This window comes from Coregonus clupeaformis, chromosome 31 (assembly GCF_020615455.1).
Source record: "Coregonus clupeaformis isolate EN_2021a chromosome 31, ASM2061545v1, whole genome shotgun sequence".
NCBI lineage: Eukaryota > Metazoa > Chordata > Actinopteri > Salmoniformes > Salmonidae > Coregonus > Coregonus clupeaformis.
In genome coordinates, this window is record NC_059222.1 from 39,508,264 (window position 1) to 39,635,614 (window position 127,351).

The window sequence follows — 127,351 nt, forward strand, 5'->3', positions numbered from 1 at the left end:
TCATTGGCTTTGTGAAGGTATTGAGACGGCGTACGGAGTGGCGGGGCGACAACCGCCTCAGGGTATCAGAGCGCACTCCACTCGTGGAGTAGCAGCTTCTACTGCCCTCTTCAGAGGAACAGAGGTAGAGGATATTTGTAGAGCAGCGTCATGGTCGACGCCGTCTCCTTTTATCCGTTTCTATCTGTTAGATATGTCTTCTAACTCTTTGGCTCGATCTGTACTTAGCGTGGTTGAAGGGAGATCTTGAGCAAAACAGAGAAGGAAAGCAGGATTGTGACCATGTTCATAGGGTCCGCTTTTATTAGAAGAACATATTATGTATAGGCATGTTTTCTAACTCTTTGGCTCGGTCGGCATTCAGCAAAGCTGAAAGGCGATTTTGAGCTGGGAGGAGAGGACAAAGCAGGACCATGGGCAGGTTCCAATCAGGTCCGCTTTGGTTAGGAAGACATGTTTTGTTGAGGATAGGCTTTTTAACTCTCAAGGCTCGATTGCACTCAGCTTAGCTGAAGGAGAATCTTGAGCTGGAGGAGAGAGAAGCAGGACGATGGACAGGTCTCTATCAGGTCCGCTTTTGGATGAAAAGCATATCTTGTGACATGTCTCTTGACTGACAGGGTCAGGTTGATAGAGACATGTATTGAATTGACAGAATGTGAGGTCATCTATCTGATGGTTCAGTTTAGTATGACTGGTATATTTTGTTCCTGCCTACTAATCTCTGGGTTCCATTGAGTGAGTAAGGCGGTCTATTGGACACATAATGTAGAATGACATTTTATGTCATTCCATTAGTGGACGATAGTGTTGTCACAGAATATTGAGGCACGGCTATCTGCTAGTACAGATTAGCATGGCTTCTATTCTGATGATCTGCCCACTAGTCATTGGCATTGCCATTGAGCTAGATGGGGCGGGTCTATAACCGATGACGCGGTATATTGTGACGCCCGGAGGGGTTTTTAGTTGCAGTACTGTGGGAATTGGTTGCAGCCATTGCTAGGCTTGACCTTTTTAAATTTTTTAATGGGAAGTGTCAGGCTCGGCAGGGAGTACATTTTGGAGCGTTTCGCTCCGCCTTAAACCACTAGGAGCAGAGCTCCCCTATGGGGCGGAGCTCCACGATATAGAACGACTAGTTACCGGAGTGTAACTCCAGTTCTATGAGTGGAGCAGAGCCCCATAGGACTTAAGGCCCTGCCGACCCTCTCTAGTCTCGCTGAAGATAAATATCTCGGGAGGTAGATTGAGGGAACGGGTCCCTTCTTATAGGGGCACCTGTGCTCCCATTGGCTGCAGGTGTGTGCATAAATTTGCTTCAGGCTGTTCTGCCCTAGGGCAGAGGGTAAACCACTAGGAGCAGAGCTCCCCTATGGGGCTCCGCTCCACTCATAGAACTGGAGTTACACTCCGGTAACTAGTCGTTTTGAAGCATAAACACGGAATACGTTGATACACAATGAAAGCCGGGACTCCACAGATAATGGGGATGTCTTATTTGTTTGCTTGTGACCTACCATTATTGATCACCAGCCCCGAGAGTCAAAATGTTTATTTTATACAACGTTTTCACCAAACATCTTACAAGGTAAGCTTAGATTTGGTCTGTGTTTGAGCTATAGCTACTGGAGGGGTATCAAATTCATATTTAGGTTGGTAGGAACAAATCTAGCCTATTGCCAATGTTATCTGATGATGTATGACTTAATGGCAACATCGAATGACCACCGAGTGACAATATCTTTGCGCATAAAAAATAGGATGATGCCTGCTTACGCGCTGTAGGCATCCATTACACAATGGATTGGCTACTATGGCACCTTGACAGTCTTGTAGCCAATGAGATAAGCTTTCCAGGGATATGCAATTGACCTGGGTGGGACAAGGCAAGGCCTAGAACATTTTATGCGTACTGCGAACTATTGCAACCTGGCTAAGAGACAAGACGCACCGAGCACGCTACATTACATTGTAAACAGATTTAATTTTTTTTTAATTTCATCACTTTAACATAAAAGATGGCTTCTCAAGAACAAATAAATGAGGGAAAAACTAAGAATATCGAACAGGAGCCTAAAAAGAAGGCAGCTATGAATGAGTATACCGACATATTTATATATTTTATTTCACCTTTATTTAACTAGGCAAGTTAAGAACAAATTCCTATTTACAATGACGGCCTACCAAAAGGCAAAAGGCCTCCTGCAGGGACAGGGGCTGGGATTAAACAAATATATATATAAATATAGGACCAAACACACATCACAACAGGAGATGCTAATAATAATAATAATATGCCATTTAGCAGACGCTTTTATCCAAAGCGACTTACAGTCATGTGTGCATACATTTTTACGTATGGGTGGTCCCAGGGATCGAACCCACTACCCTGGCGTTACAAGCGCCATGTTCTACCAATTGAGCTACAGAGGACCACAGGAGACCACACTATAAAGAGAGACCTAAGACAACAACATAGCATGGCAGCAACACACGACAACACAGCAAGGTAGCAACCCAACATGAAAACAACATGGTAGGATCACAACATGGCAGCAGCACAACATGGTAGTAGCACAATACATGGTACAAACATTATTGGGCACAGACAACAGCACAAAGGGCAAGAAGGTAGAGACAATAATACATCACGCGAAGCAGCCACAACTGTCAGTAAGAGTGTCCATGATTGAGTCTTTGAATGAAGAGATGGAGATAAAACTGTCCAGTTTGAGTGTTTTTTGCAGCTCGTTCCAGTCTCTAGCTGCAGCGAACTGGAAAGAGTAGCGACCCAGGGATGTGTGTGCTTTGGGGACCTTTAACAGAATGTGACTGGCAGAACGGGTGTTGTATGTGGAGGATGAGGGCTGCAGTAGGTATCTCAGATAGGGGGGAGTGAGGCCTAAGAGGGTTTTGTAAATAAGCATCAACCAGTGGATCTTGCGACGGGTATACAGAGATGACCAGTTTACAGAGGAGTATAGAGTGCAGTGATGTGTCCTATAAGGAGCATTGGTGGCAAATCTGATGGCCGAATGGTAAAGAACATCTAGCCGCTCGAGAGCACCCTTACCTGCCGATCTATAAATTACGTCTCCGTAATCTAGCAAGGGTAGTATGGTCATCTGAATCAGGGTTAGTTTGGCAGCTGGGGTGAAAGAGGAGCGATTACGATAGAGGAAACCAAGTCTAGATTTAACCTTAGCCTGCAGCTTTGATATGTGCTGAGAGAAGGACAGTGTACTGTCTAGCCATACTCCCAAGTACTTGTATGAGGTGTCTTCCTCAAGCTCGAAACCCTCAGAGGTAGTAATCACACCGGTCGGGAGCGGGACATTCTTCTTACCAAACCACATTACCTTTGTTTTGGAGGTGTTCAGAACAAGGTTAAGTGCAGAGAAAGCTTGTTGGACACTACGAAAGCTTTGTTGTGGAGCATTTAGCACAAAATCCGGGGAGGGGCCAGCTGAGTATAAGACTGTATTATCTGCATATAAATGGATGAGAGAGCTTCCTACTGCCTGAGCTATATTGTTGATGTAAATTGAGAAGAGTGTGGGGCCTAGGATCGAGCCTTGGGGTACTCCCTTGGTGACAGGCAGTGGCTGAGATAGCAGATGTTCTGACTTTATACACTGCACTATTTGAGAGAGGTAGTTAGCAAACCAGGCCAAAGACCCCTCATAGACACCAATACTCCTTAGCCGGCCCACAAGGACGGAATGGTCTACCGTATCAAAAGCTTTGGCCAAGTCAATAAAAATAGCAGCACAACATTGCATAGAATCAACAGCAATGGTGAGATCATTTAGGAACTTTAAGGTTGCAGTGACACATCCATAACCTGAGCGGAAACCAGATTGCATACCAGAGAGAATACTATAGACATCAAGAAAGCCAGTCAGCTGAATATTGACATGTTTTTCCAACACTTTTGATAAACAGGGCAAAATAGAAATGAGCCTATAACAGTTAGGATCAGCTTGACCGAGATGGTTTTTTGGTGTCAAGTTTAAGGAGGTCCTTTAGCACCTCGGACTCTGTGACCGCCTGCAGGGAGAAACATTGTAGCGGGGCAGGGGAAAAAGAGGGAGGAGCATCAGGGCTAGTCGCATTAGAAGGACTGGGAGATTAGGAAATGTTGGACGGGCAAGGAGGCATGGCTGAGTCAAATAGGAATCCTGACTTAATGAAGTGGTGATTAAAGAGCTCAGCCATGTGCCCCTAGACAGTAACAACCACATCATCAACATTAAGGGACATGGGCAGCTGTGAGGAGGAGGGTTTATTCTCCAGGTCTTTAACCGTTTTCCAGAACTTCTTGGGGTTAGACCCACAGAGAGAGAACTGCTCCTTAAAGTAACTAGCTTTAGCCTTCCTGATGCTGTCTGAATGCACTTATTTCTCATTTGCCTGAACGAGAGCCAGTCAGCCTGAGTAAGCGTGTGCCGAGCCTTTCGCCAAATGGAATTCTTGAGGTGGAGTAACTGCCAGATCACGGTCGAACCAGGGGCTGAACCTGTTTTTAATTCTCATTTTCTTTATGGGGGTGTTTGTTAACAATACCACTGAAAATATCAAAAAAGAAGGTCCAAGTGTCTTCGACAAAGGGGATCAAGCTGATTCTATACCAATTTACAGAGGCCAGGTCATGAAGGAAGGCTTGCTCATTAAAGTCTTTGACAAATTAGGACAGGTCGTTTCACTGAGTAGCCATTACGAACACAGGCTGTAAAACAGTGATCACTAAGGTCATTACAGAAAACACCAGACTGATACCTATCAGGATTATTTGTGAGGATAACATCAAGGAGAGTAGCCTTTTCTGGGTGTTTGGAGTTATACCTTGTGGGATTGGTAATAATCTGAGAAAGATTTAGGGAGTCCCATTGCTTTAGGACTTGGTCAGGTGGTTTAAGCATGTCCCAGTTTAGGTCACCTAGCAGGACAAATTTAGACTTAGTGTAAGGAGCCAGGAGAGAGCTTAGGGTAGGTAGGGTACAGGCCGGTGCTGATTGTGGACGATAACACCCAGCAACAGACAAACAAAGAGCTATTTTAAAGTTTAATGCTTAAAACCAGCAAATCAAATTGTTTGGGGACAGACTTGGTGGAGACAACCGAGTACTGAAGGTGTTCCTTGGTAAAGATTGCCACTCCACCACCTTTGGAAGTTCTGTCTTGCCGAAAAAGGTTATAACCAGAAAAGTTAACATCAGTGTTCAAAACACTCGTTCTTAACCACGTCTCAGTTATGACCAACACATCTGGATTGGAGCTGTGAACCCATACTTTCAATTGATCAATTTTAGGTAATAAGCTTCTTGTGTTAACGTGCAGAAAGCCCAGGCTTTTACGAGAGCAGATATCAGAAGTCAGAATTGGGGCTAGCAACAGTAGATGGGCCAGGGTGTACATTTCCAGATATCATCCGCAGTAATACAATCGGCACGGCCGAGGACAGGGAGAGCTCTGCAGGGTTGATTTTTTATGACATTTGAATGTGCATCAGATGGCAACAAGATCATATTGTACAGCAATTTCATCAGGTAACATGAATACAAAGCCGGCAAGAAGTGGTTAGAATAGAAGCTTTGAATAAAATACTGGATCGGACTCGGATCAGGGGAGCGATTTGGACAACGAGGATTTCGACTCGGCCGACGAAGATTGCTTTCTAGAAGGATTGGATCCACTTTTAGATCTGTAAGTCAATTATTTTCATGACTTTATATAGCTAATTTACTCTTAGTATTTCGTTTTTTATAAGTTGTCTGCTTTTTGTGCTTTGGATTTAGTTTACATAGGCCTATGTAACAAGTCATTTCAATGTTATATAATTCCAAAGTAGATATTGTCTGTTTCATATTAGTTCACTCTTTGCTGTTCTAAGCAACCTCACAACCATCACAAGACCCCCCACTCAAGGTGAGCGCCACTATCCAACACACATGCCAAAAGACAAAAGGAAGAACTGCAAGCATTGCACAAAACCCAAGGGGAAGAAAAGTGTGAAATGCCAGATCTTCTGTCGGAAAAATGCCAGTTCGCTTTGTAAATAGTTCAGCTTATTTCTATTTTTGCACCTTTTTTAGTGAAGGACACGTGTGTAACCAAGTTTGTGTTTGATAAGGCATTTTTATATATTTTTTATGTATAGTACCAGTCAAGTTTGGACACACCTACTCATTCAAGGGTTTTGCTTTATTTTGACTATTTTCTACATTGTAGAATAATAGTGAAGACATCAAACTATGAAATAACACATATGGAATCATGTAGTAACCAAAAAAGTGTTAAACAAATCAAAACATGTTTTATATTTTAGATTCTTCAAAGTAGCCACCCATTTCCTTGACGACAGCTTTACATACTCTTGGAATTCTCACAACCAGCTTCATGAGGTTGTCACCTGGAATGCATTTCAATTAACAGGTGTGTCTTGTTAAGTATGAAAAATGTATGCACTCACTAACTGTAAGTCGCTCTGGATAAGAGCGTCTGCTAAATGACTAAAATGTAAATGTAAAAATGTTAAAAGTTAATTTGTGTAATTTCTTTCCTTCTTAATACGTTTGAGCCAATCAATTGTGTTGTGACAAGGTAGGGGTGGTATACAGACGATAGCCCTATTTGGTAAAAGACCAAGTCCATATTATGGCAAGAACAGCTCAAATAAGCAAAGATAAATGACAGTCATCATTACAGTCATCATTACTTTAAGACATGAAGGTCAGTCAATCCGGAAAATCTCAAGAACTGAAAGTTTCTTCAAGTGCAGGCGCAAAAACCATCAAGCGCTATGATGAAGGCTCACATGAGGACCGCCACAGGAAAGTAAGACCCAGAGTTACCTCTGCTGCAGAGGATAAGTTCATTAGAGTTACCAGCCTTAGAAATTGCAGCCCAAATAAATGCTTAACAGACACATCTCAACATCAACTGTTCAGAGGAGACTGCGTGAATCAGGCCTTCATGAATTGCTGCAAAGAAACCATTACTAAAGGACACCAATAATAAGAAGAGACTTGCTTGGGCCAAGAAACACGAGCAATGGACATTAGATCGGTGGAAATTTGTCCTTTTGGTCTGGTGTAGGCCGTCATTGTAAATAAGAATTTGTTCTTAACTGACTTGCCTAGTTAAATAAAGGTAAAAATATATATATATATATATATATATATATATCTGTATTACCTTTGCTTGTAGAAATATTCAGAGAAAATGTGTGGGAAGTTGACTGTTGACCCGGGGTGTATTCATTAGTTGGCTTCTGTTACAAAACATTTTGCAACGGAAGCCATTTACTTCAAACGGAAAAAGTTTTGCAATGAAAACCAGAGTTTCTATTTGACAAATTCAGGTAGGTCCCTCCCATAGAGAATGATAGAGGCCACTTGTGGCCAATTTAGAAGGGGCAGCGCCATTGAGGGCTTCCACCATTTTAATGTAGTCAACTGGGTGGGACTTCCAACTTCATTGGCTGATCCCTCCTGATGACCCGGTTGAAGTCATGTCCAACCGAGTCATCGGGAGGGATCAGCCAATCGTGAAGAAGAAAATTGACTACTTTAAAATGGAGGTAGCCTCAATGGCGCTGCCCATGTAAAACATTTAGCAACAGACAAAACATTTTGCAATGGAATCTGACTAATGAATACACCCCTGAATTCATAAACTAGTAAACTGTAACAGGGTGGTGCCTCCACGGTAATCATGTGAAGGCTAGAGCCGGCCCTGTGGTTAGGGTAAGGGTTAAAGCACAGGAGGTTGGTGGCACCTTAATTGGGGAGAACGGGCTCGTGGTAATGACTGGAGCGGAATCAGTGGAATGGTATCAAAAACATCAAACACATGGTTTCCAGGTGTTTGATGCCAATCCATTTGCTCCGTTCCGGACATTATTATGAGCCGTTCTCCCCTCAGCAGCCTCCACTGGGGTTAAGGGCTAGAGTAAGGGTTAGGGTTAGTAGATAGGTAGTTGAAATGTCACTGATAGTCTGTAGAGCATCTACACATTGACTATCCAAATAAAGTGTTACCCCATCTTTCTCTTCCTGATAGGTCAAAGTGCACAACCATGCACCTATTTGTTTTTCTGTTCTCCCTCCTTTCAGTCCCTCTGTCTCTCCTTGATTGCTGATTGGAAAGAGGTACATCGTCAGTTTGAGTGTGTGGGTGTATTTGTTGGATTGTGTGGTGTGTGTGTCTCCCTGACGCCCGGGTGACAGTGGAAAGAGAGGTGAGGGGCAGGCAGTGCGTGATGGACGCGTATCAGGAGGGATTAGTGGTAAAGATAGGCAGGCGTGTTCTCTTTTCTAGGTGGATTTCAATCTCTCTCTTCCTCTGTTTTAAACTGCTAGTGCCTCATCTCTCTCCAAACAACTGAATGCTGTCATCTCCCATTGGCTGTCATCTCCCATGTAATATTTGTGTGTGTGGGGGTGTGTGTTTATCTCCCTGTGTGTGTGTGTGTGTGTGTGTGAGAAAGTGATTCAGTCTCTCTTTCTGTGCGATGCCACTGCTGCCTAAGGAGGCAGAACGATTCGATGGGCTATCTCTACTATACTGGTATGTCCCTCTTTCAAATTGTTTCCCTCTGTTGTTTAATCACTCTCTTCACTCTTTTAATCTAGTTTCTCTTCTCTTTTTTAAGTCGATTTTTTGTAATTGAAGGGTGAAAATATGTACAGTAATTTACTTTTTCGTTGCATGTAAAATTCTACTTCCTTTCACCTCTGTTGTGCCTTACAGTAGTAGGAGGAGGTGTGTGTGTGTGTTGCTCGCAGACTTGTGCAGGGTAAGCAACAAGAGAGCCTTCATGTGTATGTTTTACTTGACTGTCCTTTGCAGTGCTGTAATAAGCGAGTTTAGCTGCAGTACATGTGTAAAGAGAGTTGGAGACGGAAGCGTATCCTATAGACCGGTCCTGTATTACTGTATTACTGTATTACTGTATTACTGTCACAGCAGGAGAAAGAAGGGAAGACAGGTTAGCCTGTATTAAGTGATCAGTTAAATGTTTGTTCTAACTGTTCCGTCACTACTCCGCCAGTAACTCACTACATTCTTAAAAATTAAGGTGCAAGTTGGAACCAAATAAGGTTATTGAGAGCAATGCCATAGGGGAACTATATTAGGATCTCTGAAGAACCATACAAAAATCCAGAGCCATACAAAAATCCTCCAGGACTAGAATTGAATAACCCTGCTGTAGGGTTTTAAGCTTATTTGCATGTTTCCCAGGGTGCCTTTTGGAGTGAATTTAGAGTTACCAGTACCACCCATGACTGTGTTTGCTAGTGACAGAGACATGGTTGTTGCATTTTTTCATTTTGAGTTATTTTGCCTTCATCAAGTGAGATCCTAAGTGAACATTGTAATTAAAATTAAATTATTTAAGAAAATACAATACATATATAAGGCCTTCTTTTGAGAGTTTTACCCTAATACAGTGGCCTGAAACTCATACACTGTAAAACGATAAAATAAATCCAGTTGTTTTTACGGTAACGTACCTGAATTACTGTAAAAAAATAAAAAATAAAAAAAGTATAGGATGTTACCTTAAATTCCGAATAAACTTTTGGTTTAACAGTACATTACTGTAATTTTTTTTTTACAGTAACTTACAGGTAACTGACTGCCAGTAAATTACCGTAAAAACAATAGGATTGGCCAATTTGCTGTGTGCTAGGAAAGAGACATCTGCAGGCTTCAATACATACAATAACCTTTTAGAATTCTGAAGAACCGTAGATGCTACTCAAGAACCCCTCAGTTAACTCAAATGGTATTTATCAGGTAAGAGTTCTCCAAAGAACCTTAAGAAATGAGGAAGAACCAGTTAAGAACCTTTTTTTTGTGTGTGTACAATGACTCACTCACTACAATGTCTATTGTAGTTTTGATTAATTGTAAAGGGTTCTACAGTGTGTATGGGACACTGTAGGCTATGCATTTTTTTTTTATGGGTGAATGCATTATAGTCCTTTTGTAGGCTACAGGAACAACAGCTGTTTATATATCTTGCTATGAGCCTTTGGAGTCTGTCTTGGCCATTTGTCTATTGGTCAGTGTAATCTCCTGAACTAAATTTAGAAATGTGGGCTTTTGTTGTTAAGGGGGGCAGGGGAAGAGCAGAGGACGGAGGAGAGAAGAGGACACGATGGGAGGGGTTTGGGGGGGGGGGGGACACAGAAATGACAGTAGAGGAAAGGATGGAAGGGTAGAAGGACCGGAGAGGAGATAAAGAGGCAGGACGGTAGACAGTAGAGGAAAGGAAATGAGGTGGTAATGATGAAATGAGAGGAGAGGAGAGGAGACAATAGGAAGGGAAAGAGTTGGCAGAGAGGAAACTCAGGAAACCAGGTCAGCTCTTCCTAAATCTGGACTGTCAACCTCTTGCTGAACCCTTTTCCTCTGCTACTTACAGGGTCATGATCAGGGCAGACACAGGCTATAGAAAATACCTCTTCCCTCTATTCCTTCATGAACGGAAACCAGCGGCGGCCTGCATATTATGGTGTTAGGGACGGCGTCCCACTTGTGATTGGTCAAAAATAATAATATGATAGGTAAAATAAAAAAAGTAACTATTTTTATTTAACAAAAAATATGTATTATATAATTCTTGGATAATGTTTTAAATGCTCATGAAAGTGCAGTAAATGTGTACATTTTCCTGTTTGAAAAATATATTGTTCAAAACGATCTGTTCAGTTACTTAATACTTTGCCCCTCAGTGACTGTCAGCAGCAGCTCCGCCTCTGTGGGCGCATAGGCCATGTGAACATTGCTTGGATTGTTTTGCCAGCTGTTTTCTATGAGGGCAAACTGCACCATAAATTATAACAGCACAAAGTAAATGGACCTCCCTGAGGCGCTCAAATGTGAGTGTCTACCTTTGATAAGCAGCTAGCTAGCTAGCTGGTAGCTTGCTAGATGGTTAGCTCCCATGCCAATTTCAACTCTTTTCTAAACGAATATCTGACTAACTCGGAAATATGAAGTTATTTCAGAATTAAAGTTACCTGGCTAGAGGATCATGCTTTGTGACAATATGTTAGCTAGCTATCCCCAGTTATATAATGTGTTTTCACTTATTGCATCTGAATGCTTGTTGCACTCTTCCCGGTTTCCATTAGTTACCACAGCCATATCGTAAAAATTCATGAAAACAAAAATGAGCTTTTTGGTCTTCATTTAAGGCTAGGGTTAGGCATAAGGCTAGCAGTGTGGTTAATGTTGTTAGGGTTTATGACTTTGTAGCTGTGGTAACTAGTGATAACCATTCTCCCTGGTGCACTCGTTTGTTCATGAGCTGGCTGCTCGTTCTAGCACAATCTAATCTGTTCAAAACAGTGGCCATTCGGTTTTTGACATTGTTAAGTTGCGTCAATTCAAGTCTGGTATTGGAACAAAAAGAGGTCAATACACGTCTTCTAAAATAGACTAGTATTTTAATTAATGCAAAACACTTCAATGGTAAATATGATGTTCGTATATACGGGTCCACTGAAACACCACGCAGGGCAGTCAGAGAACTGAGCCATTGTTATAAGTTCTTCTTTAAATACTCTGACAGAGATAGTTCCTGCTCCAAGCAGGCCTATCAGAGTAGAGACTGAGCGTGGTTTTAGACTTACTCAGCCTATCGTTGGCGCTTCACTGTTGCCAGGCATTAGTTGTTATCTCCACAACTTGTCTCGAGTCAGCAACCTCAGACATCTTTGTAGCAGAACACATGTCCTTGAGCGGTTTAACAAAGAGGGTGTGTGTCTGTGTGAATCACAAGTCTGTCTCAGCCTACCCCCATAACGGTTCCTCACATTAATCACAGCTTGTTATGTTACATTACATTATATTCATTTAGCAGACGCTCTTATCCAGAGCGACTTACAGGAGCAATTAGGGTTAAGTGCTCAAGGGCACATCGACAGATTTTTCACCTAGTCAGCTCGGGGATTAGAACCAGCGACCTTTCGGTTACTGGCACAACGCTCTTAACCACTAAGCTACCTGCCGCCCCAAACAATCTATATCAGTACAGCACAAACCTATTATGTTTAATCATTAATGTATTCTTTCTAAGCTAGGCATCACATCTAGTTATAAGAAAATAGATCCCAACAACATGCAAAAGTGAAATAGGTGTAGTTATGCTGTTGTTCAAATGCACAAATCGCTTTATATCTTCTCAAAGAAACTACCGGTAGTTCGAAAACTTGGCATCATATTTCTGTCATACTGCTTTGTTGATCCAGGCTCTGTTGTAGCCGGCCGCGACCGGGAGAACCATGGGGCGGCGCACAATTGGCCCAGCGTTGTCCAGGGTAGGGGAGGGAATGGCCGGCAGGGATGTAACTCAGTTGGTAGAGCATGGCGTTTGCAACGCCAGGGTTGTGAGTTCGATTCCCACGGGGGGCCAGTATGGAAAAATATAAATAAAATAAAAATGCTAAATGACTAAAATGTAAATGTTGACAACTCCAACCACCTCGTGCCCCGGGTATTCAGCCAATCAGAGGCAGCCGCTGACGGACACTCAGAAAACCAGGTCAGCTATTCCTAAATCTGGAATGTCAACCTCTTGCTGAACCCGTTTTCTACTTACAGGGTCATGAGGAAGGCAGACACGAACATGCCGACACGCCGTCAACTTCTGAGTACTTAAATATAATTTCCCCGTTGACATCAATTAAGGATTTATGCACATGCTTTAGTTACGCAGGGAACTATTGTACAATAATTTCTCAACTCTAAATCGGTCCATAAGCTGACAAGGTGTTGGATGATGAAAGCTATCCTGGTAGGTCTGCTATGACAAGGCATTTATTATGTAGCAGTTTGTAACAGGCTAACGTGATGCTCCATTAGCCTCACAGGATAGGTACTGTTTGGCGGAGCACAGAGAATTTTCGACCAACCTTAACTTGGTGATACTTCCTCAATTCACGACTTGCAAGACAACCTATGTCTTCTAAACGACCATGTGTAGTTGCAGGGGGTTCGTTTGAATTTAGAAAATGCTCCATTATTAAATTAAATAAATGTTTTGTTTAATTAAGTAATCCAACAATGTGTACGACGCCATCTGGTCTATTTAAAATCTTCTCTCGTTGATTGAGACATCATCATGACATGCAGCACTTTGGGTTTGACACCCACCGGTCTCAATCAATGAGAGAAGATTTCAAATAGTCAAGATGGCGTCGTACAAATTGTTGGATTAATTGATGGAGCAAAAAATAGATTTCATTTAATAACGGAGCATTTTCTAAATTCAAACGAAACCCCCTGCAACTAGACATGGACTTTCAGAAGACATTGATTGTCTTCCAAGTCGGTAATTGAGGAAGTATTGACAAGTTAAGGTTGGTCGAAAATTCTCTGTGCTCCGCCAAACAGTACCTATCGGACAACTGGAACAGAGTAATGGTCTGTCTGGGTGATGTTTTTTTGGTAGGCATTTATCACAGTGATGCTGGAAGACCAGGTCATGTTTTGATTAGTCAGCACATGTAGTAGATTTACAAGAGATATTTGATGAACACAACAACTATAGGTTCGTGGACTGGAGCTTGATTCTGGTACAGTACCCGTGGTGGAAAAAGGTGGTTTCTTTTAATGACAATGTCATCCAAGTAAAGCAAAAAAGAGTGAAAAGTCTGGCCGCCAAATACACAGAACAGGTGTTGGGTACGTTGCACAAGCTGAAGGGCATTATAGTATATTAAACGCAGAGGTTGAGCAGCTGTTGGAAAAAGAATGCCCCAATAATGATCCTCCAATAGGAAGTCTTTATGAAAGCTTTCAAGTCAAGACAATAGTTGGAACCGCAGTACACAGAGAACATAAACCACATACAGCCACAACTGTCTGGACCACAGCTGTACTGTTGTATTGACTGTAAAATATAATGAACGCTCCCTCAGTTTATTGTGGCAGAGCATTTATCAGTGTTTGGGTATCTAATAATTATTGTATGTGCAGCACTTGCAAGTTATTGGATGTGCGTACACTACATTTGAAATTATTGTATTGACTGCAGTCATCCAATGCCCTAGTTTGAGCCCAAAGCCTTGTCCTCTGTTTCATCCTGTGCACGTCTGTCTGTCCAGAGGATTACCTCCCTGTCCTGGCCTCCCAGGTCTGCAGATTGGCAGCAGTATTTTCCAATACCTAATGCACCTGTTTAGACTGTAATTACTTTTTCATAATTGAATAGATCTAGAAGCTCTTTGCTGCTGTAAACCATTTACTCCCATCGGTGACACAGCTTGCAGTGACACACACACACACACACACACAATTAGGGCCAAGAGTTTTTCCTGATCACATGATGTGGCCTGGAAAACCTTTTGACCTTCCTCATATGTAGGAGCGGCAGGTAGCTTAGTGGGTAAGAGCGTTGTGCCAGTAACCGTAAAGGTCGCTGGGTCTAATCCCTGAGCCGACTAGGTGAAAAATCTGTCAATGTGCCCTTAAGCAAGGCACTTAACCCTAATTGCTCCTGTAAGTCGCTCTGGATAAGAGTGTCTCCTAAAATGTAAATGTACGCATCCAGCATAAAGGCAAATCTTATTTTCAGATTGGGTTTGGTTGTTACTGTCATACGGTGCATTTTAATGCCGAGAATGGCTCAGAGGGAGATTGGTCTGGACAGCCTGAGCTGATGTGATGCTGCCAGTCAAAGTCCCTGTGAAGAGATGAGATGGTGTGTTTTAGTTTTTCCCCTAATGCTGAAACCCTGTCAGTCTGGCGGCTGCTTCTGACCCCACATACACTCCCAACGCACCCACACACACACACACACACATGCGCCTCACACACTCTCACCTCAAACTCTCCACACACGCTCACTTGTGGCTGCTCCTGACACATCTCATCCCAGCTCGTCTGCAAAGCCAGTCCACAGCTGGCTATGGAACATATTGGTGTGGCTCTGGGAACCTATTCTAACGAAATCCTTTGGACAATGATTCAGTTACATCTTGAGACCGGAGATGAAAGCTCATCCGACGAACCCTGTGACTGTGAGAGGTGTCCACCCTTTCTCTCTATCCGTCACAAGCCTTCTCTTTCCGTCCACGAGGAAGGGGTTTAAATGTAATATTTATTTGTTAAATGTGTAAACGTTGGGGTGACATGACAGAGAAGGTTTTTGTGTGTTCCAGGACTATCATGGGGCCTCATGGCATCAACCGGGCCATCGAGAGACTGGAGTTCTGCGACTGCAAGAAAGGACTGGGTCAGTATACAACTTGACCTCTATTATGTGATGTGCATTATAAATGGATGTAGCTATAGTCTATATATGTTTTATACAGCTATAACTGGGGCCCAGAGGTTTCCCTGGTCAGGTTATATAGTCAGGGAAAAACTCCTGGCCCTAGTAACGAATGGTTATTATAGCAAGTCGAAGGGCGACATTTCCCTCCGCAAAAACAGCTGCGCAGTGAGCTAACACACCGCAACATTCTAAATAGCGGCAGCTCTGATACTGTACCTCGCAATTGCCCTAAATGTACTATCTGTTTAATAGAATGCCCCTATAACGTTTATCCACTGGTGGTTCATATAAGGTGTTACTTCTGTCTCTTGTTCCTCATCCAGGGGTGAAGATCATAGGTGGCTACAGAGATCAGACACGTGAGGAGTTTGGCATCTTCATCAAGCGGGTGTTACCGGGAGGGCTGGCTGCTCAGGATGGTACATTACTTTCTGATTGTTGTTTTGTTTTGGCTCATATACTATGTTGATAAATAACCTCTATTACTGATGATGATGATGGCAAAATGCTCTCTCTCTCTCTCTCTCTCTCTCTCTCTCTCTCTCTCTCTCTCTCTCTCTCTCTCTCTCTCTCTCTCTCTCTCTGTCTCGTGCTCTCTCTCTCTCTCTCTCTCTCTCTCTCTCTCTCTCTCTGTGTGTGTGTTCCAGGGCGGCTTAGAACGGGCGACCTCGTTTTGGAAGTCAATAATATGAGTTTAGGAGGAGTAACCAACGAAAGGTAGGTCAGTAGTGCACAGTGGTAGACTCGGCCATAATTAGGTAATTTGAGTTTAGCCGTTCGTTAGTCGTTCGTTAGCCATTAGGTCTTCTGAACCTAAGGTGTGAATGACGCTACGCAAAGTATGTTACATTGGCGTTTGTCTTTCAAACATGTTTTCAACTCAGGAGTAATACTTGAATGCCACACATTGAATTAAAAAACAGTTTTCTACATAGAGTCGATGATGACTGAAGGTGTTATGTCAGTTCCATCACCATGTGTGTGTCCCAAATGGCACCCTATCCCCTATGGGCCCTGGTCAAAAGTAGTGCACTATAAACGGAATAGGGTGCCATTTGGGATGCATAATTTCCTGTACCCGGGTGTTGTGTTAAAACTGCTCTCCTCTCTCCTGTGTTCCTATAGGGCGGTGGATATCCTCCGGTCAGCGTCAGCCTCCAATCACATGTCTCTGATGGTTGCCAGGGACGATGAAAGCAGGTAGCCAAGCCTGACTTAATGTAAAGGGAAATTCCACCACTTTTCAACCTCATCTCCAGCACAATACCAGTGTCTACGTATGTGATAACAGCGCATTTCTATGTTTTGTAGAATATACAAATATAAAGTAAAAAAATGTATACCCAATGATGACATTTTAAAAACAGTGATTTTCAAACACTATGAGATTCGCGGTGATGTGGGGAGAAAGAAAATACACTTCCTCTGGCTAGAAACTCATTGCAGGTTTTGAAAATCACTGTTTTTCTTACTTTTAAGTTTTAATCCTAACCTCTGGTGTCATTGAGAAGCATTTTTTAGGACCTTATCTTTTTAACCACAGATAATTGAAAATAGGCTGTTTTCACATATGTATGATGCTGGAGATAATGGCTATGAGGTTGAAAAGTGGCAGAATTGCCCTTAACATATGTGTGTGTGTGTGTGAATATATATTTATTTATTTATTTTATTTTTTATTTTATTTTTTCTCATCAGAAGGGTTGCCATTTTTAGGGTTGTTTGATTTGGTATATGTTTATTATATATATATATTTTTTACAAATCGATACTTGGAGTCAAATATTGCGATATGTAATTGTATGGATTTTTTCCCCCATTAGCCTACGTAAGTTTGTGTGTAGCCTACGTACGGTAGTGTGTAGCCTACGTACGGTAGTGTGCAGCCTACGTACGGTAGTGTGCAGCCTACGTACGGTAGTGTGCAGCCTACGTACGGTAGTGTGCAGCCTACGTACGGTAGTGTGTAGCCTACGTACGGTAGTGTGTAGCCTACGTATGGTAGTGTGCACTACGTCAGAGCACTACATCATGGCTGTCACTGAACAAGGGTTAATACTGTTAGGAGATGAGGGGTGATAAACCCTTTTGATTTTGATTTTAAAATCGGGTTAATACAGTAAGGACCTTAAGGGACTTTGGTTGTGTTTGCTCAGAAACAGACGCGGTGTCCAAAATGGACCCTATTCTAATAATGTAATATAATAATATAATGTATCATGCATATAATATGTTAGGAATATTCTATTCCTAACTGGAGGCCTGGTCAAAAGTTGTGCACTACATAGGGAATAGGGTGACAGAAACAGAGAGCCTTAGGGAAGAGTGTTTCGAAAAGAGTGTTTAAGGCCTGGATGTATCAAATGTGCAGATTCAGAAAACTGCTTATGAGAGGACAGATAAAACTCATTCATAGCTGTGAGGGTGTTTGCTTCTGACCTCAGTCAGGAAATACATATGAAGTAACACAACCCCAGTTGACCCCTTTGTGTGGATGGGGGTTTTTGTTTATCTATTGCATTCAACACGGGGCGGCAGGTAGCTTAGTGGTTAAGAGCGTTGTGCCAGTAACCGAAAGGTCGCTGGTTCTAATCCCCGAGCCGACTAGGTGAAAAATCTGTCGATGTGCCCTTGAGCAAGGCACTTAACCCTAATTGCTCATGTAAGTTGCTCTGGATAAGAGCGTCTGCTAAATGACTAAAAATGTAAAAAAAAAAATGTAAAACAAATTTTTCAGCATACTTCAAAGTATACACTGAGTGTAAAAACATTAGGAATAACTGCTCTTTCCATGACAGACTGACCAGGTGAATCCAAAATGAAAGCTATGATCCCTTATTGATGTTCAATTCACTTTAATCAGTGTAGATGTAGGGGAGGAGACAAGTTAAAGAAGGACTTTTAATCCTTGAGACAATTAAGACATGGATTGTGGATGTGTGCCATTCAGAGGGTGAATGGGCAAGACAAAAGATTGAAGTGCCTTTGAACAAAGTATGGTAGTAGGTGCCAGGCATACCGGTTTGAGTGTGTCAAGAACTGCAACGCTGCTGGGTTTTTCATGTTCAACAGTTTCCTGTGTGTATCAAGAATGGTCCACCACCCAAAGGACATCCAGCCAACTTGACACAACTGTGGGAAGCATTGGAGTCAACGCTCTTAACGCCAGCATTCCCTGTGGAACGCTTTCAACACCTTGTAGTCCATGCCCTGACGAATTGAGGCTGTTCTGAGGGCAAAGGGGGTGCAACTCAATATTAGGAAGGTGTTCCTAATGTTTTGTACACTCAGTTTATTATATAAGAATGATGCCGTTACCAACCTATGCCAAAGAGATCTATAGAATCACCTAAAGTTAATCAATCATGGGTGCCAAGTAATAAGCTAGTCCTAAATATATCAAAACTAAAAGCATTGTATTTGGGACAAATCATTCACTAAACCCTAAACCTCAACTAAATGTTGTAATGAATAATGTGGAAATTGAGCAATTTGAGGAGACTAAACTGCTTGGCGTAACCCTAGATTGTAAACTGCCATGGTCAAAACATATTGATGCAACGGTAGCTAAGATGGGGAGAGGTTTGTCCGTAATAAAGCGCAGCTCTGCTTTCTTGACATCACAATCAGCTAAAGAAGTCCTACAGGCCCTAGTTTTATCACACCTGGGCGGCAGGTGGTTAAGAGCGTTGTGCCAGTAACCGAAAGGTTCTAATCCCCGAGCCGACTAGGTGAAAAATCTGTCGATGTGCCCTTGAGCAAGGCACTTAACCCTACTTGCTCTGGATAAGAGCGTCTGCTAAATGACTAAAATGTAAAATGTAAATGTACTGCCCAGTTATATGGTCTGATGCTAATTTTATCACACCTGGACTACTGCCCAGTTATATGGTCTGATGCTAGTTTTATCACACCTGGACTACTGCCCAGTCATATGGTCTGATGCTAGTTTTATCACAGCTGGACTACTGCCCAGTTATATGGTCTGATGCTAGTTTTATCACACCTGGACTACTGCCCAGTTACAGTGAGGGAAAAAAGTATTTAATCCCCTGCTGATTTTGTACGTTTGCCCACTGACAAAGACATGATCAGTCTATAATTTTAATGGTAGGTTTATTTGAACAGTGAGAGACAGAATAACAACAAAAAAATCCAGAAAAACAAATGTCAAAAATGTTATCAATTGATTTGCATTTTAATGAGGGAAATAAGTATTTGACCCCTCTGCAAAACATGACTTAGTACTTGGTGGCAAAACCCTTGTTGGCAATCACAGAGGTCAGACGTTTCTTGTAGTTGGCCACCAGGTTTGCACACATCTCAGGAGGGATTTTGTCCCACTCCTCATTGCAGATCTTCTCCAAGTCATTAAGATTTCGAGCCTGACGTTTGGCAACTCGAACCTTCAGCTCCCTCCACAGATTTTCTATGGGATTAAGGTCTGGAGACTGGCTAGGCCACTCCAGGACATTAATGTGCTTCTTCTTGAGCCACTCCTTTGTTGCCTTGGCTGTGTGTTTTGGGTCATTGTCATGCTGGAATACCCATCCACAACCCATTTTCAATGCCCTGGCTGAGGGAAGGAGGTTCTCACCCAAGATTTGACGGTACATGGCCCTGTCCATCGCCCCTTTGATGCGGTGAAGTTGTCTTTTACAGTTGGCCCTGAACAGAGCAGCCAGGCTAGCCCTTAAATGTACACAGAGAGTTAACATCAATGACATTCATGTCAATCTCTACTGACTCAAAGTAGAGGAGAGATTGACTGCATCACTACTTGTCTTTAAACCTGTGAATTCAGACAAATAAAAGGGGTAATGGGTCGGCACTCAAAAAGATGTTGCATAAAGCTTACTTCGTTTTTTAAAGGTTTTGTTATTCTTTTCACTACATCAGGGATAGCTTACACAGACATTTCGGCTTTACAGGCTTCTTCAGTGTGTAGGTACAGATCTTTTTAATTCAAAACAGCATTTGTAGGGAACACAGGTGAGCAACCGATGCTTCTAATCAGGGTTGCCACTCATCTGCCAATCAGGGATGGCTTCATTTAAACACTGGGTACATTTAAACACTGCCCAAACATCCTCTGGGACTCTAGTCCTCCTAACTGCTGAGGAAAGTTGTCTGTCCTGTGTCCTCTCTCTCTCCTGTCACATCTCACCTCGTCTTGTACATGGGACCTGACATAAAGTGACTTGGCACTCTGCTTGCCCCTGTGCTTTTCAAGGTTTGTCAGCCACGTCACACACTACGACCCAACGGATGGACAGCCAGACAGATACACGCTGACATATTAGGGACAGGACAGAAGACTGTCTGTCCGTCTGTCTGTTATCTGCTGTTTGCATTAGTTGTGTTTCAGAATGTTTTGTGCCCAATAGAAATTAATGGTATATAATGTATTATGTCATTTTGGAGTCCTTTTTATTCGGAATAAGAATATAATATGTTTCTAAACACTTCTACATTAATGTGGATGCTACCATGATTATGGATAATCCTGAATGAATCGTGAATAATGATGGGTGAGAAAGTTACAAACGCACAATATCATACCCCCAAGAAATGCTAACCTCTCACCATTACAATAACAAGGGAAGGTAGCATTTTTGGGGGGATATAATATTTGTGCGTCTAACTTTCTCACTCATCATTCATCACGATTTGTTTAGGATTATGCGTCAACATGGTAGCATCCACATTAATGTAGAAGTGTTTAGAAACATATTCTATTCTTATTTACAATAAAAGTGACTCCAATTTGACACTACATTATTTACCATTCACTTCTATTGGGCCCAAAAGTTTGGACACACCTACTCATTCAAGGGTTTTTCTTTATTTTTACAATTTTTTACATTGTAGAATAATAGTGAAGACATCACAACTATGAAATAACACATATGGAATCATGTAGTAACCAAAAAAGTGTTAAACAAATCAAAATATATTTTATATTTGAGATTCTTCAAATAGCCACCCTTTGCCTTTATGACAGCTTTGCACACTCTTGGCATTCTCTCAACCAGCTTCACCTGGAATGCTTCTCCAACAGTCTTGAAGGAGTTCCCACATACAGTGGGGGAAAAAAGTATTTGATCCCCTGCTGATTTTGTACGTTTGCCCACTGACAAAGACATGATCAGTCTATAATTTTAATGGTAGGTTTATTTGAACAGTGAGAGACAGAATAACAACAACAAAATCCAGAAAAACAAATGTCAAAAATGTTATCAATTGATTTGCATTTTAATGAGGGAAATAAGTATTTGACCCCTCTGCAAAACATGACTTAGTACTTGATGGCAAAACCCTTGTTGGCAATCACAGAGGTCAGACGTTTCTTGTAGTTGGCCACCAGATTTGCACACATCTCAGGAGGGATTTTGTTCCACTTCTCTTTGCAGATCTTCTCCAAGTCATTAAGGTTTCGAGGCTGACGTTTGGCAACTCGAACCTTCAGCTCCCTCCACAGATTTTCTATGGGATTAAGGTCTGGAGACTGGCTAGGCCACTCCAGGACCTTAATGTGCTTCTTCTTGAGCCACTCCTTTGTGGCCTTGGCCGTGTGTTTTGGGTCATTGTCATGCTGGAATACCCATCTACGACCCATTTTCAATGCCCTGGCTGAGGGAAGGAGGTTCTCACCCAAGATTTGACGGTACATGGCCCCGTCCATCGTCCCTTTGATGCGATGAAGTTGTCCTGTCCCCTTAGCAGAAAAACACCCCCAAAGCATAATGTTTCCACCTCCATGTTTGACGGTGGGGATGGTGTTCTTGGGGTCATAGGCAGCATTCCTCCTCCTCCAAACACGGCGAGTTGAATTGATGCCAAAGAGCTCGATTTTGGTCTCATCTGACCACAACACTTTTACCCAGTTCTCCTCTGAATCATTCAGATGTTCATTGGCAAACTTCAGACGGCCCTGTATATGTGCTTTCTTGAGCAGATGGACCTTGCGGGCACTGCAGGATTTCAGTCCTTCACAGCGTAGTGTGTTACCAATTGTTTTCTTGGTGACTATGGTCCCAGCTGCCTTGAGATCATTGACAAGATCCTCCCGTGTAGTTCTGGGCTGATTCATCACCGTTCTCATGATCATTGCAACTCCACGAGGTGAGATCTTGCATGGAGCCCCAGGTCGAGGGAGATTGACAGTTATTTTGTTTCTTACATTTGTGGATAATCGCACCAACTGTTGTCACCTTCTCACCAAGCTGCTTGGCGATGGTCTTGTAGCCCATTCCAGCCTTGTGTAGGTCTGCAATCTTGTCCCTGACATCCCTGGAGAGCTCTTTGGTCTTGGCCATGGTGGAGAGTTTGGAATCTGATTGATTGATTGCTTCTAAATTAATAATATAAATTGGGCATTTAGCAGACGCTTTTATCCAGAGCGACTTACAGGAGCAATTAGGGTTAAGTGCCTTGCTCAAGGGCACATCGACAGATTTTTCACCTAGTCGGCTTGGGGATTAGAACCAGCGACCTTTTGGTTACTGGTACAACGCTCTTAACCACTAAGCTACCTGTGGACAGGTGTCTTTTATACAGGTAACAAGCTGAGATTAGGAGCACTCCCTTTAAGAGTGTGCTCCTAATCTCAGCTCGTTACCTGTATAAAAGACACCTGGGACCCAGAAATCTTTCTGATTGAGAGGGGGTCAAATACTTATTTCCCTCATTAAAATGCAAATAAATGTATAACATTTTTGACATGCATTTTTCTGGATTTTTTTGTTGTTATTCTGTCTCTCACTGTTCAAATAAACCTACCATTAAAATGATAGACTGATCATTTCTTTGTCAGTGGGCAAACGTACAAAATCAGCAGGGGATCAAATAATTTTTCCCCTCACTGTATGCTGAGCACTTGTTGGCTGCTTTTCCTTCACTCTGCCGTCCGACTCATCCCAAACCATCTCAATTGGGTTGAGGTCGGGTGATTGTGGAGGCCAGGTCATCTGATGCAGCACTCCATCACTCTCCTTCTTGGTGAAATAGCCCTTACACAGCCTGGAGGTGTGTTGGGTCATTGTCCTGTTGAAAACCAAATTATAGTCTCACTAAGCCCAAACCAGATGGGATGGCGTATCACTGCAGAATGCTGTGTTATTCATGCTGGTTAAGTGTTCCTTGAATACTAAATTATTCACAGACCTTTTCTCCAGCAAAGCACCCCCACACCGTAACACCTCCTCTTCCATGCTTTACGGTGGGAACTACACGTGCGGAGATCATCCGTTCACCCAAACCACATCTCACAAAGACACGGCGGTTTGAACCAAAAATTTCCAATTTGGACTCCAGACCAAAGGACACATTTCCACCGGTCTAATGTCAATTGCTTGTGTTTCTTGGCCCAAGCAGGTCTCTTCTTCTTATTGGTGTCCTTTAGTAGTGGTTTCTTAGCAGCAATTCGACCATGAAGGCCTGATTCACACAGTCCCCTCTGAACAGTTGATGTTGAGATGTGTCTGTTACTTGACCTGTGAAGCATTTATTTAGGCTGCAATTTCGGAGGCTGGTAACTAGTGAACTTATCCTCTGGGTCTTCCATTCCTGTGGCAGTCCTCATGAGAGCCAGTTTCATCATAGCGCTTGATGGTTTTTGTGACTGCACTTGAAACTTTCAAAGTTCATGAAATGTTCAGTATTGACTGACCTTCATGTCTTAAAGTCATGATGGACAGTCGTATCTCTTTGCTTATTTGAGCTGTTCTTGCCGTAATATGGAGTTAGTCTTTTACCAAATAGGGCTATCTTCTGTATACCCCCCTCCCTTGTCACAACACAACTGACTGGCTCAAACGCATTAAGAAGGAAATACATTCCATAAATTAACTTTTAAGAAGGCACACCTGTTAATTGAAATGCATTCCAGGTGACTCCCTCATGAAGCTGGTTGAGAGAATGCCAAGAGTGTGCAAAGCTGTCATCAAGGCAAAGGGTGTCTATTTGAATAATATATATTTTGATTTGTTTAACACTTTTTTGGTTACTACATGATTCCATATGTGTTATTTCATAGTTTTGATGTCTTCACTATTATTCTACAATGTAAAAAATAGTAAAAATAAAGAAAAACCCTTGAATGAGTAGATGTGTCCAAACTTTTGACTGGTAGTGTACATACATACATACATACATACAGTTGAAGTCGGAAGTTTACTTATACTTAGGTTGGAGTCATTAAAACTTGTTTTTCAACCACACATTTCTTGTTAACAAACTATAGTTTGGGCAAGTCGGTTAGGACATCTACTTTGTGCATGACACAAGTAATTTTCCCAACAATTGTTTACAGACAAATTATTTCACTTATATTTCACTGTATAACAATTCTAGTTGGTCAGACGTTTACATACACTAAGTTGACTATGCCTTTAAACAGCTTGGAAAATTCCAGAAAATGATGTCATGGCTTTAGAAGCTTCTGATAGGCTAATTTACATCATTTGAGTCAATTGGAGGTGTACCTGTGGATGTATTTCAAGGCCTACCATCAAACTCAGTGCCTCTTTGTTTGACATCATGGGAAAATCAAAATAAATCAGCCAAGACCTCAGACATTTCTTTTGTAGACCTCCACAAGTCTGGTTCATCATTGGGAGCAATTTCCAAACGCCTGCAGGTACCACGTTCATCTGTACAATCAATAGTACGCAAGTATAAACACCATGGGACCATGCAGCCATCATACCGCTCAGGAAGGAGACGCGTTCTGTCTCCTAGAGATGAACATACTTTGGTGCGAAAAGTGCAAATCAATCCCAGAACAACAGGAAAATGACCTTGTGAAGATGCTGGAGGAAACAGGTACAAAGTATCTATATCCACAGTAAAACAAGTCCTATATCGACATAACCTGAAAGGCCGCTCAGCAAGGAATTAGCCACTGCTCCAAAACCGCTATAAAAATGCTAGACTTTGGTTTGCAACTGCACTTTTTTGAGAAATGTCCTCTGGTCTGATGAAACAAAAATAGAACTGTTTGGCCATAATGACCATCGTTATTTTTGGAGGAAGCCTAACAACACCATCCCAACCGTGAAGGACAGGGGTGGCAGCATCATGCTGTGGGGGTGCTTTGCTGCAGATGGGACTGGTGCACTTCACAAAATAGATGGCATCATAAGGAAGGAAAATTGTGGATATATTGAAGCAACATCTCAAGACATCAGTCAGGAAGTTAAAGTTTGGTCGCAAAGCGGTCTTCCAAATGGACAATGACCCCAAACATACTTCCAAAGTTGTGGCAAAAAGTCTTTAGGACAACTAAGTCAAGGTATTGGAGTGGCCATCACAAAGCCCTGACCTCAATCCTATAGAAAATCTGTAGGCAGAACTGAAAAAGCGTGTGCGAGCAAGGAGGCCTACAAACCTGACTCAGTTACACTAGCTCTGTCAGGAGGAATGGGCCAAAATTCACCCAACGTATTGTGGGAAGCTTGTGGAAGGCTACCCGAAACGTTTGACCCAAGTTAAACAATTTAAAGGCAATGCTACCAAATACTAATTGAGTGTATGTAAACTTCTGACCCACTGGGAATGTGATGAAAGAAATTAAAGCTGAAATAAAACCTTCTCTCTACTATTATTCTGACATTTCACAATAAAATAAAGTGGTGATCCTAACTGACCTAAGACTGGGAATTTCTACTAGGATCAAATGTCAGGAATTGTGAAAAACTGAGTTTAAATGTATTTACTAAGGTGTATGTAAACTTCCGACCTCAACTGTACATACATACACACTGTATATATTCACATACATAACACATACAGATAATTAAACACAGAAAAATGAAACAGAAGAATTTGAACCCAGACTGGCACAAAGAGAATATTCATGTGGGGGACAAGCCTATACACAATCTATATACACACATAACATTTACCACATAGAAGCTAAATATCTTTACAATTTAATTATAAGTGGCCCTTTTTCTTTTATTCCAGGCTTTATCTAAATATTGCGTAAACGGAAATACACAATGGACAAAAAAAACATTTCAGTTTCTCCTCATCGCTCAGCCACATAATGCCAGGGTATATCTGGTGTGCTTTCTGCAATAAGAGCAAGCGTATATCGTGGTAGAAAGGGAAATAGAGGATAAAATGAGTTTCATTCTCTATTTCTTCCAGGTCACAATAGTTACATAGTCTTTCCTCTTCCATTTCACCACAATACCGACCTGTTTCAATACACAGAGGCAATATCCCTGATCTTACCTGTGCACATGGCGATCTCTCGCGTTTAGGTAGGTTATACATAATATATCTGTCACACACGAATTCGCCCTTAATCAAACAAAAGGTTCTCAATTTGGGTTTATGATTAATCTCCTCCCCATTTTTTTTCATATTGCATCAACAGTTGTTTTTACTATTTCGTACAGATGTTCACAGTCAGACTGTTGAAGAAGGTCAGACATTTCAGTTGCCCAGGCTCCCCCTATGGATAGATCCCATTGAAAAACGTTACTAGCTATTCTGGCAGTTGGCATATCCAACATTCTATTCCAAAGTCTCACCATACACGCCTTCCATCTCACCTCACAGGGTTTCCAGCCCATCTCCCCAGTTATTGCAAGTATAGGTGCAAACTTGTGGACACCTAAAAAGTAACGTGCTGCTCTGTTATGGACATGTTCATTTTTTAGATACCTCTTAGCACCCCACACTCCTGCTATAAATGGCAGACTGAATCCCAGACCAGACAGTTGGGGTCAAGAGGTCAATCCTTCTTTCCAAGACATACTTAGGACTCTTTACCTGAACACATAACACAGTAGACTCTTTACCTCGAGATTAAACCGGATTAGCATCCTGATCTGATCTAGCTCAGATAATCCTAATCTCAACCACTAACAAAGAAGCCACGTTTAATGGTTCTGCTCCTGTCAGATGTCACTAGGAATCAATGTGTGTCTGTGACCATGGGAGGGAGACAGAGCTCTACTGTTTCTCTGGGGAAGTTGACTGTGTGTGTGTGTGTGTCTGTGTGTCTGTCTGTCTTCCAGGCGGGAGTTCATAGAGTTGATGAATAAGTATGGCTCCCACAGCAGTTTTAAAGGAAGCTCAGGGAGGGTCTCCCCTACACAGCTCTCTACAGGTGAGTTTCTGTACCTAGGACCTCTGCGTCCCAAATGGCATCCTGTTCCCTGTATAAATAATAATAATAATAATAATAATAATAATAATAATAATATGCCATTTAGCAGACGCTTTTATCCAAAGTGACTTACAGTCATGCGTGCATAAATTTTTTGTGTATGGGTGGTCCCGGGGATCGAACCCACTACCTTGGCGTTACAAGCGCCGTGCTCTACCAGCTGAGCTACAGAGGACATTTACATTTACATTTTAGTCATTTAGCAGACGCTCTTATCCAGAGCGACTTACAGTTAGTGAATACATTTTTTTTTTATACTGGCCCCCCATGGGAAACGAACCCACAACAGGACCACCTGTATAGTGCACCACTTTTGACCAGGGCTGTCCCACTGTACCTAGGACCTGGTTATCCCCCCTTCCCCTCCTCAACTTCATGTAGCTAACGCTATAGTCTATTAACCACTACCTTCCTACTTTCCCTTTCACACTCCTTCTAATTCTCATCAGTATTCCCTTTCACACTCCTTCTAATTCTCATCAGTATTCCCTTTCACACTCCTTCTAATTCTCATCAGTATTCCCTTTCACACTCCTTCTAATTCTCATCCATATTTCCTTTCACACCTTCTAATTCTCATCAGTATTCCCTTTCACACTCCTTCTAATTATCATCCATATTTCCTTTCACACCTTCTAATTCTCATCCATATTCTCTTTCACACTCCTTCTAATTCTCATCCATATTTCCTTTCACACCTTCTAATTCTCATCAGTATTCCCTTTCACACTCCTTCTAATTCTCATCCATATTTCCTTTCACACCTTCTAATTCTCATCAGTATTCCCTTTCACACTCCTTCTAATTCTCATCAGTATTCCTTTCACACCTTCTAATTCTCATCCGTATTCCCTTTCACACCTTCTAATTCTCATCAGTATTCCCTTTCACACTCCTTCTAATTCTCATCCATATTTCCTTTCACACCTTCTAATTCTCATCCATATTTCCTTTCACACCTTCTAATTCTCATCCGTATTCCCTTTCACACCTTCTAATTCTCATCAGTATTCCCTTTCACACCTTCTAATTCTCATCAGTATTCCCTTTCACACTCCTTCTAATTCTCATCCATATTTCCTTTCACACCTTCTAATTCTCATCCATATTTCCTTTCACACCTTCTAATTCTCATCCGTATTCCCTTTCACACCTTCTAATTCTCATCCGTATTCCCTTTCACACTCCTTCTAATTCTCATCAGTATTCCCTTTCACACTCCTTCTAATTCTCATAAGTATTCCCATTCACACTCCTTCTAATTCTCATCCGTATTCCCTTTCACACTCCTTCTAATTCTCATCCATATTTCCTTTCACACCTTCTAATTCTCATCAGTATTCCCTTTCACACCCCTTCTAATTCTCATCCATATTTCCTTTCACACCTTCTAATTCTCATCAGTATTCCCTTTCACACTCCTTCTAATTCTCATCCATATTTCCTTTCACACCTTCTAATTCTCATCCATATTCTCTTTCACACTCCTTCTAATTCTCATCCATATTTCCTTTCACACCTTCTAATTCTCATCAGTATTCCCTTTCACACTCCTTCTAATTCTCATCCGTATTCCCTTTCACACTCCTTCTAATTCTCATCCATATTTCCTTTCACACTCCTTCTAATTCTCATCAGTATTCCCTTTCACACTCCTTCTAATTCTCATCAGTATTCCCTTTCACACTCCTTCTAATTATCATCCGTATTCCCTTTCACACTCCTTCTAATTCTCATCCATATTTCCTTTCACACCTTCTAATTCTCATCATTATTCCCTTTCACACTCCTTCTAATTCTCATCCATATTCCCTTTCACACCTTCTAATTCTCATCCGTATTCCCTTTCACACTCCTTCTAATTCTCATCCATATTTCCTTTCACTCCTTCTAATTCTCATCCATATTTCCTTTCACACCTTCTAATTCTCATCCGTATTCCCTTTCACACCTTCTAATTCTCATCCGTATTCCCTTTCACACTCCTTCTAATTCTCATCAGTATTCCCTTTCACACTCCTTCTAATTCTCATAAGTATTCCCATTCACACTCCTTCTAATTCTCATCCGTATTCCCTTTCACACTCCTTCTAATTCTCATCCATATTTCCTTTCACACCTTCTAATTCTCATCAGTATTCCCTTTCACACCCCTTCTAATTCTCATCCATATTTCCTTTCACACCTTCTAATTCTCATCAGTATTCCCTTTCACACTCCTTCTAATTCTCATCCATATTTCCTTTCACACCTTCTAATTCTCATCCATATTCTCTTTCACACTCCTTCTAATTCTCATCCATATTTCCTTTCACACCTTCTAATTCTCATCAGTATTCCCTTTCACACTCCTTCTAATTCTCATCCGTATTCCCTTTCACACTCCTTCTAATTCTCATCCATATTTCCTTTCACACTCCTTCTAATTCTCATCAGTATTCCCTTTCACACTCCTTCTAATTATCATCCGTATTCCCTTTCACACTCCTTCTAATTCTCATCCATATTTCCTTTCACACCTTCTAATTCTCATCATTATTCCCTTTCACACTCCTTCTAATTCTCATCCATATTCCCTTTCACACCTTCTAATTCTCATCCGTATTCCCTTTCACACTCCTTCTAATTCTCATCAGTATTCCCTTTCACACTCCTTCTAATTCTCATCCATATTTCCTTTCACACCTTCTAATTCTCATCCGTATTCCCTTTCACACTCCTTCTAATTCTCATCCGTATTCCCTTTCACACTCCTAATTCTCATCCATATTCACCATGTGTTTCACCTCCAGCTGAGTGCTAGCCCACCTTCTCTCACCATCCACCTCCCTCTTGTAACATCCTGTCACCGCCACTCAAATCCAACATGCCATTATTTCAAATAAATGAGCTCTGAATCCTAGCTTAAGATATGCATATATAATAGACTTGACGTCAATGAAAATATGGGGAACAATGTGGCTAAAGTGTGTGTGTAGGTTTTTCTCTATGTTAATAGAAAGAGGTATTTCTAAACATCGTAATGATACTCCCAGCTGAGAGCTTCATTAATAACTCCTATATTTATGTCTGTAATCAATACGAAGTAACAAACCCTTTGTTTGTCTGTCTCTCTATCCCTCTCGCTCCCTCCCCCCTTTCTCTCTGCCCCCCATCTCGCTCTAAATCTCATCTCTCTGCCCCTCTCTCTCGGCCCCCTCTCTCTCTCTCCCATCTCACTCTCTATCTCTCTCTCTCTCTCTCTCTGCCCCCCTCTCTCTCTGCCCCCCCTCTCGCTCTCTGCCCCCCCTCTCTCTCTCTCCGCCCTCCATCTCTCTCTCTCTCTCTCTCTCTCTCTCTCTCTCTCTCTCTCTCTCTCTCTCTCTCTCTCTCTCTCTCTCTCCCTCTCTATCGCTCCCTCTCTCTCTCTGCCCTCCCCCTCTCTCTCCATCTCTCTCTCTCTGCCCCCCCGCTCTCTCTGCCCCCCCTCTCTCTGCCCTCCCATCTCTCTCTGCCCTCCATCTCTCTCTCTCTCTCCTCTCTCTCTCTCTCTCTCTCTCTCTCTCTCTCTCTCTCTCTCTCTCTCTCTCTCTCTCTCTCTCTCTCTCTCTCTCTCTCTCTCTCTGCCCTCCCTCTCTATCTCTGCCCCCCTTTCTCTCTGCCCTCCCCCTCTCTCTCTCTCCCTCTCTATCGCTCCCTCTCTCTCTCTGCCCTCCCTCTCTCTCTGCCCCCTTTCTCTCTGACCTCCCCCTCTCTCTCCATCTCTCTCTCTCTCTGCCCCCCTCTCGCTCTCTGCCCCCCCTCTCTGCCCTCCATCTCTCTCTCTCCGCCCTCCATCTCTCTCTCTCTCCCTCTCTATCGCTCCCTCTGTCTGCCATCCCTCTCTCTCTCTGCCCCCCTTTCTCTCTGCCCTCCCCCTCTCTCTCTCTCATTTCGCTCTCTCTCTCTGCCCCCTCCTTCTCTCTCGCTCTCTCCATCGCTCTCTCTCAAATTCAGGCTGCTTTATTGGCATGAAAAACATTGTGTCAATATTGCCAAAGCAACAATGTATACAATATACATTGTGATAAAATAATGAATAATAATAATATAAAATGGTAGTAAATAATAATAATAAAATGGTAACAGTCAATAGTAGAAATAGAATAGGGACAACAAAAGTCTAAACAATGAACATGCTACTATTATTACTACCAAAACGAATGCTACCACCACTATTATTAACACTTATACTACAACTATCCCTACTGCTACCATCACCACTAGTAGCATTTCTACCTCTAATATCTCTACCTACTAACTAACTGTCATCCTCACCATTACATCAGTACTACAACTACCATAATCATTACTACTACTACCACCATCACTACCATCATTAAACTACTACCGTTAAAGGTACCTCCCGTGTGACGCAGCGGTCTAGAGGCGTCACTACAGATCAGGGTTCGATCCCGGGCTGTGTCACAGCCGGCCGCGACCGGCAGACCCATGAGGCGGCGCACAATTGGCACAAGCGTCGTCCGGGTTAGGGGAGGGTTTGGCCGGCTGGAATGTCCTTGTCCCATCGCGCTCTAGCGACTCCTTGTGGCGGGCCGGGCGCATGCACGCTGACTTCAGTCGCCAGCTGTACAGTGTTTCCTCTGACACATTGGTGCGTCTGGCTACCGGGTTAAGCGGGCAGTGTGTCAAGAAGCAGTGCGGCTTGGCAGGGTCGTATTCGGAGGACTCATTGCTCTCGACTTTCGCCTCACCCGAGTCCGTACGGGATTTGCAGCGATGGGACAAGACTGTAACTACCAATTTGGATATAAAATAAACTACCGTTACCATCACCCCTACTACCCATACCACTATTATTTGGAATAATAATCACAATATTACTAATAATACTACTACTAATAATAGTAAATAAGTTACTGCTTACTATGCATATGGTATTATTCAGTGTCCCTCAGGCTATGGCCAGCAAATACATACAGTGCATTCGGAAAGTATTCAGACCCTTTACTCAGTACTTTGTTGAAGCACCTTTGGCAGCGATTACAGCCTCGAGTCTTCTTAGGTATGACGCTACAAGCTTGGCACACCTGTATTTGGGGAGTTTCTCCCATTCTTCTCTGCAGATCCTCTCAAGCTCTGTCAGGTTGGATGGGGAGCGTCGCTGCACAGCTATTTTCAGGTCTCTCCAGAGATGTTCGATCCGGTTCTAGTCCATGCTCTGGCTGGGCCACTCAAGGACATTCAGAGACTTGTCCCGAAGCCACTCCTGCGTTGTCTTGGCTGTGTGCTTAGGGTCGTTGTCCTGTTGGAAGGTGAACCTTCGCCCCAGTCTGAGGTCCTGAGCGCTCTGGAGCAGGTTTTCATCAAGGATTTATCTGTACTTTACTCCGTTCATCTTTCCCTCAATCCTGACTAGTCTCCCAGTCCCTGCCGCTGAAAAACATCCCCACAGCATGATGCTGCCACCACCATGCTTCACCGTAGAGATGGTGCCAGGTTTCCTCCAGACGTGACACTTGGCATTCAGGAGTTCAATCTTGGTTTCATCAGACCAGAGAATCTTGTTTCTCATGGTCTGAGAGTCCTTTAGGTGCCTTTTGACAAACTCCAAGCGGGCTGTCATGTGCCTTTTACTGAGGAGTTTTGGTACCCTCCCCCAGATCTGTGCCTCGACACAATCCGGTCTCGGAGCTCTATGGACAATTCCTTCAACCTCATGGCTTGGTTTTTGCTCTGACACACGCTGTCAACTGTGGGTCCTTATATAGACAGGTGTGTGCCTTTCCAAATCATGTCCAATCAATTGAATTTACCACAGGTGGACTACAAGTTGTAGAAACATCTCAAGGATGATCAATGGAAACAGGATGCACCAGCCCTCAATTTCGAGTCTCATAGCAAAAGGTCTGAATACCATTGTAAATGTGATATTTCCTGTTTTTTTTTTTTATACATTTGCAAAAATTACAAAAAAAGTTTTTTGCTTTGTCATTATGGGGTATTGTGTGTAGATTGATGATGAAAAAAACCAATTTAATCAATTTTAGAATAAGGCTGTAATGTAACAAAAGGTGGAAAAAGTCAAGGGGTCTGAATACTTTCCGAATGCACTGTGTTGTCTGCAAGAGGAGCCGTCGCTCCTTCGCCCATTAGTATTTTTTGTTTTTCCTCTGGGTTTAATAAGATCAAATTTGGAATAAATGTAGTAATTTCTGCAAATAATTAATCTCCTGGTGAGGAATATTTCTCACAGTAAAGGAGAAAGTGCATCACTGTCTCTACCTCCCCTGTCGTGCAGTGACCACGTAGTCGCTCCTCTTTGGGTAGCCATGTATTTGCCGGTTTCTATTGCCATTTGGTGGTCACTCAGCCTGTACTTGGTAAGGATCTGTCTCTGCTTCATATCTCTGACAGAGAGATAATCAGCTAATTAATATTCTCTGTTTAGGGCCAGAAATATGAGTCATTTGATTGGTTTATTTGACTTGTTTCTTTTGAAGCAGTGCTGGTGTCCGCTTGGTTGGTTAGGTCCAACACCAGCTGACTGAGAGGGCTCATTTCTGGGCTCAGCTCTTGGGTTTGAAGTGCTTTAAAATGGAGACTTGAATTCGGACTTGAATTTAGGTGTAGCCAAACATTTTATGATCTTTATTGTATTTTCATTACCACTGGAAAGTGGCCTAATTCTGCCCTACATGCATTAGTTGGTGTATTTCTTTGGACTTGTATAATTTTACGACATAATTCTGCATGTAGGGCTTCAATCAATCAATCAATCAATCAATCAATCAAATGTATTTATAAATCCCTTTTTACATCAGCAGAAAGTGCTATACAGATGTCACAAAGTGCTATACAGAAACCCAGCCTAAAACCCCAAACCGCAAGCAATGCAGATGTAGAAGCACGGTGGATAGGAAAAACTCCATAGAAAGGCAGAAACCTAGGAAGAAACCTAGAGAGGAACCAGGCTCTGAGGGGTGGCCAGTCCCCTTCTGGCTGTGCCGGGTGGAGATTATAACAGTACATGGCCATTAAGGCCAGATTTTTCTCCAAGATGTTCAAACCTTCATAGATGACCAGCAGGGTCAAATAATAATCACAGTGGTTGTAGAGGTTGCAACAGGTCAGTACATCAGGAGTAAATGTCACTTGGCTTTTCATAGCCAGGCATTTAGAGGTTGAAACAGCAGGTCCGGTGAACAGGTCAGGGTTCCATAAACACATGCAGAAGAGTTGAAACTGGAGCAGCAGCACGACCAGGTGGACTGGGGACAGCCAGGAGTCATCAGGCCAGGTAGTCCTGAGGCATGGTCCTAGGGCTCGGGTCCTCCGGGAGGGGAGGGAGAGAGAGAGAGAATTAGAGGGAGCATACTTAAATTCACACAGGACACCAGATAAGACAGGAGAATAACACCAGATATTAAAGACTGACCCTAGCCCCCCGGCACATAAACTATTGCAGCATACAGTGGGGAAAAAAAGTATTTAGTCAGCCACCAATTGTGCAAGTTCTCCCACTTAAAAAGATGAGAGAGGCCTGTAATTTTCATCATAGGTACACATCAACTATGACAGACAAATTGAGGAAAAAAATTCCAGAAATCACATTGTAGGATTTTTTATGAATTTAAATTATGGTGGAAAATAAGTATTTGGTCACCTACAAACAAGCAAGATTTCTGGCTCTCACAGACCTGTAACTTCTTCTTTAAGAGGCTCCTCTGTCCTCCACTCGTTACCTGTATTAATGGCACCTGTTTGAACTTGTTATCAGTATAAAAGACACCTGTCCACAACCTCAAACAGTCACACTCCAAACTCCACTATGGCCAAGACCAAAGAGCTGTCAAAGGACACCAGAAACAAAATTGTAGACCTGCACCAGGCTGGGAAGACTGAATCTGCAATAGGTAAGCAGCTTGGTTTGAAGAAATCAACTGTGGGAGCAATTATTAGGAAATGGAAGACATACAAGACCACTGATAATCTCCCTCGATCTGGGGCTCCACGCAAGATCTCACCCCGTGGGGTCAAAATGATCACAAGAACGGTGAGCAAAAATCCCAGAACCACACGGGGGGACCTAGTGAATGACCTGCAGAGAGCTGGGACCAAAGTAACAAAGCCTACCGTCAGTAACACACTACGCCGCCATGGACTCAAATCCTGCAGTGCCAGACGTGTTCCCCTGCTTAAGCCAGTACATGTCCAGGCCCGTCTGAAGTTTGCTAGAGTGCATTTGGATGATCCAGAAGAGGATTGGGAGAATGTCATATGGTCAGATGAAACCAAAATAGAACTTTTTGGTAAAAACTCAACTCGTCGTGTTTGGAGAACAAAGAATGCTGAGTTGCATCCAAAGAACACCATACCTACTGTGAAACATGGGGGTGGAAACATCATGCTTTGGGGCTGTTTTTCTGCAAAGAGACCAGGACGACTGATCCGTGTAAAGGAAAGAATGAATGGGGCCATGTATCGTGAGATTTTGAGTGAAAACCTCCTTCCATCAGCAAGGGCATTGAAGATGAAACGTGGCTGGGTCTTTCAGCATGACAATGATCCCAAACACACCGCCCGGGCAACGAAGGAGTGGCTTCGTAAGAAGCATTTCAAGGTCCTGGAGTGGCCTAGCCAGTCTCCAGATCTCAACCCCATAGAAAATCTTTGGAGGGAGTTGAAAGTCCGTGTTGCCCAGCGACAGCCCTAAAACATCACTGCTCTAGAGGAGATCTGCATGGAGGAATGGGCCAAAATACCAGCAACAGTGTGTGAAAACCTTGTGAAGACTTACAGAAAACGTTTGACCTGTGTCATTGCCAACAAAGGGTATATAACAAAGTATTGAGAAACTTTTGTTATTGACCAAATACTTATTTTCCACCATAATTTGCAAATAAATTCATAAAAAAATCCTACAATGTGATTTTCTGGAGAAAAAAAATCTCATTTTGTCTGTCATAGTTGACGTGTACCTATGATGAAAATTACAGGCCTCTCTCATCTTTTTAAGTGGGAGAACTTGCACAATTGGTGGCTGACTAAATACTTTTTTTCCCTACTGTAGATACTGGAGGCTTTGGATGTTTTCCCCACATTTTAAAGTCCAGTTTATTGAGTGGCCCCCAAACCTCACTTGCATAAAGAGCTATTGGTAGGATTACGCTGTCAAATATTTTGGTCCAAATACTAATTGGGATGTTGATTTATGAATAATAATTATCTCTCGCTCACTCTCTCTCTTCAGGAGGTAAGACAGACACGGCCTCCTCCTCTTCCTCCTCCAGATCTACCAGTCCCACCACCCAGCTCCTCGGCCCTAAAGAGGGGGTCACAGGACCCCCTTACACCCCAGGACCCCACTATACCACTGGACCCCCCTATACCACTGGGCCACCCTATACGTCGAACCCCAACACAGCCCCTTCACAGCACGTCTTCAAGTAAGTGACATTCAGAAATTGAACCAGACAGTTGAAGGACTGGGGATATAATTGAAAATCCATACAGAACGTTTTTTATTTTCTTCCAAAGAACCATATATATATATATATATATATATATATATATACAGTACCAGTCAAAAGCTCAGCATATGTGGGAACTCCTTCAAGACTGTTGGAAAAGCATTCCAGGTGAAGCTGGTTGAGAGGATGCCAAGAGTGTGCAAAGCTGTCATCAAGGCAAAGGGTGGCTACTTTGAAGAATCTAAAATATAAAACATATTTTGATTTGTTTAACAATATTTTGGTTACTACATGATTCCATATGTGTTATTTCATAGTTTTGATGTCTTCACTATTATTCTACAATGTAGAAAATAGTAAAAATAAAGAAAAACCCTGGAATGAGTAGGTGTGTCCAAACTTTTGACTGGGACTGTATGTCCAGTTTAAATGTCCCTGATGTCCTTCTGTGACCAAGACCTCTGTGTGGAGAACAGTCAGAATTGGTAGACCAATAGGTTGTTACGGTTTATCCTTGATATCCTTTTGTGTAAGATCTACTTGTGGAACACTCAAAAATATATTGAATGTGTGCATGATGCTGATAAGTCACATTGCTCTCTGACGGAAGGAGAAAACCCACAGTGATAGACAGAGAGAAAGAGACAAACACAGAGGTGGAGCGATTAGCTCAGGGCCAGCCTGAATGTAACCTGTGTGGTTATTTAATCATGAGAAGATAAACAACGTGCTCAACTCCGCCTTATATAAACTTAAATCGGGTGCTGGATCCTCGTGTATATAATTCAAAGAACAGAAATAGGATAGCAATTTCATATTTGTATTGCCGCACAAAAGTTTGGGGTATGAGCCCTTCTTCAGCGTGCAAGGCAATGGCAGTCAATGTCACAACAACAAGACCTCACGGGTGGGCATCATTCTAAATTCCCAGTCAGTATTGGCCCAATCAAGAGATTCCAGCGGAGGGAGCTGTGGGGGAAACATCACAATCAAATAAAGATACTATATGTAGACACACAATACAATTACATTATGATGTCATTACCTGTTATTATGATGTAATTATCTGTCATTATGATGTCATTACCTGTTATTAAGATGGCAATGGCTTGCACACTGAGGTGTATAGAAAAAAACCGGATAGAACCTTTCTTCATTTCAGCAGTTGTCATACACCTTCATTGAAAGATAGTTGAACGTATAGCCAACTCCTTTCGCATTAGGTGCATTTGTGACTCTGATTTATCATTTGATGTACATGCCAAAGATTTATGTGAACGATTCAAAACAAGAGGGTATAAAGAATAATTATTGGACAATTGCCTTAAGAGAGTAAGACAAACTGAGCGGAATGCATTATTGAAACCACGTCAAAGGCCCTCTCCTCCCTCTGCAACTTTGGTGTCCACCTACAGTCCCATTTCAAGGTCCATGAAGGATGTGAGTAATAGACGTGGCCACATATTACACATTGACCCCAGCTTTGGTAAAGCATTTGAATCCCCCCCGAGATTTTGCTATAAGAGACCCTCAAATTTACGGGATTGTTTAGTAAGGTCAGATTTGCCTAAGAAATTTATTTTATTTTCATGACTATCATGCCTGATGGCAATTTCCCTGCCATGATCAGAGTGAACTCTCTTATCCATCCCCATTGGGGTGAGAGGATAAAGGTTCGAGGTAGAATAACATGCAACACGAAATGTGTTGTATGTCCTTACGTGTTCCTGTAATCTTTATTATGTGGGTAAGACCAAACGTGAACTTAAGATAAGGATTTGTGAGCATAAGAGCTCCATTCACAACCATGATGAAAAATCCCCTGTTGCCAGGCATTTCAAAAGCCGTAATAATGAACTAAGTGCCTTACGTTGTATGGCCATTAAATTGGTGAAGGCGTCATGTAGGGGAGGAGATGGGGATAAACTACTTCTCCAAAGAGAGACATATTGGATAGACGCTTGGAAACTCTTGCACCAGTAGGCCTCAATGAGGAATGTTATTTTTCTTGTTTTTTTTTTGTAGTAGGTTATAAATAGGCCAAACATTTAGGTAATGACATCATAATGACAGATAATGACATCATAATAACAGGTAATGACATCATAATGTAATTGTATTGTGTGTCTACATACAGTATCTTTATTTGATTGTGATGTTTCCCCCACAGCTCCCTCTGCTGGGATCTCTTGATTGGGCCAATACTGACTGGGAATTTAGAATGATGCTTGTTGTTGTGGCATTGATTGCCATTGCCTTGCACACTGAAGAAGGGCTCATAGCCCAAACGTTCGCGCGGCAATAAAAATATGTCTATTTAAATGTATTTACCAGAACGCTGTCCTATTTCTGTTATTTTATATAACCATGACCACAGTCGGTGTGTTAGTCTGAACTAGTGTCCCTCCCTATCTCTCTGATTATCTTTCTCTCCTTCTCCCTCTCCCTCTCCCTAGCGACAGCATCATTCAGTTGATATGCATATCAAAGGGAACAGGCCTGGGCCTCATCATCAAGGGCGGAACAAACCGAGCAGAGGGACCAATGGTGTTGATTCAGGAAATAGTGCCTGGAGGAGACTGCCAGAGGGTGACTTGTCACTATGTTTACCTTCCGATACTGGGGGAGTCAGGGGTTACACAGGGGGTTTGTGTAAAAGACATAATAAAGTGTGAGATGTTAGTTAAGGCATAAAACAACTATAGCCTAATGACCTGAAGATATTCTCTATCTGTATTCAACTGATATTGAGCATATTGTTATCATATTACAATGAAACCATGACCCTTGATCTAGTTTGTGTTTTATATGACAGGACGGTAGACTACAGCCAGGAGACCAGCTGGTGTCGATTAATAAGGAGTCGTTAATCGGAGTGACCTATGAGGAGGCTAGAAGTGTCCTGACACGCACCAAACTCAGGTGGGGTGCACCTGTATGACTTGAATATGTATTGACAGGATAAACCTCCTGAGGTCCACCATCTTGTTTTCAAGGTTCCTGTATAAACAGACAGTAGTTGAAGAGTAAACACATCAATCTCTACTGTAATGTGTCCAGAACAATCTCTGAAGGAATCGTGTGAACTATAACCTAGACTGCGTTCAAATGGCACCCTATTCAATAGTCCTCTACCTTTTACTTGATCCCTATGGGCCCTTGTCAAAAATAGTGCACTATGTAGGGAATATCCCTATCAACTACATTCAAAGTAGTCCAATCCATTCTCAATTCCTTCTCTGTCTGTCCTTCTCCAGACCAGACCCTACGGTGGAGATAGCATTTATGACACACAGGTCTTCCTCCAGTTCTGCTTCCTCCAGCAGTGGCCCCCAGAGCCCTATCACCCCCCAGGGCCCAGCCAGCGGAGCCTCCGCAGTGCCCCCCACCAGGAGAGAGACCCTGGCCGTGCTGGGGGCCCTGCCTCCCCCTGAGTCACTGCTCCAGCACAGGAGAACCACGCTCCCTGCAGCCCTCCCTGGAGCTCCCCTGGTGGTGCCCAAGATCACCTCCACCCCCAACCCCACCAGCGAGACCCTGCCTTCTGTCAACCTCAGCCAGGTTAGGGACTCTACTGCAGGGACACACAGACCCACACACACACACACACACACACACACACACACACACACACACACACACACACAGTTTTCTGTGAATGTGGTTATTCCTCCTCCTGGTATTAATAGTTGGTGTGGTGGTGTTGTGTGGTTGTGTGCAATGTTCCCTCTAAGCTGCTGCACAGCTCCCCAGAACTGCAGCACAGAAATATCATCCCACATAGAGAAGTACGGGATTGAACTTCTCTCAACTTTCAAGAGCTGTGGTCACCAACCGGGCGATCGACTGGTCGATCTCCAAGGCATTCGGCTAGTCGATCGCCAAACATTTCTGTAAAAAACAACAACGATAAATCCTTGTGTTCCTATTTATTTGTATTCGTCTCGGGCTGTTGGTGGTAGGTGCACCAGATTCAGCTGCACTGCATGCTGGGTAGGCGAACTGTTACCATTTTGAATGATTTAATGTGTCTGAAGGTACAAACTCTGCCTTCCCGGCTGGCCCAGAGAGCAAATCAAGTACAGTATACATTTACATTTTAGTCATTTAGCAGACGCTATTATCCAGAGCGACTTACAGTTAGAGAGTGCATACATTATTTTTATACTGGCCCCCCGTGGGAATCGAACCCACAACCCTGGCGTTGCAAACGCCATGCTCTACCAACTGAGCTACATCCCTGCCGGCCATTCCCTCCCCTACCCTGGACGACGCTCTGCCAATTGTGCGCCGCCCCATGGGTATAGGCCTACCGCTGGCCAATCGGATGGCTCAGATGACCGTGTCTGCAGTAACATAGCAGGCATAAAATAAAGCTACAGCAAAGTTTAGATTTTTCAAATGTTTAAAACCATGACTAGAGACGAATACAGCAAAGAGCTGCTGTTTTTATGAGTGAGTTCATGTTTAAGTTCTTACTCAGCACTGTCAACACTTTGTATTCAACACTTTTATAAGCCATAAAATGTGTGTTCTTCCTATTTCCACTCAGCGCTACAACAAGCACTGCAGCTGTAATGAATGAGTAGGAAAGTGTATCTATAGGCTTGCATTGTTGTTATTGTTAGTGGCTTGGGTCTTTTTTAATATCTAGGAATAGTTCACTTTCTCTGTTCATAGGAGTAACAACATACATTTGTGCATGAGGCAGAAATAATGCTGTGCGACTCAGCTGGAAGACGGTGTCCCTTTTTGGTCAGTGTCAGTGGAGGAAAGGGTGAGCGGAGGGATGTTGAGAGGCGGACCATCAGTCTGCTGGTCTCTCCCTCCGCTGAGACTGACCATCAGATGCAGGCACCATCAGCCCAATAAAATAAAAATAAAAAGCAAATTATTTAAATGTATGCTCACTCAGCTGTGCTTCACAAGTAATACAACAACGTCTCTATTACCGGTGTGATCATATACAGTGAGGGAAAAAAGTATTTGATCCCCTGCTGATTTTGTACGTTCGCCCACTGAAAAAGAGATGATCAGTCTATAATTTTAATGGTAGGTTTATTTGAACAGTGAGAGACAGAATAACAGCAAAAAAAATCCAGAAAAGCGCATGTCAAAAATTTTATAAATTGGTTTGCATTTTAATGAGGGAAATAAGTATTTGACCCCTCTGCAAAACATGACTTAGTACTTGGTGGCAAATCCTTGTTGGCAATCACAGAGGTCAGACGTTTCTTGTAGTTGGCCACCAGATTTGCACACATCTCAGGAGGGATTTTGTTCCACTCCTCTTTGCAGATCTTCTCCAAGTCATTAAGGTTTCGAGGCTGACGTTTGGCAACTCGAACCTTCAGCTCCCTCCACAGATTTTCTATGGGATTAAGGTCTGGAGACTGGCTAGGCCACTCCAGGACCTTAATGTGCTTCTTCTTGAGCCACTCCTTTGTTGCCTTGGCCGTGTGTTTTGGGTCATTGTCATGCTGGAATACCCATCCACGACCCATTTTCAATGCCCTGGCTGAGGGAAGGAGGTTCTCACCCAAGATGTGACGGTACATGGCCCCGTCCATCGTCCCTTTGATGCGGTGAAGTTGTCCTATCCCCTTAGCAGAAAAACACCCCCAAAGCATAATGTTTCCACCTCCATGTTTGATGGTGGGGATTGTGTTCTTGGGGTCATAGGCAGCATTCCTCCTCCTCCAAACACGGCGAGTTGAGTTGATGCCAAAGAGCTCGATTTTGGTCTCATCTGACCACAACACTTTCAACCAGTTCTCCTCTGAATCATTGGCAAACTTCAGACGGGCACGTATATGTGCTTTCTTGAGCAGGGGGGACCTTGTGGGCACTGCAGGATTTCAGTCCTTCACGGTGTAGTGTGTTACCAATTGTTTTCTTGGTGACTATGGTCCCAGCTGCCTTGAGATCATTGACAAGATCCTCCCGTGTAGTTCTGGGCTGATTCCTCACTGTTCTCATGATCATTGCAACTCCACGAGGTGAGATCTTGCATGGAGCCCCAGGCCGATGGAGATTGACAGTTCTTTTGTGTTTCTTCCATTTGCGAATAATCGCACCAACTGTTGTCACCTTCTCACCAAATCAAATCAAATCAAATGTTATTGGTCACATGCGCCGAATACAACAGGTGCAGACATTACAGTGAAATGCTTACTTACAGCCCTTAACCAACAGTGCATTTATTTAAAAAATAAAACAACAACAAAAAAAAGTGTTGAGAAAAAAAAGAGCAGAAGTAAAATAAAGTGACAGTAGGGAGGCTATATATACAGGGGGGTACCGTTGCAGAGTCAATGTTCGGGGGCACCGGCTAGTTGAGGTAGTTGAGGTAATATGTACATGTGGGTAGAGTTAAAGTGACTATGCATAAATAATAAACAGAGTTGCAGCAGCGTAAAAAGGATGGGGTGGGGGGGCAGTGCAAATAGTCCGGGTAGCCATGATTAGCTGTTCAGGAGTCTTATGGCTTGGGGGTAGAAGCTGTTGAGAAGTCTTTTGGACCTAGACTTGGCACTCCGGTACCGCTTGCCGTGCGGTAGCAGAGAGAACAGTCTATGACTAGGGTGGCTGGAGTCTTTGACAATTTTGAGGGCCTTCCTCTGACACCGCCTGGTGTAGAGGTCCTGGATGGCAGGAAGCTTGGCCCCAGTGATGTACTGCGCCGTACGCACTACCCTCTGTAGTGCCTTGCGGTCGGAGGCCAAGCAGTTGCCATACCAGGCGGTGATGCAACCAGTCAGGATGCTCTCGATGGTGCAGCTGTAGAATTTTTTGAGGATCTGAGGACCCATGCCAAATCTTTTCAGTCTCCTGAGGGGGAATAGGCATTGTCGTGCCCTCTTCACGACTATCTTGGTGTGTTTGGACCATGATAGTTCGTTGGTGATGTGGACACCAAGGAACTTGAAGCTCTCAACCTGTTCCACTACAGCCCCGTCGATGAGAATGGGGGCGTGCTCAGTCCTCTTTTTTTTCCTGTAGTCCACAATCATCTCTTTTGTCTTAGTCACGTTGAGGGAGAGGTTGTTGTCCTGGCACCACACGGCCAGGTCTCTGACCTCCTCCCTATAGGCTGTCTCATCGTTGTCGGTGATCAGGCCTACCACTGTTGTGTCGTCGGCAAACTTAATGATGGTGTTGGAGTCGTGCCTGGCCATGCAGTCATGGGTGAACAGAGAGTACAGGAGGGGGACTGAGCACGCACCCCTGAGGGGCCCCCGTGTTGAGGATCAGTGTGGCAGATGTGTTGTTACCTACCCTTACCACCTGGGGGCGGCCCGTCAGGAAGTCCAGGATCCAGTTGCAGAGGGAGGTGTTTAGTCCCAGGATCCTTAGCTTAGTGATGAGCTTAGAGGGCACTATGGTGTTGAATGCTGAGCTGTAGTCAATGAATAGCATTCTCACGTAGGTGTTCCTCTTGTCCAGGTGGGAAAGGGCAGTGTGGAGTGCAATAGAGATTGCATCATCTGTGGATCTGTTGGGGCGGTATGCAAATTGGAGTGGGTCTAGGGTTTCTGGGATAATGCTGTTGATGTGAGCCATGACCAGCCTTTCAAAGAACTTCATGGCTACAGACGTCAGTGCTACGGGTCGGTAGTCATTTAGGCAGGTTATCTTAGAGTCCTTGGGCACGGGGACTATGGTGGTCTGCTTGAAACATGTTGGTATTACAGACTCAGTCAGGGACATGTTGAAAATGTCAGTGAAGACACTTGCCAGTTGGTCAGCACATGCTCGGAGTACACGTCCTGGTAATCCGTCTGGCCCTGCGGCCTTGTGAATGTTGACCTGCTTAAAAGTCTTACTCACATCGGCTACGGAGAGCGTGATCACATAGTCATCCGGAACAGCTGGTGCTCTCATGCATGCTTCAGTGTTGCTTGCCTCGAGCCGAGCATAGAAGTGGTTTAGCTCGTCTGGTAGGCTTGTGTCACTGGGCAGCTCGCGGCTGTGCTTCCCTTTGTAGTCTGTAATAGTTTTCAAGCCCTGCTACATCCGACGAGCGTCAGAGCCAGTATAGTACGATTCAATCTTAGTCCTGTATTGACTCTTTGCCTGTTTGATGGTTCGTCGGAGGTCATAGCGGGATTTCTTATAAGCGTCCGGGTTAGAGTCCCGTTCCTTGAAAGCGGCAGCTCTACTCTTTAGCTCAGTGCGGATGTTTCCTGTAATCCATGGCTTCTGGTTGGGGTATGTACGTACGGTCACTGTGGAGACGACATCATCGATGCACTTATTGATGAAGCCAGTGACTGATGTGGTGTACTCCTCAATGCTGTCTGAAGAATCCCGGAACATGTTCCAGTCTGTGCTAGCAAAACAGTCCTGTAGCTTAGCATCTGCGTCATCTGACCACTTTTTTATTAACCGAGTCACTGGTGCGTCCTGCATTAGTTTTTGCTTATAAGCAGGAATCTTGCTTATAAATCAGGAGGATAGAGTTATGGTCAGATTTGCCAAATGGAGGGCGAGGGAGAGCTTTGTATGCGTCTCTGTGTGTGGAGTAAAGGTGGTCTAGAGTTTTTTTTCCTCTGGTTGCACATTTAACATGCTGGTAGAAATTAGGTAGAACGGATTTAAGTTTCCCTGCATTAAAGTCCCCGGCCACTAGGAGCGCTGCATCTGGATGAGCGTTTTCCTGTTGATTTATGGCCTTGTACAACTCATTCAGTGCAATCTTAATGCCAGCATTGGTTTGTGGTGGTAAATAGACAGCTATGAAAAATATAGATGAAAACTATCTTGGTAAATAGTGTGGTCTACAGCTTATCATAAGATACTCTACCTCAGGCGAGCAAAACCTTGAGACTTCCTTAGTATTTGATTTTGTGCACCAGCTGTTGTTTACAAATATACACAGACCGCCACCCCTTGTCTTACCGGAGTCAGCCTTTCTATCCTGCCGATGTAGCGTATAGCCCGCTAGCTGTATGAAATCCATGTCGTCGTTCAGCCACGACTCGGTGAAACATAAGATATTACAGTTTTTAATGTCCCGTTGGTAGGATAACCGTAATCTTAAGTCATCCAAATTATTTTCAAATGATTGAACGTTGGCTAATATGATTGATGGAAGAGGCAGTTTACTCGCTCGCCGTCGGATCCTTACAAGGCACCCCGATCTACGTCCACGATATCTCCGTCTCTTCCTCACGCGAATGACGGGGATTTGGGCCTTGTCGGGTGTCTGTATGATATCCTTCGCGGCCGCCTCGTTGAAGAAAAAATATTCGTCCAATACGAGGTGAGTAATCGCTGTCCTGATATCCAGAAGCTCTTTTTGGTTATAAGAGACGATGGCAGAAACATTATGTACAAAATAAATTACAAATAACGCAGAAAAACACACATAATAGTGCAATTGGTTAGAGGGCTGTAAAACGGCAGCCATCTTCTCCGGCGCTGTTCAAGTCAGTCTGAAAGCTGCTTGGCGATGGTCTTGTAGCCCATTCCAGCCTTGTGTAGGTCTACAATCTTGTCCCTGACATCCTTGGAGAGCTCTTTGGTCTTGGCCATGGTGGAGAGTTTGGAATCTGATTGATTGATTGCTGCTGTGGACAGGTGTCTTTTATACAGGTAACAAACTCAGCTCGTTACCTGTATAAAAGATACCTGGGAGCCAGAAATCTTTCTGATTGAGAGGGGGTCAAATACTTATTTCCCTCATTAAAATGCAAATCAATTTATAACATTTTTGACAAGCGTTTATTCTGTCTCTCACTGTTCAAATAAACCTACCATTAAAATTATAGACTGATAATTTCTTTGTCAGTGGGCAAACGTACAAAATCAGCAGGGGATCAAATACTTTTTTCCCTCACTGTAGCCTACCTCAAATTTAGAAAAATATATATTTTTATATGGCCCGAACAACAATGCATTGGCAGGGCAATTCAAGCAAAGCCAATATGCGTTGATAATGTGTTGGGCCTATAGTTTACAGCACAAACCTGCTACAGTACTGTTTTAAATTGGTTGTTGCGTAGGCTTACATCTGAGTGGTAGATCTCGGCTTGCATTTTGACTCAAAGTGATCTTGACTCAGTAAAGGTTGATGACCACTGTTCTAGAGTTTTCCCTGTTAACACTATCAACGTTTCCCTTTACTGTGGCAATTGTGATCAAATCAACGCAATATCAGGCACTTTCAATGTAACATATCGAAACAAAACGAACAATGCAAGAGATTTTGTTGTAGGCAGAACGCATCAGTGTAGAATTCTATTGCATTGACACACTACTTAGCCCCTACTCTACACAGACCGGTGCGGGATAACCAATCAGAGCTGCAGTAGGCCTACAGTGCATTCGGAAAGTATTCAGACGCCTTGACTTTTTCCACATTTTGTTACGTTACAGCCTTATTCTAAAATGTATTAAATAAATAAAACATCTCATCTATCTACACACAATACCCCATAATGACAAAGTGAAAACAGGTTTTTAGATTTGTTTTGCAGATGTATAAAACATAAAAAACAAATACCTTATTTAAATAAGTATTCAGACCCTTTGCTATGAGACTCGAAATTGAGCTCAGGTGCATCCTGTTTCCATTGATCATCCTTGATGTTTCTACAACTTGGAGTCCACCTGTGGTAAATTCAATTGATTGGACATGATTTGGAAAGGCACACACCTGTCTATATAAGGTCCCACAGTTGACAATGCACGTCAGAGCAAAAACCAAGCCATGAGGTCAAAGGAATTGTCCGTAGAGCTCGGAGACAGGATTGTGTCGAGACACAGATCTGGGGAAGAGTACCAAAACATTTCTGCAGCATTGAAGGTCCCCAAGAACACAGTGGCCTCCATCATTCTTAAATGGAAGAAGTATGGAATCACCAAGAATCTTCCTAGAGCTGGCCGCCCGGCCAAACTGAGCAATCAGAGGAGAAGGGCCTTGGTTAGGGAGGTGACCAAGAACCCGAAGGTTCCAGAGTTCCTCTGTGGAGATGGGAGAACCTTCCAGAAGGACAACCATCTCTGCAGCACTCCACCAATCAGGCCTTTATGGTAGAGTGGCCAGACGGAAGCCACTCCTCAGTAAAAGGCACATGACAGCCCGCTTGGAGTTTGCCAAAAGGCATCTGAAGGACTCTCAGACCATGAGAAACAAGATTCTCTGGTCTGATGAAACCAAGATTGAACTCTTTGACCTGAATGGCAAGTGTCACGTCTGGAGAAAACCTGGCACCATCCCTACGGTGAAGCATGGTGGTGGCAGCATCATGCTGTGGGGATGTTTTCCAGTGGCAGGGACTGGGAGACTAGTCAGGATCGAGGGAAAGATGAACGAAGCAAAGCCCAGAGAGGTCCTTGATGAAAACCTGCTCCAGTGTGCTCAGGACCTCAGACTGGGGCGAAGGTTCACCTTCCAACAGGACAACGTCCCTAAGCACACTGCCAAGACAACGCAGGAGTGGCTTCGGAAACAAGTCTCTGAAATGTCCTTGAGTGGCCCAGCCAGAGCCCGGACTTGAACCGGATCTAACGTCTCTGGAGAGACCTGAAAATAGCTGTGCAGCGACACTCCCCTTCCAACCTGACAGAGCTTGAAAGGATCTGCAGAGAAGAATGGGAGAAACTCCCCAAATACAGGTGTGCCAAGCTTGTAGCGTCATACCCAAGAAGACTCAAATCTGTAATCGCTGCCAAAAGAGCTTCAACAGAGTACTTTTGAATCTTTAATACATTTGCAGACATTTCTAAAAACCTGTTTTTGCTTTGTCATAATGGGGTATTGTGTGTAGGTTGATGAGGGAATAAAAACAATTGATCCATTTCAGAATAAGGCTGTAACGTAACAACATTTGGAAAAAGTCAAGGGGTCTGAATACTTTCCGAATGCACTGTATATGCAAATAGACAATTGCCATATATGGATCTGTGCCATTTACTTTTAACTGGACTGTGTTTACAGCATGAGCGGTTGTGAGTAGATGCGCTTGTTTTGAGATCAAAGCGAGAGCTGCATGTAGCCACATGTGCACATTTTGTTCATATCCTTTGCTAGTTAGTGAGTTATTAGCCCAGTTATAGATAATTTGTAGTCAGCAATGGGGGAGTGATTGCTTCCTACATTTCAGGTAAAGAGCTTTTTTTTTTGTCTTGTTGTGTTTTGAGACAGACTTGAATAAGCTAAGTAGCCAATAGGCTGATTCTCTGTAATAATGGTATGGGAATAATAATGCATTTTATTTTGTAAAGTGGTTTCTTGCATCAAACAACACAACAACATTTTCAGTCACCTCCTTGTCTGAAGGACAAGTGGTTAACAGGTTCATGTCAAGCCCTGCATGTTTTTTTTTTCTCTCAAAAGTCTCATGGAATGTAAGCTTGTTAAAACTGTGACTTCAAGCGGGTACAGCCTCAGTGTTCACAATAAACACGCGCTGGAAGTTGCACAGAATTTTCACAACGCTCAAGTTTGCGCTCAGCAGACCTGAAATTTGCTCAGAGCCGAAAAATATTAGAGGGAACATTGGTTGTGTGGTGTTGTGATGGTTGTGTGGTAATGTGGTTGTGTCCTGCAGATGCAAATGAGGACAGAACAGACGTCGCCCCCTCAGAGTCCCAGCACCGCAGACGCCAAGCCTGGTGAGAAACCTGTCATTTCTCTATCTCTCTGTTTCCCTCTCTCTCTCTCAGACACACACACACACACATACACACACACACACACAGATGCCTCTGGGCTAATATAACTATACTGACATTTCTTAAAGCAGTCAGACCAGAAAGTGGTGTAGTGAGTTGATGTACATTTCTGAACATCGTGTCCAATCGCTTTAGGACATGTTCCAGTCCCGCCCTCGGATACACCTACAATTAGAATGCATCACAAATGACACCCTAATTCCTATGTAGTGCACAACTTTTGATCAGGGCCCATAGGGCTCTGGTTAAAAGTACTGCACTATATACAGGGAATAGGGTGCTATTTGGGATGCACGCCTGCAGGTGGAATCTACCTGGAAACAGATGGTAAAGAAGAGATACTAGTCAAATGAGCGTGTGCCTTTTAGCCTTTATCTCTCTCCAGAGGACAGAGCCATGTCATCAACTCAGTCTGTGAGTCAGGTAAACAACCATCCCCAGTAATGATGTGACTTGACTTACACTACTAGTCAAAAGTTTGGACACACCTACTCATTCAAAGGTTTTTTTAAACTGTTTTTTTTACATAGTAGAATAATAGTGAAGATATCAAAATTATGAAATAACACATATGGAATCATGTACTAACCAAAACTGTGTTAAACAAATCAAAAATATATTTTATATTTGAGATTCTTCAAATAGCCAGCCTTTGCCTTGATGACAGCTTTGCACACACTCTCAACCAGCTTTCAAGAACTTTGAAAGTTTCTTCAAGTGCAGTTGCAAAAACCATCAAGCACTATGATGAAACTGGCTCTCATGAGGACTGCCACAGGAATGGAAGACCCAGAGTTACCTCTGCTGCAGAAGATAAGTTCATTAGAGTTACCAGCCTCAGAAATTGCAGCCCAAATATATGCTTCACAGATTTCAAGTCACAGACACATCTCAACATCAACTGTTCAGAGGGGATTGTGTGAATCAGGCCTTCATGGTCGAATTGCTGCCAAGAACCACTACTAAAGGACACCAATAAGAAGAAGAGACCTGCTTGGGCCAAGAAACATGAGCAATGGACATTAGCCCGGTGGAAATGTGTCTTTTGGTCTGGAGTCCAAGTTTGAGATTTTTGGTTCCAACCACCGTGTCTTTGTGAGACGCGGTGTGGGTGAACGGATGATCTCTGCATGTGTATTTCCCACCGTAAAGCATGGAGGAGGTGTTACGGTGTGGGGGTGCTTTGCTGGTGACACTGTCTGTGATTTATTTTGAATTCAAGGCACACTTAACCATCATGGCTACCACAGCATTCTACAGCGATACGCCATCCCATCTGGTTTGGGCTTAGTGGGACTATCATTTGTTTTTCAGCAGGACAATGACCCAACACACACCCAGGCTGTGTAAGGGCTATTTTACCAAGAAGGAGAGTGATGGAGTGCTGCATCAGATGACCTGGCCTCCACAATTCCCCGAACTCAACCATATTGAGATGAGTCGGATGACAGGGTGAAGGAAAAGCAGCCAACAAGTGCTCAGCATATGTGGGAACTCCTTCAAGACTGTTGGAAAAGCATTCCAGGTGAAGCTGGTTAAGAGAATGCCAAGAGTGTGCAAAGCTGTCATAAAGGCAAAGGGTGGCTATTTGAAGAATCTCAAATATAAAATATATTTTGATTTGTTTAACACGTTTTTGGTTACTACATGATTCCATATGTGTTATTTCATAGTTTTGATGTCTTCACTATTATTCTACAATGTAGAAAATAGTAAAAATAAAGAAAAACCCTTGAATGAGTAGGTGTGTCCAAACTTTTAACTGGTACTCTATATTTGAAACCTACTTTGAAACCAGTTCTAACATGATGTCTTGTCATGCACCTCGCTCCTCGATCCATGTGTGTCTCTGTGTGCGTTCCAGGGTTCTCAACTGTTCTGTGTTATTGTTCTAAGCAGTTCTAAGCTGGGTTGTACGGTTTGACAAAATGTTACCCCCGGGTATTTCTGTTTTTTTATTTTTTTATACTAACATTTCTAAAAACCTGTTTTCTCTTTGTCATTATGGGGGTATTGTGTGTAGATTAATGAGGAACAATATTAATTTAATCAATTTTCGAATAAAGCTGTAATATAACAAAATGTGGAAAAAGTCAAGGGGTCTGAATGCTTTCCGAATGCACAGTATGTATAGATTGTGATTATAAAACACACGTTGTGTCTCTGTGTACAGACTTTGAGACGTTGACGCGGGAGCTGTTCAAGGTGCAGTTTGAGGAGTCAGAGGGTTTTTGCCCAAGCACTACACAACTGATTCAAATAACCAACTCATCATCAAGCTTTGATTATTTGAATCAGCTGTGTAGTGCCAGGGCAAAAACCAAAACGTGCACCCAGGTTGGGGGCCCCAGGACCGAGTTTGGGAAACCCTGTGCTATAGTATGCCATAAGGGCCCTGGTCAAAAGTAATGCACTATATAGGGAATATGGAGCCATTTGGGAACCCAAGCTCAGATTTGTATATCAGAGACTGTAGTGGCGTGGTGTGGCGTGCAGCCTGGAAGGAGGAAATGAGGCAGGTGGGAGATACTTGGATCTGAAGGTGTCAAAAACAAGACATCCTGTCTGCCTCCATGTTGTCATCTTCCGAATGGAATACCTTGTCAGAATAATGTTCTTCTGAGCGGCTTTGGAATGATGATGATTGGTGTTGTCTGGATGCTGGATGTTCTGTGTTGCTCAACATGCTAATGATCGGTTGACACAGAGATGTGAATGATTGGCACATAGGCTTCCTTCAAATGTTGCCCAACATGTTAATGTTCAGGTGGTGCAGCAGGATAATCAGATATGACTCTTGTACGTTTACTGCATTTACCTCTACACGTTTACTGCATTTACCGCTACACGTTTACTGCATTTACCTCTACACGTTTACTGCATTTACCTCTACACGTTTACTGCATTTACCTCTACACGTTTACTGCATTTACCTCTACACGTTTACTGCATTTACCTCTACACGTTTACTGCATTTACCTCTACACGTTTACCGCATTTACCTCTACACGTTTACTGCATTTACCTCTACACGTTTACTCCATTTACCTCTACACGTTTACCGCATTTACCTCTACACGTTTACCGCATTTACCTCTACACGTTTACCGCATTTACCTCTACACGTTTACCGCATTTACCTCTACACGTTTACCGCATTTACCTCTACACGTTTACCGCATTTACCTCTACACGTTTACCGCATTTACCTCTACACGTTTACCACATTTACCTCTACACGTTTACTGCATTTACCTCTACACGTTTACCGCATTTACCTCTACACGTTTACCGCATTTACCTCTACCGTTACGCATTTACCCCACCATTTACCTCTACACGTTTACTGCATTTACCTCTACACGTTTACTGCATTTACCTCTACACGTTTACTGCATTTACCTCTACACGTTTACCGCATTTACCTCTACACGTTTACTGCATTTACCTCTACACGTTTACCGCATTTACCTCTACACGTTTACTGCATTTACCTCTACACGTTTACTGCATTTACCTCTACACGTTTACTGCATTTACCTCTACACGTTTACTGCATTTACCTCTACACGTTTACTGCATTTACCTCTACACGTTTACTGCATTTACCTCTACACGTTTACTGCATTTACCTCTACACGTTTACTGCATTTACCTCTACACGTTTACTGCATTTACCTCTACACGTTTACTGCATTTACCTCTACACGTTTACTGCAGTTGTCAACGAAACCTAAAACTGTTTTACATACATTAAACACCTGCTTTAGCTACACTAAATACCTGAACTACCTCAATTCACCAATTCCCAACTTTCAATTTGTGATAATCATATAATAATACAATATGCCATTTGGCAAATGCTTTTATCCAAAGCGACTTAGTCATGCTTGCATCCATTTTACGTACGGGTGGTCCCGGGAATCGAACCCACTTTCCTTGCGTTGCAAGCGCCATGCTCTACCAACAGATCTACAGAGGACTGTATCTGTATGTCTGTCAGAGGACTATCAGAGGACTGCCTCTGTCTATCATCTTGTCGTGAACTTGGTGGATTTTTGAACAGATAGATTTTTTTGTGTGGAAGGCTGCAGTGAAGCAGAGCCGTCCATCAGAATAATTTCCCTCCACCGTTCTTTCCTGTTGTTTCTCTCTAAATATCTCTCTCTCCAGAAGCGGTCTGTTTACAGCACACCTGTTCTCACTCTGACTAGACCTGTCTGAAATGACAAAGGGCTGAATTGAGATATGCTTGTGTAACAGACTTGTGCATAAAGTGGGATTGATGGAAATATGGGGAACAAATATTCCGAACAATATGTGTAACATGTACCTTAAATTGTGATTTGTCTCAGAACGCGGCAAATCTATATATACGCTGCATCGGCAAGATAGAACTGCTGCCTCCGGTAAGACAAGGGGTGGCGGTCTGTGTATATTTGTAAACAACAGCTGGTGCACGAAATCTAATATTAAGAAAGTCTTGAGGTTTTGCTCGCCTGAGGTAGAGTATCTCATGATAAGCTGTAGACCACACTATTTACCAAGAGAGTTTTTCATCAATATTTTTCGTAGCTGTCTATTTACCACCACAAACCGATGCTGGCACTAAGACCGCACTCCATGAGTTGTATACGGCCATAAGCAAAGAGGAAAACCCTCATCCAGAGGCGGCGCTCCTAGTGGCCGGGGACTTTATTGTAGGGAAACTTAAATACGTTTTACCTAATTTCTACCAGCATGTTAAATGTGCAACCAGAGGAAAAAAAACAATAGACCACCTTTACTTAAACACAAGCGTATATATGCACGTACAAGCTCTCCCTCGCCCTCCATTTGGCAAATCTGACCATAACTCTATCCTCCTGATTCCTACTTACAAGCAAAAACTAAAGCAGGAAGCACCAGTGACTCGGTCAATAAAGAAGTGGTCAGATGACGCAGATGCTAAGCTACAGGACTGTTTTGCTAGCACAGACTGGAATATGTTCCGGGATTCTTCCGATGGCATTGAGGAATGCATCAGTCACTGGCTTCATCAATAAGTGCATCGATGATGTCTGATCCACAGATTATTCAATCTCTGTTGCACTCCACACTGCCCTTTCCCACCTGGACAAAAGGAACACCTACGTGAGTTTGCTATTCATTGACTACAGCTCAGCGTTCAACACCATAGTGCCCTCAAAGCTCATCACTAAGCTAAGGACCCTGGGACTAAACACCTCCTTCTGCAACTGGATCCTGGCCTTCCTGATGGGCTGCCCCCAGGTGGTAAGGGTAGGTAACAACACATCTGCCATGCTGATCCTCAACACGGCGGCCCCTCAGGGGTGCGTGCTCAGTCCCCTCCTGTACTCCCTGTTCACCCATTACTGCATGGCCAGGCACGACTCCAACACCACCATTAAGTTTGCCGACGACACAACAGTGGTAGGCCTGATCACCGACAACGATGAGACAGCCTATAGGGAGGAAGTCAGAGACCTGGCCGTGTGGTGCCAGGATAACAACCTCTCCCTCAACGTGATCAAGGCAAAGGAGATGATTGTGGACTACAGGAAAAAGAGGACCGAGCATGCCCCCATTTTCATCGACGGGGCTGTAGTGGAGCAGGTTGAGAGCTTCAAGTTCCTTGGTGTCCACATCACCAACAAACTATCATGGTCCAAACACACCAAGACAGTCGTGAATAGGGCACGACAAAGCCTATTCCCCCTCAGGAGACTTGGCATGGGTCCTTAGATCCTCAAAAATGTATACAGCTGCACCATCGAGAGCATACTGAATGGTTGCATCACTGCCTGGTATGGCAACTGCTCTGCCTCCGACCCCAAGGCACTACAGAGGGTAGTGCGTACGGCCAAGTACATCACTGGGGCCAAGTTTCCTGCCATCCAGGACCTCTATACCAGGCTGTGTCAGAGGAAGGCCCTAGAAATGGTCAAAGACTTCAGCCACCCTAGTCATAGACTGTTCTCTCTGCTACTACACAGCAAGCGGTACCGGAGTGCCAAGTCTAGGTCCAAAAGGCTTCTTAACAGCTTCTACCCCCAAGCCATAAGACTCCTGAACAGCTAATCAAATGGCTAGCCGGACTATTTGCATTGTCCCCCCCCTATTTGCATAGTCACTTTAACTCTACCTACATGTACATATTGCCTCGACTAACCTGTGCCCCCGCACATTGACTCTGTACCGGTACCCCCTGTATATAGCCTCGCTACTGTTATTTTACTGCTACTCTTTAATTATTTTTTTATTTTATTTTTTTGTAATCTATTTTTTACTTAACAATTATTTTTCTTAAAACTGCATTGTTCGTTAAGGGCTTGTAAGTAAGCGTTTCTCTGTAGTTGGCGCATGTGACAAATAACATTTGATTAGATTTTTGATTTGATCTCTCTCTTGCTCTGCCTCTCTCTCGCTCTCTCTCTGCCTCTCTCTGCCTCTCTCTCTCTCTCTCTCTCTCTCTCTCTCTCTCTCTCTCTCTCCTCTCTCTCTGCCTCTCTGTCTCTGTCTCTCTCTCTCTCTCTCTCTCGCTCTCTCTCTCTGCCTCTCTGCCTCTCTCTCTCTCTGCCCCTCTCTCTCTCTCTGCCTCTCTCTGCCTCTCTCTGCCTCTCTCTCTCTCTCTCTCTCTCTCTCTCTCTCTCTCTCTCTCTCTCTCTCTCTCTCTCTCTCTCTCTCTCTCTCTCTCTCTCTCTTCCTCTCTCTATATGCCTCTCTGTCTCTGTCTCTCTCTCTCTCTCTCTCTCTCTCTCTCTCACACTCTTTCTCTCTCTCTCTCTCTCTCTCTCTCTCTCTCTCTCTCTCTCTCTCTCTCTCTCTTGCCTCTCTCTCTCTCGCTCTCTCTCTCTGCCGCTCTCTCTCTCTGCCTCTCTGCCTCTCTCTCTCTGCCTCTCTCTCTCTCTCTCTCTCTGCCTCTCTCTCTCTCTGCCTCTCTCTCTCTGTCTCTATCTCTCTCTCTCTCTCTCTGCCTCTCTCTCTCTGTCTCTCTCTCTCTCTCTCTCTCTGCCTCTCTCTCTCTCTCTCTCTCTCTCTGTCTCTCTCTCTCTCTCTTTCTCTCCCCCTCCATTTTATACGCTTTTCTTTTTCCACATGTACATGCAATAAATATAATACATTTGTCATAAACAACAACGACGTTATCCGTTAGCATACACAGTCACTGATCCACTTGGTTACCTGTCTGTCTCCCTCTACCCAGAATCCTCCCCTGTCTGGCAGCCAGTCAGCAGCCACGTACCACACAGGAAGTGCTCCCTCAGCTCCATCTGTCGCCTCAAACTGGAGAGGCTGGAGCAGGTCAGTGTGTGCGTGTGGATGTGGAAGCGTGTGTGTTTATCAGTGTGTATTGGTTTACTGTATGTGTCTAAGGATTAGAGGATGTGTATAGGAACGTTTGTAGTTGTCTTGGTGTGTCTGTAGATGTGTGTGTGTGTGTGTACAGTATGGATGTGGTTTGACATTAGGGTCATTGCAGTGTAATGATTGTGTTGACTTTGCCCCCTCCCTGCAGAGACACTGCTCAATAAGCTATTACTGCTGCTGGCCTGTCATGTGCTCTGGCCTAATCACGCTGCACCATAAAGTCAAGCCAACGTGTGTGTTATCTGTGTGTTGTCCGACCTGCTCCAATCATTGTCCCACGACATCATGGCAAAATCGATAGGCAGTATTCACATCCAGCATGCTCAGTCACGCTAGGTGTGTGTGTGTGTGTGTGTGTGTGTGTGTGTGTGTGTGTGTGTGGTGTTTACTAGTCTGTGTTTGTGGTCATATGTGAGGGTATGGTGTGTGTAACTCTGTGTGTGTTGGCAGGCTCTGGATGCATTGGGACTGAATCCTACAGAGGCACAGAGACAGACGTTGAGGGCCAGACTACAAACAGACCCTGCTGGGACAGTGGCCTACGCTGGTAAGACTACACTTCCCCATAACCTTACCTGACCCTAACCCTGCTCTGACAGTGGCCTATGCAGGTAAGACTACACTTCACCAAAACCTTGCCAATTTTGACTTTGCAGCTGGCCAATATAGCGGAAACCCGCTCAGTTCTGCCTCCAGGGCAAGACAATGTACGTTTAACCCTGATGGCTGACACTTATCCTAAACACATCCACTGGTGTCAGCACATCCTTAAAAAATCTTAAATTAATTTATCTGATTTAAAGGCCTTAATGTGTCTCAAATTCTGTTTTCAAAGGTCTTTTAAAATACGACAGAAATGGCTACAGTGTTTCTGTTATATTGTGCCTCTGCTTAATTTTTGCCACCATGGCAAAAAAAGAAGAAAAAATGAACATAGGGTTCAACATGTTAGAGAGCTATACACCATGTCGGGCCGCTGCCAGAGGAGAGACAACAACACTAACTAGAGCTGGGATGATAAACGAAAATTACCGACACCGACATTGCCTAATTACCGAAGCAATTTTCCTTATGTCGGTGATTAGGCTACACAATGTTCCTACTGATTTTTTTGTTCTAAAACCATTATTTGGTCAACAGTAATGTGCATTAAGATGCTCCCTGCAATGAAAGTATCTGCCCTGTCCCTGTTTCGCTGCCGGCTCTAACTCCTCGCTCCCCCTTTGCACACGGAGTGAAGGGAGTGATGCATTCTGATAAGCGCAAGCATACTGACAGTTGAGCACCATTTCGAAATGTAATTCCGGGAAATAGTTTTTAAAACAACTACTGTTACTGTTGTTAAAAAAGAGGAGGGTTTCAGCTTTATGTGAGTATAACAATTATTTGTCAACTATCAATATAGAGGTTGTAACACCACTTTACAAATTGAGTATGTAATTGAGATGATGCGACAGCAGAACGGAGCAGAGCGCGCCATTTGCGGTGAATAGCATACATCAAGAGCCTATATAGGCCTACCAATGGAACGTTTTTGTAGGACATTACATTTACTGTTAGATCAATTGCATTGCTATCTAGCAACAATATCACATTTAGAGTGAGCAATCTAGCTAATGGGTTTTGAGTTCCAACTTTCACAGGTGGTAGGCCTAATTTATGTAGCTAATAGCCTAGGCCCTAGGCCAACATGCACAAAAAACATGCAGGCAAATTAATCTCTAAAGAGCCAAAAATATACCTGATTATTCTGGATCCTATTTTGACATGTTGCACAGCAAAATATCCATCATGCATTGCCTGAACATGTTAGATGAAATGGCTAACTTCTTTCAGTGGCGGTCGGTGCCCTTTAAGATGAGGGAATTTTTTTATGAGCATGGCCTTATTTCTATTACAGCATATTGGATGACTGTCATTCATATTCCATTCACCCAGCTCAATGTAACATCAATAGGTTTCGGCTACTACATGATACTCAAGTTTTCCCTCTACCCGTCATGAGGTTTCTACAACCTATTCTATGAATGAACGTTTACAGCGTAGGTGCACAGATCCAGAGAAATTTGAGTAACCAAGGTGACAGACAGTGACACATTCAATACCGCCTTGCACACTCTTGCCTGCATCTAGCTGATCTAGGGCATAATCATTAGTCCAATAGTTGCTCATGAGAGTTTCTATTGGACAAATTCAGGAATTTTTATCCCTGTTTTGTTCTGTTTGCTTTCCATTTAAGAAACATTTTTCAACAGAGTCGGCGGAATGAATACACCCCTGATCACATGCAAACACAGTTCACTTTCATAGCATCCACATAAAAGTGTATATGTATAGATTGTGATTATAAAACACACGTTGTGTCTCTGTGTACAGACTTTGAGACGCTGACGCGGGAGCTGTTCAAGCTGCAGTTTGAGGAGTCAGGGGTGGGAGGTCAGAAGTCAAGGTTCGTGTCAGATGACCTCTCCAGTCTCCTAGAGTCACCCACCAACACACAGGTAGGATATATTAATACTGTACACCAGCCTCAATGGGTTACCTCTGTAAATACATCAAATCTAATGTACTGTAGTTGGTTACGTGCACATCAGACTGTGAAATTTGAAATAGGTATGATGAAGATATGATGCAGGTCTATGTCTTACAGATGTAGGATCTTAATTTGACCCAATTTTCTACAACAGGAAAAGAATACTGCAGCAACAGGAAATGTGAATTATTATGTGGATTATAATTAATGGACATTTTTGTAGGGGTTGATACATTTTTCGTAAGGGAAAATCAAGTCTGAAATTTCAAAATGAAAATTACAAACTTCAGAAGCCTTTTTAAACCTCAAATACACTACAACAAGTTTTAAAGGTCCTGCATTGCATTACATTTCTCTACTTTTCTCCTGCAACAGGGTGATCAAATTAAGATCCTACATTTGTATGCTAACACAAAGGGGCGGTTTCCCAGACACATATTAAGCCTGGTCCTGGACAAAAAAAGCAAGCTCAATTGAGAATCTCCATTAAAAGGGCTTTGCAGTCTAGGACTAGGCTTAATCTGTGTCCGGGAAACAGCCCCAAAGAGTGTTTGTCTATTGTAGCATTGATGTTTGCTGTAGTAAACTTGACATGCAGTGGTTATGGATGTCGCCCTGGTGATACTCTGCTTGAAGGTGTAATATGCGTAGTATAGTAGTGTGATTAAAGGCAGTAAAGCTGTCTGTCTGTCCTTCCGTCCGTCTATCTCTGTAATACTACCCCTGTATCCCTGCCGTCCTGTATCTATCAGACTTCACTGTCTGACTCTGATGACCTAGAGGAGATGGAGAGACTGAGGAAAGACCACATCGAGGCTCTGAGAGAGATCAAGAAACTACAGGTACATATTACAGGAGTTTGAGAAATCAAACATTAGTAGGTCAGAAAACAGAAACGTTGGGGCCTCCCGAGTGGCGCAGCGGTCTAAGGCACTGCATCGCAGTGCTTGAGGCGTCACTACCAACCTGGGATCGATTCCAGTCTGTGTCATAGCCAGCCGTGACCGGGAGACACATGAGGCAGCACACAATTGGCCCAGCGTCGTCAGGGTTAGGGGAGGGTTTAGCTGGCCGGCATTTCCTTGTCTCATCGCGCTCTAGCGACTCCTTGTGGCGGGCTGGGCGCCTGCAAGCTGACCCCGGTCGCCAGCTGTACAGTGTTTCCTCTGACACATTGGTGCGGCTGGCTTCCGGGTTAAGCGGGCAGTGTGTCAAGAAGCAGTGCGGCTTGGCAGGGTCGTGTTTCGGAGGATGCATGGCTCTCGACCTTCGTCTCTCCCGAGACCCATCGCTGTAGACTGTAACTACCAATTGGATATCACGAAAAAGGGGTAAAAGTACAACAACAAAAGAACCTGTGTATATACGTGAGCATATACAGTATATAGACAATTTATGTTTCTGTTTTTGCCATGTCTACATTCTCCAGGAGCAGTTTGCGGAGTCCGAGAGACTTAATCTGCAGATGCAGGGAGAGCTGAACAAGGTCAAACAGGTGTGTTAGTATAGTTTATAGTTTATCTGACCTTATACATACACTACCGGTCAAAAGTTTTAGAACACCTACTCATTCAAGGGTTTTTTATTTATTTTTACTATTTTCTACATTGTAGAATAATAGTGAAGACATCAAAACTATGAAATAACACATATGGAATCATGTAGTAACCAAAAAAGTGTTAAACAATTCAAAATATATTTTATATTTTAGATTCTTCAATAGCCACCCTTTGCCTTCATGACAGCTTTGCACACTCTTGGCATTCTCTTAACCAGCTTCACCTGGAATGCTTTTCCAACATTCTTGAAGGAGTTCCCACATATGGTGAGCACTTGTTGGCTGCTTTTCCTTCACTCTGCGGTCCGACTCATCCCAAACCATCTCAATTTGGTTAAGGTCGGGGGATTGTGGAGGCCAGGTCATCTGATGCAGCACTCCATCGCTCTCCTTCTTGGTAAAATAGCCCTTACACAGCCTGGAGGTGTGTTGGGTCATTGTCCTGCTGAAAAACAAATGATAGTCCCACTAAGCCCAAACCAGATGGGATGGCGTATCGCTGTAGAATGCTGTGGTAGCCATGATGGTTAAGTGTGCCTTGAATTCAAAATAAATCACAGACAGTGTCACCAGCAAAGCACCCCCACACCGTAACACCTCCTCCATGATTTACAGTGGGAAATACACATGCAGATATCATCCGTTCACCCACACCGCGTCTCACAAAGACACGGTGGTTGGAACCAAAAATCTCCAATTTGGACTCCAGACCAAATAACAAATTTCCACCTGTCCAATGTCCATTGCTCGTGTTTCTTGGCCCAAGCAAGTCTCTTCTTCTTATTGGTGTCCTTTTAGTAGTGGTTTCTTTCCAGCAATTCGACCATGACGGCCTGATTCACACAGTCCCCTCTGAACAGTTGATGTTAAGATGTGTCTGTTACTTGAACTCTGTGAAGCATTTATTTGGGCTGCAATTTCTGAGGCTGGTAACTCTAATGAACTTATCCTCCGCAGCAGAGGTAACTCTGGGTCTTCCATTCCTGTGGCGGTCCTCATGAGAGCCAGTTTCATCATAGCGCTTTATGATTTTTGCGACTGCACTTGAAGAAACTTTAAAAGTTCTTGAAATGTTCCGTATTGACTGACCTTCATGTTTTAAAGTAATGATGGACTGTCATTTCTCTTTTCTTATTTGAGCTGTTCTTGCCATAATATGGACTTGGTATTTTACCAAATAGGGCTATCTTCTGTATACCACCCCTACCTTGTCACAACACAACTGATTGGCTGAAACGCATTAAGAAGGAAATAAATTCCACAAATTAACTTTTAAGAAGGCACACCTGTTAATTGAAATGCATTCCAGGTGACTACCTCATGAAGCTGGTTGAGAGAATGCCAAGAGTCTGCAACGCTGTCATCAAGGCAAAGGGTGGCTATTTGAAGAATCTCAAATATAAAATATATTTTGATTTGTTTAACACTTTTTTGGTTACTACATGATTCTATATGTGTTATTTCATAGTTTTGATGTCTTAACTATTATTCTACAATGTAGAAAATAGTAAAAATAAAGAAAAACCCTTGAATGAGTAGGTGTTTTAAAACTTTTGACCGGTAGTGTAGTTTTCTGGTTTTGTTGTGACATTTTTTGGGGGGTGCATAGTTGTTTCCCCATCCACCAGAGGGAGTTCTGCACAAGCACATTTAAAGTACATATATACATGCGTCTTTATTGTTGTAGGTTTTTATTGTTGTAGGTTTTTATTATTGTAGGGTTCTGATAGTCTAGGGCAGGGATAATCAACTAGATTCAGCCGCGGGACAATTTTTTTTCTTGAGCGGATGGTCAGGGGTCCGGAACATAATTACAAATAATTTGTAAACTGCAAATTGACCGCAAGAAGCCCAAACAGATATAATATTTGACTAAAACATAATAATTTCAAACCTTGCTTACATTTGTATACGATCACATACAGTATATCTCTATATTATGCGTGGGAACACTTTGGAACAGATTTCCAAAAATGTCAATCACTTGGAGCTTGATTTTCTGGTGTTTTCAGTCATTTATGTCCGACAATAATAATAATAATAATAATAAAAATGAAGAATCTTGATGGTTATGAAGATACAGAGAACGAGCCACAGTTGAGATTTATTAACGACCAATCGGGAAGAGGTAGCATACGAGCACTATATCTTCAAAATATATGTATCTTTAGATTCCAGCTTATTTTCAGAAAGCAAGGGACTTTTCTTGGTCTTAGCCTATGGAATTCATACAATAATACAAGAACAGGGTTGTGTTGTGGATGGCAGAGTCTTGTTTACTACTTACTAAAAAGCCACACTGTGTACTAATCTTACTACATACTATTTAGAATGTATTGTTTAGTAAAACTGCATGTAGTAAGAAACAAATATAAACGTCCTAGCTCATCCATACTAACAATGAGTCATGTAATGCGCAATTATGTTAATCCCGGCATTCGTACATTTTGGTAAAGTGAGTCTCCTTATCTGATTATCAGCTGTTGTCAAACACATGTGGGTCTGGAAAGATGATTCTCCTTCTCTATAGTGTGCAGCGAATTCTACTAGATGAAAAGCCCAAATTAGTGTGCATGTAAAGCATTAATTACATTTGGGAAATTTCACACACTATAAAACGTTCTATTTTCACATACCCCAAAAAGCCTACTATTTAGAGCGCGAGAATTCGGACACGGCCGATCAACTGATCAGCCCATGAGCATCCAATACACTACATACACCAAACCACATGAGCGTCCAATACACTACATACACCAAACCACATGAGCGTCCAATACACTACATACACCAAACCACATGAGCATCCCATACTGAAACAAACAGACCCCTCATTATAAACTCATTGAACCACATCATTAATCAACCTTAGTGCTACTAGAGCAGTCACGGTCGCTTTCAAACTTCCCTTCGACGCATGTCATCATCCCTAAGCATCCTCTCAGAGTTACGTCCCAAATGGCACACTATTCCGGTTATAGTGCACTACGTTGACCACGGGCTCTGTTCAAAAGTAGTGCACTACTGTATATAGGGAATAGGGTGCCATTTGGGAAGCGTACTCCGAGCGTGTTGAGAGCACTGGGTTCAGCACATCCTGTAGCAGCATCGCTGCAGCACTAACAGTACCGTGTGCAGGTGGGAGTAACTGACAGAACAGTCTAAACTCACTGGATGAAGTGTGAGACTCCAGGGAGCACAGAGGAGGGTGGATCCTGAGTAAAATAAATAAATAGACCCTCTCTGTATTGTGAGTCATAGACACAGCACACATGGCCTCACCTCCACTCCTCTAAGGATCGGTCTCCCACATGCTCCGGTTTGCGTCCCAAATGGCACCCTATTCCCTATAATGAACTACTTTTTGACCAGAGTAGTGCACTATATAGGGAATAGGGTGCCATTTGAGACGCTTCCTCTGATACAAGTGTTGCATAAAGCACACAGATCAATATCCAAATTTATCCACAGGCAATAGTATTATGCCCAACAGGAACCGGGATGGTAACATCTTTATTTCGTTCTTTCATATCTTCCTCCTGTACTGTACTGCATGTTTGTCACGACAATGATTGCGTATAATGCCTTCAGAAAGTATTTACACTGCTTGACTTTTTCCAACATTTTCTTATGTTACAAGGTGGGATTGAAATTGATTTTTTTGTCAACGATCTACAGAAAATAATCTGTCGAAGTGAAAAAAAAAAAAAAGATCTGTAAAAAAATATATATGTATATAAAGAAACACTAATATATCTTGATTAAATAAGTATTCAACCCCATGGGTCAATACATGTTAGAATCACCTTTGGCAGCTATTACAGCTGTGAAATTTTCTGGGTAAGTCTCTAAGAGCTTTGCACACCCGGATTGTACAATATTTGCGCATTATTCTTAAAAAAATTCTTCAAGCTCTGTCAAGTTGGTTGTTGATCATTGGTAGACAGCCATTTTCAAGTCTTGCCATAGATTTTCAAGACGATTTAAGTAAAAACTGTAACTAGGCCACTCAGGAACATTTAATGTCATCTTGGTAAGAAACTCCTGCTGAAATGTGAATTTGTCTCCCAGTGTCTGTTGGAAAGCAGACTGAACCAGGTTTTTCTCTAGGATTTTGCCTGTGCTTAGCTCTATTCCATTTCTTTTATCCCAAAAAAACGTCCTATTCCTTGCCGATGACAAGCATACCCATAACATGATGCAGCCACCACCATGCTTGAAAATATGAAGCGTGGCACTCCGTGATGTGTTGGATTTGCCCGAAACATAAGGCTTTGTATTCAGGACATAAAGTTAATTTTTTGGCTGTTTTAGTGCCTTATTGCAAACAGGATGCATATTCTGTACAGGCTTCCTTATTTTCGTTGTCATTTAGGTTAGTATTGTGGAGTAACTACAATGTTGTAGATCGATCCTCTGTTTTCTCCTATCACAGCCATTAAACTCTGTAACTGTTTTAAAGTCACCATTGGCCTCATGGTGAAATCCCTGAACGGTTCCCTTCCTCTCCGGCAACTCAGTTAGGTAGGACGCCTGTATCTTTGTTGTGACTGGGTGTATTGATACATCATTCAAAGTGTAATTAATAACGTCACCATGCTCAAAGGGATATTCAATGTCTTTTTTTTTTACCCACCTACCAATAGGTGCCCTTCTTCGCGAGGCAATGGAAAACCTAACTGGTCTTTGTGGTTGAATCTGTGTTTGAAATTCATGTTAAACATTATTATTGCACACAGAGTGAGTCCATGCAACTTATTATGTGACTTCTTAAGCAGAGTGTTACTCCTGAACTTATTTAGGCTTGCCATAATAAAGGGGATGAATACTTGTTGACTCAAAACATTTCAGCTTTTCATTTTTAATAAATTAGTAAAAAATTCTAAAAACATCATTCCACTTTGACATTATGTGGTGTGTAGGCCAATGACACACAATCTCAATTTAATCCATTTTAAATTCAGGCTGTAACACAACAAAATGTGGAAAAAGTAAAGGGGTATAAATATTTTCTGAAAGCACTGTATGTAGTCACTGCCTGTCTGTCAGGTTAAGCTCTACTGTAACACACACATACACTACCGGTCAAACGTTTTAAAACACACCTACTCATTCAAGGGTTTTTCTTTATTTTTTACTATTTTCTACATTGTAGAATAATAGTAAAGACATCAAAACTATGAAATAACACATATTGAATCATGTAGTAACCAAAAAAGTGTTAAAGAAATATATTTTATATTTGAGATTCTTCAAATAGCCAGCATTTGCCTTCATGACAGCTTTGCACACTCTTGGCATTCTCTCAACCAGCTTCACCTGGAATGCTTTTCCAACAGTCTTGAAGGAGTTCCTACATATGGTGAGCACTTGTTGGCTGCTTTTCCTTCACTCTGCTGTCCGACTCATCCCAAACCATCTCAATTTGGTTGAGGTTGGGGGATTGTGGAGGCCAGGTCATCTGATGCAGCACTCCATCACTCTCCTTCTTGGTAAAATAGCCCTTACACAGCCTGGAGGTGTGTTGGGTCATTGTCCTGTTGAAAAACAAATGATAGTCCTACTAAGTCCAAATCAGATGGGATGGCTTATTGCAGCAGAATGCTGTGGTAGCCATGCTGGTCAAGTGTGCCTTGAATTCTAAATAAATCACAGACAGTGTCACCAGCAAAGCACCCCCACACCATAACACCTCCTCCTCCATGCTTTACAGTGGGAAATACACATGCGGCGATCATCCTTTCTGTCACACCCTGGCTCTGGGACTCTATTTGTTGAGCCAGGGTGTGTTTATTCTGTGTGTTTATTTCTATGTTGGGGGTTCTAGTTTGTTGATTTCTATGTTTGCCTGAGTGACTCCCAATCAGAGGCAATTAGTGTCAGCTGTTGGCTGGTTGTCTCTGATTGGGAGCCATATTTAAACTGTATGTTTTCCCTTTGTGTTTGTGGGTTTTTGTTCCGTGTTCGGTCATTGATACGGTGGACGTCACGAGTCGTTTCTTGTTTTGTATTCATGTTTAAACTTTAACTAATTAAAGTATGTTTATTCATCACGCTGCGCCTTGGTCTGTTCCATATGACGATCGTGACAGAAAAACCCACCATGCAACGACCAAGCAGCGTGTCCAGGGGCAGCTCTTGGGCTGGACATGGGAGGAAGCGCCGGGAGAAGAGACGGTGGAGGCGCGCCGTAGAGAGGAGCAACGGCGTGATCAGGGTCGTCGTCGGGCGGTCGAGAGGCAACCCCAGAAAATGTTTAGGGGGGGGCACACGGCATGGACGACGGGGCTGACGGAGGAAAAAAAGGGGCGGATTCTGGAGGCCACCAGGTTACGGATACACCGCCCTGTACGTCCTGTGCGGATGCCTCACACAGAGTGTGTGAGGGTAGGCATTCAGCCAGGACGGGTTGTGGCCGCTCTTCACTCCAGGGCTCCTATCCGTCTCCACAGCCCGGGTTCGGCCTGTCCCTGCTCCACGCACCAAGCCTACGGTGTGCGTCGCCAGCCCAGTCCGGCCAGTCCCTGCTCCACGCACCAAGCCTATGGTGTGCGTCGCCAGCCCGGTCCGGCCTGTCCCTGCTCCACGCACCAAGCCTACGGTGTGCGTCGCCAGCCCAGTCCGGCCAGTCCCTGCTCCACGCACCAAGCCTACGGTGTGCGTCGACAGCCCGGTCCGGCCTGTCCCTGCTCCACGCACCAAGCCTACGGTGTGCGTCGACAGCCCAGCCCGGCCTGTCCCTGCTCCACGCACCAAGCCTACGGTGTGCGTCGCCAGCCCGGTCCGGCCTGTCTCTGCTCCACGCACCAAGTCTACGGTGCGCGTCGCCAGCCCGGCCCGGCCTGTTCCTGCCACTCGCACCAAGTCTACGGTGCGCGTCGCCAGCCCGGCCCGGCCTGTTCCTGCCACTTGCACCAAGTATACGGTGTGCGTCGCCAGCCCAGTCCGGCCTGTCCCTGCTCCACGCACCAAGTCTACGGTGCGCGTCGCCAGCCCGGCCCGGCCTGTTCCTGCCACTCGCACCAAGTCTACGGTGCGCGTCGCCAGCCCGGCCCGGCCTGTTCCTGCCACTCGCACCAAGTATACGGTGCGCGTCGCCAGCCCGGCCCGGCCTGTTCCTGCCACTCGCACCAAGTATACGGTGCGCGTCGCCAGCCCGGCCCGGCCTGTTCCTGCCACTCGCACCAAGTCTACGGTGCGCGTCGCCGGCCCGGCCTGTTCCTGCCACTCGCACCAAGCCAGGGGTGCGAGTCGTCAGCCTGGTAAGGCCCGTCCCTCCTCCACGCACCAAGCCAGGGGTGCGAGTCGTCAGCCTGGTAAGGCCCGTCCCTCCTCCACGCACCAAGCCAGGGGTGCGCGTCGTCAGCCTGGTAAGGCCCGTTCCTCCTCCACGCACCAAGCCAGGGGTGCGCGTCGTCAGTCCAGCACAACCCGTGCCTGGGTCACCGGTGCCTGGTAAGGTACCGGTCAACTGCTCCACTATGGAGCTGAAGCTAACCGCTCCTGCTAAGTCCAGTTCGGCTCCAGCCGGCGGGGCCAGACTGGACCAGGGGCGCTATGGGGGGTGTATTGGAGGGTGGTGGTCAAGGCCGGAGCCAGAACCGCCGCCGAGGAGGTATGCCCGCCCAGCCCTCCCCTGTTTTGTTTAGTTGAGGCGCGGTCGCAGTCCGCGCCTTTAGGGGGGGGTACTGTCACACCCTGGCTCTGGGACTCTATTTGTTGAGCCAGGGTGTGTTTATTCTATGTGTTTATTTCTATGTTGGGGGTTCTAGTTTGTTGATTTCTATGTTTGCCTGAGTGACTCCCAATCAGAGGCAATTAGTGTCAGCTGTTGGCTGGTTGTCTCTGATTGGGAGCCATATTTAAACTGTATGTTTTCCCTTTGTGTTTGTGGGTTTTTGTTCCATGTTCGGTCATTGATACGGTGGACGTCACGAGTCGTTTCTTGTTTTGTATTCATGTTTAAACTTTAACTAATTAAAGTATGTTTATTCATCACGCTGCGCCTTGGTCTGTTCCATATGACGATCGTGACACTTTCACCCACACCACATCTCTCAAAGACACAGTGGTTGGAACCAAAAATCTCAAATTTGGACTCCAGACCAAAGGACAGATTTCCACCGGTCTAATGTCCATTGCTCGTGTTTCTTGGCCCAAGTAAGTTTCTTCTTCTTATTGGTGTCCTCTAGTAGTGGTTTCTTTGCAGCAATTCGACCATGAAGGCCTGATTCACACAGTCTCCGCTGAACAGTTGATGTTGAGATGTGCCTGTTACTTGAACTCCATGAAGCATTTATTTGAGCTGCAATTTCTGAGGCTGGTCACTCTAATGAACTTATCCTCTGCAGCAGAGGTAACTCTGGGTCTTCCTTTCCTGTGGCGGTCCTCATGAGAGCCAGTTTCATCATAGCTCTGGATGGTTTTTGTAACTGCACTTGAAGAAACTTTAAAAGTTCTTGAAATGTTCCATATTGACTGACCTTCATGTCTTAAAGCAATGATGGACTGTTGTTTCTCTTTGCTTATTTGAGCTGTTCTTGCCATAATATGGACTTGGTCTTTTACCAAATAGGGCTATCTTCTGTATACCCCCCCCCCCCCACCTTGTCACAACACAACTGATTGGCTCAAACGCATTGAGAAGGAAATAAATTCCACAAATTAACTTATAAGAAGGAACACCTGTTAATTGAAATGCATTCCAGGTGACTACCTCATGAAGCTGGTTGAGAGAATGCCAAGAGTGTGCAAAGTTTTTTTTGTTATTTTTGCCATTTTCTACATTGTAGAATAATAGTGAAGACACCACAACTATGAAATAACACATATGGAATCATGTAATAACCAAAAAAGTGTTAAACAAATCTAAATATATTTTATATTTGAGATTTTTCAAATAGCCACCCTTTGCCTTGATGACAGCTTTGCACACTCAAAAATATACAGTGGGGAAAAAAGTATTTAGTCAGCCACCAATTGTGCAAGTTCTCCCACTTAAAAAGATGAGAGAGGCCTGTAATTTTCATCATAGGTACACGTCAACTATGACAGACAAAATGAGAATTTTTTTCCCAGAAAATCACATTGTAGGATTTTTAATGAATTTATTTGCAAATTATGGTGGAAAATAAGTATTTGGTCAATAACAAAAGTTTCTCAATACTTTGTTGTATACCCTTTGTTGGCAATGACACAGGTCAAACGTTTTCTGTAAGTCTTCACAAGGTTTTCACACACTGTTGCTTGTATTTTGGCCCATTCCTCCATGCAGATCTCCTCTAGAGCAGTGATGTTTTGGGGCTGTCGCTGGGCAACACGGACTTTCAACTCCCTCCAAAGATTTTCTATGGGGTTGAGATCTGGAGACTGGCTAGGCCACTCCAGGACCTTGAAATGCTTCTTACGAAGCCACTCCTTCGTTGCCCGGGCGGTGTGTTTGGGATCATTGTCATGCTGAAAGACCCAGCCACGTTTCATCTTCAATGCCCTTGCTGATGGAAGGAGGTTTTCACTCAAAATCTCACGATACATGGCCCTATTCATTCTTTCCTTTACACGGATCAGTCGTCCTGGTCCCTTTGCAGAAAAACAGCCCCAAAGCATGATGTTTCCACCCCCATGCTTCACAGTACAGTGAGGGAAAAAAGTATTTGATCCCCTGCTGATTTTGTACGTTTGCCCACTGACGAAGAAATTATCAGTCTATAATTTTAATGGTAGGTTTATTTGAACAGTGAGAGACAGAATAACAACAAAAAAATCCAGAAAAACGCATGTCAAAAATGTTATAAATTGATTTACATTTTAATGAGGGAAATAAGTATTTGACCCCCTCTCAAACAGAAAGATTTCTGGCTCACAGGTGTCTTTTATACAGGTAACGAGCTGAGATTAGGAGCACACTCTTAAAGGGAGTGGACACCTGTCCACAGAAGCAATCAGTCATTCCAAACTCTCCACCATGGCCAAGACCAAAGAGCTCTCCAAGGATGTCAGGGACAAGATTGTAGACCTACACAAGGCTGGAATGGGCTACAAGACCATCTCCAAGCAGCTTCGTGAGAAGGTGACAACAGTTGGTGCGATTATTCGCAAATGGAAGAAACACAAAAGGACTGTCAATCTCCCTCGGCCTGGGGCTCCATGCAAGATCTCACCTCGTGGAGTTGCAATGATCATGAGAACGGTGAGGAATCAGCCCAGAACTACATGGGAGGATCTTGTCAATGATCTCAAGGCAGCTGGGACCATAGTCACCAAGAAAACAATTGGTAACACACTACGCCGTGAAGGACTGAAATCCTGCAGTGCCCGCAAGGTCCCCCTGCTCAAGAAAGCACATATACAGGCCCGTCTGAAGTTTGCCAATGAACATCTGAATGATTCAGAGGAGAACTGGGTGAAAGTGTTGTGGTCAGATGAGACCAAAATTGAGCTCTTTGGCATCAACTCAACTCACCGTGTTTGGAGGAGGAGGAATGCTGCCTATGACCCCAAGAACACCATCCCCACCGTCAAACATGGAGGTGGAAACATTATGCTTTGGGGGTGTTTTTCTGCTAAGGGGACAGGACAACTTCACTGCATCAAAGGGACGATGGACGGGGCCATGTACCGTCAAATCTTGGGTGAGAACCTCCTTCCCTCAGCCAGGGCATTGAAAATGGGTCGTGGATGGGTATTCCAGCATGACAATGACCCAAAACACACGGCCAAGGCAACAAAAGGAGTGGCTCAAGAAGAAGCACATTAATGTCCTGGAGTGGCCTAGCCAGTCTCCAGACCTTAATCCCATAGAAAATCTGTGGAGGGAGCTGAAGGTTCGAGTTGCCAAACGTAAGCCTCGAAACCTTAATGACTTGGAGAAGATCTGCAAAGAGGAGTGGGGCAAAATCCCTCCTGAGATGTGTGCAAACCTGGTGGCCAAGTACAAGAAACATCTGACCTCTGTGATTGCCAACAAGGGTTTTGCCACTAAGTACTAAGTCATGTTTTGCAGAGGGGTCAAATACTTATTTCCCTCATTAAAATGCAAATCAATTTATAACATTTTTGACATGCGTTTTTCTGGATTTTTTTGTTGTTATTCTGTCTCTCACTGTTGAAATAAACCTACCATTAAAATTATAGACTGATCATTTCTTTGTCAGTGGGCAAAGCAGGGGGACACGTCTGGCAATAGCAGGATTTGAGTCCCTGGCGGCGTAGTGTGTTACTGATGGTAGGCTGGTGCAGGTCTACAATTTTGTTTCTGGTGTCCTTTGACAGATCTTTGGTCTTGGCCATAGTGGAGTTTGGAGTGTGACTGTTTGAGGTTGTGGACAGGTGTCTTTCATACTGATAACAAGTTCAAACAGGTGCCATTAATACAGGTAACGAGTGGAGGACAGAGGAGCCTCTTAAAGAAGAGGTTACAGGTCTGTGAGAGCCAGAAATCTTGCTTGTTTGTAGGTGACCAAATACTTATTTTCCACCATAATTTGCAAATAAATTCATTCAATTACAGGCCTCTCTCATCTTTTTAAGTGGGAGAACTTGCACAGTTGGTGGCTGACTAAATACTTTTTTCCCCCACTGTAGTAAAGAGCACTTCATTTAATATAACAGGCTTTTAAAATTAAATATTGGTGCACAATTTCTACTTAAAATATCAAAGGGACCAAAAGGCACTTATTTTGTGGAATGACCCAGAAACAGTGGGGTCCCTTAGCAACCGTTAATTATCATTCAGCTGAGTCTGATGCTAGATTCAGAGCTCTACTCCAGCCTGTTGGAGAAGTAGGAGATGAGAGGAGAACTCTCCTAATTGGCTCTGCTGTCTGCAGGGTCCGTCATTGCTTGTTTGTAGGTGACCAAATACTTATTTTCCACCATAATTTGCTAATAAATTCATTAATAATCCTACAATGTGATTTTCTGGATTTTTATTTCCTCAATTTGTCTGTCATAGTTGACGTGTACCTATGATGAAAATTACAGGCCTCTCTCATCTTTTTAAGTGGGAGAACTTGCACAATTGGTGGCTGACTAAATACATTTTTACCCCACTGTATACCATACGAAACGTAACATATCATACTAAAGGGAGGGAGAAACATTTCAGTTTACTATGTTACGTCTACCCCTGAGTCCAGGTTGGTCACCCCAGCCAGCACACAGAAAACATTACACAAGCTGGATAAAGAAAATACATTATTTACTAGAAAAATAACTGAAATATGCATACAGAGTGGTAGTATTGAATTGAGCCAGGGAAAAGTCCTGCTGTTGCTCTTTTGTGAAGGGTTACAATGCCAACTGATAATGTCAACTCTTTTGTAGAGCTGAGGGGGAAAGGAGGGATGGAGATGGAGAGATGACGAAATGGGCAACATTACATTGAGTCATTAGTGTCCAAGGTTACCAAGATAGTCTTTGACATGGACACTGGGGCACACACACTCATACATGGACTCATACTCAGCACATACTTCTCGCTCTCTCGCTCGCATTCTCTCTCTCTTGCTCGCGTTCTCTCTCTCTCTATCCTCTCTCTCTTTTTCTCTTCTCTCTCTTTCTCTCTCCCTTTCTATCCCCTCTCTGTCTTTCTCTCTCCCCTCTCTCCGTTTCTCTCTCTCCCCTCTCTCGATCTTTCTATCCTTTCTCTCTCTCTCTCTCTCTCTCTCTCTCTCTTTCTATCCCTTTCAATTCAATTTCAATTCAATTCAATTTAAGGGCTTTATTGACATGGGAAACATATGTTTACATTGCCAAAGCAAGTGAAATAGATAATAACAAGTGGCCACCATGGATTCTACATTTTAAGACACTCGCAAAGAATATGAACTCTACCTTTTGGGTTTTGTGTTGCTGTCCTGGGGCTCTGTGGGGTCTGTTTGTGTTTGTGAACAGAGCCCCAGGACCAGCTTGCTTAGGGGACTCTTCTCCAGGTTCATCGCTCTGTAGGTGATGGCTTTGTTATGGAAGGTTTGGGAATCGCTTCCTTTTAGGTGGTTGTAGAATTTAACGGCTCTTTTCTGGATTTTGATAATTAGTGGGTATCGGCCTAATTCTGCTCTGCATGCATTATTTGGTGTTTTACGTTGTACACAGAGGATATTTTTGCAGAGTTCTGCATGCAGAGTCTCAATTTGGTGTTTGTCCCATTTTGTGAATTCTTGGTTGGTGAGCGGACCCCAGACTTCACAACCATAAAGGGCAATGGGTTCTATAACTGATTCAAGTATTTTTAGCCAGATCCTAATTGGTATGTAGAATTTTATGTTCCTTTTGATGGCATAGAAGGCTGTTCTTGCCTTGTCTCTCAGATCGTTCACAGCTTTGTGGAAGTTACCTGTGGCGCTGATGTTTAGGCTGAGGTATGTATAGTTTTTTGTCTGCTCTAGGGCAACGGTGTCTAGATGGAATTTGTATTTGTGGTCCTGGCAACTGGACCTTTGGAACACCATTATTTTTGTCTTAGTGAGATTTCTCTCTCTCTCTCTCTCTCTCTCTCTCTCTCTCTCTCTCTCTCTCTCTCATTCTATCCCCTCTATCTGTATCTCTCTCTCTCTCTCTCTCTCTCTCTCTCTCTCTCTCTCTCTCTCTCTCTCTCTCTCTCTCTCCCCCTTCTCTCACTTTCTCTCTCTCTCTCTCTTTCTATCCTCAATCTCTCGCTCTGTCTCTCTCTCTCAGTCTCTCTTGTTCTGTCACACATACATATTTATACAGATACATTATTGTGGGCTTTCTCTGCTTTTACACATCCTTCCTGTGTGCTGTGATCTATCCCAGCTTAAGTCTTCTCTATCTCTCTCTCATTCTCTTCTCGGAACGTCGGTTCTCAGAATTTATAGAATTTCCAGTATTCTAGCAGGCAATAACAGGAACAGATAGTCTGGTGTGTATGCACACGTGTCCATTTACTAGTGTATGTGTGTGTGTGTGTGTGTGTGTATGCGCACGTGTCCATTTACTAGTGTGTGTGTGTGTGTGTGTGTGTGTGTGTGTGTGTGTGTGCGTCTGCCATGTAGGGAAGACCAGAGGAGATGTAGGTCACTGTCGGAGCTAGAAACACAAACATTTTGCTACACCCGCAATAACATCTGCTAAACGTGTATGTGACGAATACAATTTAATTTGATTTGAGGTCTGGTGAGATATTTATTTTTAACCAGCAGCAGGGATAAGCACTGACCACAGAAAACTTGTTGTCAAAAGTGTTGTTTATGTCCATGTGAGTTACGACTGGACAGCTACAGTATTGACCTGTTTCTACTGACCTACAGATTGATAATAGAAAACTGGGTAGGGGGTGGCACTGGGGGGTCTCTGTAAAAAAGGTTTCAAACTCAGTGACCAATGCATGTTATGCCACTAGACTTACGAAACAGGATGTTTTTTAGTTCTTCAGAGGCCGGAAGTAATCGTCACCCAACGTTTTTTGTTAAAAGCATAAACTGCACCTTAATAACACATGACAGCTTGTGTAGATGGTAACAAAAGTAAAAATGGGCCACAGCCTTCAATGTCACTTATCTACCATATTATCATGGTATCAGGTACGGCCAGGAGTTTTGCAGCTCCTTCAGGGTTATCTTTGGTGTCTTTGTTGCCTCTCTGATTAATGCCCTCCTTGCCTAGTCCGACTATTTTGTGTATGTCCATTACATGAAATCCAAATGAAAATCAATTTAAATTACAGGTTGTAATTCAACAAAATAGGAAAAATGCCAAGGGGGATGAATACTTTTGCAAGGAACTGTATACAGTGTGGCCAATATACCACAGCTAAGGGATGTATCCAGGCACTCCGCGTTGCGTCGTGCATAAGAACAGCCCTTAGCTGTGGTATATTGGCCATATACCACACCCCCTCGTGCCTTATTGCTTAAATATAGGATGAAAAATATTTTTAACATTTCTACGTGGAAATGTCAATGCAATTTCAATGTCTACATAGTTCTGATAATTATGTTGAAAGTAGATTGATGTAACAACCTGTTAGTCAGGTTAAGTCAATGTATTTAAGTTGAAGTTTTACCCTAATTTCAATGTTTAAAATGCTGGTTGAAATTAGATGAAAACAGTACTGGTTGATCACTTTTTTCAAATCCAATGCATTTTCCACGTTGATTCCACGTCACAATACGTTGACTTGACAAATTACGTTGAAACAATGTTGATTCAACCAGTGTGTGCCCAGTGGGTTGACTCTTCTCTAGCGTGTTGACTACTCTAGCGTGTTGACTACTCTAGCGTGTTGACTCTACTCTAGCATGTTGACTATACTCTAGCGTGTTGACTATACTCTAGCGTGTTGACTATACTCTAGCGTGTTGACTCTACTCTAGCGTGTTGACTATACTCTAGCGTGTTGACTACTCTAGCGTGTTGACTACTCTAGCGTGTTGGCTCTACTCTAGCGTGTTGACTATACTCTAGCGTGTTGACTACTCTAGCGTGTTGACTATACTCTAGCGTGTTGACTACTCTAGCGTGTTGACTACTCTAGCGTGTTGACTATACTCTTGCGTGTTGACTACTCTAGCGTGTTGACTACTCTAGCGTGTTGACTATACTCTAGCGTGTTGACTACTCTAGCATGTTGACTACTCTAGCGTGTTGACTACTCTAGCGTGTTGACTCTACTCTAGCGTGTTGACTATACTCTAGCGTGTTGACTACTCTAGCGTGTTGACTACTCTAGCGTGTTGACTATACTCTTGCGTGTTGACTACTCTAGCGTGTTGACTACTCTAGCGTGTTGACTACTCTAGCATGTTGACTACTCTAGCGTGTTGACTACTCTAGCGTGTTGACTACTCTAGCGTGTTGTTGACTACTCTAGCGTGTTGGCTCTACTCTAGCGTGTTGACTACTCTAGCGTGTTGTTGACTCTTCTCTAGCGTGTTCGCTCTACTCTAGCGTGTTGACTAATCTAGCGTGTTGGCTCTACTCTAGCGTGTTGACTACTCTAGCGTGTTGACTACTCTAGCGTGTTGACTACTCTAGCGTGTTGACTATACTCTAGCGTGTTGACTACTCTAGCGTGTTGACTACTCTAGCGTGTTGACTATACTCTAGCGTGTTGACTACTCTAGCGTGTTGACTACTCTAGCGTGTTGGCTCTACACTAGCGTGTTGGCTCTACTCTAGCGTGTTGACTCTACTCTAGCGTGTTGACTACTCTAGCGTGTTGACTCTTCTCTAGCGTGTTCACTCTACTCTAGCGTGTTGACTCTAATCTAGCGTGTTGGCTCTACTCTAGCGTGTTGACTACTCTAGCGCGTTGTTTCTTACATGTGAGGATGACCTCAGAACACTGTTATCCTCCATCAGAGAATGACCAAAGACAGCTAAAAGCCTCTGTAGTTTCTACAGATCGAAAGAATTTAAGCAAACCACCATACAAACGAAAATAATGTAGCATCCTGCTTTTTCGTTCGTTCGTTCGTTCTTTCTTTAATTCATTCATTAATTCAAGCAGTACAATGTTCCCTCACAAGTTCAACATGCACTGAACCTTTGCCTATCATATTCCTGTTCCTGTTTAACTGTCCTCTCCTGTCCCTGGTAGGAGGTCAAGTCTGGAGTTGAGGAGAGCCGTGCGCTGCGTAGCCGGATCCACCTGTCTGAGGCAGCACAGAAACAGGCCAGAGGGATGGAGATGGATTATGAGGAAGTCATCCATCTCCTGGAGGCTGAGATAGCTGAGCTCAAGACCCAGAGGACAGAGCAGCCCGGCCAGTCCAGCCAGGCTAAGGTGACACAGACTGGGTCTCAAATCATACCCTATAATCCCTATAAACTGTAGTGCACTACTTGTGACCAGAACCAATACCCTATACACTTTTGAACAGTGCTATTATTATCCATGTAGTTCACTACTGTGGGCCATATGAGCAGCAGAACTGTGGACCTCCTCTCTTCTCTTACTGTCTTCTCTCTTTCTGTTTGTGTGTTGTGGGGCCTATAAACCCCTGCCCAGTCTGAGCTAACAGATTACACTACATTCCCCTGTTGGAATGAATAACAGTCTACTCCTCGACTGCATGTATTATTAACTTGGTGTAATGCAGGGATGAGCGACCCGCGGCTCCCCTTTTGTAGGCCCGCAGTTGGTAGAGCATGGCGCTTGCAATGCCAGGGTTGTGGGTTCGATTCCCACGGGGGGCCAGTATGAAAAATGTATGCACTCACTAACTATAAGTCGCTCTGGATAAGAGCGTCTGCTAAATGACTAAAATGTAAATGTAAAATTTCAAAAAACGACTGTTGCGAGTTAGAATAGTAGAATGCACAAGGTGCAATTTTGAAATTTGGTTGTGCATCAGCAGTTTTTCTCTTGTTATGTCAGTCACTGACAGTCACTCAATTAGCCCATGTTTTAGATTGGTAAGTTAGTCTAGTCAGTTATCTAAACTTGTAGTAATCATAGTCGAATTACTGACCGGGGGGCCCCCCATTGATTTTGTTAGTCACTCTCACTCAGATATCATATTTTAAAACTGCAAACATTCCCCTGGCGAAATGTGTAGAATTGTAGCAAACTAGCTCTAAAACTACAAGATTTCCTCTATGCCCATGGCAAAATGTGTAGAATTGCAGAAAATGAACTCTAAAACTTTACATTTTCCTCTTTGCTGTCTAGAGGGGGGCCAGTAAAATGTTTTGCTTGCTAGACTGGCACTGACTGCATGTGTGGGTATGGATGTGGGTACGCAGACCCGCAAGCCACTGACACATTTCTTCAGCCTCACCTTCTCCACTGCGGTTTGGTCAATGTGAATAGGGGCGTGCTCTCTCTGTTCTCTCCTGAAGTTCACAATCAGCTCCTTCGTTTTGTTGACGTTGAGGCAGAGGTTATTTTTTCCTGGCACCACTCCGCCAGGGCCCTCACCTCCTCCCTGTAGGCTGTCTCGTCATTGTTGGTAATCAGGCCTACCACTGTTGTGTCGTCTGCAAACTTGATGATTGAGTTGGACGCGTTCGTGGCCACGCAGTCATGGGTGAACATGGAGTACAGGAGGGGGCTGAGCACGCACCCTTGTGGGGCCCCTGTGTTGAGGATCAGCATAGTGGAGGTGTTGTTTCCTACCTTCACCACCTGGGGGCGGCCTGTCAGGAAGTCCAGGACCCAGTTGCGGGGTACAGACCCAGGGCCCAGTTGCACAGGGCGGGGTTCAGACCCAGGGCCCCGAGCTTAATGATGAGCTTGGAGGGTACTATGGTGTTGAAGGCTGATCTATAGTCAATGAACAGCATTCTTACATAGGTATTCCTATGTAAGAATGGGCAGTGTGCAGTGCAATGGCGATTGCATCATCTGTGGATCTATTGGGGCGGTATGCAAATTGAAGTGGGTCTAGGGTGTCAGATAAGGTGGAGGTGATATGATCCTTAACTAGCCTCTCAAAGCACTTCATGATGACAGAAGTGAGTGCTACGGGGCGATAGTCATTTAGTTCAGTTACCTTTGCTTTTTTGGGTACAGGAACAATGGTGGACATCTTGAAGCATGTGGGGACAGCAGACTGGGATAGGGAGAGATTGAATATGTCCGTAAACACTCCAGCCAGCTGGTATGCGCAAGCTCTGAGGACGCGGCTAGGTATACCGTCTGGACAGGCAGCCTTGCGAGGGTTAACACGCTTAAATGTCTTACTCACATCGGCCACGGAGAACGAGAGCCCACAGTCCTTGGGAGCGGACCGCGTTGGTGTTACTGTGTTATCGTCAAAGCGGGCGAAGAAGGTGTTTAACTTGTCCGGGAGCAAGATGTCGTTGTCCGCGACGTGGCTGGTTTTCCCTTTGTAATCCGTGATTGTCTGTAGACCCTGCCACATACGTCTCATGTCTGAGCCATTGAATTGCAACTCCACTTTGTCTCTGTACTGACGTTTTGCCTGTGTGATTGCCTTACGGAGGGAATAATTACACTGTTTGTATTCAACCATATTCCCAGTCACTTTGCCGTGGTTAAATGCGGTAGTTCGCGCTTTCAGTTTTGCGCGAATGCTGCCATCTATCCACGGTTTTTGGTTTGGGTAGGTTTTAATAGTCACAGTGGGAACAACATCCCCTATACACTTCCTGAAGAACTCAGTCACCGTGTCCGTGTATACGTCAATGTTATTCTCAGAGGCAACCCGGAACATATCCCAGTCCGCGTGATCAAAACAATCTTGAAGCATGGATTCTGATTGGTCAGACCAGCGTTGAATAGATCTTCGCACGGGTACTTCCTGTTTGAGTTTCTGCCTATAAGAAGGGAGGAGCAGAATGGAGTCATGATCTGATTTTCCGAAGGGAGGGCGGGGGAGGGCCTTGTAGCCATCCCAGAAGGGAGGGTATCAATGGTCGAGAGTTTTTGTAGCGCGAGTACTACAGGCAATGTGTTGATAGAACTTTGGTAGCGTTTTACTCAAATTTGCTTTGTTAAAATCCCCAGCTACAATAAAACCTCAGGATATGTGGTTTCTTGAGGGCCGTTGTGGTATCTGCTTGAGGGGAATATACGCGGCTGTGACTATAACTGAAGATAATTCTCTTGGGAGGTAATACGGTCGACATTTGATTGTGAGATATTCTAGGTCAGGTGAACAAAAGGACTTGAGTTTCTGTATGTTATCACAATCACACCATGAGTAGTTAATCATGAAACATACACCACCGCCTTTCTTCTTCCCGGAGAGTTCTTTATTCCTGTCTGTGCGATGTACTGAGAACCCAGCTGGCTGTATGGACGGGGACAGTGTATCCGGAGAGAGCCATGATTCCGTGACATAGAGTATGTTACAGTCCCTGATGTCTCTCTGGAAGGAGATCCTCGCCCAGAGCTCATCTACTTTATTGTCCAAGGACTGAACATTAGCGAGTAAAATACTTGGAAGCGGTGGATGGTGTGCACGCCTCCTGAGTCGGACTAGAAGTCCACTCTGAATGCCTCTTTCTGGTTGTAATGCTGGTGAGTTACCGCTACTCTGATATCCAAAAGTTATTTCCGGATGTATGTAATAATACAAAAAACGTACTAGGCTAATAATGTAAGAAGTAACACACAAAAAAACGAAATACTGCAACGTTGCTTAGGAGCTAGAAGCAGAGCTTACATGTCTGTCGGCGCCATCTTCCAGGTTCCTCCCTCTCCCCTGTGCTGCTAAGCCATTCAGTAAATTCCAAGCTGATGACCTAATCTCTGTGTTGTTGTCCTTCCTGATAGGATGAGACAGAGGAGCTGAAGAAGAGAGTGGCCATTCTGGAGTGTCAACTAAGGAAGTACGAGGGGGCCAAAAAGGGCTTTGAGGTGTCCATTGGTAAACTGCTCAACTTCGTGGAGGTACAGTGCCTAGTGAAAGTTTACACACCCCTTGCACAGTCTTCACATTTTGCGTCCTTAATATGACATCTAAGAATGCATGCTTTTTTGGGGGGGAGGGGGGGGGGTGATCGATGTACTCAACCTTCTCTGCATTTCCAAAGTGAAAGAAAAACTATAGAACATTTTCCAAATTAATAAAAAATCTAAAGCGAAGTTGTCTTGATTGCGTATGTTTTCACATCCCAGAGTTCATACTTGGGGGCTAAGGAACGAAAACACTGCCTGGTCTGAGAAATCCCGGTTCCTGCTGTTTCACATTAATGGGAGGACTAGGGTATGGCGTTAACCACATAAGTAAATGCATCCATCATGCCGCGTGTCAACATGCAGGCTGGTTGTGATGGTGTGAGGTGTGTTTTCATGGCCCCTTGATAAAAGTGGAGCAACGTTTGAATGCCACAGGATATCTGAACATCATTGGCAATCAGGTGCATCCCTTCATGGCAGCAGTGTATCCATCTGCAAATAGATTCTTTTCAGCAGGATCATGCCACAAGGCTAGCATGGTCGAGGAATGGTTCCACAAACATGACAGTGAATTCAGCTTACTGCAGTGGCCTGCCCAGTCACCAGATCTCAATACAATTGAGCATCTGTGGGATTAGATGGAACGAGCTATTCGGAGTAGAGATCCACTACCAGCCAACTTGACACCACTGTGGGAAGCGTTGGAGTCAACCTGGACTAGCGTCCCTGTGGAACGCTTTCAACACCTTGTAGAATCCATGCCCGACGAATTAAGGCTGTTCTGAGGGTAAAACTCAAAACTCAATATTAAAGGTTTTCCTAATGTTTTGTACATCTGTTGTTTTTGTCAAAATTGCTAAACTTCAGTCAATTTGTTTGGGAGGCATTAATGGACAGCAATATTGAAACTTTGTCTCTGATTTTCAAGCAGATTTAAGAAAGGACTGAAATATAAAGACCAACTGAAATTAGCATCTACATCTCTGAATAATGACAAGCTGATAAATAGCAGGCCTGGGTTCAAATACATGCTTATTTAAATGTTTGTAATTGAAATACTTATTTTCTGTGTATTTGAGTATTTTCAAATAATGTAGCCAAATCAACTACTTCTATTTGAATACTATTTAAAACTATTTTCAAATACATGTTTCCAAAAACATTTCAAATACCTTCCAGGACCAAACAGACCTGGGTTTGATGGAAGTGTTTTAATATTTGTATTTGGAAAGAAAAACGTGTCTGTGTATTTGAGTATTTTAAATACATGCCAATACTTTCCAACTGTATTTCTAAATACATTTCTAAATATTCAAAATAAAAAAATATCAAGTACTTACTTCGAAATGTATGTGAATATAATTGAAATACCTTAAATGGTATTTGAACCCATGTCTGATAAATAGGGTTGTAGTGTTTAGAAATGTGGTCTCATCGGATGCGTCCCAAATTGCATCCTATTCTCTTTATAGTGCACTACTTTTGACCAGAGTATGGGTCCTGGTCAAAAGTAGTGCACCATATAGGAAATAGAGTGTTGGAGACACAGCTGTCAACTCAAATAATACTAATATTGTAATTCATTCCCATTCAGAATGTCCAAGACTTCCTCATTGAAAATCAAGGTCCTGTGAAGAGTTACAGGTAAGAATGTGTATTGTGCTCAGTATTCTAATGAATAGAGTGAGTAATAATACAATGTCTGCCTCCGTCCTTTCCCTTTCAAAAGCCAGATGTCTTTCTGAGTATCTCATTCATTCAGTGGATACAGGAAACCGTTAATGGGTTATGGTGACATCAGATTGTGGCGAGTGATGCTCAAAAAGACGACGTGCCATTTAACTTGTTGCTAGTAGCAACAGTTGTCAGACACAGCAGAGCTCTCAGACCAAGTCTACACACTCCTAATTGTAAAGACAAGTATAAAAGCTATTTTTTTGTTTTAAAACAGACCATTTTTCCTTAACCTTTTCAGTTAACGATACAGTATGTTATTCTGTACAATCCCATCAGCCTTACTAAGCTGTGTGTCTATAAAGACCCAATATGTAAGACCTCCTGTAGCTTCCCTTCGTGTATGTGTGTGTCTGTACGCAAGTGTGTGCGCGGGAGTGTGAGTGTGTGTGTGTGTGTGTGTCTAACAGTCTCTAACAAGTTCCAATCTCGAAGACCTCCTGCAGCTTTCCTGTGTGTGTATGCGTGTCTTCATCTATCCGTGTGTGTGTGTGTGTGCATACGCTTGACCCAGACACCTCTGCAGGACCCATGTCGTGGGTAGGTGTGTAATGACGGACCCTGCAGACAGCAGAGCCAATTAGGAGAGTTCTCCTCTCATCTCCTACTTCTCCAACAGGCTGGAGTAGAGCTCTGAATCTAGCATCAGACTCAGCTGAATGATAATTAACGGTTGCTAAGGGACCCCACTGTTTCTGGGTCATTCCACAAAATGAGTGCCTTTTGGTCCCTTTGATATTTTAAGTAGAAATTGTGCACCAATATTTAATTTTAAAAGCCTGTTATATTAAATGAAGTGCTCTTTACTACAGTGGGGGAAAAAAGTATTTAGTCAGCCACCAATTGTGCAAGTTCTCCCACTTAAAAAGATGAGAGAGGCCTGTAATTGAATGAATTTATTTGCAAATTATGGTGGAAAATAAGTATTTGGTCACCTACAAACAAGCAAGATTTCTGGCTCTCACAGACCTGTAACCTCTTCTTTAAGAGGCTCCTCTGTCCTCCACTCGTTACCTGTATTAATGGCACCTGTTTGAACTTGTTATCAGTATGAAAGACACCTGTCCACAACCTCAAACAGTCACACTCCAAACTCCACTATGGCCAAGACCAAAGAGCTGTCAAAGGACACCAGAAACAAAATTGTAGACCTGCACCAGGCTGGGAAGACTGAATCTGCAATAGGTAAGTAGCTTGGTTTGAAGAAATCAACTGTGGGAGCAATTATTAGGAAATGGAAGACATACAAGACCACTGATAATCTCCCTCGATCTGGGGCTCCACGCAAGATCTCACCCCGTGGGGTCAAAATGATCACAAGAACGGTGAGCAAAAATCCCAGAACCACACGGGGGGACCTAGTGAATGACCTGCAGAGAGCTGGGACCAAAGTAACAAAGCCTACCATCAGTAACACACTACGCCGCCAGGGACTCAAATCCTGCAGTGCCAGACGTGTCCCCCTGCTTAAGCCAGTACATGTCCAGGCCCATCTGAAGTTTGCTAGAGTGCATTTGGATGATCCAGAAGAGGATTGGGAGAATGTCATATGGTCAGATGAAACCAAAATATAACTTTTTGGTAAAAACTCAACTCGTCGTGTTTGGAGGACAAAGAATGCTGCCGTTGCATCCAAAGAACACCATACCTACTGTGAAGCATGGGGGTGGAAACATCATGCTTTGGGGCTGTTTTTCTGCAAAGGGACCAGGACGACTGATCCGTGTAAAGGAAAGAATGAATGGGGCCATGTATCGTGAGATTTTGAGTGAAAACCTCCTTCCATCAGCAAGGGCATTGAAGATGAAACGTGGCTGGGTCTTTCAGCATGACAATGATCCCAAACACACCGCCCGGGCAACGAAGGAGTGGCTTCGTAAGAAGCATTTCAAGGTCCTGGAGTGGCCTAGCCAGTCTCCAGATCTCAACCCCATAGAAAATCTTTGGAGGGAGTTGAAAGTCCATGTTGCCCAGCGACAGCCCCAAAACATCACTGCTCTAGAGGAGATCTGCATGGAGGAATGGGCCAAAATACCAGCAACAGTGTGTGAAAACCTTGTGAAGACTTACAGAAAACGTTTGACCTGTGTCATTGCCAACAAAGGGTATATAACAAAGTATTGAGAAACTTTTGTTATTGACCAAATACTTATTTTCCACCATAATATGCAAATAAATTCATTAAAAAATCCTACAATGTGATTTTCTGGAAAAAAAATTCTCATTTTGTCTGTCATAGTTGACGTGTACTTATGATGAAAATTACAGGCCTCTCTCATCTTTTTAAGTGGGAGAACTTGCACAATTGGTGGCTGACTAAATACTTTTTTCCCCACTGTATATACCACATGGAGAATTCAATAAATCCGTTTTTTTTATAAGAATAAAGGCTTGCTTAAGTACCAAAATGTCCCTCTGTCAAACCTGTGTCACTTCTAGGAAGATTTCAACCCACTTAATCCCAACATTACTCCCAAGTTTTACCGTCATTGTAAAGCCTTAGATAGTTTGTTGAATTGACAGTAATTTCTGAAGATTAATATTTATTTAATGTGATTAGTGATTCATTTACGTCTGTCCCTAATTTTAAGGTCCACTCTGTTACGTGAACTGAACTCTCGTTTTAATATGGTGAAACTATTCCTTTTTAAATATTCTAAGGAAACATTGAACATCTAATAGTCAAATCATAGAGTAAAAGCAGGTGAGCTGGTTCTACTATCTTTTACAATTTTAGCATAACAAAGATAGACAGGCTAGAAATGTTTTACCAATTTCTTTTTTTGGGGTGAAGCTTACATTCAATTGCCACTCCCTGTTGCACACAACAAGCGTCCATTCCCCCTGTCACAAGGGGATTTATGGCTGATTTAACAATAATTCGTCAACCCTGTTATGGTCAACCCTGTTATGGTCAACCCTGTTACTTTATTTGGCACTTACTATGGTCATTTTTGTATTTAACCTCTTGAGATGGGAAAACATATATATATTTTTTAAAGATGAACATGTGCTCTTTGTGACGGAATGTTAAAATTAGATGAAATCAAACAATTTTTTATTTTATTTTTACCAAGTTACAGTTCTTAAAAGGCACCGAATTGGTGGAATTAGCTTTTTTATTACTGCCTGGTTATAAAACATCCATCTCTGACATTATATAAGGCCATATAATGAGATGAGATAAAATATGTTTAAAACCGTTTTTCTGACTGAGAAATTTACATTTTTCTTCCCAGCATAATCAATACATATAATGATTAAGGCCAGGAGTTTTTCTGACCATGTGACCTGACCTGGAAAAACTCCTGGCCGTATCTGATATACCATGATAATACAGTAGGTAACTGACATTGAAGGCTCAGATGTGCTGTTGCCCATTTGTACTTTTGTTACCATCTACACAAACTGTAGCGTGATACTGAGGTGCAGTTTGTGTAGTTTTTAACAAAAACCGTTGGGTGAAGATTAGTTCTGGCCTTCTGAAGACCTAAAAAAATGTCCTGTTTCATAAGTCTGACTCTGTAACATGCATTAGTTTGTGTCATTGAGTTCGAAAACCTTTTTTACAGAGACCCCCCGTCCTACCCCCTACCCAGTGTTCTATTATCAATCTGCAGGTCAGTAGAAAACCTCAATATAGCTGTCCAGTGAAAATCTCACATGGATTTGTGACATAACTGTCTCACACCCATTCACATGATATTATACAGTGTATATATACACTGCTCAAAAAAATAAAGGGAACACTAAAATAACACATCCTAGATCTGAATGAATGAAAAAATCTTATTAAATACTTTTTTCTTTACATAGTTGAATGTGCTGACAACAAAATCACACAAAAATTATCAATGGAAATCAAATGTATCAACCCATGGAGGTCTGGATTTGGAGTCACACTCAAAATTAAAGTGGAAAACCACACTACAGGCTGATCCAACTTTTGATGTAATGTCCTTAAAACAAGTCAAAATGAGGCTCAGTAGTGTGTGTGGCCTCCACGTGCCTGTATGACCTCCCTACAACGCCTGGGCATGCTCCTGATGAGGTGGCGGGTGGTCTCCTGAGGGATCTCCTCCCAGACCTGGACTTTAAAGCATCCGCCAACTCCTGGACAGTCTGTGGTGCAACGTGGCGTTGGTGGATGGAGCGAGACATGATGTCCCAGATGTGCTCAATTGGATTCAGGTCTGGGGAACGGGCGGGCCAGTCCATAGCATCAATGCCTTCCTCTTGCAGGAACTGCTGACACACTCCAGCCACATGAGGTCTAGCATTGTCTTGCATTAGGAGGAACCCAGGGCCAACCGCACCAGCATATGGTCTCACAAGGGGTCTGAGGATCTCATCTCGGTACCTAATGGCAGTCAGGCTACCTCTGGCGAGCACATGGAGGGCTGTGCGGCCCCCCAAAGAAATGCCACCCCACACCATGACTGACCCACCGCCAAATCGATCATGCTGGAGGATGTTGCAGGCAGCAGAACGTTCTCCACGGCGTCTCCAGACTCTGTCACGTCTGTCACATGTGCTCAGTGTGAACCTGCTTTCATCTGTGAAGAGCACAGGGCGCCAGTGGCGAATTTGCCAATCTTGGTGTTCTCTGGCAAATGCCAAACGTCTTGCACGGTGTTGGGCTGTAAGCACAACCCCCACCTGTGGACGTCGGGCCCTCATACCACCCTCATGGAGTCTGTTTCTGACCGTTTGAGCAGACACATGCACATTTGTGGCCTGCTGGAGGTCATTTTGCAGGGCTCTGGCAGTGCTCCTCCTGCTCCTCCTTGCACAAAGGCGGAAGTAGCGGTCCTGCTGCTGGGTTGTTGCCCTCCTACGGCCTCCTCCACGTCTCCTGATGTACTGGCTTGTCTCCTGGTAGCGCCTCCATGCTCTGGACACTACGCTGACAGACACAGCAAACCTTCTTGCCACAGCTCGCATTGATGTGCCATCCTGGATGAGCTGCACTACCTGAGCCACTTGTGTGGGTTGTAGACTCCGTCTCATGCTACCACTAGAGTGAAAGCACCGCCAGCATTCAAAAGTGACCAAAACATCAGCCAGGAAGCATAGGAACTGAGAAGTGGTCTGTGGTCACCACCTGCATAACCACTCCTTTATTGGGGGTGTCTTGCTAATTGCCTATAATTTCCACCTGTTGTCTATTCCATTTGCACAACAGCATGTGACATTTATTGTCAATCAGTGTTGCTTCCTAAGTGGACAGTTTGATTTCACAGAAGTGTGATTGACTTGGAGTTACATTGTGTTGTTTAAGTGTTCCCTTTATTTTTTTGAGCAGTGTATATAAAAAATGTTGTACCTCCATTTCGTATGATATGTTACAAATGGTCCAGTGGTTGTACAGTATCATACCTCTTCTTGCGTACAAGCATTTCGTTGCACCCGCTATAACATCTGCTAAACTGTGTATGTGACCAATAAACTTGGATTTGTTAGCATTTGTGGCAAACGTTAGCTTAGCATTTGTGGCTAACGTTAGCTTAGCATTTGTGGCTAACTTTAACTAGGTTAAGAGTTAGTGTAAGGGTTAGCTAACATGCTAAATACATCCAAAACACTTTTGGTTGTGGTTAGTTAAAGTTAGGGTTATGCTAAAGTTGTCCCCGACACGATTCTAATTCGAAACCTCCCTGCTTTTGTTTCTGTCTTAAGTAACCAGACCATTTGTAACATACACTATGTGACCAAAAGTATGTGGACACCTGCTCGTTGCACATCTCATTCCAAAATCATGGACATTAATGTGGAGTTGGTCCCCCCTTTGCTGCTATTATAGCCTCCACTCTTCTGGGAAGGTTTTCCACTAGATGTTGGAACATTGCTGCGGGGACTTGCTTCCATTCAGCCACAAGAGCATTAGTGAGGTCGGGCACGGATGTTGGGTGATTAGGCCTGGCTCGCAGTCGGCGTTCCAATTCATCCCAAAAGTGTTCGATGGCATTTGAGGTCAGGGCTCTGTGTAGGCCAGTCAAGTTCTTCCACACCGATCTCGACAACCATTTCTGTATGGACCTCGCTTTGTGCACAGGGGGCATTGTCATGTTGAAACAGGAAAGGGCCTTCCCCAAACTGTTGCCACAAAGTTGGAAGCACAGAATTGCCTAGAATATCATTTTATGCTGTATCGTTAAGATTTCCCTTCACTGGAACTAAGGGGCCTAGCCCGAACCATGGAAAACAGCCCCAGACCATTATTCCTCTTACACCAAACTTTACAGTTGGCACTATGCGTTAGGGCAGGTAGCGTTCTCCTGGCATCCGCCAAAGCGCTGTTCTGCCTTCTTAACAACACTATCAAGAAGGCAGGTCGTACAGGCCCTAGTTTTGTCGCTCCTGGACTACTGTTCAGTCATGTGGTCAGGTGCCACAAAGAGGGACTTAGAAAATTACAACTGGCTCAGGACAGGGCAGCACCGCTGGCCCTTAAATGTACACGGAGAGCTAACATTAATATTATGCATGTAAATCTCTCATGGCTCAAAGTGGAAGAGAGATTGACTTCATCACTACTTGTTTTTGTAAGAAGTGTTGACAAGCTGAATGCACCAAGCTGTCTGTTTAAACTACTAGCACACAGCTCGGACACCCATGCATACCCCACAAGACATGCCACCAGAGGTCTCTTCACAGTCACCAAGTCCAGAACAGACTATGGGAGGCGCACAGTACTACATAGAGCTATGACTACATGGAACTCTATTCCACATCAGGTAACTGATGCAAGCAGTATAAACAGATTTAAAAAAACAGCTAAAAATACACCTTATGGAACAACGGGTACTGTGAAGAGATACATACACACACACACACAGGTACAGACACACTAGCACACAAACGCTAGCACACACACTCTACACACACGTACATTGTAATATTGTTGTACGGCGGTATTATACATTTTGTATTGTAGATATGTAGTGGTGTAATAATGTTATATGATGTACTGTTTTATATTTTGTTGTGATGTAATCCTTCACTGGATCAGTCTGAAACGTTGCACACACAATGCTGCCATCTTCTGGACAAAATCTAAATTACATCTAGATTTCTATATCACTGTCTGGCCTTTTTCTTGCGTTTCAAAGCTGATGCAACAAACAAAAAAATATAAAATGCATGTTTTTATGTTTGTATTATCTTTTAACGAGATCTTATGTGTTATATTCTCCTACATTAGTTTCATATTTCCACAAACTTCAAAGTGTTTCCTTTCAAATGATACCAAGAATATGCATATCGTTGCTTCAGGTCCTGCGCTACAGGCAGTTAGATTTGGGTATGTCATTTTAGGCGAAAATTGAAAAAAGTAGTCAGATCCTTAAGACGTTAATGTGTTTGGACCCCAGGAAGAGTAGGTGCTGCCTTGGCAGGAACTAATGGGGATCCCTAATAAATACAACTACAAACCCAGATTCGTCCGTCAGACTGCCAGATGGTGAAGCGTGATTCATCACTCCAGAGAACGCGTTTCCACTGCTCCAGAGTCCAATGGCGGCAAGCTTTACACCACTCCAGCCGACGCTTGACATTGCACATGGTGATCTTAGGCTTGTGTGCGGCTGCTCGGCCATGGAAATCCATTTCAGGATGCTCCTGACAAACAGTTATTGTGCTGACGTTGCTTCCAGAGGCAGTTTGGAACTCGGTAGTGAGTGTTGCAACCAAGGACAGACGATTTTTACGCGTTACGCCCTTCAGCACTCGGCGATCCAGTTCTGTGAGCTTGTGTGGCCTACCAGTTCACGGCTGAGCCATTGTTGCTCCTAGACGTTTCCACTTCACAATAACAGCACTTACAGTTGACCGGGGCAGCTCTAGCAGGGCATACATTTGACGAACTGACTTGCTGGAAAGGTGGCATCCTATGACGGTGCCACGTTGAAAGTCACTGAGCCCTTCAGTAAGGCCATTCTACTGCCAATGTTTGTCTATGGAGATTGCATTGCTGTGTACTCCATTTTATACACCTGTCAGCAACGGGTGTGGCTGAAATAGTCGAATCCACTAATTCGAAGGGGTGTCCACCTACTTTTGTATATATGGTTTATGAACCGGCGGTACCCCAAAAAATGTGTACTATGCTACGTCTAGTCGGAGCCACCAGGCTGGACATAAACAACACTTTTGATAAGATTTCTTCCTAGAACTGCATGTTTTCCTGGCCTCGTAACAGATTAAATGTAGGTTGACATATTGTGTACACCTTGGTAGACAGAGAATGATATCCATTGCTCATTGTCATAATATAATCACTCTATCCATCACTTATAGGCGATAATTATTTTCTCTTTATCTAATATTGATATCGCTCATTAACTGTGGCAATAACAATTCATACAGAAACATAATTTCCATAAATTTAGGTGGCAACATTGCAGTATTTTCTAGCAACACTATTGAATTGAATTCAGACTATGCACCCGCAATACAGCTCTGCTTGTTGTGTTGGGTCACCACACATTTACAGGTGTAACCAATTAACATAAATTAAATTAATGAACTTGAACACTACAACTATTTGTATTTATTTATTTATTATAGTTGTGGATGTAAAGCCATAACACATACATTTTTCCAGCAGCAGATTATGATCGATAATGTCAAAAGCAGCACTGAAGTCTAACAGAAAAGCTCCCACAATCTTCTTATTATCAATTTCTCTCATTTTTTACATTTGAGTCATTTAGCAGACGCTAAAAAAATAAAAAATCATACTGGCCCCCGTGGGAATCGAACCCACAACCCTGGCGTTGCAAACGCCATGCTCTACCAACTGAGCTACACGGGATTCTCAGCCAATCATCAGTCATTTGTGTAACTGTCGTACATGTTGAATGCCCTTCCCTATAAGCGTGCAGAAAATCTGTTAATTTGTTTACTATGAAATAGCATTTATATCTGGTCAAACACATTTTCTTTCAAAAGTTTACTAAGGGTTGGCAAAAGGCTGATTGGTCGGCTGTGTGAGCCGGTAAAGGGTGCATTGCTATTGTTGGGTAGCGGAATCACTTTTGCTTCCCTCCAGGCATGGGGGCACACAATTTCCTGTAGGCTTAGATTGAAGAGATGGCAAATAGCAGTGGCAATATAATCTGCTATCATCCTCAGTAATTGTCCATCCATGTTGTCCGACCCAGGTGGCTTGTCATTGTTGATAGACAACAATAATTTACGGAATTCAAAATTCCAATGCTTGTCTTTCATAATTTGGTCAGTTATGAATGGATGAGTACGTTCAGAGTTTGTTGTTGGCATGTCATGCCTAAGCAGTGGTGTAAAGTACTTAAGTAAAAACTACTTTAAAGTACTAAAGTATTTTTGGGGGGTATCTGTACTTTACCATTTTTTTTAACTACTTTTACTTTTACTTAATTATGTACTTTTTATTCCATACATTTTCCCTGACACACAAAAATACTCGTTACATTATGAATGCTTAGCAGGACAGAAAAATTGTCCAATTTACGCACTTATCAAGAGAACACGTGCCTAAATTTGCTAATCTTGTCAATGAAAAAAATCTATATATTGCCCCCTTGCTATATTGATGTTTACAGCCTTGGTTAAAACAGTGTAAAAGTGCTGTCAGCTTGAGAGGTTAACTCTATACCTGTCTGTGTCTCTGCAGCTCCGGTGACGTGAAGGCTGGAGCCTCCTCTCAGCCCCTGGGAGCCCGCGTGGGGAAGAAGTCCCAGTGGACGGCCGTCACACTAGCCGCAGAGGCTAAAGAACTCACACGGACTGTTAGCGCCATTCCGGAGGTGGACTGTAAGTGATCTATCATCTCGACTCGTCGTGTTTCCACTCGACCCGCTGCATGCCTGCATGTTGTCTCTATCCCTGGCTCAGCATGCACATCCAATCAGCTCAACAGACACCGAATCACCTCCATAGTTTTGAAACCAACCAAAAACCAACTGGATAACAGACACAAAACCAACCAAATTATCTCCATAGTTACCAAGCCAACCAAAATCAACCAGCTCAACAGACCTCAAACCACCTAGTTGCTAAGCCAACCAAAACCAACCGGATAACCAAAACAATCAGCTCTACATACACCAAACCAATTTCGTAGTTACCAAGACAACCAAAACCAGCTGGATAACAGACACCAAGCCATCTCTGTAGTTACTATACACATCATCTCAATGGTCATCTTTTACTGGAGCGGCCTGTAAGAAAATGATGGACATCCTTGCACTTATGTATCAGACAACAGAAAAAGAGACTGTAAAGCAGCTAAGCAACCTCGAGATGTTCAGTTTCTGTGTCAAGTGGAGTTGAATGAACCAGAGACTGTGTGTAAAGCAACCTCGAGATGTTCAGTTTCTGTGTCCAGTGGAGTTGAATGAACCTGGGACTAATTGTTCCATCCATAGTTACTCAAATTGTCTCTGTAGTCATCGTCTAGTGGACGGACAGACTGATCTTTCATGCAACGTGAAATGTAATGTTGGAGATGTTCGCAATGTTCGACTTCCTATAGATTTGTGTTTTGAATGAAATAATTGTTTTCAGAATTGTACCAGGGTTTCTAGAAATGTACAATACGAGCTTAGTCAATACAAAAACATAATCATACATACACCTGATCAAGTCACTCGCTAACCATACTGTAGTCCTGGATATAGTGGCGATGGGATGCAGCCAAGGACATCAAAAGGGGGAAAACTTTCCACATCGGGACCCTCTGTATAGGGACATCAAAACTCCACGGGGCAGGAAGAAGGAAGCGAACAAGATGATTGAGATGAAGAGGGTTTAGATATTGATGTCATCATTACTAACGGGATTCTTCAGGGAAGTACAATATACAGCACCTGCACCAGGAGCCACATGGGAGCCAACCGTTTCAGATTTTTCAATTCAGTTCTAGTCCAGCATTGGGGTCAGGTCGTGAGCAGGGTGAGAAGCAGAGCCATATATTAAGAGACTTCGGTCAGGTTTCAGAACGGACGCCATGTTAGCGCCATTATTCTCGAAATGTTGTTGATGTAACAATACGAGAGCGCCTCCAACAGTTCCCTCTGAAATGACCTGCTGTAAACAAGCAAAACAGAGCAGTGAATTTAACAGACATTTTTACTGACTAGCATTCGGGACAATGTGTATCCAAGTCGGTGTTGTGGTGTCAACAAATTGCATATCTGCTTTCACTGGACATCTTCATAGGTTTTTAAAACTATCAGAAATAAACAGCACAACGCGGAAGCGTCAATTATCACCTAGCAACGGCTATGGAGGAGAAAGTGGCGCTCTCGGAACGTTCAGCCAGAAACCCCATTGGCCCAACTCTCTATATCGACGACTCTGGTGAGAAGTAATGACATCCGAGGTCACGGTCTCCTGTCTCTAGTTTAACCTCGTCTGATCCTACGAGACTTTCCCCTGACCCCTTGACACCTCTTGACCTTTCCCAGTCAGAGGTGAAGCAGCCAATCAGCCAGGTGATCTAACTCTCACCCATAGAGATAGACGTTAGGACTCTAGTGCCCAAAAGCCTGTTTTAGCATGGGCAGCGCCATTGAGGACTTTAACCATTTTGAAGTAGTCAACTGGGTGAGACTTCCTATTGGTTAAGGAAGTATCACATAATTCCATCCAGGTCATCAGGAGGGATCAGCCAATTAATTATACTTGTGAGCAAACATTCCATAACTGCAGGTGGCAGTAAATTGCCAACCTTTGGCTTTATACCTGTTCAAACAACAAACTCCAGGTGGCAGTATGCAGCCTTTCAGTTTGTTTACCAACTCATAGAAGTAGAAGAAGAATAAAAATGGAGATGGCCTCAATGGCCCTGCCCATACTCTCACAGAAGCCATAATGAGACAGAGACAATGTTTCATCCTCTAACTGTCTCTAGGCTCTCACCTGAGGCGGACGTGTCATGGTGACTCTGGGGTGTGTCAACTCAGACTGTCATCTGAACAAAACACAACATGCTAGTAGCTAAGCCAGTCTTTCATTTAGTATTTAGTAGTTTATTAGGATCCCCATTGGACGCTGCGAAGGCAGCCGCTACTCTTCCTGGGGGCCAAACAGGCTTTCATCACTGTAGCTTTGGACGTGTCTCCATCTCTTTGTGAGTCCCAAATGACTGCCTAATAACTATATAGCCCTATGGGCCCTGGTCAAAAGTAGTGCACTAAATAGGGAATAGGGTGGCAGTTTGGGATGGAGCCTTTTCTCTCTTTCTGTTTTCATTTTTGGTAATCAAAGGTGAATGTCAGATAAAAAATTAAAATGTACTTGATAATATGAGAACTAGAAAATGTATGGTAGGATTAGAGGAGAACTAGAAAAGGTATGGTAGGATTAGAGGAGAACTAGAAAGGGTATGGTAGGAATAGAGGAGAACTAGAAAAGGTATGGTAGGATTAGAGGAGAACTAGAAAGGGTATGGTAGGAATAGAGGAGAACTAGAAAAGGTATGGTAGGATTAGAGGAGAACTAGAAAAGGTATGGTAGGATTAGAGGATAACTAGAAAGGGTATGGTAGGAATAGAGGAGAACTAGAAAGGGTATGGTAGGAATAGAGGAGAACTAGAAAGGGTATGGTAGGAATAGAGGAGAACTAGAAAAGGTATGGTAGGATTAGAGGAGAACTAGAAAAGTTATGGTAGGATTAGAGGAGAACTAGAAAAGGTATGGTAGGATTAGAGGAGAACTAGAAAAGGTATGGTAGGATTAGAGAAGAACTAGAAAAGGTATGGTAGGATTAGAGGAGAACTAGAAAAGGTATGGTAGGATTAGAGGAGAACTATAAAAGGTATGGTAGGATTAGAGGAGAACTAGAAAGGGTATGGTAGGAATAGAGGAGAACTAGAAAAGGTATGGTAGGATTAGAGGAGAACTAGAAAAGGTATGGTAGGATTAGAGAAGAACTAGAAAAGGTATGGTAGGAATAGAGGAGAACTAGAAAAGGTATGGTAGGATTAGAGGAGAACTATAAAAGGTATGGTAGGAATAGAGGAGAACTAGACAAGGTATGGTAGGATTAGAGGCTGCCAGACTGTTACTTTACACTTCTGCCATTTTTTATTTTTTTTAGAATCTGCTGCCATCTGAGGGTGGTAATACTATTAAGTGATTCTGTGAAACAAAAGAAGGTCCTGTGAATGTTCTGTGAACGGAAGGAAGGAAGTTGTTCCTGGTTTATGATGACTTCTAAGAGGACATTGGATCATTTGGAAAATCTATTGTGTTCATTAGTGTGCTATGTAAGCGCGTGTGTGTTAAGGAGGGGTAGGTAAGTAGGTCAATCCAATATCAGGCGACTCTAAGTGTTAGTTAGAAAAATGTATTAAAGTGTCACTCCACAATGATACTATAGTTGACAATACAAAATACTGATTTTAATAACCACATTGTGGACCACTCAGTTTTTAAGACACTAAAAGTGGTCATAGTCAAACATGGTACATTATTTTCATTTGGTCATCTATAATACATAATATTATCTATACATTATTGGTATCATTATTATACATTAGGCTATCTGTACACATGTATGCATAAACAAAAACAAAGTACAGTAGATGGAAGGGCATTTAGGCACTTATATAGAAATGCAGAGGCATTTACATTATTGTTACCTGATAAAAATGTGCTCAATTTATTATTTCCATCTGGCCAGTTTATGTAAAAGATTATCCCTAATGTGGTTGTATAACCACAGTAAAGCAAGGCATAAGCTTTTCAATGGATCTATCATTACAAAAACAACAGCTGTTTATCTAAGGGAGTGTTTGTATAAGTGTTTGCGCTTTAGACAATCTCCTCTCCCCAGATCCCATCTTAGTCATTTTCACTGGTTTCAGTGTTGCTTGGTTATGTACTGCTGAGGAAAACCATCTTACCATCTTACGTTTCAACCAGATGCTCTTTCTGAGTGGACACACACAAACACACACACACATTTTGGGTTGCTAATATTGGATTGACCTACATACCTACCCCTTCTCAACACATACACACGCACTCAACCTAATCGCACTGTTTTGTTTGCGCAAAGGTTGTACAGTCGTGGTCAAAGGTTTTGAGAATGACACAAGTATTGGTCTTCACAAAGTTTGTTGCTTCAGTGTTTTTAGATATTTTTGTCAGATGTTACTATGGTATACTGAAGTATAATTACAAGCATTCCATAAGTGTCAAAGGCTTTTATTGACAATTACATTAAGTTTATGCAAAGAGTCAATATTTGCAGTGTTGACCCTTCTTTTTCAAGACCTCTGCAATCCGCCCTGGCATGCTGTCAATTAACTTCTGGCCCACATCCTGACTGATGGCAGCCCATTCTTGCATAATCAATGCTTGGAGTATGTCAGAATTTGTGGGGTTTTGTTTGTCCACCCGCCTCTTGAGGATTGACCACAAGTTCTCGATGGGATTAAGGTCTGGGGAGTTTCCTGGCCATGGACCCAAAATGTTGATGTTTTGTTCCCCGAGCCACTTAGTTATCACTTTTGCCTTATGGCAAGGTGCTCCATCATGCTGGAAAAGGCATTGTTTGTCACCAAACTGTTCTTGGATGGTTGGGAGAAGTTGCTCTCGGAGGATGTGTTGGTACCATTCTTTATTCATGGCTGTGTTCTTAGGAAAAATTGTGAGTGAGCCCACTCCCTTGGCTGAGAAGCAACCCCACACATGAATGGTCTCAGGATGCTTTACTGTTGGCATGACACAGGACTGATGGTAGCGCTCACCTTCTCTTCTCCGGACAAGCTTTTTTCCGGATGCCCCAAACCATCGGAAAGGGGATTCATCAGAGAAAATGACTTTACCCCAGTCCTCAGCAGTCCAATCCCTGTACCTTTTGCAGAATATCAGTCTGTCCCTGATGATTTTCCTGGAGAGAAGTAGCTTCCTCGCTGCCCTTCTTGACAGCAGGCCATCCTCCAAAAGTATTTGCCTCACTATGCGTGCAGATGCACTCACACCTGCCTGCTGCCATTCCTGAGTAAGCTCTGCACTGGTGGTGCCCCGATCCCTCAGCTGAATCACCTTTAGGAGACGGTCCTGGCGCTTGCTGGACTTTCTTGGGCGCCCTGAAGCCTTCTTCACAATAATTGAACCTCTCTCCTTGAAGTTCTTGATGATCCGATAAATGGTTGATTTAGGTGCAATCTTACTAGCAGCAATATCCTTGCCTGTGAAGCCCTTTTTGTGCAAAGCAATGATGATGGCACGTGTTTCCTTGCAGGTAACCATGGTTAACAGAGGAAGAACAGTGATTTCAAGCACCACCCTCCTTTTAAAGCTTCCAGTCTGTTATTCTAACTCAATCAGCATGACAGAGTGATCTCCAGCCTTGTCCTCATCAACACTCTCACCTGTGTTAACAAGAGAATCACTGACATGATGTCAGCTGGTCCTTTTGTGGCAGGGCTGAAATGCAGTGGAAATGCTTTTTTGGGATTAAGTTCATTTTCATGGCAAAGAGGGACTTTGCAATTAATTGCAATTCATTTGATCACTCTTTATAACATTCTGGAGTATATGCAAATTGCCATCATAAAAACTGAGGCAGCAGACTTTGTGAAAATGTATATTTGTGTCATTCTCAAAACTTTTGACCACGACTGTAATTGAATGGAATTGACCTTGAGTCCTCATTCTGTCTATTCAGTTCTTAGAACCTTTGTTAGACTTGCATCATACTTACATCACACTTACATCATATAATAATAATAATAATATATGCCATTTAGCAGATGCCTTTATCCAAAGCGACTTACAGTCATGTTTGCATTTGCATACATTTTGTACATATGGGTGGCCCCAGGAATTGAACCCACAATCCTGGCGTTGCAAGCGCCATACTCTATACCACTCAAACTCCACTCTGGACCTCGAAGCCAGTTCCACTGCCTTTTTTCATTGTTCCTTTCTAATCAAGGACTGATTTAGACCTGGACACCAGGTTGGTGCAATTAATTATCAGGTAGAACAGAAAACCAGGAGGCTCCGGACCTCATAGGGTAAGAGTTGAATACCCCTGCTCTATACCCACTAAACCATACAGGACCACTACAGTGCCTTGCAAAAGTATTCATCCCCCTTGGCGTTTTTCCTATTTTGTTGCATTACAACCTGTAATTTAAATGGATTTTTATTTGGATTTCATGTAATGGACATACACAAAATAGTCCAAATTGGTGGGTTAAAAAAACAACTTGTTTCAAAAAATTCTAAAAAATAAATAACGGAAAAGTGGTGCATGCATATGTATTCACCCCCTTTGCTATGAAGCCCCTAAATAAGATCTGGTGCAACCAATTATCTTCAGAAGTCACGTAATTAGTTAAATAAAGTCCACCTGTGTGCAATCTAAGTGTCACATGATCTGTCACATGATATCAGTATGTATACACCTGTTCTGAAAGGCCCCAGAGTCTGCAACACCACTAAGCAAGGGGCACCACCAAGCAAGCGGCACCATGAAGACCAAGGAGCTCTCCAAACAGGTCAGGGACAAAGTTGTGGAGAAGTACAGATCAGGGTTGGGTTATAAAAAAATATCAGAAACTTTGAACATCCCACGGAGCACCATTAAATCCATTATTAAAAAATGGAAAGAATATGGCACCACAACAAACCTGCCAAGAGAGGGCCGCCCACCAAAACTCACAGACCAGGCAAGGAGGGCATTAATCAGAGGCAACAAAGAGACCAAAGATAACCCTGAAGGAGCTGCAAAGCTCCACAGCGGAGATTGGAGTATCTGTCCATAGGACCACTTTAAGCCGTACATTCCACAGAGTTGGGCTTTACGGAAGAGTGGCCAGAAAAAAGCCATTGCTTAAAGAAAAAAATAAGCAAACACGTTTGGTGTTCGCCAAAAGGCATGTGGGAGACTCCCCAAACATATGGAAGAAGGTACTCTGGTCAGATGAGACTAATATTGAGCTTTTTGGTCATCAAGGAAAGCGCTATGTCTGGCGCAAACCCAACACTTCTCATCACCTCGAGAACACCATCCCCACAGTGAAGCATGGTGGTGGTAGCATCATGCTGTGGGGAAGTTTTTCATCGGCAGGGACTGGGAAACTGGTCAGAATTGAAGGAATGATGGATGGCGCTAAATACAGCGAAATTCTTGAGGGAAACCTTTTTCAGTCTTCCAGAGATTTGAGACTGGGACAGAGGTTCACCTTCCAGCAGGACAATGACCCTAAGCATACTGCTAAAGCAACACTCGAGTGGTTTAAGGGGAAATATTTAAATGTCTTGGAATGGCCTAGTCAAAGCCCAGACCTCAATCCAATTGAGAATCTGTGGTAGGACTTAAAGATTGCTGTACACCAGCGGAACCCATCCAACTTGAAGGAGCTGGAGCTGTTTTGCCTTGAAGAATGGGCAAAAATCCCAGTGGCTAGATGTACCAAGCTTATAGAGACATACCCCAAGAGACTTGCAGCTGTAATTGCTGCAAAAGGTGTCTCTACAAGATATTGACTTTGGGGGGGGGGGGTGTGAATAGTTATGCACGCTCAAGTTTTCTGCTTTTTTTTGTCTTATTTCTTGTTTGTTTCACAATAAAAAATATTTTGCATCTTCAAAGTGGTAGGCATGTTGTGTAAATCAAATGATACAAACCCCCCAAAAATCAATTTTTAATTCCAGGTGGTAAGGCAACGAAATAGGAAAAATGCCAAGGGGGGTGAATACTTTCGCAAGCCACTGTACATCACACACTTTATACAAAGTCCTTGTTTATATACAGTATCGTTCATACTGTATATCGTATCCTCAGCAATAAATGTTTTCTACAATACACTTGCTGTGTGTTATAAAGCAGTGGTTTAGGGTAATAGCACCCACAGTTAGCTTGAGGTGTCATAAAACTGTTACAAATGTATGTCTATTTACAGCAAAATGTTTACAGTTAGCTACTGGAATTTTATATTACAGTATACAACTGTAAAGAGCAATGCATTATGGGGGCTCAATGGCATTCAGTTATTAACTACATAGGTTCGGTAACTGTGGTGCGGCAGGTAGCTTAGTGCTTAAGAGCGTTGGGCCAGTAACTGAAAGGTTGCTGGTTCGAATCCCTGAGCCGACTAGGTGAAAAATCTGTCTGTGCCTGTTAAGCCGCTCTGGATAAGAGCTTCTGCTTAAATGACTACAATGTGAAAATGTAAATGTTGCTATTCCAAACACAGTGTGCAGGTAGACATATCTAACCCCATCTTTGTTACTAATCAGTAGGGTTGCAAAATTCCTGGAACTTTCAATAAATTCTGTAGTTTTCCCAAAATCTCAGTTGGAGGATTACCGGATCTGGAGGGAATGAGCAAGAAATCCGGAATCCTCCAACTAGGGATTCTGGAAAGCCAGGGAAGTTCCCAGAATTTTGCAACCCTACTAATCAAACACTTAGTCAATCACATTGATTTAGCACTGTTACATGTTAAATGATTTACATGTTATATTTATAATACTGTTATTAAACAATTTCCTTTCAAAACTGTCTAAATAAAATAATCTGATACCGATAAGTGAATTTGCCTTATTCTGATCATGACTGATTATTTATACAGTGGGGAGAACAAGTATTTGATACACTGCCGATTTTGCAGGTTTTCCTACTTACAAAGCATGTAGAGGTCTGTAATTTTTATCATAGGTACACTTCAACTGTGAGAGACGGAATCTAAAACAAAAATCCAGAAAATCACATTGTATGATTTTTAAGTAATTAATTTGCATTTTATTGCATGACATAAGTATTTGATCACCTACCAACCAGTAAGAATTCCGGCTCTCACAGACCTGTTAGTTTTTCTTTAAGAAGCCCTCCTGTTCTCCACTCATTACCTGTATTAACTGCACCTGTTTGAACTCATTACCTGTATAAAAGACACCTGTCCACACACTCAATCAAACAGACTCCAACCTCTCCACAATGGCCAAAACCAGAGAGCTGTGTAAGGTCAGGGATAAAATTGTAGACCTGCACAAGGCTGGGATGGGCTACAGGACAATAGGCAAGCAGCTTGGTGAGAAGGCAACAACTGTTGGCGCAATTATTAGAAAATGGAAGAAGTTCAAGATGATGGTCAATCACCCTCGGTCTGGAACTCCATGCAAGATCTCACCTTGTGGGGCATCAATGATCATGAGGAAGGTGAGGGATCAGCCCAGAACTACACGGCAGGACCTGGTCAATGACCTGAAGAGAGCTGTGGCCACAGTCTCAAAGAAAACCATTAGTAACACACTATGCCGTCATGGAATGAAATCCTGCAGTGCACGCAAGGTCCCCCTGCTCAAGCCAGTGCATGTCCAGGCCCGTCTGAAGTATATATATATGTACAGTGGGGAAAAAAAATATTTAGTCAGCCACCAATTGTGCAAGTTCTCCCACTTAAAAAGATGAGAGAGGCCTGTAATTTTCATCAGAGGTACACGTCAACTATGACAGACAAATTGAGAAAAAAAATCCAGAAAATCACATTGTAGGATTTTTTATGAATTTATTTGCAAATTATGGTGGAAAATAAGTAAATCCCTTTTTGGTCAGTGGAGTGGAGGGACATTGAGAGGCGGACCTCAGTCTCCTCCTGCACTCTCCCTCCACTGAGACTGACCATCAGATGCAGGCACCATCAGCCCAGTAAAATATTTAAATGTGTGCTCACTCAGCTCTGCCTCACAATTAATACAACTGATCTATTACCGGTGTGATCATATAGCCTACCTCAAATTTGTAAATATAATTTTAAAAGATGGTCACAATAACAATGCTTTGGCAGGGTAATTCAAGCAAAGCCAATATGCAGTGACAATGTATTGGGCCTACTACACAAACTTCATTGCTACAGTACTGTTTTTAAAAGGTTAATGTTGCATAGGCTTACGTTTTTTGAAGTCATGTAATTAAAAAGAATCTGAGCAGTAGATCTCTGCTTGCATTTTCACTCAGAAAGTGATCTTGACTCAGAAAAGGTTGGTGACCACTGCTCTAGGGGGTTAAGTCAAAACTGTAACTCGGCCACTCAGGAACATTCACTGTCTTCTTGGTAAGCAACTCCAGTGTAGATTTGGCCTTGTGTTTTAGGTTATCGTCCTGCTGAAAGGTGAATTCATCTCCCAGTGTCTGGTGGAAGGCAGACTGAACTAGATTTTCATCTAGGATTTAGCGTGAGCTTAGCTCCATTCCGTTTCTTTTTTATCCTGAAAAACTCCCCAGTCCTTAACGATTACAAGCATACCCATAACATGATGCAGCCACCACTATGCGTGAATATATGGAGAGTGGTACTCAATATTGTGTTGTATAATATTGTGTTGCCCCAAGCATAACACTTTGTATTGCAGACAAAAAGTTAATTGCTTTGCCACATTTTTTGCAACAAGGCACTAAAATAATACTGCAAACACAGGATGCATGTTTTGGAATCTTTTTTATTCTGTACAAGCTTCCTTCTTTTCACTCTGTCAATTATGTTAGTTTTGTTGAGTATCTACAATGTTGATACATCTTCAGTTTTCTCGTATCACAGCCATTAAACTCTGTAACTGTTTTAAAGTCACCATTGGCCTCATGGTGAAATCTATGAGCGGTTTCCTTCCTCTACGGCAACTAAGTTAGGAAGGACGCCTGTACCTTTGTAGTGACTGGGTGTATTGATACACCATCCAAAGTGTAATTAATAACTTCACCATGCTCAAAGGGATATTCAATGTCTGCTTTTTTATTTTTACTCTTAAAGGGAGTGCTCCTAATCTCAGCTTGTTACCTGTATAAAAGACACCTGTCCACAGAAGCAATCAATCAATCAGATTCCAAACTCTCCACCATGGCCAAGACCAAAGAGCTCTCCAAGGATGTCAGGGACAAGATTGTAGACCTACACAAGGCTGGAATGGGCTACAAGACTATCGCCAAGCAGCTTGGTGAGAAGGTGACAACAGTTGGTGCGATTATTCGCAAATGGAAGAAACACAAAAGAGCTGTCAATCTCCCTCGGCCTGGGGCTCCATGCAAGATCTCACCTCGTGGAGTTGAAATGATCATGAGAACGGTGAGGAATCAGCCCAGAACTACACGGGAGGATCTTGTCAATGATCTCAAGACAGCTGGGACCATAGTCACCAAGAAAACAATTGGTAACACACTACGCCGTGAAGGACTGAAATCCTGCAGCGCCCGCAAGGTCCCCCTGCTCAAGAAAGCACATATACTGGGCCGTCTGAAGTTTGCCAATGAACATCTGAATGATTCACAGGAGAACTGGGTGAATGTGTTGTGGTCAGATGAGACCAAAATGTTGCTCTTTGGCATCAACTCAACTCGCCGTGTTTGGAGGAGGAGGAATGCTGCCTATGACCCCAAAAACACCATCCCCCCCGTCAGACATGGAGGTGGAAACATTATGCTTTGGGGGTGTTTTTCTGCTAAGGGGACAGGACAACTTCACTGCATCAAAGGGACGATGGACGGCGCCATGTACCGTCAAATCTTGGGTGAGTACCTCCTTCCCTCAGCCAGGGCATTGAAAATGGGTCGTGGATGGGTATTCCAGCATGACAATGACCCAAAACACACAGCCAAGGCAACAAAGGAGTGGCTCAAGAAGAAGCACATTAAGGTCCTGGAGTGGCCTAACTAGTCTCCAGACCTTAATCCCATAGAAAATCTGTGGAGGGAGCTGAATGTTCGAGTTGACAAACATTAGCCTCGAAACCTTAATGACTTGGAGAAGATCTGCAAAGAGGAGTGGGACAAAATCCCTCCTGAGATGTGTGCAAACCTGGTGGCCAACTACAAGAAACGTCTGACCTCTGTGATTGCCAACAAGAGTTTTGCCACCAAGTACTAAGTCATGTTTTGCAGAGGGGTCAAATACTTATTTCCCTCATTAAAATGCAAATCAATTCATAACATTTTTGACGTGCGTTTTTCTGGATTTTTTTGTTGTTATTCTGTCTCTCACTGTTCAAATAAACCTTCCATTAAAATTATAGACTGATCATGTCTTTGTCAGTGGGCAAATGTACAAAATCAGCAGGGGATCAAATACTTTTTTCCCTCACTGTATGTACTGTATGTGTGTGTTTGGGTCTATCAGTGTATTTACACATAAAATCCTAACCCCAGTCTGCATTCATCAGGAAAGGCAGGATGCAGACAGAGTTGTGTCCCAAATGGCACCCTATTCCCTATATAGTGCACTACTTTTGACCAGGGCTCATAGGGCTCTGGTTAAAAGTAGTGGACTAATAAAGGGAATAGGGTACCATTTGGGACACAGCCAGAGAGAATGAAACATCATTCACTAACCCTGTCTGTCACCCAGGAAATATGAATACAAATACTGTATACAGTAGAGTTCAAGCATTAAGGTCAGACATTTCCTGCTTTGTGTTTGTGTTACTGGTACTACCACCCTGCTGCCAGCCCATCCCCAGTTTCAGTGTGTCCCAAATGGCACCCTGTTCCCTATATAGTGCACTATGTTTGACCAGACTAGTAGTAGTAGTGCACTATATATGGAACAGGGTGCCATTTGGGACATAGTTTCTGTCTCTAAGCTGTGGGTGAAAGCCGTGGTTGAGTTGGCACATGGCAGCTTTAGGTATTTTGTCTCAGAGTGATGTTGATGGATGGGACACCATTCTTCTGAACACAGAGATCCATCCTAACACAGACATCTTTACAATTAAGCATTGAAGATTAACTTGACACTCCCATGTTAGATCCTGCTGCACCCCTTTAATACGGTCCATGGTGCCTCTATAGTCAGAATTAATGATCTACTCTAATAACAACAAAACACAAGGCTGGCTTTATGTTTTAGGCCCTCTGTGTCTCCTCTACTCTCCTCTCCGTCAGCTGAAATATTGTAATCACCTTTTGGCACTGTTTTTCTTGGCAAGAAGTAGAGAGAGAGTGTGTGTGGTTGTGTGTACAAGCAGCATGAGCGAGAGAGCCAAGCTTCCGGGTCAGTAGCTTCAACCCAACATCGCACACTCACACACACATACACCAACTGACACTCACAAGTGCCTGATTGGTTGACTCTATTAGCCAAACAATAATTTTAATTTTTCTCCATATTATGTCAATCCCCAATAAGCTACCCAGGAAAGGGCGAAGAATAGCCCATATTAATATATGTAGCCATATAAATAATTCATGAAATCAGTAACTTGCTAACATCGGATAACATTCATATACTGGTCATCTCTGAAACTCACTTAGATAATTGCTTTGATAATACAGCAGTAGCAATACAATGATATAACATCTACAAATAATACAGGAATGCCTGTGGGTTAGGTGTTTCTGTATATGTTCAGATACGTATTCCTTTAAAGCAAATGTTGTTGAAGTGTTGTGGTTGCAAGTTCACCTGCCTCATCTAAAGCCTCTTCTTCTGGGGTGCTGCTATAGGCCACCAAGTGCTTACAGGCAGTATATGGATAATATGTGTGCAATGCTTGATAATGTGTGTGATGTTAACAGAGAGGTCTATTTTCTGGGTGACCTGAACATTGACTGGTTAGCAACTAGCTGTCCTCTCAAGAGGAAGCTTCTAACTGTGACTAATGCCTGTAATGACCCAGGTTATCACTCAACCAACTAGAGTGCATACCGATAGTGTTGGATCTGTGACATCCACTTGTAATGATCATATCTTCACTAATGCTGCAGAGCTTTGCTCCAAAGCAATATCAGTTCCCATTGGCTGTAGTGACCATAACATGGTGGCAATAACAAGGAAAGTCAAAGTGCCAAAGGTTGGGCCTAAAGTAATTTATAAGAGATCATACAAAATGTTTTCACAGTACTCTTTTGTTGAAGATGTAAAAATATATGTTGGTCTGATGTGTATGAGGAAGTTTATCCAGATGCAGCACTATAAGTATTTGTAAGATTATTTATGCCAATTGTTGACAAGCATGCACCTGTTAAGAAACTAACTGTGAGAACTGTTAGAGCACCCTGAATCGATGATGAATTAAAAAAATTTAATGGTTCAAATAAATTATCCAAAATAGGTGACAAGCAAGCCAGGTTGCTCAGCTGATTGGTTTACATACTGTACATTGAGAAGTGTTGTGACTAAACTTAACAAAAAGAAGAAGAAATTACACTGAGTGTACAAAACATTAGGAACACCTTCCTAATATTGAGGTGCACCCCCTTTTGCCGTCAGAACAATATTTCTATAAGGTGTCGAAAGCGTTCCACAGGGATGCTGGCCCATGTTGACTTCAATGCTTCCCACAGTTGTATCAAGTTGGCTGGATGTCCTTTGGGTGGTGGATCATTCAAGCGTTAGGCCAGTAACCGAGCAGGGCTGCCTTAATCGAATCCCCGAGCTGACAAGGTAAAACATCTGTCATTCTGCCCATGAGCAAGGCAGTTAACCCACTGTTCCCCAGGCGCCGATGACGTGGATGTCAATTAAGGCAGCCCCCTGCAACTCTCTGATTCAGAGGGGTTGGGTTAAATGCGGAAAACATATTTCAGTTGAATGCATTCAGTTCTACAACTGACTAGGTATCCCCCTTTCCTTGGTAACTTGGTCGCCTGCGCCAAATCGAGGTATTCGGGGGGAATGCGCACGGTGGAGGTACTGTCTGGACTTTCCACCGTGGTTGCACCAACGGAAACACTGAGACACCTACCCTGACACTCTCGCGACCACCCCGTGAGAACCCTCTGCGGCCATGAGAATGTGGGGTTGTGGCGTGCAAACCAAGGGATACCTAGTACCACAGGGAAAGCAGGAGACTCGATGATAAAAAACGTGACTTGCTCGCAATGAGTCTCGCGGGTAACCATGGTGATTGGTGCGGTAACATCCCTAACAAACCCGGACCCTAATGGTCGACTGTCAAGTGCTTTGATGGGGAGTGGAATGGATAGGGAACCAATGAAATGCCTAGACTGTGTGAGAATGCCCTGGCATTAAGTTCCCAGCTGCGCCTGAATCGACTAGTGCCTTACACTGGGGAACTACAATGTGATCAGGAAAGTGGATGGGTAGGGTACAGTGCGCAGCAGAGGGCTCTGAACAAGTGTGGGTGTTCGATACCTGTGGTAATGCGAGAGTGCCCTGCCTGCTGCCTACAGACCCAAAAGAATGCTGACGACATCGTGTGGTGTAATGTCCCTTCGTGCCACCAGAGTGACACTGGTGCTGTCGTCCTCCGCTCTCTCGGATCGCGGCTCCACCCAGATCCATCAGCTCGTGATCCAAGTTGGCCGGGGTTGGAACGGGCAGACTCCCTCCAGGACGTCCTCTGGCCGCCAGCAGGTTGTCCAAACGGATGGCCATGTCCACCAGTTGCGTGAAGGACAACATGGTGTCCCGGCAGGCTAGCTCCCTTCGGACGTCCTCCCGCAGATGGCACCGGAAGTGGTCGATAAAGGCACGCTCGTTCCACCCGGACCCAGCTGCTAGAGTCCGAAACTCCAAGGCGAAGTCCTGCGCAGTCCTTGTCCCCTGCCTCAGGTGGACCAGCCGCTCGCCCGCCTCTCGACCTTCGGGCGGGTGATCGAAGACAGCCGAAAGAGGCGAGTGAACTCCCCATAGTTGTCCAACGCGGCTCCTCCTTCGTTCCAGACCGCGTTGGCCCACTCCGAGAGGCAGGAGACGAGGGCGGACACCTTCTCCCGCTCCGATGGGGCTGGCCTGATGCTGGAGAAGTAGAGCTCCAGTTGGAGGAGGAATCCTTGGCAGAGAGCAGCTGTCCCATCGAACTCCCGTGGTCGGGATATATGGATCCCTCTGGGTGCTGGGGTGTGGGTGGCTGGATCCGGTTGCCCAGCTGGTCTCGACAGATTGGGTCCTCTCCTCTCCAGGCGTTGGACGACCTGAAAGGTCAAATATACTGTTTAGGCTTTCTATTACACCTTCACTATAACAGTGAAATGTTTTGTCCAGGAAGTTGCCTAAAAGGGATTTAATTTGTTGTTGCCTAATAGTTTTTTGGTAGGTTTCTACACTACTTTCCTTCCATCTATAGCATTTCTTAATATTGTGCAGTTCCTTTGGCTTTGATGCCTCATGATTGAGTATTGCGCTGTTCAGGTAGACTGTGATTTTGCTGTGATCTGATAGGGGTGTTAGTGGGCTGACTGTGAACTCTCTGAGAGACTCTGGGTTGAGCTCAGTGAAAAAGTAATCTACAGTACTACTGCCAAGGGATGAGCTGTAGGTGTACCTACCATAGGACTCTCCTCGAAGCCTACAATTGACTATGTACAGACCCAGCGTGTGACAGAGCTGCAGGAGTTATGACTTTTGTTGGTTGTTTTGTCATAGTTGTGTCTAGGGGGGCATATTTGGGAGGGAATACTGTCACCTCCAGGTAGGTGTTTGTCCCCCTGTGTGCTGAGAGTGTCAGGTACTTTCTCTCTTCTCTTCTCTGTCTCTCTCTCTCTCTCTCTCTCTCTCTCTCTCGCTCTCTCTCATTTTCTAGATCTTCCCTATGGATGGGAAGAGGCCTATACAGCAGAAGGAGTCAAATACTTCATCAAGTAAGTCCAAACAACTAGAGGGATAATTTTCTAAAGGCTCATGTCCTTATTAACCACAACAAACACACATCATCTGAGAATCCACCATTGAACCCCATGCTTACAGAACCAATCTATCAATGTTGTGCCAAGTTTCCACAAAGTCTCACATCCTTTTTCTATTCCATTAATGAAAACTTCCAGTACTTCAGACTATACAGACAGAAACAGTCAACTGCTGCCATTGAGCAGCAACTCCAGTAAACCACAGAATAGACTCACCCAACATATCTGCTTTGATCTCATTCTTAAACGCAGTCTTAGCCATGCTGGCTGCCGTGTGGATAAAGACATGCAAGGAGTCCTGGGGTGTGTTGTTTTGTGCTTGATGACTAAATGAAGGACATGCAAGGAGTCCCGGGGTGTGTTGTTTTGTGCTTGATGACTAAATGAAGGACATGCAAGGAGTCCTGGGGTGTGTTGTTTTGTGCTTGATGACTAAATGAAGGACATGCAAGGAGTCCTGGGGTGTGTTGTTTTGTGCTTGATGACTAAATGAAGGACATGCAAGGAGTCCTGGGGTGTGTTGTTTTGTGCTTGATGACTAAATGAAGGACATGCAAGGAGTCCCGGGGTGTGTTGTTTTGTGCTTGATGACTAAATGAAAGACATGCAAGGAGTCCCGGGGTGTGTTGTTTTGTGCTTGATGACTAAATGAAGGACATGCAGGGAGTCCCGGGGTGTGTTGTTTTGTGCTTGATGACTAAATGAAAGACATGCAAGGAGTCCCGGGGTGTGTTGTTTTGTGCTTGATGACTAAATGAAAGACATGCAAGGAGTCCCGGGGTGTGTTGTTTTGTGCTTGATGACTAAATGAAAGACTAGTAAGTAACATGGGTATCAAAAGTAGTGACATGCCCTGGAGATTGGGTTGTCTCTTAGTATATTAAACCGAGTTAACACAGCCTGGGTGCCAGTCTGTTTCCGCTTTAGTCAACTTGTTGTTGTCTTTCCTAACAGGGATACAGATCTGCCATCTTAATTTGATCACTCTGTTGTCGCAGAGAATTTTCCTTCACAGCAGGAAATGCAAATTGTACTGTATTCAAGGTTTATAAAGGCTTCTTAAGTTTGTAATTTCCAATTTAAAATGTCAGACTTAATTTGCCCTAATAAAAAATGCATCAACCCCTACAAAAATGTCCATTAATTGTAGTCCACATAATATTTTACATTTCCTGTTGCTGCAGGATTATTTTCCTGCTGTGAGACGCAAAGTCAAATTAAGATAGCACACCTGTGTACAGTTACATTGTTGAATACAGGAACTGTCAGGTGCCCACGCTTGTGAACATCAGTTCTGTCTAACCAACAGTATTCATTACCATTGTCCAATGACACCTGTGCATTTTTACCTTTGTTCAATGACACCTATGCAGTCTGTAATTCTGAATGTGTTCTTCTGTCTGTCCGTGAAAAACAACCAGTACCTAACCCACATCAGTACACAGCCCACATGAGCACTACACACTGATACCCACTAAACTAATGTAATTTAGGGTTCGAAGCTCATAAACGTTAACCAGGTTGATCCATTCAATTGAAGAGGGATCAGAGGTCAGGGGTGATGACCTGGGAGTGATGTGCTGCTCTGTGTCTTATTTTTGCCCCGTGCCAGTCATGTGATGCAGACGACGTCGTGGACCCATCCGGTGACCTATAGCCTGGCTCTGGGGCTGTCCGAGAGAGAGGGAGAGGGACCAGACGACGGCGTGGACCAATCCAGTGACCTGCAGCCTGGCTCCGGGGGTGGGGCTGTCCGAGAGAGAGGGGGAGGGACCAGCCGACAGACAGGCAGACAACACAGCCACCCCCAGCCCCGACCACACCAAGATCAAGACTTAGACCTGGGACAGATTCCATAGGATATAACGTTATAGAATCTTTAGATAGACGTGTATTGCATAGACTAGATATTGTGTTTCTTGGTGTTGGATAATGGAGAGGCCTCGCAGGCAGCTCTATAAATAACATTTCTATCTGAACGTTCTGTAGCGTTGCTCTTCCCCAAGAGAAAAAAACACACCGGGCAGCGGTGAAACACCTGTCCTCCTTTTATTTTTATTCAGCCTTTATTTATACAGGTTTTTCTCATTGAGATAAAATCAATTTTTCAAGACAGACCTGGTCCTGTACAAATAGAGACTCCGTAGAAACCCTAGAGGTGGATACAGAGACAGCCACCTGAAATCCTTTAGGAGCCCCAACAAAATATTGTCTTTAAAATCATATAACTAGCTACACATAATGTTTCATTAAATGGCAGCTGTTCTGTTCTGGTGAATATGCAGTTTGAAACATTTTTTTATTTATTTTTTTACAGTGAAACCTATCCGTAAGTGGGCTAAGCAGTGTAAAAACTGTTAATGAATTGTGTTAAAATGAATTGAACAAGGCTAGCTTCCCAGTTCGATGGAGTTGAATCACGACTCTTTATTGTCTCACTGTGTTGTTCTATAGAGTTACTGGAATTGCCTCTCCTCCTTCTCTATTCTATTTGTATGCTTCTTCCTATTCATGTTACCTCTATGAGGAACAGTGACCAAGCCCTCTCTCTCTTCATCTCTCTATCTACTTCCGCATCCCTCTTTTCAAACAACTCAAACAATGTCACAACCCTCCATCTTTTTCATCCTTTGAAGCCAGGTTCAGAATGTGTATTTTTCTTTTCCGATGCAAAACAGTTTTCTGTTTGCTCCCTGAGCTGCACCTTTTGAATGTCATTCCGAGATGTCCACATTCCGAACTCGGAATTGTCTTCTGAGTCACGATAGACCAGAATCTACTGCTGAAAGCTCGGCCTAACATGCCATATTTATATTTTCACTTCCTTCACCAGAACTGTTATGGTGGAGAGGCAAAGGATTGAAAAGATGAGGTAGCTTGCATCTTGTCCATTGGTCAGATAAGAGTTGGACATCGTTGCCAGGTGTCTTTAGGTAGTAATAATGTAACACATTATGTTTTAATAAGAGTTATGGAATGAAAGCATGCAATAGCAAGGGTAGTTATCGAACGTCATCCTATTTGCTGTTGGTTAACCTGCTCTTTAACCAGTAGTATTTTATTTTATTTTCTCACTAGTTGAGCCCAGCGTTGCTATTTTTATCCAAAATACCGCAATAGCATGTCTGTTCTGTGTCCTCTAGTGCTGCTAACTCATTATGGGATCAATCAAACAGTATTTCAAATATCTATAAGGCTGCGTTTACACAGGCAGCCCAATTCTGATCTTTTGCCACTAATTGGTCTTTTGACCAGTCAGATCAGGTCTTTTGCCAATAATTGGGCAAAATATCATCATTGGGCTGCCTGTGTAAATGCAGCCTAATACAACATGTCAAGTGTGTTGTGTTCATGTCTAACCAACCATTACCAGTGTTTTGCATAATATTACTTGTCATACTAAGTGTTGCCTGTGGCCTAAACCCTCTAACATCCTAGTAGATGGATAGAGATCTTTACGATGACCTTTCATCCCCATTTAACTGGGACTGTAAAGCAATTGTGGTTCATTTTGTTGTCTAGGTGACTTTTGTAATTGAAGTTAATCAAATAAAATCCTTGTTTTTTTAAAAGAAAATAATTTTTTTTGTACATTAAAATAACATCAAATTGATCAGAAATACAGTGTAGACATTGTTAATGTTGTATATCTACATAGACGTACAGAGGCCCATTATCAGCAACCATCAGTCCTGTGTTCCAATGGCACGTTGTATTTGCTAATCCAAGTTTATCATTTTAAAAGTCTAAATGATCGTTAGAAAACCCTTTTGCAATTACTGAAAACTGTTGTGCTGATTAAAAAGCAATACTGGCCTTCTTAGACTAGTTGAGTATCTGGAGCATCAGCAATTTTCAGGATCAAAATGGCCAGAAACAAATAACTTTCTTCTGAAACTCGTCAGTCTATTCTTGTTCTGAGAAATGAAGGCTATTCCATGCAAGAAATTGCCAAGAAACTGAAGATTTCATACAACACTGTGTACTACTCCCTTCACAGAACAGTGTAAACTGGCTCTAACCAGAATAGAAAGAGGAGTGGGAGGCCCCGGTGCACAACTGAGCAAGAGGACAAATACATTAGTGTCTAGTTTGAGAAACAGACGCCTCACAGGTCCTCACCTGGCAGCTTCATTAAATAGTATCCGCAAAACACCAGTGTCAACGTCAACAGAGAAGAGGCGACTCCGGGATGCTGACCTTCTAGGCAAAGTTGCAAAGAAAAAGCCATATCTCAGACTGGCCAATAAAAATAAAATATTAAGATGGGCAAAAGAACACAGACACTGGACAGAGGAAGATTGGAAAAAAGTGTTATGGACAGACGAATGGTGTTCGGATCACAAAGAAGAACATTTGTGAGACGCAGACCAAATGAAAAGATGCTGGAGGAGTGCTTGATGCCATCTGTCAAGCATGGTGGAGGCAATGTGATGGTCTGGGGGTGCTTTGGTGGTGGTAAAGTGGGAGATTTGTACAGGGTAAAAGGGATCTTGAAGAAGGAAGGCTATCACTCCATTTTGCAACGCCATGCCATACCCTGTGGACGGCGCTTGATTGATTGGATTTCCTCCTACAACAGGGCAATGACCCAAAGCACAGCTCCAAACTATGCAATAACTATTTAGGGAAGAAGCAGTCAGCTGGTATTCTGTCTATAATGGAGCGGCCAGCACAGTCACCGGATCTCAACCCTATTGAGCTGTTGAGGGAGCAGGTTGACCGTATGGTACGTAAGAAGTGCCCATCAAGCCAATCCAACTTGTGGGAGGTGCTTCAGGAAGCATGGGGTGAAATCTCTTCAGATTACCTCAACAAATTGACAACTAGAATGCCAAAGGTCTGCAAGGCTGTAATTGATGCAAATGGAGGATTCTTTGACGAAAGCAAAGTTTGACACAATTATTATTTCAACTAAAAATCATTATTTCTAACCTTGTCAATGACTACATTTCCTATGAATTTTGCTATATTTCCTATTCAAACTCATTTCATGTATGTTTTCATGGAAAACAAGGACATTTCTAAGTGACCCCAAACTTTTGAACGGTAGTGTATATATATATACACTACCAGTCAAAAGTTTGGACACACCTACTCATTCAAATGTTTTTTTTTTAACTATTTTTTACATTGTAGAATAATAGTGAAGACATCAAAACTATGAACTAACACATGGAATCATGTATTAACCAAAAAGGTGTTAAACAAATCAAAATATATTTTATATTTGAGATTCTTCAAATAGCCACCCTTTGCCTTGATGACAGCTTTGCACACTCTTGGCATTCTCTTAACCAGCTTCACCTGGAATGCTTTCCCAACAGGAGTTCCCACATATGCTGAGCACTTGTTGGCTGCTTTCCTTCACTCTGCAGTCCGACTCATCCCAAACCATCTCAATTGGGTTGAGGTTGGGTGATTGTGGAGGCCAGGTCATCTGATACAGCACTCCATCACTCTCTTTCATGGTAAAATAGCCCTTACACAGCCTGGAGGTGTGTTGGATCATTGCCCTGTTGAAAAACAAATGATAGTCCCACTAAGCCCAAACCAGATGGGATGGTGTATCGCTGTAGAATACTGTGGTAGCCATGCTGGTTAAGTGTGCCTTGAATTCAAAATAAATCACAGACAGTGTCACCAGCAAAGCACCCCCACACCATAACACCTCCTCCATGCTTTACAGCGGGAAATACACATGCAGAGATCATCCGTTCACCCACACCGCGTCTCACAAAGACACGGCGGTTGGAACCAAAAATCTCCAATTTGGACTCCAGACCAAAGGACAAATGTCCACAGGTCTAATGTCCATTGCTCGTGTTTCATGGCCCAAGCAGGTCTCTTCTTCTTATTGGTGTCCTCTAGTAGTGGTTTCTTTGCAGCAATTCGACCATGAAGGCCTGATTCACACAGTCCCCTCTGAACAGTTGATGTTGAGATGTGTCTGTTACTTGAACTCTGTTAAGCATTTATTTGGGCTGCAATTTCTGAGGCTGGTAACTCTAATTAACTTATCCTCTGCAGCAGAGGTAACTCTGTGTCTTCCATTCCTGTGGCAGTCCTCATGAGAGCCAGTTTCATCATAGCGCTTGATGGTTTTTGTGACTGCACTTGCAGAAACTTTCAAAGTTCTTGACAATTTCTGTATTGACTGACCTTCATGTCTTAAAGTAATGACGGACTGTCGTTTCTCTTTGCTTATTTGAGCTGTTCTTGCCATAATATGGACTTGGTCTTTTACCAAATAGGGCTATCTTCTGTATACCACCCCTACCTTGTCACAACACAACTGATTGGCTCAAACGCATTAAGAAGGAAAGAAATTCCATCAATTAACTTTTAAGAAGGCACACCTGTTAATTGAAATGCATTCCAGGTGACTACCTCATGAAGCTGGTTGAGAGAATGCCATGAGTGTGCAAAGCTGTCATCAAGGCAAAGGGTGGCTGTTTGAAGAATCTTAAATATACAATATATGCTGATTTGTTTAACACCTTATTGGTTACTACATGATTCCATATGTGTTATTTCATAGGTTTGATGTCTTCACTATTATTCTACAATGTAGAAAATAGTAAAAATAAAGAAAAACCCTGGAATGAGTAGGTGTGTCCAAACTTTTGACTAGTGCTGTATATGTTTTATTGTCACACACCGTAGGCTACTAGAATGAGAACATATACAGTGCATTCAGAAGGTATTCAGACCCCTTGACTTTTTAATTTTTTGTTGTTGAGATTGGGGAGAAGTATTATTTTTAAAATTCATTTTAGAATAAGGCTGTAACAAAATGTGGAAAAGGTCAAGGGGTTTGAATACTTTCCGAATGCACTGTAGGTGTTTTTGCAGCATATGGGATATGCTCTGTTGTTACCATTATGTCATGCCCTTGTACCTTCTTCATTATTATTTGTAATTTAGAATTGTAAGAGATGTGATTAAATGAAGTCCACAAAGATTCTTACTGTATGGTAATTGATTGCATGTCAGCATCCCTACAGCATGCAGTGTATTTATTTAATTCTCAACCTTTATGTTGCTTTTGTCAGTAAGCATGAAGAACATAATTTGATTCAGTCACATGAAGGACAAAACACTCACTGTAAAGAAAATGATTAGACTATACATGTACATCAGTTCACATAAGTTACTGGGTAAACATTATGCCAAGCAATATACCAAGCAATCAAATGCACCTGGTATTGACTCCACGACTGGTGTCTGGGTGTACTTGCTCATTAAGGGACAAAGATTAAGCCTCTAAAATTACCAGTGTAGAAAAACCCATCTCTAGTCAACAATATGTATTCAATTGTATTCACACTTAGACAATCAACACATTTGAATTTGTTTGGTGACAACAATATTACAGGCAAGACTAATTGTAGTCTATAATATGGGACACAACATTACAGTAAAATCTAGATAAATGCATTAACTATATTGTCTCAAGTAGGATATTTCATTCATTTAAGTTAGAAATTTGGATCACAATTTAGGCCTATGTAATTAGCTTGTAAGGATAAAGATGTATTTAAGCTCTAAATAGTCATCCACCCAAAACAGTAAACATGCATTGATAATAACCAATGATAGGTGGCGACATCAACCATTCATGACCTTTGATCACATGGTTGTTGTAAAGGTCATGCAGTCGACATGTAGTCGCAAGTCGGACAATTTATATACCCATAATGTAACACACTTTGAAAGGCGGTGACAAACGTTGGTCAACGTCTTGACAAAAGTGATCCGCTCGAACTCACCCACTGACTGACTGATTGACTGACCGGCTGACTGACTGGCTGGCTGTCTGACTGACTTGGGGGATGTTCCTGTTCTCGACCCAATACGAACCAGCCATGGAGATATGTCACTCACTGTGGAAGTCGAAGAAAGCGTCCTCTGGCAACGGGGGGCCTCCTTGGAGATGTTAAGCCCGGACCGGACACAGACCAGAAACGGCTTTGCCGCCCTGGATCCAGAGGTTTCGGCTCCTTCTTCCTTAGTGGCTTCCGATTCGAGATCGGATCCAGAGGTACATGCGCCTTCGTCCTTTTGTTCTGTCTCCCTCTCCGGTGGCTTCTACCTCGGGTTCAGATCCTCAGAGCTCCCACCCTCATCAGACCATGAGGCTGCCTGAGAGACCGGCCCATTCATCATCCACGATGGATACTACAGCCGGCTCGGGTCCATTGGGCCCCACCGCCCTTCAGTCCTCGAGGGGTCTTCTAAACCACTCGAGGTGAAAGAACAGCCGGACCTCCTCTGCTGTTTCACCAGCTGTCATCATCGGCAGCTCTATGGTGACAAACATCTCGGTTCCCAGGTGCAAAAATCCTGTGCTACCCAGGAGCACGAGGACAGGACATCACAAGGCTGCTTCCGACTGTTCTACAACAGATTCCAGGAGCTGACGCTGTCGTAGTCCATGTGGGGTCAAACGACATCAGGAGGGCTAGCTCTGAACTTCTGAAAATGGATTTTAAAGAACTGATTCTAGCACTGAAAGATTCCAAAAAGCGGCCAATCATTTCAGGTCCAGTACCATCGTTGGGTCGTGGGTGTGAAAGATTCAGCAGGCTACTGGCATTACACACCTGGCTAAAAGATGACTGTAGCTCTGTTGGAATCACTTTTATAGATAACTTTGAGACCTTCTGGAAAATCATCTTGGCTCCTGGACTGACTCTGTCTATGCATTTCAAGGCTGCATTGAGACAATGAATCATCAATGACCCAAGACCAGCTCAGTTAATCCCTACCAATGTGATGCTGAGTTGTCATAATGCTGTGTCAAATGTACATTATCCAAGGGGCGTTGGCAGACGCAATATAAGTAACTTAATTTATGACCTCCTAACTGCCCTGAATACCTCTGTTGATCCTACAGCTATTGTATGCAGTAATCATGTGCCTATGAACCAGAGTTACACTGTTAGCACTGAGGTGGAGTGCCCTAGTAGGAAGTCCACTGTGTTCACTGTGCACTGCATCAGATCCAATATAAATAACATGAGCAAGTCTACTTCTGATAAGCTTCCCAGTAAAGCATAAAAAACAATCAAGCAACCCAGAAAAGTGCAAGAAATTGCCCATATTAACATGTAGCCTAAGAAACAAGGTTCATAAAGTCAATAACTTGCTCTCTGAAACTCACTTAGATAATACCTTTGATGATACAGTGGTAGCAATACATGGTTATAACATCTACAGAAAAGACAGAAATGCCAACGGGGGCGGTGCTGCGGTCTATATTCAGAACCACATTCCTGTAAAGCTTAGAGAGGATCTCATGTTAAATACTGTTGAAGTAATATGGCTACAGGTTCATCTGCCTCTCCTGAAGCCCATTCTTGTGGGAAGCTGCTATAGACCACCAAGTGCTAACAGTCAGTATCTGGATAATACGTGTGAAATGCTTGATAATGTATTTGATATCAACAGAGAAGTATATTTTGTGTATTTACAAACAGCACAGGAATGAAATCATCAACATGTATTGATCACATCTTTACTAATGCTGCAGAAATGTGCTTTAAAGCAGTATCCAAATACATAGGATGTAGTGATCACAATATAGTAGCCATATCTAGGAAAACCAATGTTCTAAAGGATGGGCCTAATATAGTGTATAAGAGGTCATACAATAAGTTTTGTAGTGATTCTTATGTTGATGATGTAAAGAATATTTGCTGGTCTGTGGTGTGTAAGGAGGAGCAACCAGACGCTGCAATTGACACATTTATGAAATTGCTTATTCCAGTTACTAATAAGCATGCACCCATTAAGAAAATGACAGTAAAAACTGTAAAATCCCCTTGGATTGATGAGGAATTGAAAAATTGTATGGTTGAGAGGGATGAGGCAAAAGGTATGGCAAATAAGTCTGGCAGCCCAACCGAGCTCAGTTGGTAGAGCATGGCGCTTGCAACGCCAGGGTTGTGGGTTCGATTCCCACGGGAGGCCAGTATGAAAAATGTATGCACTCACTAACTGTAAGTCGCTCTGGATAAGAGCGTCTGCTAAATTACTAAAATGTGAATGTACTGCAAATTGAGAAATCAATAAAAATCAAAATAAACTATACTATGAAACAAAAATAAATGATATAAAGAATGACAGTAAAAAGCTTTGGTGCACCTTAAATTACATTTTGGGAAAAAAGGCAAACTCGGCTCCATCATTCATTGAATCAGATGGCTCATTCATCACAAAACCCACTGATATTGCCAACTACTTTAATGATTTTTTCATTGGCAAGATTAGCAAACTTAGGCATGACATGCCAGCAACAAACGCTGACACTACACATCCAAATTAATCTGACCAAATTATGAAAGACAAGAATTGTACTTTTGAATTCCGTAAAGTGAGTGTGGAAGAGGTGAAAAAAGTATTGTTGTCTATCAACAATGACAAGCCACCGAGGTCTGACAACCTGGATGGAAAATTACTGAGGATAATAGCGGACGATATTGCCACTCCTATTTGCCTAATTTAAGCCTACTAGAAAGTGTGTGCCCTCAGGTCTGGAGGGAAGCAAAAGTCATTCCGCTACCCAAGAATAGTAAAGCCACCTTTACTGGTTCAAATAGCCGACCAATCAGCCTGTTACCAACCCTTAGTAAACCTCTGGAAAAAATGGTGTCTGACCAGATACAATGCTATTTTACAGTAAACCAATTGACAACCGACTTTCAGCACACTTATAGGGAAGGACATACAACAAGCACAGCACTTACACAAATGAGTGATGATTGGCTGAGAGAAATTTATGATAAAAAGATTGTGTGGACTGTTTTGTTAGACTTCAGTACGGCTTTTGACATTATCGATCATAGTCTGCTGCTGGAAAAACTTGTGTTATGGCATTACACCCCCTGCTACAGTGGCTTGCAAAAGTATTCACCCCCCTTGGCATTTTTCCTATTTTGTTGCCTTACAACCTGGAATTAATTAATTAATTAAAATGGATTTTTGGGGGGTTTGCAACATTTGATTTACACAACATGTCTACCACTTTGAAGATGCAAAATATTTTTCATTGTGAAACAAACAAGAAATAAGACAAAAAAACTGAAAACATGAGCGTGCATAACTATTCACCCCCCCAAAGTCAATACTTTGTAGAGCCACCTTTTGCAGCAATTACAGCTGCAATGTCTCTTGGGATATTACTCTATAAGCTTGGCACATCTTGCCACTGGGATTTTTGCCCATTCTTCAAGGCAAAACTGCTCCAGCTCCTTCAAGTTGGATGGGTTCTGCTGGTGTACAGCAATCTTTAGTCATACCACAGATTCTCAGTTGGATTGAGGTCTGGGCTTTGATTAGGCCATTCCAAGACATTTAAATGTTTCCCCTTAAACCACTCGAGTGTTGCTTTAGCAGTATGCTTAGGGTCATTGTCCTGCTGGAAGGTGAACCTCCGTCCCAGTCTCAAATCTCTGGAAGACTGAAATAGGTTTCCCTCAAGAATTTCCCTGTATTTAGCGCCATCCATCATTCCTTCAATTCTGACGGGATGGTGTTCTCGGGGTGATGGAGGTGTTGGGTTTGCGCCAGACATTGCGTTTTCCTTGATGGCCAAAAAACTCAATTTTAGTCTCATCTGACCAGAGTACCTTCTTCCATATGTTTGGGGAGTATCCCACATGCCTTTTGGCGAACACAAACGTGTTTGTAAAAAAAATTCTTTAAGCAATGGCTTTTTTCTGGCCACTCTTCCGTAAAGCCCAGCTCTGTGGAGTGTACGGCTTAAAGTGGTCCTATGGACAGATACTCCAATCTCCGCTGTGGAGCTTTGCAACTCCTTCAGGGTTATCTTTGGTCTCTTTGTTGCCTCTCTGATTAATGCCCTCCTTGCCTGGTCCGTGAGTTTTGGTTGTCGGCCCTCTCTTGGCAGGTTTGTTGTGGTGCCATATTCTTTCAATTTTTTAATAATGGATTTAATGGTGCTCCGTGGGATGTTCAAAGTTTCGTTTTTTTTTTTTATAACCCAACCCTGATCTGTACTTCTCCACAATTTTCTCCCTGACCTGTTTGGAGAGCTCCTTCGTCTTCATGGTGCCTCTTGCTTGGTGGTGTCCCTTGCTTAATGGTGTTGCAGACTCTGGGGCCTTTCAGAACAGGTGTATATATACTGAGATCATGTGGCACTTAGATTGCACACAGGTGGACTTTATTTAACTAATTATGCACACACCACTTTTCTGTTATTTCTGTTTTATAATTTTTTTAAACAAGTTATTTTTTCATTTCACTTCACCAATTTGGACTATTTTGTGTATGTCCATTACATGAAATCCAAATAAAAATCCACTTAAATTACAGGTTGTAATGCAACAAAATAGGAAAAACGCCAAGGGGGATGAATACTTTTGGCACTGTATATTGTGGATAAAGAGTTACTTGTCTTACAGAACACAGAGGGTGTTCTTTAATGGAAGCCTCTCCAACATAATCCAGGTAGAATCCGGAATTTCCCAGGGCAGCTGTTTAGGCCCCTTAATTTTTTCAATCTTTACTAACGACATGCCACTGGTATGTGGATGACTCAACACTATACACGTCAGCTACTACAATGACTGCAACACTTAACAAAGAGCTAGTTTCAGAATGGGTGGCAAAGAATAAATTAGTCCTAAATATTTCCAAAACAAAAAGCATTGTATTTGGTAAAAATCATTACTAAACCCTAAACCTCAACTAAATCTTGTAATGAATAATGTGGAAATTGATTTTGAGGTGACTAAACTGCTTGGAGTAACCCTGGATTGTAAACTGTCATGGTCAAAACATATTGATTCAACAGTAGCTAAGATGGGGAGAAGTCTGTCCATAATAAAGCGCACCTCTGCAGAAGTCTGTCCCCCTTTTTCTCCCCAATTTCAATCTTGTCTCATCGCTGCAACTCCCCCAATGTGTCAGAGGAAACACTGTTCAACTGATGACCGAGGTCAGCCTGCAGGCGCCTGGCCTGCTACAAGGAGTCGCTAGTGCGCGATGAGCCAAGTAAAACCCCCTCGGCCAAACCCTCCCCTAACCCGGACAACGCTGGGCCAATTGTGCACCGCACTATGGGACTCCCGATCACTGCCGGTTGTGATACAGACCGGGATCGAACCCAGGTCTGTAGTGACGCCTCTAGCACTGTGATGCAGTGCCTTAGACCGCTGCGCCACTCAGGAGGCTCACTGCTCAGCCTTCTTAACAACACTATCAACATGGCAGGTCCTACAGGCCCTAGTTTTGTCGCACCCGGACTACTGTTCAGTAGTGTGGTCAGGTGCCACAAAGAGGGACTTAGGAAAATTACAATTGGCTCAGAACAGGGCAGCACGGCTGGCCCTTAAAAGTACGCGGGGAGCTACCATTAATGATATGCATGTCAATCTCTCATGGCTCAAAGTGGAAGAGAGATTGACTTCATCACTACTTGTTTTTGTAAGAAGTGTTGACAAGCTGAATGTACCGAGATGTCTGTTTAAACTACTAGCAAACAGCTCGGACTCCCATGCATGCCCCACAATACATGCCACCAGAGGTCTCTTCACAATCCCCAAGTCCAGAACAGACTATTGGAGGTGCACAGTACTACATAGAGCCATGACTACATGGAACTCTATTCCACATCAGGTAACTGATGCAAGCAGTAGAATCTGATGTAAAAATACACCTTATGGAACAGCGTGGACTGTGAAGAGACACACACAAAGGTACAGACACGCTAGCACACGCACTCTACACACACGTACATTGTAATATTGTTGTATGGTGGTATTATACATTTTGTATTGTAGATATGTAGTGGTGTAATAATGTTATATGATGTACTGTTTTATATGTGATGTAAGTGCCTTAATGTGTTTGGACCCTAGGAAGAGTAGCTGCTGCCTTGGCAGCAGCTAATGGGGATACCTAATAAATACAAATACAAAAACCACTAAAAACGAGAGTCAGAGTTACGTCCCAAATGGCACCCTATTCCCTTTATAGTGCACTACTTTTGACCAGAGCCCAAGTAGTGCACTACAGTAGGCCCTATGTAGGGAATTGGGTGCCATTGGGGATGCATTCAGAGCCAGTCAGCTGCTGTTTCAGCCTTCTGTTATATTACTTGCACAACATTCTCATTCTCGTGACATAGTTTCTGTTATGGAAAAATGAACCATTCAAAGTATTGAAAGAAGGTAAAGATCAATGAATTTCATCAAAGGCAGAAGAGGTACAGTAGCTTTAATACAAATGAATCTCGGCAACTCAGAACCCTAACTTGCATGAGTGCTGGCCTTCAGCCAGCTCTGTGTGTGTGTGCGTGTGCATTTGCGTGTGCTTATGCGGGGCAAAGTAGGCTCAAGTACATAACACATTGGCTAATTTAGGTCAGTGCTGGTCATGCTAATCGCATTTTCAATCTGTTATTGGTACAAACACACACGCACACACGATATTGGATTGGAGTGTGTGTAAGGAAGATATACTATAATTAAAACAATACCTTTTTTTACCTTAAGGATAAACAGGATATTCCTAATAGTTCTAATTCCATTGTTCTGAATTGCTATATCTCAATGTTTGATTAAAACAAAGTCATGTGAATACTGCAAACGGGTCCCTCTCTGTCTGAAATGATTTCTAGTCTGCCTAAAGCTAAAATCTGACAACTTTACTTTAGTGTGCCAGCACTCAGGGGAATATTATACATGCAGTGACTCACCCACTCACTGTTTCAAGTGTTCAGGGCTGTGCACAGATCTTTGTAAGGGGAAGGTGCTCAAAATGAACCCCCCCCCTAAAGAAAATCGACCTAAATTCCTAATACATTCCAACTGCATATGTAGCCAAAATGTCTATATATTTTATGCAACATCACTAATCACACACTGTAAGCAAGCTATTGCAACTGACTCCTTACAGAGACATTTAATTGACATAATGCACAAACGTCTTTAGCACTGGTTGACCCCTATCTGTGCACGTGTCTGCAAGTGTTCCAGCCCAGGGGAGCAGGAGTGGCTAAGCAGTGTCCTACTTTTCTCTTGCAAAGGTTGTCACAACATGTGCTTTAGCAACCTCTGTTGCCAAGGAAGTCAACAGAGTTTAGAGTTTAGGAGAGGCAAATAGAGATTTGTTAAACATATTTGTGTGAGCTAACAACATGTCCCTAATGTCACTTTTTTTTTTTTATCACACACAGACATAGACAGACAAACAATAACAAATATATTGTGGAAGCATATATATATATGACAGAGACAAGAGCTTACTTTATATCCTCATATAAACAGATAATAAAGGGATGATCAACGAGGGGCGCTATTTATTCTATGGAAAATAAGGAACGATGTGGAAGGTGTGTCCACGACGCGCTGCCGGAGTGGAACTGAACTTCCACCAAGGAGGTGCATTATTTTCCAGAGAACGCATAGAGCCCCGAGTTGATTATCCCTTTATGCCATGTCTCTAATCGAACATATTTGCCACTAGAAATATGTGTTCATTTGCCAGCAGAAATGTGTTCAACATTCACTGAAGTAGCTTGCAAGTTTACTAGATAGCTATAGTGCTAGTAGTAATCATGGTAACCAAACAAACAGACTTGCTAGTTTAGCTAACCAAACCATCAGTATAGTACTAGTAGTAACCAAACAAACAGACTTGCTAGTTTAGCTAATCAAATCATCAGACCTAGCTTGCTATTTATGAAAATCGAATTCAACAACACCAATAATGTTTTCAAATCGACTGCTTTCGAAAGCAGCTCAAACAAAACATGTAAAAATTAACTACAGCCATTGAATTCTACCTGCAAATATACCGTGCATTATAGGGAAATAATGCACGCTCTTAAAATTAACCAATGAATAGTGCAATTTAAAATCAATCAAAGGACCAGACAAAACAGGACAGATCACAGAGAGATACTGGGAAGGCACAGAAGAGGATAGGGACTAGGACAGAATCATTCAAAGTCCATTGGCTTTCTGAAATAGGTGTTTTTCTTGTGTTGTTTTTATGAGTCTGACTGTGTCTGCATTTTGGCAGTGGAAGGCTGCACTCGGGTGGATGAAGATCCTGCAGCTGTTCACTTTGTTGGCCTAAACGGCTTGTTTCATTTGTACAAAGAGTACAGGAGCTTTTTCTTCCCCAGTAGGCTACTGTGTGTGTTAGATTGAGTTGTTTTCTCCCTGGTGAAAGCACATGAGGTTCAATGTGAGAACCGCCTAGGAGGGGGGGTGAGCAGCGAGCGCAGGATATCTCGCTCAGCTATTGGACAAAAGTAGGTCAACCGCGCCCACTAACGTGACCCATCATTCCATCCACACTTTTCTAGGCTAAGGGTGAAAGGGTTTGGTCCGTGCGCTCAAAGCGTGACAGGCGAAAAAGCACTCTGTCAAATAAAGCCCTCTCACAAAAAAAAGTGTTCTCATAGTTCCTCGCTTGGAACATGACTACAGCGATTTTCGTTTGCCTCAATATGCAATTAGTCCATGTATGTATGTACAGTACCAGTCAAAAGTTTGGACACACCTACTCATTCAAGGTTTTTCTTTATTTTTACTATTATTCTACATTGTAGAATAATAGTGAAGACATCAAAACTATGAAATAACACATATATTTTATATTTGAGATTCTTCAAAGTAGCCACCCTTTGCCTTGATGACAGCTTTGAACACTCTTGGCATTCTCTCAACCAGCTTCATGAGGTAGTCACCTGGAATGCATTTCAATTAACAGGTGTGCCTTCTTAAAAGTTAATTTGTGGAATTTCTTTCCTTAATGCGTTTGAGCCAATCAAGTTGTGTTGTGACAAGGTAGGGGTGGTATCCAGAAGATAGCCCTATTTGGTAAAAGACCAAGTCCATATTATGGCAAGAACAGCTCAAATAAGAAAGGAGAAATGACAGTCCATCATTACTTTCAGTCAATCTGGAAAATTTCAAGAACTTTGAACGTTTCTTCAAGTGCAGTCGCAAAAACCATCAAGCGCTATGATGAAACTGGCTCTCATGAGGACCGCCACAGGAAAGGAAGACACAGAGTTAACTCTGCTGCAGAGGATAAGTTCATTAGAGTTACCAGCCTTAGAAATTGCAGCCCAAATAAATGCTTCACAGAGTTCAAGGAACAGACACATCTCAACATAAACTGTTCAGAGGAGACTCCGTGAATCAGGCCTTCATGGTCGAATTGCTGCAAAGAAACCACTACTAAATGACACCAATAAGAAGAAGAGACTTGCTTGGGCCAAGAAACACGAGCAATGGACATTAGACTGGTGGAAATCTGTCCTTTGGTCTGATGAGTCCAAATTTGAGATTTTTGGTTCCAACTGCTGTGTCTTTGTGAGACGCAGGTGAACGGATGATCTCCGCATGTGTGGTTCCCACCGTAAAGCATGGAGGAGGAGGTGTGATGGTGTGGGGGTGCTTTGCTGGTGACACTGTCAGTGATTTATTTAGAATTCAAGGCACTCTTAACCAGCATGACTACCACAGCGTTCTGCAGCGATACGCCATCCCATCTGGTTTGCGCTTAGTAGGACTATCATTTGTTTTTCAACAGCACCAAGAAGGAGAGTGATGACCTGGCCTCCACAATCACCCGAC

At 43.1% G+C, this 127,351-nt stretch overlaps 1 protein-coding gene across 1 annotated transcript; it reads left to right on the forward strand.

Annotated features, from left to right (window-relative positions):
• The first annotated feature begins 8,368 nt into the window (after nucleotides 1-8,368).
• Nucleotides 8,369-112,986, forward strand: stxbp4 (syntaxin binding protein 4). The gene is made up of 22 exons (XM_041859135.2): nucleotides 8,369-8,574; nucleotides 15,183-15,256; nucleotides 15,622-15,717; nucleotides 15,946-16,015; nucleotides 16,424-16,498; nucleotides 27,331-27,422; nucleotides 36,715-36,910; nucleotides 39,391-39,523; nucleotides 39,750-39,856; nucleotides 40,192-40,495; nucleotides 49,492-49,555; nucleotides 56,823-56,920; nucleotides 57,437-57,533; nucleotides 59,363-59,487; nucleotides 60,272-60,361; nucleotides 60,949-61,014; nucleotides 77,639-77,824; nucleotides 81,284-81,400; nucleotides 83,004-83,053; nucleotides 92,799-92,938; nucleotides 109,625-109,682; nucleotides 111,340-112,986. The coding sequence occupies exons 1-22, from the start codon at nucleotides 8,519-8,521 to the stop codon at nucleotides 111,584-111,586; spliced, it is 2,541 nt and encodes an 846-aa protein (XP_041715069.1). The 5' UTR covers nucleotides 8,369-8,518; the 3' UTR covers nucleotides 111,587-112,986.
• The last annotated feature ends 14,365 nt before the right edge of the window (nucleotides 112,987-127,351 follow it).

Bases quoted from the DNA above. Each gene is read 5' to 3' on its own strand.
- stxbp4 (XM_041859135.2), top strand. From the start codon at position 8,519: ATGCCACTGCTGCCTAAGGAGGCAGAACGATTCGATGGGCTATCTCTA. The intron at 15,718-15,945 runs GTACATTACTTT...TGTGTGTTCCAG, and splicing joins AGGGCTGGCTGCTCAGGATG to GGCGGCTTAGAACGGGCGAC. The intron at 57,534-59,362 runs GTAAGACTACAC...CTCTGTGTACAG, and splicing joins TGGGACAGTGGCCTACGCTG to ACTTTGAGACGCTGACGCGG.